This window comes from Desmodus rotundus, chromosome 9, assembly GCF_022682495.2.
Source record: "Desmodus rotundus isolate HL8 chromosome 9, HLdesRot8A.1, whole genome shotgun sequence".
NCBI lineage: Eukaryota > Metazoa > Chordata > Mammalia > Chiroptera > Phyllostomidae > Desmodus > Desmodus rotundus.
The window spans coordinates 34,062,139-34,176,144 of NC_071395.1; the positions used below are offsets into that span (position 1 = coordinate 34,062,139).

The 114,006-nt window shown below is 45.4% G+C and overlaps 2 protein-coding genes across 2 annotated transcripts; both read left to right on the top strand.

Annotated features, from left to right (window-relative positions):
- Positions 1-1,926: 1,926 nt before the first annotated feature.
- PINX1 (PIN2 (TERF1) interacting telomerase inhibitor 1) lies at positions 1,927-80,519 on the top strand. Its single transcript, XM_024569111.3, has 7 exons — positions 1,927-2,062; positions 5,967-6,076; positions 7,761-7,853; positions 9,353-9,431; positions 15,775-15,870; positions 21,584-21,660; positions 71,877-80,519. Exons 1-7 carry the CDS (start codon positions 2,044-2,046, stop codon positions 72,345-72,347), a joined length of 945 nt encoding a protein of 314 aa, XP_024424879.1. The 5' UTR covers positions 1,927-2,043; the 3' UTR covers positions 72,348-80,519.
- Positions 80,520-92,521: 12,002 nt separating this feature from the next.
- SOX7 (SRY-box transcription factor 7) lies at positions 92,522-99,351 on the top strand. The gene is made up of 2 exons (XM_053911979.1): positions 92,522-92,965; positions 96,586-99,351. The coding sequence occupies exons 1-2, from the start codon at positions 92,611-92,613 to the stop codon at positions 97,503-97,505; spliced, it is 1,275 nt and encodes a 424-aa protein (XP_053767954.1). The 5' UTR covers positions 92,522-92,610; the 3' UTR covers positions 97,506-99,351.
- Positions 99,352-114,006: the final 14,655 nt, after the last annotated feature.

The window sequence follows — 114,006 nt, forward strand, 5'->3', positions numbered from 1 at the left end:
CAGGAAAAAAGTGTGCTTTAACCCTGAGTTAATGCATACTTTGTGCCTGCAACATAAAGCAAGGTCTGTGGATGGTGAGCACCCACATTCTTGGAAGTGCGTTAGAATGCAGACTCTCTGGCCCCACTCCAGACCCACTGAACTAGAAACTGCACTTAACAACATCCCCTGTGATTCACACACATCATAGGTTGAGGAGCCCTGATCTAAGAGGGTCTGCCAACAGACTGAGGAGTAAAACTGAATGTCTTCTATTGAATCACCTTCTTTTTAAAAGTGCAATATCCATTCCCAGATGATAAGTTTAAAATATAAAATATAGATTCTGTAATTTTTTTAAATCCCAAACGTAATAGTATTTTTTTCAGTAGATGATCCTCATAGATGTTCCATAGACACAGGGGATGCTGGGGTTGGAACAAACCTTGGAAACCATGAGTCTAAACTGCATTCGGCCAAATGCAGAATCCCTCCTTCTAATCTACAACATGCCCTTGTGGCCTCTGACTGAGCATTTCCAAGAAAGAAAGCTCATCGAATTCCAAGACACTGTCATTCTTTTCTGCTCACTGCCACGCTCAGTGTCCTAGTTTAGCTCTCTCACCTGCGCCATGGCAACAATCTTTCTGACCACTCTAGAGACAAAATTATCTTCCTGAAATCATATATCAACATATGTAGTACTTGAAAAAAAGGCTGACTTCCTGATCAATTCACAGTTGTCCACTCTATATAACTACCTTCCACTTTCTCTGGTCTAATCAAACAGATCAGCTAATTACCCCCAAAGCAGGGTGATGCCTGTTTTGTGCCAGTCCAACTCCCTACTTTAACCCTGTTCCCTCTGTCACAACTCACCTGCTCTCTGCTTTGGCTGTGCAAATTCCATTCATTCTCGCTTCTCCTAATCCCCCCAGCTCCTGGATATTCACTGATAGCAGCAACTATTCCTTTGTGTTTCTTTTCTCTTATTTTTATGACAGCAGAGAAATTTGTCTTGTTTGTCTAGACTCCTAGTTAAAGGACGAATTTATCTAGAACAGGAATCTAGTCCTTTACAAAGCCTCTTTTGGCACCTGGCTGCTCTCTTTATGTTTCTCTTATGAGGGGCAAGCTTCTGTCTGTACTATCACGCATAGTTCACTGGAGAGTCACCCATCCAAAAACATATCCTTATTGTCTGAGATTCTCATTGTCAGAATCTCATTAGAATGCCTCTGGAGACAGAGGCACTCTAGTTAAAATTCACAAACATCTATAGAGATCTTACCATACTCAAATAATTTTGCTAGGTGCTGGTATGGATATAGAGAGATGTAAGATAAAAACAAAGTTCCAGAGTGCACGTTGTAGTGGAGAAAAATAAAAACAACTTTGTCTTGTTGAAGGCATCATGTTATTTAAAGAGACCATTTTCCCCAGATTTACTTATCTGCTTAACTTGGGATTCCCTCCCTCTCCCCCCGCCCTGTCCCCGGCCCCCGGCATCCCGCGAGCGGAGGTAGGACAGTAAGATAGCGGACGCCACAGTGTAGTGCAGTCTTCTCCTCCAACGAGTTTCTCAAACCCCATTTTAAATAATGCTGAGAGTCCTAAGGACTGTTGTTTACATATTTCTTTTCCGCATTAGACTGTGACCTACTTGAGGGCAGAGTTCATTTCTTCTTTCCAGAAAGACCCCTGCTTGACATTTAGTAATTAATGACTAGAGAGCTTGTTGTGCGGCAAACTCCTAAAAAGGGTTTACGTATATGAACTTGTTCGAGCGAAGGAATCGATCTTCTCCACGTTCGGGATATCCCCGACCTCAACCTTCAGTCGTCCGCCCTCTCCCACCTACCAGACGTCCCCCCGCCGTGCCCCGCCCCATCGCCGTCTCTCAGCCAGCAACCGGTCGCGCATCATGACGTCACTGGCGCGCGCCCCCGCCGTTGCATTTCTCGCGGCGTGCCTGTCAGGTGGTTCTAACTTCCCCGCTAGCTGCCCATCCCGTAGTTCCAGTTGCTCAGATCCCGAGAATCCCGGCGCCACAGGCTCTGCGACATGTCGATGCTGGCTGAACGTGAGTGTTGAGCGCGGAGGCCCGACCGGGGCACGAGGGCTAAGGATCCGTGTTACGCCCCCGACCGGACCCAGTAGCAAGGGGTGCGGGTCCCTGGCGCTCAGTGTGTTGGAGGATGCCGCGGGCCGGGACCCTGGGAAGCTGGGTTCGGTTCGCCCTGCCTGCTCCGGAGCTTTCCCAGCCCAGCCTTCCTCAAACGTTCGCTACGGGTTTGCTAATGAAAGAGCCTGCGAGTTCAGAGCTGAGCACGCGCGCGGTGGATTTGAATGAGAATCAGGACACCGGTCTTGGGAACCCGAACTGATTCTTTTCACTTCCATGCGTTAGTTAGAGCAGGTTAGGTTAGAAAGAGGAGGTTAGGCCTGCAGAATCTCCTTAGGCATTGAAATCTCATTCTCGAAGATGCATTGAACCTAGAAATAGAAATGCAAAGGGATTAGAAGCATCAAACAGGAAGTAGCCTGTTTTAGGAGGTGCAGGGCTAAGGAGGACTGGCGGTTTTGACTTTGTTGGAATTAGCACTCTTCAGTGACATGAGTGTTGGCCGAGATGCCTCATCCTGCCTCAGTTTGCCTTTTGACACTTAACCGTCACTTTGTGAAGTTCGTTAACTCCGTTTCTGGAGCGGCAGTGCAACTTCTGAATGGTCCCTGTAGCTAAGATTGCCTGCCACCAGAGGGCGATCGTGCTTTGGTCGTAACTTTGCAAGTGTGGTGAGCAATGAAGAGAAACAGCTTAATAGACCAACAAATACCCCGGGATTTTGTGAAATAAATGCTGTCAACATCCGCTTATCTAAGGGAACGGAGGAATTTGAGCGCAGAACGTAATGGGTTAGACTGCATTCCAGATTATAGGAACAGAAATTAACGCTAAAGGAAAAAAAATCACCCCAAGTAATTAAGCTAGAAATTGACAATGTTGATCTCGTTATCTGTATATCTTTACATTATTGCTACTAATACCAGCAGTTTTCTACTGTTTTCAAATAGGGACTCATAGAAAGGAATATGATTTAGTTAGGTGGTGACCTTAGAGCCTAGATCTCTGAGGTCTTTTCTGGTATCAGCATTCTTTGATATGTGCTTAATTCAGTAGGCACTGGGAACATCGTCCCTGGCTCTGCTATTCATGTATATCTCTTTCTGTGATTAGTATTCTGTGGGCCCTTTATTATCTTCATCACTAGGATGATTTAAAAAGTCAGGGAAATGTGAGTGTAAAAATAGTCCAAAGTATGAAGTGGTGTACAGGTGTAAAGTCTATTTGTAGATATCAGTAATTCAAACTGCATGATTTTAAGGGAATATTTTAAATTCTCTCTGCACTGGGACTCCAAATTTTCAAATCTTTGTCATGATAGCATATAATATTTTATCCTGTCTTAAAAACTTTTGCACAATTAATGTCTATGCTATTCCTTGTGATTAGATATTTTGGGCTACTATTCTTATTTTAAATATGAAAATATGAAAGCATAGCAGAGTTTTTTAAATTTAATTTTAAGATTTTACTGAATTTTGGGGGGTGACTTTGGTTAATAAAATTATACAGGTTTCAGGTGTACAATTCTATACAATTCTGTACAATTCTATAATACATCATCTATATACCACCCAAAGCCAAGTCTCCTCCGGTCACTATTTATCCCTCCTTTACTGTCTTCTTCTACCTCCTCCCACCCCCCATTCCCTTTGGTAATCATCATACTGTTTGCTGTGTCTGTGTGGGTTTTTTGTTTGTTTGTTTGCTTAATTCCTTCACCTTTACACCCAGTGTTCTAACCCCCCTCCCCTCTGACAGCTGTCAGTCTGTTCTCTGTATCTATGTATCTGTTTCTATTTTGTTTGTTAGTATATTTTGTTCACTAGATTCCACATATAAGTGAAATCATACGGTACTTGTCTTTCTCTGACTGGCTTATTTCACTTAGCGTGATAGTCCCCAGGTCCATCATGTTGTCACAAAAGGTATGATTTTCTTTTTTTAGGGCCAAGTAGTATTCCATTGTGTAAATGTACCACAGCTTTTTAATCCACTCATCTACTGATGGGCAGTTGGGCTGCTTCCAAATCTTGGCTATTGTAAATAATGCTGCAGTGAACATAGGGGTGCATGTATTTTTTCAAATTAGTGTTTTGAGTTTCTTCAGATATATTCCCAGAAGTGGAATCGTTGGGTCATAAGGCAAATTTGGTGAATATGTTCTCCCATTCCTTGGGTTGTCTTTTTCATTTTGATGGTTTCCTTGGCTGTGCAAAAACTTTTTAGTTTGATATAGTCCCATTTGTGTATTTTTTTTTCTTTTGTTTTCCTTGCCTGAGGAGATATAGCAGGAAAAAATACTGCTACGAGAAATATCTGAGATTTTACTGCCTATGTTCTAGGATTTTTATGGTTTTGGATCTTACATTTAAGTCTTTAATCCATTTTGAGTTTATTCTTGTGTATGGTATAAGAAGTTGGTCTAATTTCGTTTATTTGCATATATCTATCCAATTTTTAACACCATTAATTGAATAGACTGTCTTTACCCAATGATTTGTTGTTGCCTCCTTTGTCAAATATTAATTGACCATAAAGCTGTGGGCTTGTTTCTGGGCTCTATTCTGTTCCACTGATGTGTATGTCTGTTTTCATGCCAGTACCGTGCTTTTTAATGATTCTGGCCTTGTACAGTGTGATGCCAGGTAGTGTGATTGCTCCAACTTTGTTCTTCTTTCTCAAGATGGCTGAGGTTATTTGTGCTCTTTTGTGGTTCCATATAAACTTTTGAAATAGTCTTTCTAGTTCTGTGAAAAAATACTGGTATGTATCTTGATAGGAATTATTGAATCTATAGATTGCTTTGGGTAGTATGGACATTTTAATGGTGTTGATTTTTCCTATCCATGAACACAACACAACAAATAAGCTTCAACTTAGTTATATCTCCTCAATTTCTCTTTTCAATGTCATCATTTTCTGAGCACAGGTCTTTTACAACCTTGGTTAAATTTACTCCTAGGGTTTTTTTTATGCAATTGTATGTTCATTCACATACTTATTGAGTGCCTGTTATGGGCAATGCTTTTTACTTCTTGCAACCAATCATAAGAAAGAATAAGATACAAATAAGACCCTAGGAGATTATGGTCTAATAGGAAACATAAAAGATGGATACAAATAATCATAATATAGAAAAATGTTAATTAAATGCCAAAAAAGAAGCAGATAATTTATTCTGGAAATTTATAGGAGTCAGGTTACTTCAGGGCATTTCGGTGAGAAAAAGGAAGGCATCGTTAGTATCCGTAGATCGTGTGTGGGGAGAAAGTGGGAACCTTCTCCCCAGGGCCATAAGACTGTAAGCTCTGACATCGGTAGGACCTCCGTTTGTGTACAGGCTTTGGATTGGCGTGGGGAAATTAGTCACGTTTCTGCCTCTAAGCCTCAGATTTCCTCATCTGAAAAGTGGGAATAAGAATATCTGCCTTCGTTGGTCACTGTGAAAATTGAATCTGATAATGTGCGGGTAGCATTTGGCACGGAACGCACGGCACCATAAGCTATATTGGCTGCTGCTGCTGCTGGTGTCGACAGGTGCTTTAGTAAGTTGCTGCCTTCAGTTGACTGGGGAAAGCCCAACTGATGGTATATCTAGCTGTTTCGATTTTTCACCTTTGGAGGGAATAGGAATATCTTTATTTTTGTCTTGTAAAGTCGAAGTCAGTTTGTACATTGTGAGTATATAGTTACTGGGGAATCCAGTCTGATGCTGAATTTGATACCTGTATCTAATAATACATAATATATGTCATATTTTATGCAAGTATGTGTGTATGTATTAGGTATGTATGTATTTGTGTGGTATTTTCCAGGTTTGAAAGATAAGTTGCTAAGGAGATACTTTGTCATTTTGCAGGTCGACGGAAGCAGAAGTGGTCTGTGGATCCAAGAAATACCACGTGGAGTAATGATGATTCCAAGTTTGGCCAGAGAATGCTGGAGAAGATGGGGTGGTCTAAAGGAAAGGTATTTTGGAGACAAGCAAAAGAAATCGGAGCCATGCAAGCAGATTACAAGTCAGGGGAATGCATCTCTCTTAGGAGACTGAGAAATATGTATGATTTGGATCAATAAGTAATTGTGAAGGAATAACTAAACTGTTGTGAGCTTGTGATGATCAAGTTAGAATTGAACATACATGTCAGCTCTCTTTATTTATTATTCAAACTGCATGATTAGCATCTTTCATAGGCAGGCCTTTTAATTAGTTGCACCTAACCATTACAGTGTTACATTGCTAAGAGTAATATTTTATTCCCCTTTATAGCTAGACTACACATTTTCTTCTTTCCCTCACATTCCAGTTATCCCTGACTCAGACAGGACTTCTACTGCTGTCTCTACCCTTGAATGGTTTGTGTCAAGGTCTTGAAGTGATGATCTTGTTGCCACGTCCAAGGGACATTTTTTTGTCCTCACTTACTTAATCCCTTAGCAGCCCTGGACTCTGACTGATTACTTCCTTCTTGGAATACTCTGCCCTGACTTGCACAGTACTGCTCCCTCTCGCCTTTTTCCTCCCGCCCCACCAGCCACTCCTGCGTTTGCTGCTGGCTCTTCGTCCTCCAGACTGTCGAGCTTTGGAGCCCCAGGCCCCACTCAGATGCACTGTGCTCAGATGAACTCCTTTTTGTCGTACCCTGCTTTAAATTACATGAATTTGGAGATTATCTACTTCTTTTACTTTTCTGTATCTAGCCCAAATTTGTCCTCTGAGCTCCAAGTTTGTAAGTTAGTCATGTTTATCTTGATCCCCTCAGATCTTTTTCTTCTCAAGTTTCCCCATTTCTGCACACGGTGCCCTGTCTACCTGCTTACTCAAGACAGAAACCTGGGAGTCACGCTTGGTTCCTCCACCTCTCACTTTCTGCATCCCAGTTGTTACTCCCTTCCACCCAGGACATCGTCCCCGTGCCGCCGCCCCTGGTGCCTGCTCTCACCACTGCAGCAGCCTCCCTTCTGCTTCCCTCCTCTCCCTCCTCTAGGCCATTTGCCATACAACGGCCAGAATGAGCCTTTAAAAATACAGAAGTTAGATCCCGTCATTCCTTTGATTAAACACTCAGTGATTTCCATTGTTTTAAAAAATAAGATCCAACTTTCTACTGTAATTTCCAAGGTCCCGCAAGGTCGAGCCCCTTCATATCATCTGATTGCCTCTTCGTTCACTCTGCCAAAGCCACCCTGGTGGGTGCCTCTTAGGTGCTGCAGCACACCAAGCTCTGTGGGACACCTTACAAATGAGTGTTAATTGATACAGGGGGCTTGGCGTCCCCTTCTCCTCCTTTCTCAGTGTCGTTTGTAAAATTATTTAACGGACAGAGCCATAGATTCGTAAGAACTCGATGGCTTCTAACAGTTTTGTGGCAGAACTCTGATTTGGAGCCTTAGAAAAAGGCATGTTCTTCCAAGTTTTTACATGGAGGCCTTAAATTAAGGTGAAGATCCAGTGTTCATTATTGTAAGTGCATTTTTCATATTATAGACATGTCCTATAAGAACCCATTAGACTATATTCTCTCTGAGGCCCACCGAGTGCCTTATTCTTAGATGTTTAGTCATTAACTGAATGATTGGTAAGGGAAGAGAGATATAGTCACTCTTTGTACCTGATAAAAAAGCTAACTCTCTTTGTGTTTACTCTCCACAGGGTTTAGGGGCTCAGGAGCAAGGAGCCATAGATCATATTAAAGTTCAAGTTAAAAACAACCACTTGGGACTTGGAGCCACGAACAATAATGAAGTGAGCAACAGTTTGTCTGCTGGGGTTTTCCTTGCATAATTGACTTTTTTTTCTAAATATATAAGTTTTAAGTCAATCAAACTGATCAGTTTTTAACTATTCAAGTGTGCATCCTCCATGTTTTGGTTAATAAAAAGCCCCTGGTTCAGCTGGCTCTTCGTCATGTGTCATGGCCTCACTTTCCCTTACTGTCTCCATGGGGTCTTTACTTGCTTATGTGTAAAAGATGCAAGCTGGTTTTATTGCTAAACTTTGCAAAAAGTATTCTTTTTATAGAAGTATTCATTTCAGGACAGATAAGAATTTTTATCTTTACCTGTGTTCTAATATTAGCTTATCTTATTAAAAGTTGCTGACATTTAGTTTTAGAAAAAAATGAAAAGATTCTTCTGCCAGAAAGTGGTGTTCTTTTCTTGTACCATTGTCTGTTTCTGGCTGTTGGTGTACAGCAGTTCAATTTATTCGCACTTCCCCTTAGGCACTGACACTTTGAAAATATAACACTGTAACTAAAAATTAATGGCCTGTCCTGTGGTGCTTTCATTTTCAGTATTATTATTTGCTTTGGAAAGTGTCCAAGCTGAAAGCTCTGATCCTAAACTTTTACAACCAACAGAACCTGGCAGAGGGTCTGGAGAACTGTTCTAGGGGAACCAAATTACTCTGATTCGTTCGGCAGCCCTGAGTAGTAGACTAAGTCAGCTAAGATTTTCTGGATTAACAACTAGAATTCTAAGTAACTAAAGACGGAGGTTGATTTCGAAGGTAGTTGAGAGATACATATACAGAGTTACTTAATTTTTTAGCAGAAGCATTGCTCAGGAAACCTGTTTGATAAGACTTGACCTTAAGCAGTCTTCAAATAGTGCGTATGAGGCATATTGGTACCTTGCTTCCCACTGGTTTAGGTTGTCTTGGAGATGTTCATTCTCTCTTAACGCCTGATTCTCTTTGTTATAACAAACTTACTAGCTTATTACCTTACAGATGGATACTGATTGATTCAGGGAACTTGAGTCCTTCCTCCTCCCTTCCTCAGTGTTATTTTGTAAAACAGGGTTCCATGCCAGCAAATAGAACTGGGCAAAATATTGGAAGCTCAAATGAGCAAAGAAGAGAGTCCCAAGTCCATCAATGCTTTTTTCCTTTGACTTACATAACTTTCCCTTAGAAAAAACTTTTATACTGCTTTACTTTAATATTTAGCACCAGGTTTCCTATTGATTATTTGATTATAAATTGACTGTTGATAAGTTGTTCACATTTGCAGTCAAGACTGAAGCTTTCAAGAAGCCCATTTTTAATACTAAAATAAATAAATTGCACTTCAAATTTATATCAATCAAATTTACAAAATAATATTTTGATGAAACACTTAAAATTTCACATTAACCACCAGATTTCCTTGATTCCAAAATGTATCTTTTTCTCAACCAGTGCAGGTAAACTACAGACATGCCTCTAATGATTTTTGTTTGTTTGTTTGTTTTGACTTTCAGGACAACTGGATTGCTCATCAGGATGATTTTAACCAGCTTCTGGCTGAACTGAACACTTGCCATGGACCAGAAACAGCAGGTAGGGGAGATCTTCGCTTCGTTTATTCATTTGATTTATAGAAGATACAATCTCTCAATTTAAAATATTTTCACCAACTATTTTTATTGTAAGCATCACCTATGTGAAAGTTAATTTATTGAAGTTGTTAGAAATGGTTTTTTTCTGTTTTTTAATAGTGCTTTTATTGTGTGAACCTATTTCATTGCATGAAGAAAGCAAACACTTCTTCTAAGTTAAGAGAATGGCAAGGTAAATCCATTCAATTTACAGCCTCAAATAGTAAAGTGATCTTTCCAGGGATCTTTGAGTGTATTTAAAAACACGTGTTTAAAGTACAAAGCCAGGAATATCAATTGGGGCCATAAATCAGCAGCCAGGGAAGGCTTAATAGAAAAGCTCTTTTTGTGTTGGTTCTGCTTCATGAAGTTGTTTTATCTTTTACTGTGTGTAAGAGATTTGGATTTCTGGGGTACAGTAAGATTTTTTGCACGGGGCTTGCTATTAGAAATTGTATTCCTAAGCTGCAGGCACTAGAAGTGACACAGTTTACCTTTGGGCTTTCCATATCGAGTTAGCAGAAGGGTGCTGCTGTTGGGGGAGGACAGGATGGGCGACCCCATTCTGTTTATCCATTATCCGTTGATAGACGCTTGGGCTGCACCTCTTCTCACTTCCTGGCTCTCGTGAACAGGGCTACGAACGTGGGTGTGTAAATGTCTCTTCTAGTCCCTGTTTTCTATTCTTCGGGGTACATGCCCGGAAGTGGAATTGCTGGATCACGCAATAGTTCTGTTTACGTTTTTGAGGAGCTGCTGTGTTTTCCATGGTGGCTGCATCATTTCACGTTCCCACCCACAGTGCACAAGGGTTCCAGTTTCTCCGCATCCTCAGCAATGCTTGCTGTTTTCTGTGTTTTGACAGTAGCCCTCCTACTGGGTGCGGGGAGGTACTTACGCCTCTGATGCGCACTCCCCTCGTGGTCAGTCAGCTCGCGCTCTTCTCGCGCACTGCTGGCTATTTCTTCTTTGGAGAAATGTCTTTTCGAGTCTTTTGCCCATTTTGAAATCAGTCTGATTTGTTTATTTATTTTTGAGTTGGATTCTGCAAACATTGTCATAAGGAATTTCTTTTTATTCCCTGTGCACAATGTTTGCCATGTAGTGAACTTCCAAACGTGTTTGTCAAGTTGAAGGAGGAAGAACTTTGTGGAATGAAATTCAAAATTTAGACGAGTTCAGCAAACATTTGTTGAGCTCTGTGCTGGATGGAAAGTAAGACTTGAGGACGTACAGGTGTATGAGACATAACCCCTGCTTGGGAAGTAGCAGCAGGATATGCTAGTAATTGGTGAAGTGACAGCACGCACCTCCCCAGAACCACGGGAAGATGTGCTGCTCTGCTCTGAGTGGCAGTGAGTCCAAAAGCTTCAAAGCAAAGGTACTCTGTGTTTTTGCTCATGAGATCGGACTTCTGGTAGAAATCTGTCACTTGCACAGTTTTTATTATCCATGAGGTAACTGCTAGAACTATCCTGTGTGTGGTCCTGATACAAAACATGGCAATTGGTTGGCCAAAGAAAAACAGAAGAAAAATGTTTTGTGGACACACTGACTGGACGGCATTAGGAAATGCAGGATCTATGCGGGAGGAAGATTCAAGGACACTAGGCCTTACTGACTATAAACGGAAACATCTTTATGTTCCGGATCACAATTAAAATCAATAGAAATGTAGGTTTGTATTTTCCATGCTACCTGGCTGCTTTTTCTCAGCCTGCTTCTGAGATGCATTACCGAAGGGCAGTCAGTGAAATGTTTCAGGTGACCCAGGGACTTGGTTATCTGTCAGGAAGGCGCTGAGTGCATGACAGATTCCAAGCAGTGGTACTTTGTCCTTGGGAAGCCCCATCCACAGGTTCATCTGTGCAGGCTGATTCTTTTCTGTGTGAGACAGAGAAGCACCCTACATCATTGGCAGCGGGAGAGTTACCAATCTATAGATTAAGTTCCACCTCGAGACCACTAGAGGGTGCTGGTAGCCCTGTGATAGGGACTGGGCAGTTGGTGGCCAGCTTCCTGTCTAACTCAGTACCATCTGACCCAGGACTGTTGCTAACTGCCAGTCCCCGTACTGAAAAACCTTTAGAATGTTCCTTTCAGGGAAAACCTGTCCAAGGAGTGCACCTGGAGAGCTAATAGATTATTTTTCTGCCATGTTATCTTTATTCAAGTGAATTTTTGGTCATAGTGAAGCTGAAATGACTGTATTAAAGCTGAAGCGCAGATGATACAATATAACCCAAGAACAAAAATATTTTTTTGCTATAGTATTTTTATTTCCTTAAGATCTTGCTTACCAAATTCATACAATTTGCCTTTTAATTAAACAAAGATTCCTTACTGTCCTCTTCATACAATCTTGCAAAGATTCTAGATATAACCCTTATCTCCTTGTGGGACAGAAAAATCAGTATATTTTTTTAAATTTCATTTTTATAAAAATTAATTTTCATCTCAGTTACTCTCTACCAGACTCAACTTAGCTTTTTGGTGGACTTTATCTCACTGTTCTAGGAAATGTTTGTTACTTCCATCAGACATTTTGTTCGTTATGATTTTAAATATTTTTGGAAATAAATGGGGGTGCTGAAACCCTGTCATCTACAGAGGTGTGGTTTAGGGCAGGGTTCCTCAGATTTTTTTGCTCACATATCCTCTAAGGGAATTTTGAAAAGCTGTATACCCTATCTCACATTTTTATATCAACCTCTATAAAGTTTTTAATCATAGCTTCAAATAGTTACAAAGTTCTATAATTTCTGGCCTATTGGGAACTATTGGCATTTTGAAATAAAACCATTATATTACTCCCAAAATATCCAGTAGATAAATGCCAGAGTAATTTGATAGCGATTGCCACCAATTTAGAAATGCACAAACAAGCCCTTTAACAGTCAGAAATACCACACCACACGGTTCCTTTTCCTCTGAAATCATACTTTGCTTGTGTGTAACCCATAGTATGTTACGTTAACATGTTTTTTGCTTAAACTTTTAAAAACTCATCATCCTATCATATTTCGCTGCCACAAAGCACATACATAGAAATTTTTGGTTTATTTCTAGTACACTCAAGGCTTTAAGTGTAAATATGTTTCCTTTGGGTTAGGTTATTTTAATTAGTAGATTACAGTTACTAAAAGCAGAAAATACATGATAAATTTTGATAAACGACTATTAGGACAGTAAAATCTCTTTGGAAGCATGTCTCTCCGTGCGACAGAGTGGTGTGGGGAGGGGCTGCTCCTACTATTCCGATTAAACGGTGCTTCTCTCACAGGGCACTTGGGCGTGTTCGTGTTTCTCTCCGGTGAGAGGCAAGTTGTGCCTTTGTTTTGTAAAGTGGGTGGAGGATGTGTGGGAGAAGTGGGGAAGGAGAGCCAGGCTGATGCATCTACTGCAGAGCCGAACGGCTGTACGGAAGAGCGCACGGGAACGAGTAGGTAGAAATTCCCCTAAGGTCTGTCCCTGCTCAGATGTGCTTTGGGACGTCTGTACTGGGAAGATGGAGAAGGTAGATCGCCAGTGATTCCTACGTGGGAGAGCAGCTCTGTAAGGGACTGTAGGGGTTCCGAATGTACACCTCACTCACATCTGCGTGGGTTGGAATCCCATCATAGACCTTCCTAGATGTGCCTCATTTAACCCATCTGTGCTGCACTGCCGTTCTGTGCGTAATCACCGCAGCTACATAATGGGGTGGTTGTGAGATGAAATACAAAAGTGCACAGAGAGCTCTCAGTCCGGTGCTTCAGTTGATGACGGCTACTCAAGCTGGTAACTGCTGGGTGATTTCCGTCTGGAGCATCACCACTGAGAATGTTTTGTGCCATATGAAGTGTTTGGCCATCAAAAGAGGAGAAGAATTCATCTATGGTGTTGTTTCTGTTACTCTGCTACCTGAACTTGTGGGAAGTCTTTTTAAAAAATCACAAGCTAGCCCTGGCTGGTGCGGCTCGGTTGCAGTGTTGCCCCCTAGACCAAAGGGTCACCAGTGTGATTCCCAGTCAGGGCACATGCCTGGGTTATGAGTTCAGTCCCTGGTTGGGTGCGCTTGAGAGGCGACTGATTGGTGTTTCTCTCCCTCTCTCTCCCTTCCTTCTCTCTCTAAAATCAATACGCATGTCCGCGGGTGAAGATCTTTAAGAAAAGAAATCACAAGCCATTCTGGGGAAGTGACTGCAGAAGAGTGTGTTTCAGGTTGTTTATGTATTGGGTTAGCCAAAAAGTCTGTATGGTTTTTCCCATAAAATAAAAGACACATTTTTCATTTGGATATTTTGAGTAGGTGGGCTTTCTCCTGCTATTGGCTTCTAGTGGGCAGAGTCAACGGTGCTGCTAAACATCTTCCAATGCGTAAGACAGCCCCACAGCAAAGAATTATTTGGCCAAAATGTCAGTAGTACCAAGAAACGTCGCAAACCACTTTTTACACGCTCAATCAGTGACAGCACCTTCTCCATACACGGCGCATATCTTTTTTTGCATTTCAGTTGCATTTTTACCTTTCTTGAAATAATAAAACATAATAAGCCAAAAATGTTACATATTTTCTTCCATCTTTACTATTAAAATGGCTGCACAGAAATTCACCAGTTTTGATAAGATTTTGTTTAAATGCACGCTGATATGACAGCTGTCACAATATAATCTAACAAAATTGTTCCAAATGAAGTTAAAGACAACTAAGCACTACTAGAGCCATCGTACAGAAAAAACTAAATGAACTTTTTGGCCAACGCAATAATTCACCCACGTGAGGCATTGTCTGAAAGCTTGACCCATTGATCTTTACGTTGTTAGAGCCTTTACTCCGTAAGGGCTCTGAGTTTGCTTTTGGAACGGTCAGGTCCTGGAAGGGATTAGTACTACTAACATGTTGTTCGATGGGCGTGAGCTTGTTTCACTCCAGTAGTAAGGCAAAAAGCTTTTCTCCCCTATGCCTAACTTTATAATTTTATTTCCTATTGGTGTGACTATAGGAAAACTCAGTCTCTCTTCTACCTATGATGTTCTGTTTCTGTTGCTCTGCTACCTGAACTTGACGAACTTGACCAATAGGTAAAGCTGAGGAAATACACACAGGCAGGTTTTTACTATCCTGTAATGGACTCTAACCCTGGCGTTACTTGCTCTGGTATTTCAACCAAGGCACTACTTTATGGCTCACATTTCCTGTTTTGTCAAAGAAATAATCACGTGAGTTTGTTCCTCAATGATTTCCTCTTGGTTTTGCCCTTAAGATGAGCCGCCGGTAAAACCTGGTGCGTGAGGCCGTCGTTCAGTGCCGGCTCTGCGCCTTCACGCTCTGTCTGGTTGTCATCTCTGATCTGTTTTTTGATTATTATTAACCTGTCTTACCTTTATTTACTTTTTAAAATAACTTTTTATCTTGGAACACTTAAAGACTTACAGGAAGTTGCAGAAACAGTTCAGTGAAGAGCCCTGAGCACTGGTGTCTAGTTTCCCGGGTGGTGACCTCCGGTAGAGCTGTAGTGCGACCTCAGAACCAGGACACTGGCCCCCTGCAGCTGTTAACCAGACCAGCAGATCTCACTCGGCTTTCATTGCACTTTATGCCTCGTGTGCGTGTGTATGTGTGTGCGCGTCCATGCAGGTTTATCGCATGTGTACGTTCTTGTAACCACTGCCACAGTCAGGAGGCAGGGTTGCCATCACCACCAAAGAGCTGCCTCGCTCACGCTGCCTCTCTGTGTTCATGCCCACTCCCTGCCCTCTGACCTTCAACACCCCACTTTCACCTTCGCCCCCTGGAAACCGTTCAGTAGTTCCCCCTCTCTGTAGTTTTGTCATTTCAAGACTGTCACATGAACTGAGTCATGTAGCATGTAGATGGACCTTTTTCACTAAGTGTCATGCCCCTCAGGTCCATCCAGGATGTTGGGGTGTCAATAGCTTATTGCTCTTCCTTGTGGAGTAGTGTTTCAGAATAAGGGTGTGCCAGAATTTGCTCAGCTGTTCACCCACTGAAGGAATTTTGGGTTATTTCCAGTATTTTACTATAATGAATAAGGCTGTTATGTATATTGGTTTGTAGGTTTTTGTGTGAGCACAAGTTTTCATTTCTCTTTCTCGAAGATTGTATACATTTCTGGAAAACAGGCTTGCCTGATTTATAGTACACAGTTTATTTAAGAAGACTATCTCTAATCATTTGGTTATAGTTCAATAATAATTGATAAGGTTCCCAAAGATTTTATTTAAATAATATCATGTCACTGTATGAGAATAAATGAGAATGGATTACAGAGAGTTTAATGTAATGCTTTGTTTTTTTTAAGACTCCTCCTCAGACAACAAGGAAAAGAAATCTTTCAGCCTTGAAGAAAAGTCCAAAACCTCCAAACACCGTGTTCATTATCAGAAATTCACAAAAGGTAGAATTAAGCATTTTCTTAATGTGTTGTCGATACCTCTGTGTTCGCTCTGGGTTTCGTACAACCCTTTTAGCTCTTCACCGGCATCACTTCTTGTTTTCCGTTGAAAAGGGGGATTATGGGTGGCCTGACTGGGCAGGTCCAGAGTGGGGCCACAGCTCCAGCATTTGCTGTCACCCTGCGGGGACCTTCTCAGGGGTGGGTTGAGTCATTGGCTCTGCGGTGGGCGAAGCCGGGGAGGCAGAAGGCAAGGTGCTATTTGGAGGTGAAAAGGGATTTTACGTGGCTAGGCTAGGAAATAATTCCAATTGATTGCTGAACATGTTAAGTTACACTTTCCTATTTTTCAGAGCTTAATGTGTTGGGTAGCTCTTAAAATTTTTCAGTTTACAGGATTATGTTGTGTATTGAGATATCCAGTATGAGAAATCTCACTCCCCAATTGATCTTTATATTATTGCACACCATTTCTTCATTTCATGGTTCCAGGGCCATTGCAAAGACAGTGTTAGAAAACAGGTTTGAGAACTGGGTGGGAAATGCTACCCTTCCTCTTTCACCGCCTCCCCACTGTCTACCCAGTACTTGAAAGCAATTGTGCGTGCAGTTTCCCTCTTTAACCACTAGGTGGCGGTGTAGTATTGGTAAAAAACAATTTAACCGGAACTCAACTCCCAAACCTTTTTCCTTTTTCCATAGAACAGTATTATACATTAAGAGCACTTTCCAGAAACAGAGGAGCCTATTTATTGCATAATATACTTAAAGTATAAGTATGATGATAGTTTATGTTGTGATATAAAGGCATCATTCGATGGTTCTTTTATGGGAGATTGGATATACACACCCATCTCTTTGCTTTAGTCTTGTTGGCGTTACTGGGAATTCCCTAACTCCTAGAACCGCTGAAATTCCCATGGCTTTAAACTAGTAATGGTGGTTCCCATGGGGCACAGGACCCCAAAAGGTCAGAATGAGTTTGGTTTAAATGAGAGTCCACGGCAGAGCTGAACGGAGTGGGGGAAACTGAATAGCTTTGGGATGTGCAAGGAGAGACTAGTGCCTCCCTCTTACCTGTCCCAGCAGGTGAGGCTGCCTGGCCCTTCGTGTCATTCCTCTTCCTCTCAGGCGAGGACCCTCTGTCATTTTTCTGTATGACTTCCGATCGGGGTTTCTCTCCAACCCCAACCTGTGCAGAACAGAAGACAGCCCTTGTTGGCCCTCAGTCCTTTTGAAGAGCGGCTACATGGTCACATCCTACCCAAGCCGTTAAATGTCCCTCCTTTTCTCATTTAGTCACTCTAGAAAAAAAGGGATATGGCAGAAGGGTACTGAGCAAGTTAATGACCTTAGAAGAGGCCTACAACTTTGGGATGGCATGGCATCCTTTTAGACTTTCACTTTTGCAATTAAAATCTTCTAATTTTCTTTTAGTACCTGACTACATGCGTGAGTTCATCTGAAGCATTTGCTGAAGCCAGGATAAACCTCTTTAATCTAATGGATGCTGAAGTATTTACCTTCTCTTCTAGTTAAGCCACTCCAAGTGACCCTGTCAAAGTGCTTGGTGTGTTGCATCTCTGTTTTTTATCTTTTAAAATGAGTCTGCTTGTTAGCCTTGCCTGGGGGGCATTGGTGTACAGGGAAGAGAGTTCCAGGTCCATTGTGAGAAGGGTGGCAGAGGAGATGGAGTGGGAAAACCGAGGAAGCGCAGACTGGGAGGAAGTGGAGGATACGGGAGCAGGAGGCGGAAATCCAGGTAGTGCAGGAAAGAATTACTCATCATCCATCTTAACAGTCCGCGGGGAAAGATAACTTTAAAGTTCTGTAACTGACTAAAAGCAACTTTTCTGCGGTGGAGCCACTGCTGTCAGTGGGCATGAATGGTGCGCTCTGTCTCCTCTAAGGCAGATGTCTCAGGTGGCAGGGAACCTGGGCGCTGGCCTCCCTCCCTCAGACAAATCGCTTAGCCGCTTCCCTTCTTTCAGACTCAGTTTCCTCTTTCGTAAAGTGAGGAAAGATTTTTAAAATGCCATTGAGCTCTAAAATGGATTCTGTTTTATGACATCGGAAATGTTCCCGTTATATGGAACTTTTGATTGTTCGGCTTTCTGGATAATGAGGATTTTAGCCTGTGGGGACACTTGTCGCGAAAGTGATTGATTCACTTATTGGATGAAGATGGTTCATATTGTAACTTCATCTGTGGTCCACGTAATGAAATCATGGGAAGATGGCCTTTTCTATGGCTTAGTTTGAAGAGTGAAGATAAAACTTTTATTTTATTGAGATAGCATTGTGAAATTTGCTACTGCCTAAATATTGACTATCATTTTAGTTCTGATACATAATTTCTTTTTTTAGTCCAGAATTTTAGTTTTAATTTGAAATAATTTATTAGATAATTTCAAAAGTTAATTTCATCCATATTTGTTTTAAAAGCCTGACTTTGATGTGGTTTCTTTTTATTCGAAAATTGTTTAGCAATGCCATATCTGCAGAGAGGAAATCATAGGGAAAATATCAATTTCTGCCAAATGATTTTCTATAGACAGTGAGAAGTTGTGGAGAGCATTGCCTTCCCCCCCAGTTGTGCAATGGTGGATAAAAAGTCGCTGACACTGTAGTTGTGCGACTTCACCACGGTAATTTCCCCACACTTCTTAGCCCTGTGACAGTTTGCAGTATTTTGCTTCTTAAACAAGGAAACGGCACACACAACCCAGGGAGGAGCTGTCCCGGCAGTGGGCTTGCGGGTCTGGAGACCCAGGCTGCCCAGCTCCTCCCCACTGTGGGACTCTGCTAGTGATGGACGTCAAGTGTCCTCCTCTGGCTCTGTCAGCGTTAGAATATCAAGTGGCACCACTGCAGGCTTTTTAAAAATCCAACTCTCTTGTTATATCTCACCGGCTGCCCTGACTCATCCCGTTTCCCGGGGCCCTGACTCTGTGCCCTTGCAGCGCAGTCGCCGCAGCCTCCTGTCCTGGGCTCGTCAGCCCCACGCGTGCCCATTCTTTTCATCAGAATAATAACTTTTTTATCCTTCCTGATTTGGGAGTGCAAGTGAATTTTCTCAGCGAATGAAGCTACCTACATAAGCTTTAACTCTTTATTATTGTAAACGTGTTTCTCAAATCTGCATTTCTTGCCCTTGTCCTTTTACTCCGAGTAGAAAAACTCAGTTTTTTTGAGCCTCAGTTATAATACAGTGCTACAATCCAGTTTTCTCTTTAGAACTTGTTGGGTTCTGTATTACTTTTGCCCTTTAAAAGGCTCCAAATCTCGCTGTCCTTTCTTGAATTCTTGTGTGTCGTTTTCTAGGTTTCCTTTGCTTCCCATTGGGACTTCTTGGTGTTGTGCACGTGTCTGCCTATGCAGTGCCGCTCCTCCCTCCAGTTTTCCGCTCTGGTGGCTGGAGGTCCTGACGCTCACGATTGCTAGAAAGACAGCCAAGGGGGTAGCGCAGAGCTTTTTCACCGGCTCGTCCTGAACTGTTATGGCCAGTTAAAGATCAGTAGATACGTGAACCAAGTCCAGACAGACAACGGACTTCCTAGTCTTGTTCAGTGTGTTTTGATCGCCACTTTCTCTGAGGTCTAAGTTTGTCTGCAGTATTCGCTGTGATTTGACTGTCGTTCAGAACTGAGAACAATAAGCTTTTAAACTCTGTTTTAATATGCATATTTTATTTAAAAGCGGCCATACACAATTTTATAACATTTATAAACTATTCGACCAGGACCATTAACTAATAACTATTTCAGTTCTGCTTCCATCTCCATTTTTATCTCCCTCAGAGCTCCTTCCCATTGGTCCCTGACTCAGTTCTCCTCTGTTTTGTTTTCCAGACGAAATCCCGAGCAAGGCCTGTAACAGTCCTGGTTTCTACGTTTACTTAAGTGAACTTTGCTAAAGGATAAACGTTTCTGATACAAGAACCCATCACCAAAACTGTAGAAATGGTTGCGCCTTCATTGGTATAGCTTTCTCTCTAGCAGCCTGGCAATTTTGCCTTTGATTTGTAGATTTGCTTTTGATCTCTGTGTGGTCATATTCTGGCATCCTGTTTTAAAATTGCAATCTCGCATGTACCCTGTTTTTCTTAATCCCTCCTGCATTCCTTTTAGTTGATTTGCTGTAAAAGAGTCTTTATCTGCTCTTCTTTTAGCCTATCTGTTCCATTTCAGAAGGTAGTTTAGGGTGGGTGACCCATGCGCATTTCGAACTAGTACGACTCCTTTTTCTGAAACAGAAACTGCCGGCCCGGGTGTGCTCTGCAGCGCGCAATGGGCTGTGCCGTGACAAGGAGAAGAACAGAGCTCTACACCTGCAGAGGGAGAGGTAGGGTCTGTCTACCTCTCCCCACCGCGGCCAATTTGAATTCCCCACATTTCCGGTTTATTTTCTGAGTTCCTATCTGGAATGTGCTTCATTTTGTTCTTAAGTCAGTTTCCTTGGGAGTGGTTTGTCGGGTTCGACTTAATAATCAGTTAGCACCCAGAGGCCTTCAGTCCCGCTCAGGGAGACGGGAGAGTGCAGCGCAGAAACACAGCTGGAGCCTGTCCTTTCTGATAGGAACAGGCCGTACTGGTGGGACCGTTGAAACGGCCGCCTACGAAACTGGTTTTGGTACCTGGCTCTGCATGAAATCAAAGGGTGTTTTGTTTTTTAGTTTCATGGAGTCACTGAGCAATATCATATTCGAATGCCCCAGTGATAGTCAGTGAGCTAGAACCTTCTGGGTCAGGACATTACTTTGCCAAGTCAGTTTTGCTACAGGAAACCAAGAAGTGAGTCTGACAGTGAACTCAGGCTTCCAACTCAAAACAAAGGTTCTGGTGTGTAACCCAGAGCCTTGCTCCCCCCGGGCCTCAGGACTCGACGTGTGGGAGATACATGTTAAAGCGAATTAACCATGAAGTTGACAAATGGGAGTAGACTTGGCCGACTGCTCACAGAGTGTTTTTGGTAGAAGTGGAAATTCCAGAGAAGTGAATATTAAATCACTTGGCTTGTGGGTTTGAAATTCAGTTAAAAAGTTTAGTGTTTTTAATAAGAATCGTGGGTCCTTGGCCACCGCTTTTGTGAGCAGCCACTTAATTTCCCGCTCTCATCAGGTACCCCGCTGTATAAAGCTGACACAGCAAACTCTTTCACCGTAATCCAGTATTTTTATTTGCATTTATTCTTTTGAAACTTCATTTATTCAATTAAGTATTGAGCTCCTGCGTGTCAGATGCAGTTTGTCCCCATTCGTGTGCATTATGTGGGGTTTTGAAGATACATATCTAGCAGCATTTTCTATTCTGCGTTCCATAATCCTAAGAAGCTCACGTCTCCTTGAAGTAAATAAGATCTGTTTTATAAATGGGAAGCCAGAGACACAGAAATTACACCTGGAAGGCGTACCAGTAGTGGAGTAGCTTTAGAATTGTTTTCCTCTCAGTCCGTGTATTCTTGGTGGTTTCTTCCACTAAGAGACTGTTGGTGGTGCGGGATCTCAAACGCTTATTTGATTTTTAAGTGATTTTAAAATGTAATTTTATTAGTTATTAAAGGATTTCCATCTGTGCAGTGGAAACAAAAGTCGGTAGTTTATAAAATTGTTTATTTTTCAAAACTCAGCTTGCTTTTAGGAGGTTGATAGCTTGTGTTTGTGCTCTCTATTTTCCGGAGGTCGGTGTTACTAAAAGGCATCCTATTATTTTTCTAGGGAAGGACTTATCATCTCGGAGCAAAACAGACCTTGACTGCATTTTTGGGAAAAGACAGAGTAAGAAGACTCCTGAGGTATTAAGCCACATATCGCTGATATGTCTGTTTCCACAGTTCGATTTTCAGCTGCAAGTAGAACTGTTTATTATGAATAGTAGTTTTCAGACAAAGTTACCAAAACCTTTTGGAGGCTGCTTCCAAGGGCTAAAAGTGATCCTCTTCATTGTTGGGGGATAACATGTTTTATAAGGAACCTTTGAGCCGGGTGCGTGCTCTGTGGGTTTGGTTGTTGTATGGGGACTAGACTGACCTGGGGGTGAATCCCACGGCTGATCTGTCCAAGGGGCAAGGACCTCTCCCACCTCCAGGAAAGGGAGGTCGCCTGCCGCGTTTGGTTTGCTCTGCTCAGTCTGCACCTCTCTGTTTGGAATCTGGCCTGGGGAGGAAGAACATCATACGTGTCTCCAGTTCTGGTCTATTCCATTTTAAAAACATTCTGAAACACTTTGCACCGGCACTGAGAGTCAGGAAGGGACTTAGACGTGTAGTGTTTCTTCCACTGCACAGCACTGTTTGTTTCAGAACCAGGAGATAAGGCCTGGGTGACCCTACTACACCCTGAATGAGATGAATCCGTACTTCATAACCTACTTGTGAGACGGGGCTGTGCAGTGTGGCACAGCGTGTATGTGTGTGTGTGTGTGTGTGCGTGCCAGTCCCAGTGGTAAGAGGCAGCCCCGGATATAGTTTGGATGTCATTAGATATTTTTAAAGCATGGATTTTTAGAGATAATGGGATCAAAATACTTAAAATTGATGTTGTCTACGAAAATCTGGACTGTATGGTTGCTGCAGCTGGTACTCGGCTAGTCTGGTATGTCATGCCTGTGTCGCCGTGTTGGTTCGTAGCCAAAGCCCTTGGTGACTAGAGAACAGAAAAGACTTGTTTCATTTATTTCTTATATTTCTCCAGACTGACAAACTTTTCCTGGGTGATAGTTATTTGTTACTCGATATTATTTTCAAAGACTCTGGAATGACCAGTTACTAGAAATTTAGTTTGGTAGTTGCCTTTGTAGGCTGGGACTACATTTTTGATCTTTTAGTACTTTTTTGACCCTATACCTTTATCAGTGGGGACAGAGGAAGCAGGCCCAGAGAGGGAACCTGGGCCCCCTGGCTTCCGAGGGGTGGCGCCTGTAGGTCTGCTGAGTCGTGTCAAAGACAGGTGGTCATTGGGGAGGAGGCGTTCCAATTCCAGGTTGTACTGACCGTTCTTGAGGCTGCGGGGAAAGCCGAGGTCATCAGACAGCCCCGCTCCTGGTCATACCTCTACCCCTGGGTAGTTAGTGTGTGGCCTGGGTTAGGCCCCCGCTCACTAAGGACTTTGTATCTGCCTTCTCTCACTCTCCTCTCGAACCCCTCATTTGACCATAGTCAGTAACTTCAGGATCCCCAGGGAGACTCTGTCACCTCTGCTCCGCCCCAACAGCCCCTCCCAGGGCCGCATCCTGCACCTTTGCACTAGCCCCACATCTCGCCCTGCAGCCCTGATGCTAACTTCCTGTCCCCACTCTCCCGGACTAGCATTCCCGCAGCATTGGCTTTTCCAAACCCTTGCATTCTGGCATCCCTTGGTCCTCCCTTTTCTCCTTGCTGCCAATACCTACTGCCCCCAACCCTCCCCTTCTCTAGCACTCTCTTTGAAATTTTGCAGTTGAACAGGTCAAGGAAGGAGATACTTTTGGTGGGCTTCTGGTAGAACTCTGAAAGCATTTATGTGGTAAGCACGAGGCCATGTTTCGATGTAGGGGATTAGAGGGGCCTAACCCTCAGCAGACAGCTACTTGAGGACCCACTGGTGTTTGGTGCCACGGGGTTCTCCACAGTGCGGTGTTCCTTGACTTTTCGATGGTGTCGCCGTTTGTGACCATGTTAAGTGAGCCCGTATCTGAGGAGCTTCAGAAACAACTGCCCACTGCTAGCCCAGGGAAGGTCTATGCTGGTGCAGCTGATGTGGAGAAGACTCACCTTGGTATAAAAGTACTATTTAATAATAATCTTGATATGTTATTAAACAATATATTGAATAATATGTTGTTAAGTATGTTTAGCAATGTATATGATAATATATAGCATTATTATATATAGTAATATGTAATAATAGCATATGGAATTATTAAATGATACTATTTATTAATGACCTTGATGTAATCTATTTTGTGCAGCTGATGTAAGAAGACCCACCTTGATATAATAATACTGTGTTTTGTGCAAGATTCACATCCAGGCACATCCCAGTCTCTCGTTCTAGTTTAGTGTTGTCTTCGGATGAGGCATTTAAAACCCTAGTTGTCTGGCGGGTGGATTTACATCGCGGTGCAGCCCTCGGCCTTCGCTGTGGTTCTCAGCAGCACTTGCGCTCAGACCGCCTGAGGAGCTTTTAAAAAATGCCAGTGCCAGGGTTGCACCCCAGGCCAGGCAGATCCACAACCTGGGTTCGGGTCATGCACAAGCATTTAAAAAAAGGAGAAAAACTTGAGGGAGAAAAGCCTACCCAGAGGACTGAGGTGACTATTCTGATGTGCAGTGAAGAGGAAGGACTGAGAACCACCAGCAGAAGCCCTGATATGTGACTGTACGGGGTGAGGCAAAAGTAATTTTGCAGTTACTTATGTGGAAAACAATACAATAATTAATAAACAGGAGCCCAAGGACCAACTCTGTGTTTCGCGTACTCACAACTGTAAACCTCCTTTTGCCCACCCTGTATCTGTAGTGTCTGGCTTTGGGGTCACAAGTAGTACCTAGAACAGGGCTTCTCCAATCTTAACATGTGCATAAATCGTCTGGGGATTTTGTGAAACTGCAGGTCCTGGATCGCGGGGGTGGGGTGGCAGCTCCCAGCTGCTGCTGCTGCCGGCGGCCGTCCTGTGCTACACGGGCCACGCTGCGTAGGCGGGATCGATGGCGTGGTTCACGTCTGACACACACCTGTATGCATGTGTAAGATAGAACGTAGCTCAGTCTCACTACACTTTCAGACACCGAATAAAAAGTCTTTCTGCAGAGTCACTTTTAAATTTAAATTTTACATACACGAGGACTTGCCTATATAGAGTTTGTTTTCACTGAGGCACACCTGAATAAACTGTTGCTAAGAAACCTGACCTGTTAGTTACAACAGCCCTTACAGCCAAGGGCGGGAGGCCTTTGATCAGATGTGTTTGAACATACAACCTCTTTTGGCTCCTGTTCGCAGTTGGAAAGAATATTGCTTTGTTTTCACTCCCTTGACCCCCATAGCAACATGGGACTGAATTTCCACTTGGCATCGCCAAGGCAAAGGTGCTGCTGGAGGCCAGACAGCTGGAGAACCTGAGAAACCGCGGGGTGTTGAATGTGGAGGCAGCGAGACCTCTCTGGGGGCCCTGCATAAGGTGCTGATGTCGATGTTGTCCTCACATCCGGATTTGAAGAACGTTGGACATCGACCGCGTCTGGCTTGGGGCAGCCTCATGTCTTGTCTCACAGTAACCCCAGCTTACTGATCTCTACAACCCTGGATGTTAGAGTAGCAGAAATCGCAACTTTATTAGCCCTCTGTGTGTCGGATATTAGGCTAGCCACTTGTGATAGTATCTCACTTAATCCTCCTAACAATTCCATGAAGGAGGCATGATTTGCGTCTTTCCAGCAACGAGGGGGTCACGGCTCAGAAATATTTGTTACAAAACTCCCAGGTGGCAGAGACGGGATTTAAACTCAGGTCCCTCTGATCCTGAAGCGTGTCCTTTCCTTCTACTACAGTACTGCCAGTGTCAATTCACTTCTTTTACATTTCTACAACAAATCTCCATTTAAATGATTTTAGTTCTGCTTGAGAAGTTTTCTTTTAGATTTTGTCAAATACATAAGTAATTAATGCTTTAACATAACTTCTTGGGAAAATGATCGGCTGTTATTCTCATTTTGCTGAAAACAATGTTTGACTTTTAAAACGTCTGCCTCGCCAGCAGTCGGAGTCGCACCGTTCGGGTTGGGAGCTCGGTACCAATGGCCCGGCCAACGCTGGGGACGCCTTTACTTTGTCATTGGAGCTGTAGGCTGAATTCAGAAAGAGCTGGCTGCTTGAGTTCCTAGAGCATAGATACTGTGTTACTTGTGCATTTTCTGGTCTCTCAACTGAAATGAATGATCTGAATATGTTTTTATTAAAAAAAAAAAACCACTCTCAGCAGCCCTAGATTAATAATAGTCATGAGGTGTTTTTTTTTTTAACTTCTTATTTTGAAATAACTACAGACGCACTGGGAGTTGCAAAGCTAGTTCAGAGGTTCAGAGGGGTTCTGTGTGCCCTTCACCCAGTTATCCCGGTGGCTACAGCTCACATAACTGTAGGGCAGGTGGAAACCAGGAAATTTCCAACGGTGCAGCCTTTGTGTGTCCTTCACCGCTGAATCACTTGTGGGTGCAGACTGTTCTCCCACCACGGACATCTCCCTCATGCGCCCTCCCCTTCACTCACACACCCCCACTTCCACCCCTGACCCCAGCACCACTCCTGCCAACGGAATTGTCTCATTTGCAATGGAATATATGTGAACAACCTGATCCTCAGTTTGATGCTGAGGCTGCTCATATCAGTAATGAGTCGGCCCTTAAAATACACAGGTTTTAAGGGCCGACTATAGTTTCCATTGCCTACCTCCCACTCTTACTCACACTAGATTTTACGTCTTCTACCTTATGGGCCTTTAGAGAAAGCCTTGTAGAAATCAGATCATTCAATGTCCTTAAAAAGTCCGAATCTGTTGATTAAGTCACTCACTTTACTAATTTTGGATATGTATCAAACTGGAAATGCAAAGTGGTATCGTTACTATGTGACCGTTTTGTCATCTGTAACACGTAGGCATAGGAGAGCGCCTGGGACATTACCTTGGGGCGCACTCCCTCTAGTGAGGTTGGTGAATGCCGTTAAATTGCATGTGGAAATTTGTGTGTGGGCATGCGTGCATGAATGTGTATAAAGTTCAGTGCTTTTATCAGATTTTCAAAGGAGTCCTTGATACAAAAAGAAGCTTTAAAATCCAGCCCTATGCATAAAAATCTCTTCCTAATCAAAAAATAAACAAACCATGACTTCACATGAAAATTTTCTTTGTGGGGGTAATAGTAAGCCTTGGATTACGTAGTAGAACAAACTGCCGAGCCACGAATCTGAGTTCTTATTTGCGGTATAATATATAGAAGTAAAAAGAAAATAACATTAAAACAAAAAAATCCAAGCTAAACCTAAGATGTCTAGGACACATTTATGAAACTTAAATTACACTTTCTATCCTGTCTCTGACCTTCATATGTCTAGTGGGGAGCTGCATCCTCTGTATTTTACATGTGGACTTTTTCATCCGCCACACGCATTGGTCAGTGAACTACTCAGAGAGGATTTATGCTGTGCTCATTTCCGGGCCCCCAGCATGGGATAAATTCAGTGCTTGGTACATGGTAGGGCTTCAGTAAATTAAAATCTCATTGTTTTTCTCTTTTAAAATGGACTTAATTTTTACTCACAGTTTGTATAGTTTCAAAGTTGATACTTGAAATATTTTTTCCTTTTGAAGTGTTTTGATCAATAAATAACTATCTCTTCCCTGAGATAGGGAATTCACCAATTAACCTCCGGTCCCATGCCAAGCATAACCCCACCGGTGGACATAGTAGATTTTCAAGAGGATTATTGAATGAATGTGTGCTGTGCCATTTTATGTTTTTAAAAATCAGCCCCATTTGCCAGAAGTGAGCTTTCAGACATTGCATTTTCTTCTGGAAAAGCTTTTCATAGGCTTGATCGTATTCCATTGCTACAGAAGTTAGAGGCTTCCTACCTCTTTAGGGACTGTGCCTGACTTTAGTGGCACCCAGTGTCCCCTTAAGCTCCGAGGCGGCCTGGGGCACTGTTCCCTGGCTGAAACTGGCTACTCAGAACTTCGTGCTTAAGCAATGAAAGATCATCAGAAACTATCAATTACTCCAAACACTTTTTTTTTTACATCAATTAAAAGCAATATGTAGACTTTGTCAGATCCAAACACTTTTAATAAACTCTTCAGTGTAAGAATGACTGGTTAAATATTTCCGTACATTTTAAATTTTCACGTCCTTCTTTTCCCCACCATCTTTGTACTATATTAATTAGAAGACAATGACTCTGGATTGGAGTGCACCTAAATTAGAGATGTATGCACTTTCTACGGAGACAAAGAGATGATCGAACATATTGAATTGAAATTACTAGGGCCCCTCGAGACCTGCAGCCGGTACGCATGCTGGCCAGTGCCTGCCAGAAGTTGTGAGTACAGGTATGTGTGTGTGTCTTTTCTCACTTGGTTTGCAAGTTGGAATAGGAGACATTGAAAAACAAATTCCATTAGTTCCTATCTGGTTGAACTTCCTGATGCTCCTTATTTTTTTTTCTTCTCTCATTTTTTCCCTCCCCCACCTTACCAGTTTCCTTCCTCCATCCAGCTTGTTTCCTGCCTCAGCCTTATCACTAGAGAAAATACTCCTGAACCATATCAAGGAATTAGAATGTACTACCAGCATTTCTACTTTGTTTCTCCTAAGAACATGTTGCTGGCCTAGTCTCCTGGCAAAGTAATTGTCAATTTCTTTACCTGATTGAATTAGAAACCTTGTGAATATTTCTTATACTCTCCCAGGACACCTAATTAATGGTCACTCTCCTTGAATTCTTCTGACGACTTTTGCTTTTTGAACCAAAGCATGACTTCTTTATGGGTTGTGTGCCCTGCTCACCAGTTACCATGAATCCCCTTTTCCATTTCTTGCCGATTGTCAAATCTGAAAACTAGCTTTGAAGCAGACCCTCCTTTTAGTTGGTTGAATGCATGGGGTATTTTGGACCATTCTTTGTTCTAGTTTTATAAAGCCCCCTAAGCAAATTGTAGGGAAGATCCCTGGGACAAGAAGAGCCCTTTTAATTTTTACTTAAAATGTCTTGGAATCTTGGAATCAAACACTATTTTTCTCCTTACTTCTGAATTTTTGTGTTAATGACCTATATTTATGAATTAAGTTGAGTTTTGTAAATGGCTTGTGAGGTGTAGAGTCTTAAATTTGAATCTCCCCTATTCCTGTAACTCCTATCACTCTGCCTCCCCACCCCACCCTCACCGATCTGGGCCTCAGCATGCAATAGTCAGGCAGGTTTTCCAACCTGGTTTTGGCTAAATTAATCTTCTAGTGATGAAACTTTTATTTTATTTTATTTAAAGATTTTATTTACATATTTTTTAGAAAGAAGGGAAAGGAGAGAGAAAGAGAGGGAGAGAAACATCAATGCGTGGTTGCCTCTCATGTGCCCCTTCACTGGGGGCCTTTGCCTGCAACCCAGGCATGTGCCCTGACTGGGAATCGAACCAGTGACCCTTTGGTTCCCAGGCCGGCACTCAATCCACTGAGCCACACCAGCCAGGGCCTTATTTTATTTTAGATTTTATTTTATTACTTACTTTTAAAGAGAGGGGAAGAGAGGGAGAAAGAGAAATACCAATGTGAGAGAGAAGCATCAATCAGTTGCCCCTTGCACTTGCCCCAACAGGGGACCGAACTCTCACACCGGGCATGTGCCCTGACTCGGAATTGAACCAATGACCTTTTGCTTTGAGGAACGATGCCCAAGCAACTGAGCCACACTGGTCAGGGCAAGTGAAGAAACTTTTAGTTTCAGATAATTTAAGCTAAGTTCATAACCAAGCCAAATAATACATTTAATGTCTACAATTTATTTTTTGTCAAAAATGATGACTTCAATAATTCTTGTCATCATTTGGACCATTGATTACAGAATCAAGATTCAAATAATCTAAGTTGGGACATTTAGCCAAAACTAAATACATAAAATTTTATGATGATACATAAATTCTCATTTAATCCTAGAAAGAGGTCTAATATGATAGCAGCTAGATGAGAATTAAATTAGAGGCTAGGGCATATATACCCTGACCATGAGTTCAACCTATTCCAAAATGTGAAGAATACCAGCTCTCCTGAATTCAGGCTTGGGCTGCTTCAGAAGGGTTGTGCCTGCGTGCTGAAAGCAACAGGGTTTTTGCTATTTTTCTGCACTGGTGACTGTATTTGAACTGCTCTGTTCATGACTAGGGGCCATATTTTAAAAGAGTGCATTCAGAGAATGTCATTAAGGACATAGGTGCCTAGAAAGAATGTTATGCAGAGGAACTAGCAGATGGGTGGTTAGGACATTCTGCCTGGATTACAGAGAGATCCTCACTTTGAGGTTGAGATGCTTTCCACGGTCCTGTAGAAAAGAACAGATTTGTTTGGTATGCTTCATAAGGAAAACCAAGTACTAATGGATGAAATGTATAGAAAGATTTCTACTCAGAGAGAGAAAGCAGTGTGGGATGGTAGAGCTGGCCAGCTATAGGGTGTACCTTGTGGTTACTTTCCTGGAGGAGTTCTTGTAAGAGGTAGGGGTCTGAACTAATGCATATGAGTTCTTTGAAGGTTCTTTAATTCTGGAATAAAGAGAGCACATGGAAAACTCACATTTGAAATGCTACTTGACTTGAAGTTTTGCATTATCTACTTATTTATTCAGGGGATGAATGGGAAAAGTCTTTGGTGTGTTCAAACAAGAAGTCAATTAATCTTGAGGTAAAATAGCAAATTGTCTTAACAATTTAAGACTTAAAATAGTTATTAGACATTTTGAGTATCGAAGTGAAATGAGCTCTCTTGGATGTTCTCATTATATCTGTAAACTTGGTTTTCTTAAATATAAAATGAGAGTGTTGACTTATATGTTCTGGTAGTAGATTCTGTTTTCCAAAGATGGCCTCAGTTATCTCCTTCTTCACATATTCTTCTAGCTTGCCCCCTGCCCCTTCTCCATTAGAAGGTGGAGCCCATTCCTTTCCCCTTTCATCTGGGCAGGTTTACAACTTGCTTGTAGCCAATAGACTCTAGTGGTGGGGATGCTGTGTGACTCCTGGGCCCTTGTAGCTAAAATACTTGCTCTTGAAGCTTTCGGCCTATGTAAGCAGTCTAGCAGTCTAGCTGCCTTAGGCCCCCAAGCGGTGAGAAAGACCAAAGTAGTTCACAGACCGTGACTCCGAGAGTTACGCAGCTGCCTCAGGACTACAGGAAGAGGGACAGATGTCTGGCCAGCCCCCTGCTGTGCCAGCTCTAACCACTTTTTTAAAAAAATTCTCACCTGAGGACATGTTTTCATTGCTTTTAGAGTGAGAGGAAGGGGGAAAGAGAGAGACATTTATGTGAGAGAGAAACATCAATTGGTTGTCTTCTTACACACTCCTGGACCAGGGACCAAAGCCTGCAATCTGGGTATGTGCCCTGACCGGGAATCAAACCTGCACCCTTTTGGTCTACGGGGCAATGCTCCAACTAACTGAGCCACTCTGGGCAGGGCAGCTCTAACTACTTTTTGAAAACAGCCACATTAGAGAGACCCTGAGCCAGAACTGCCCAACCAAGCTCTTCTTTGACTTGCTGGCCATAGAAACAGTGAGGAATAATGAAATTATTGTTAATGTTTGAAGCCGCTACATTTTGGGGTGGTTTGTACCTACATCACTGGAATGTCTCTTCAGGATCCATCATTTTATGGTTCTCTGTTTATACACTGATGGTGAACATGGTGCTGTTCATTACCTTAACCAGAAGGATGAAGAAATGATGTCATCTAGTGAAATGTTCTATTGCTCTGGCTTCTTCTACCGGGAGGCTCATTTAGTGGAATGTAGTATTGAGAATAGGCACTTGAGAGTTTGCTAAGTCTGCATTTGAAGCCATGAGTAGTTTGAAGGTTATGTGATTTGAGGCAAGTTATTTAACCTCTATGAACCGCAGCTTTTTTATTCATAAAATGGGGGTGATAAAATGGGAGTGATAAAGTATCTGGGGTAAGCAATAAGCCGGGTAAATCTCAGCTCAGTCCCTAGCATGTAAGAACTGCCCAGTGCATCTTAGTCGCTGCTGAGATCACTGCCCTAACTGTGAACACACTCAAGTTTAAGGTGGTGAGTGATAACTTCCGCTCAGACATAATTTTGAAGTGAGAAAATTTTAACGCACGTGTGCATGGTCACATGCTGAACAAAGTGCAACACAAATGCACCAACTAAACTCACTCGCCGCCGGGAAGGTCGCTCTCTTCTCAAAGTCCTCTGGCCGAGAGGCTTTCGTACTGCCTTCACAGCAGCGATGGAGGGTTCTTAGCGTGTCAGTTTTGTTTACTTGGTAAGATAAGTAATGACAAGTGATCTCCCTTCCAATACAACATCTGCACAATCTTGTGTAGAGGTATAGGCATTTGTTTAGAGTGTAAAGAACTCGTTGCTTTAAAAAAAATGAAAGAAAACTGAGATAGAAGTTCTTTATCATCATCAACATTTACTGAGTATCCGTGGAGATGATGGTACTGAATTTGATAAAATTTATATTATCTGTATTCCTAAAAGATTTGCAGTGTTTTAGTAACCTTGGAACCTGTTTGTTTATATATAGGTAATAGGATCCCAATGACATGCCCCTAATTTATGCCCCTGTACCCCCAGTAAGACTATTTCTGTCTGCATTCTGGAAATTAGTGTGATTTAAATGTCTGTAGGAAGGGAAAACAGATTTGAATGTGAGCTTCAGAGAGGAGGCTAGATGTAAAGAATGTTCCCATTTAAGGAGGAAGGAGACAGTACACATTACCTAGAGAGGTCACAGGAAGTTTACCTTTTGGAGACATTTGCCAGTGGAATCAAATGTTGTCTAAGAGACTGAGGAACAGTCCATTCAGGAGGCACCAGGAGACCATTATTCTGCCCTTTCCTTTCACTGAAATTCATCTGAACCACATAACATCTTGGAGATAAGAAAATTAAGACAAAATAGTGAATAGTTTACCGAAGAGACTGAGTTGGAACCAGGATGATTCTCTGTCCCTAGTACAGTCTTCACTTCTATTAATACCCTTGAAGCCTGACACAAAAGATGTTCTCTCACAGGCTGATACGGTTCTGTTTTCTTCTCCTCCTCCTCCATAAACATAGTTTGTTGGTACGTATGTCATAGTGGAAAAGCAGGAAAAACTTCAAAGGTTATAAAAACCTAAGCATTCAGTGTTTGTTGGGTACCTGGTATGTCCCAGTTGTTACTCTAACTGCTGAGACTGTAAAGACAGCAGGCCGTGGCCCCCTTCACGGAGCTCATGGTCCTCTGCTAGGTGAGCTAGAAATAGAAACACACTGAACATAATGTAATAAATTCTCTGAGAGTCTGACAGTATATTTTTCCCACGCAGCTTGAGTGATCTTTTGAAAATGTGATTGAAATCACGTCACTACTTTGCTCAAATCCTCCCACGTTTTCCTGTCACACTCAGAGAAAAGGCAGATTCTTCTAATGGCCTGAAGTCCTACATGGTCCTTTCCTGCACCCCCCACCCCCCATCACACACAGTTTTCTCTCTCTCTCTCTCTCTCTCTCTCTCTCTCTCTCTCTCTCTCTCTCGCTTGCTCGTTCTTGCTCTCTCTCACACAGGCGCACACACAGTTACTGCCCTTCCTCATCTTCTGTTTTTATCTTGCCCACTCTGTTCCGGTCACCCTGACTTCTTTGCTGTGCCCCCAGTACTTCAGGATTGCTCCCTCCTCAGGCCTCCGTCCTTGGTGGTCCCTCCGCATGGGACGGCTTGCTCCTCCCTCCTCCGTGCTGACCTCTCAGCCAGTCTTCCTTGATCACCCTGTTTATCAAGGGCAGTGCAGACTGTAACAACAGTAAGCCCTGTATTCTTGTATCCTCTTCTTTGCTTTGATTTTCTCTATGCCAGTTATCACCATCTGATGTATGGAATAGCTTACTCGTTTGCTGTCTTCCTCAGAATGGAACCGTCATGTGGGCAGGAGTCTTTGTCTCTTGTATTAACAGCGTTTAGGATCATGCCAGGCATGATCCTAGTAGGTTCTCAGGGAGGTTTTTGTTGAACTGAATTCAGTTGCTGAAGAATGCTTTAAATGCTTTAAACAGCCCAGGGAGCCAGTAATTCCCAGTGGGGATGTGAGGCAAAGTCACAGACTGGAATCGTTCACTGATCTAAGCCCCAAGGGCAGGAGCCTCTGGGTGGATCAGCCGTAGGAAGAAGATGTAACACCAACAGCAGCTTATCCAAGGTCTCAAATTCAAATGCCAATGGGGTCCAGGCATGTGACTATAAATGTGTAAATAGCCTGACTTTAACACAACAGGGAATCAGGGAAACTGATGTTCCTGCCTGGAAGTATCCAAGATTCATAAATAACAACGATGGTGACGGTGGTGCTGGTGCTGGTAAATCCTCTTCAGGGCAGGTGAGTCGTGTGTGTGGTCTCACCTGACTTGGACTGCTGGTTTGCCATCTGTGTTGTGTGGGGTGAGAAAGCCGGGTAGTTTTATCTTCTCGTGTGGAATCGCACCACAGAGACTGGCTGCTTAGAACCATCTTGCTGAGTGTGCTAGGCAGCAGAAGAACATACTCAAGATGTGCTTTTTAAGTGCTTTCCTAGCCATGTGAATATTCACATCTTTCCTCTCTAGGAACTCGCATTCCTCTGAGATTTGAACTTCTGCCACCTCGTGCTCTAGTAGCTGTCAAAGGTATAGGGATGGATGAGAGACTTAGAGAACGTGTGCCATGTGGGCAACTAACTCTGATGGGCGTGAGGTGGGTGTGTGAACAGTGCCGAGGGCAGGTTGCTGACCGGCCTTGTCTAACCCAGGGTGCAGGTGAAGTCATTCCAAGTGAGTAAGAAGCATTACAGAGCTGGATTTTCTATTGAGCACAGCTTTTGATAAAAGGAAGAAGAGCTGGATATTGACTTTTTGGTGCCTGTTCTATCAGTGGTCTGTTAATCAACAGAGGATAAATTATTGCTCTTCAGAAACAGGAAAGGATCTCCTTGGCTTGAAGGCATTTCTCCCTTTCTTTTCTTTGTTTTTTCTTTTTATTGGTAGAGGATCTTTCCTCCAGCCATTTGCTCCTTGGGGGTTTTGTTAAGGAATGAAGGGAACCTGAAGGGAGCTCCTTTGATTTATCTTCTATCCTTTCCTTTTGGTCACTCCACAGGGCTAAAATAGCCGAGTTGGCTTTAATATGTCGCCATTAGAGACCAAACATTAGCTGGAATAAACCATCATGCCTCACAATGAAAAATGTCCCCTGATTGGCTAATTAATCAGTCAAAGGGGAATGACATGGCTCTCGGCTTGAGGGACTTTGCTAGAGAGAAACAGGCTGTTGATAAATGGTTTTCCAACAAATTCATATATCAAGGAAACTTAGTCATTTTTTAACTATAGTTTGTGTGACTGCAGTTTTTTTCCAACTTTTTCTTTTCTGCTGCTCTTGCTGTTTAGGCTGCATTTTTGTTGTTGATAGAAAAATATAGGATTTTAGATATGAGAGAATAAATGCCTTCTACTTATTCATGTCCGTTCGTTCAGTTTTGACTGTCTACGTTTATCAGTAGGTGAATTCAAACAGCTATTCCCAAAGTAATTTATGAAATTATTAAAATGTCCTGGCTTCCTTTAGAGTGAAGACCCCCAGATTCTGGCCCATACTGCCTGAGTTTGGGTCCTAGCCCCTTCAGTTGCAGTGGGATGGTACTGGGCAAATCACTCAGCCTCTCTGTGCTTTAACTTCCTCATCTTTAAAAGGGGGTAATGACAGTGTCGCCTAATAGGGTGGTGGTGAAAATGAAATGATTGTCATCAGTCTAGCATTTGGAGCAGTGCCTGGCACATGTGATTACTTTTAAAATACTCATTGTTATTTTTAAATAAGGAAATAAATGCACATAGATTTTTAAAAATTGAACTGCTAAACAGCATGAAAAATGGCATTCTTCTACTTACCATACCTCTTATCTCTTCACCTCCCAAGCCTGTCCCCTATAACACCTCCAGTTCTTTTTAAATTATGTGATATTTATATTTCCTTCTATTGTTTCCTTTTCTAAATTAAATTTATTGGGGTGACATTGGTTAATAAGATTATATAGGTTTCAAGTGTACATTTCTATGATACATCATCTGTATGTTGCATTGTGTACCTACCAACCAAAGTCAAATTATCTTCTGCCACCATATATTTGACCCCCTTTGCCACCTCCCACTCCCCTTCTCTCTGTCATCTGTGTCTATGAGTTTTTGTTTGGTTTTCTTTTTTTTTTTAAGATTTTATTTATTTATTTTTAGAGAGCGGGGAAGGGAAGGAGAAAGAAGGAGAGAAACATCCATGTGTGGCTGCCTCTCACGTGCCTCCTACTGGGGACCTGGCCCTCGAGCCAGACATGTGCCCTGACTGGAAATTGAACCCGTGACACTTGGGTTCACAGGCTGGCACTCAATCCACTGAGCCACACCAGCTGGGTGTTTGCTTTTCTTACTTATTCATTTGTTGCTTTCAGTTTTATATCCCACGTGAGTGAAATCATATGGTTCTCAACGTTTTCTGACTTATTATGCTATCTTACATTGATTTTCTCAATGTGTTCATTTTTAACATTACCTATACTTTTTTGGTAGATTAGGATTTGGGCCTTTTACCACTCAAAATACTGATGTATTATAATTATTAGTTAATTTGATATTTGGTGTTTATATTTTTATGTCCATCCCATTCCCTGTGAAGCCAACTAGTGAACCGTAATTACATTTCCTTTCATAGATTTGCGTTGTTTTCTGGTGGAGAACAAAGGGTGTACCCATGTAACTTCCCCCATACCTCTGCCAGCCTCAGGATGAGGCTTTCTGAAGTGTCAAATACGGTGGATGCTCTGTCCCATCACTCTTCCCCCAGGAGTCCGCCCTCCTAGGACCCCCTTTTCCCTCCTCATTCTGGACTGGCTGTTTGGTTCGTTCCACTCCTGTCGTCCTAGACACTTCCCTCCACCTTGCCCCTGCTACCTCCTCTGTCCTGCTTCCTGTGTCACCTCACTCATCTTCAGCAGCTTTCTGGGAAGGGGTGCAGGTCTGAGAATCTGTAGCCTAATACTGTGCCAGATTGTGTACGCATGGAAGTCTGGGTTGGAAATTATTTTCTTTCAGAATTTTGAAGGTTATCACTCTAGTGTCTTCTGATATCAGTTGTTGATGTTCTTATTTTGATCCTTTACACGGATCTGTTTTCTTTGTCTTGTCTTCAAAAGTTTTTAGGACCTTTTTATCTTTGGATTTCTAAACTCTTGCGGGAATGCGAGTTGGTTGGGTTTCTATTCACCAGGCACTTGATGGGCTTTCCAGTGTGAAGGTTCATGACCTTTCATGAGCTCTGGAAAGTGACCTTTTATTCATTCTTTGATAATGTTCTCCCCTCTGTTTTCTCTGGAAGTCCTTAGTCACATGGTAGGCTTCTTGGATTATTCCTCAGATTTAAAAAATTTTTTTGTTTTATTTTTCTGTATCTTTGCTCTGCATTGGGGAAGATTTTCTTGAGTTTATCTTCTATTGTTTCTATTAAAGTTTTTAATTTTACTCTCATTTAATTTCCAAGAGCTACTACTCATTATCTAATTGTTTCTTCGTACTATTTTAAAATAGCATCTTTTTCTTGTTTTATGAATACAATATATTTTTTTTATCTCTGAACACATTGTTGGGAGACTGTTTTCTGTCTTTTTCGTCTGAGCTGCTTCTTTCTTTGGGATTTAAGTCAGTCAGCGAGCAGCTGATGGAAGCGCGGGGTGCACAGGCGGCACTGCCCCTCTGGCGAGCTTTGCGGGTGCCTGTTCCTAGTGAGGCGGCCTTTCTTTGGGAAACCCCTCGGATGTCGGAATTTGCAGGTCTTGTCTTCAGTGGGGCTCCATTTCTCCGGAACGGCACTCTTGCTTGGGGAACGTGGCCTAGATTCTGGTGAGGGATGGGGTGGGGAGGTCGTTACCCTGACCTGGCCTGGCCTCCCTCTTCTCAGGCCGCATCTCGCCCTGCCTGCCAGCTGCAGCTTAGGTCTTACCCAGCAGAGCCTCTCAAGTTCAGTCTTTCCAGAGATCACACCTTTTGTCTCCTCACACAGTTTTATTTCAGATGGAACAGTAAGATAAAACCCTTTCACATCAAAAGAAAAGGTTGTTTAAACATTTAACAACCCTTTTTCTCATCCATTGATGCCGCAATGTAAACTATTTTATTTCAAAAGTCTTGGGGGTGAGGAGAGCTGTTGTTTTCAAATCCTGGCCCTAGTGTTATTCCCATTTTAAAACAAAAATAAGAACTTGCCCTATTTGCTGCTCAGCTCTACTCCCCTATAAGGCGTATTTATACAGGATTGCCCTAGAAACCATCTAAATTTTACGTTATTGCTGGTGGACTTCCCCTGTACACATGCATATTTTCTCTGTCCCCTTCCCATCCTCATGACTGTTTCCTACTCAGATCTCTGGAATATATATTTGTCATCACCCTTCCTCTCCCTTAGCCCTGGTGTTCATTCCTCCTATGAGTTAAGCACAAGTAACCTGCTAAGGCTACCTGCTCAGTTGTCTAAAATATCATGGAAATATACAATTCTTAATTCATTTTATAGACATATGTGAGTAGACTGCAGAAAATGCTCTGCCTCCAGAATTGCGTCGTTGTTACCCTGATAAGGAAGCCTTTTGGGTGTGATTCCTACAGCCAGCAAGCTGCGTCGGTTGTGGGTTTTGTCGAGCACATGTGGCAGGAGGCCGTGGGCCATAGGTCTTGCCCCTGGCTCCCACTTTCCTCTCCCACAGAAAGAATACAAGGTGTTCCGCCAGGAGAGACAGGCCTCAGCTACTGCAGGGTTGCCCTTCGTAGATGTTGTAATTGCGTTGTGGGGAGAGATTGATGGAAACGACGGAGGATGTTGAAGTGGAATGAATGATTCACTGAATGACAGGAGGGTCTCCATTTCAGCCTTAGGTCTGCTGGTAACTACCCTTCTGACCCTGAGCCCAGCCCTAACTTGCCCGGTCCTGGTTTGCTGACTGAAGCGGCCTGTGTGTGGAATGAGATGAGATGCGGATTAAATGCAACCCAGAGCAGTAGGGAAAAGGAGTAAAAGCACTAAGCAGCCTTTTCCTCACTGTGTATCTTACTTACTAAGCGTAGTTGGATAATGAACTTGAGTGTGATCTTTAATTTCTTTCCTTCTTTTGGCCATCATATCCAGTCAGACCTTAACCAATTCCTGTTGATCTTATATTTTTCATATCAACAGCATTCATCCTGCTTTGCTATTCTTACCGATATCCTGATCATTATTACTCCCAATTGTCATTACCCCTCAATTACTCTCCTAACTAGTCTTCCCGACTCCAGTTTTTCCCTTTTTTAGAGCATCCGGCTACTATCTGCTTTCTCAAATTTCTTCGCAGCATTCCGTCCTCCCTCGGTAGTTCCCTTCGTCTGACAAGCGCACACTCCCGTTCCAGGTGCTCATGCCCACCGGTCCATCACACAGATCTCCTCCAGGGCTGTCACACCCCCTCCCACGTCTCGCCTTCTCACACTTCCGTTTCCCCACAGCACTGCCTCCACTTTCACCGCCCTCGCCTCATCCACTCTGGCCGCCTGCATTTTTCCAGCATAGCTCAAGTCCTGCTTCCCTCCATTGAGGAAGGAAGAGAAGGAATGCCCAGTTGTCTGATGGAACAAGCATTGCTAATTAAAGTCCTGGTTCGTTCATTTTATTAAATGCGCCTGTGCCGGGCACTGTTCCAGGCACTAGTGAGGTAGCAGTGAGCAAAACAGACGAGACTCACTGCCCGCAGGGAGCCTGCATCATAGTGGCGTCTTCGTGAGAGGCCTCCCTGCAGTCTTTCCCTTCCCCAGACTCTGCGTGTGTTTGAGTTCGCCGTCACTGTGTGCTGCCTTCGCCTGTGAACTGTTTTTCTCTCCTTTTAATGGTGTATGTCTTACTACTTACCCATAGGACAGAGGCCATGTCTCTGTGGCCCTTCATAGGCCCTGCCTGGCTCAGTGTCTTTAATAGCTGCTCCCTGGGAAACTAGGCAACTGTGAGTTATTTGGTAGAATTAACTGGACAGAGAGATTGAATTTTTTTTTTTTAATGCTCTTGGGAATCGAGTGTATTGTCTTAATTACAGGTTAATTTCCCAGCTTCTTTATTGATGACTATATGTAAGAATTCTTTAGTTTCTGATTACTACTACCAACCATATACATTATCCACTTTTTTAAGAGTTACATAAAGTTTACTTTCATGGTAATCTCTAGAAATCTATTTCAACAGGAAGGAGTGTTGTTAAGTGCTAGTAGAGAACCTACCACCCCACAGATCACCCCGGTCACGCTGAGAGTAGACACTGCAACGCTGTCAGACACGTGCAGCGTGGGCCTCTGAAGTGTTCCTGCTCGAAGCTGGACCTAAATCTCCTCAAGTCTCTAGAATAATTTCCATTCACAGAAAATGCAGGTATATAGATACCAGCTTAAGGACCTCGGGTAAAAATCCAAACGTGGAACATTGTTTAAGACACCTGACCCAATTTCAGTGGTAAGTCAGTGGCATGGAAAAAGGGGGGTTGGGGGTGGATTTCCAGGGGAGGGAGACAGTAGATAGAAAGACCTTAAGAGATGTAAGTAACTACACATAATAAGTGGGCCCTCGTTGGGAATGGATTTGAACCATAAGAAGATATACTTAAGGTAGTTAAGGAATCTGATTATGGATTGTGCTTATCAAGTAATTATTGTCAGTGTTGTTAGTTGGGCTAATGGCATTGTGATTATGTATGAAAATTTTCTTATTTTTAGAGGTCTGTACTGAATGAAGTAAAAGTAAAATGATTTATATTTGCAGTTTGCCTTAAAATGCATGAGCAAAGAGCCAAGGAATGATGCAATAATGTGCCCAAACCTACTACTTACTTATTAATAGGAATGTTGGCAGTTCGGTAATTTTGTATATATTTGCAAATTTTCATAATACAAAATTTGTTTAAAAAGTCTACTGATTATAATATTCTCTTATTAATTATCTCTGCTCAAAGAATGGTGGAATTATTTTGTGTGGTAGGTTCAAAATGTCATGGTCATCCTTCAAGTGAAAAGCTGTTAGTTCCCAGTTTATTTTTGTCCTAATATGTTCTAGTTTATTCCTTTCTTACATCCTTCCAGTGAGTTTTCTTGTCAGCTACATTAGTATTAATGGAATCAGGAATAGAAGCCGGTGGAGAGAATAAAGGTGGATAAAATTAATTGCTACAAGAGAATAGATATTTTGATTCTTTCACAGAATGTAATCCCCCCATACCTAGAAGTCTGAACATGCCTTACCTGTGGTTCATCACCTTGGCCACATGAGATGGATGTGAGGCAAAGAAGCAACAGAGTACCAGAGCCTTCCTGGTTCCACTGTCACCTGTCCGCCCCTCCCTGCCTGGGAAACCTGGCTCTAGGAGTAGCAAGCAGGAAGGAAGATTTAGGAATGTAGGGTAACCAGTAGGTTTTTGTCATCATTTGGTTCTGGCAAAGAGACAGCAGTCCCAGAATGGGAGCAGGCTCAGAAAGTGGTTGTTTTATCATGGGATGAAGGAAGGGAATGCAAAGCTATTTCGGGTCTGGAGTATGCAAATCTGACTGGTGTTCCAGGGGTGAAAGTAGTTTTCCTAGAGTGAAGTTCACGCCCGTATGTAGAGTGCAGCATTCTGAAGGAATTGTCCTTAGTGTATGAGTATCTCCCTGTGTCTGAGTCATGGAGGTTTGTCTCACGGGCCACTGTGACCCAGGTCGTCATTTCCATGAACTTCTTCCTGAAGTTACTCTGTATGTTCAGGAGTAGGGAGTTCCTCGGAGATGTATGTTATGAGATTTATCTTGTTCCTGTGCTCCTCCATCCCCCCAGCTGTCTTTTTATTTGTTTGTTTCTCTGAAGTCTTTGGGTCCTTTTCTTTATCTTCATTGTACATTTTTTAGTTTATCAGTAGGATACAGTCATGACTCGTAGGGCATACAGTACGTCTTTTACTTTCCCTTCACATTGGAGGAACAACTGGCTGCAAGCTGGCCACGTTTCAGGGGCTCCTGTGTGTGGTACGTGCTTTCTGTACCACCTCCAGTCCGCTACCAGCAGGGTCTCTCGGGAGCCTTTGATCATCTCCGTGGTCAATGATAGACGTGCCTCTATCTTTTAGGTAAACTTGTTCACTGAGTAGTTAGGATTCTTGAAATACTGATCACAAGCTCAAAGCATCCAGGACTCAGGCCGGAATGACAACAGGAATTCTATTTTATTAGAAGTGGTTTGGTGTAGTTCAGTGAGTATTAATTGTTTTAAAAGTCGGAAAACTTACGTACAAGTCCCAGTTTCCATCACTTAACCCTCAGTGTGATTGTGGGAAAGTTGTGGAATTTTAGAGCTGAAAAGAGACCACCTAGTTCTTCCTTTGACTTTCCCTCCAGAAAAGGAAACTAGAGGTCCGTGGGGGTCGAGTTTGAGCACCGCAGGGCGGCACTGAGAGAATTCCAGTCTTTAACTTCTAGATGAGGGCACCATACCACTTATCTGGCCATTTAGCTCCTCTGCACTTCTGCCTCCTCATCTGGGAAATATGGGTGAAATGATGCACTTTGAGACTCCTTAAGGCATAAAGCAAATGTAAAAAGTGTCATGATATGAAAGGAAGTCAGTACAAGCAAATACCTGGATCATATTTATTTCTCTTACTTTATATTTGAGAAATAGGGTTTGAAGTGCAGTTTTGCAAGCCGTCAATGGAAATCCATCCCATTCCTGTATTTATTCCCACCTTCTCACTGCAGGATGAGGCATGGTTAATCTGTCATATCAGGAGAAGTCACATTTTTATGTTCTAGGATTCCGTTTTTTAGTAGCAGTATGTACCTAAAATGTTTTTGTCTGCATCTTACTGAACTTGTGATACCTACACCAAAGACTCAGCAAGGCGGTGACTGTATGAATTGAGAGTCTGCTCGTGCAGAAAGCAGACTTGAGCCAGACTTGTCGTCCACATACTTAGTTACGTGGGTCCTGCTAAGTAAGTGCTTGGTCAGGTGCTTTGGCTGCAGGCTGTGGAAAAGCAAAGAGAAGAGAGTGGCGTGCTTTTTTTTTGAGGCTACTGTAACATTATGGATTTGTATTTTATTCTCAACCAAATCATGTAAATAAACTCCATTGTATTGTTTTAGTTAACCATGACCAAGAGAAAACCAATTTAGCCGTAACAGCAGTTACAGTAGAAGAACCACAGAAGACTCTCATTGACCTTGTAGAAAGCGCTGCACTAACACCTGCTTGCATCAGTGCAGTTCAGCACAGGGTCACCCTGAGTTGGACCGGTGCGATTACACACATGCAGTATTGGATAAACCCTAAGACCTCCACCAAGGTCTGTATAACAGACTCTCGTTAGGTGATATCCCTGCATCTAGGATCTTGCTTTGTGGAAGTGACAATGTAGGTAGAAAAAAAATGTAATTTAAACCAAAACTAAGAAGGACAAAAATTTTAAAGAACAGAAGTAACAAATGTAAAAATGGTGTAGGATAGTGGGAACAGTGCAGGCTTTGTGCAGACCTGGGTCCCAATCTTGACTTGGTCCGGGCAAGCCATGCAGCCTTAGGCAGGAATTTAACCTTTCTGAGCCCCGGGAGTCCGCTACTGACAAATAGTCTAGTGAGGACTAACCTAGGACGGGTTCCCTGCTTAGCCTCATTGTAAATCACCCTAACTTGGGAAAAGCCTACTTTTCCTACTTCTAAAATCCCTAAGATCCAAGTTCAAATCCATAACCCTTAAACATTGTCCTCATCGCCTGACAGCTTACCCTTACCTTACGGCCCATGGCTACTTGCTCATGTGCCATGCCCCCTCACCCAGAGGCATGCAGACATCAGCTGAGAGCGAGGCGGCGGTGGTCTTAGACCCTGTGGGGTGCTGCCCACGGGGCTTTGGCCCAAGTGGCTGCGCTGTTCCCTGCATGCTTTCTCCAGGCTAGGCCACTCCCTTGTACATTTCAGACCCTATCAAAGATGGTGGGAGTGAACTGGACTCTCCTTTTGGCACCTCTAGAAGGCAGAGTAAGGAGAGTTAAGCTGGAGAAAATGAAACAGGAGCAGACATGACTGTTCGTCCTCTCTGTCAGGACTCTGGAGCCTGGAGAGGACCGTTCATCGCGTGATGTAAGACCAGCCCTGCCGAGACAGTTCAGGCAGGGACGCACCAGGTAGAAAGCCTTATCAGATTACTGAGACTGCCATACACTGATACCGTATTCAAACACAGTAGCATGAAACATAAGTGCAGGCTTACCATATGTTTAACTGAGCCTCCCATTTTCTGTAGTTTTTTTTTCTTTTGTACAAATATGGTCGAATAGATTCCAAATGCATTGAAATTAAAAAAAAATTTTAAATAGAAGACCTTTCTCTAAATGTTGTGTTTTATTGGAATTTTAAGAGATCATGCTGCATTTATTAGTTTTGTAAGAAAGTAGGAAGGGCCCTCATCTCTAATTTCTTTTCTGTAAAAGTGTTTGGATGTAAGCTATCACTTTATTATAATTCATGTGATGGAAGGGACTTTTCTTAGAGCAGAAAATGTGTAGGCAACTATGTAACCGAAGCATCATAAATAATCCCTAACCACGTAGCTGAGAAGAGGGGAAGGGGTCTTCCCCAGTAGAGCAAGCAGAGAGCCTCTCTTCTGACCTCCGTACTGATGATGTGGGTGCTGATGGTTTTTTCACAAGCAAATAATTGCTTCTTGTGCAGTTTGGGAAAACAGTATTTTCTGAAAAGCTGCACTAGGAGGAGCTGCTGAGCAGGAATTTATTCACTGCCTCAGTTCTCTCAGCCCCAGTTCTTGCAGCCAGAGGAGACACCAGGTGACCAGGTGAGCTTGTTAAAAATGCATATTGTAGGCTCCGGCTGGACTCTAGAAATAAGTGTTTTTAGCAAGCCCTCAGATGACGGTGATAGGCGGTTTTAGGAACACTGACTAGGCTGTTATGCTTGTAAGAATTCACCTCTTCTGAAGTTAGGAAGCAGGGCTTTCCCCCTTTGAGAGAATTACAAAAGCAATTGATAAGGACATGGAAGGATTTAGGTTTAACCAGATTACTGCCAAAGGACTTTGCCTAAATACCCACCAATACAGCTTTTGAATTATGTGATTGACTTTATTAATCAGGAGTTCCACTGTAAACATGAATGATAACAAGAAATTATGTTTTTTCTCTTCTTTAATAATTTCCATTTTAGGTTTTCTTTTATGTACATACCAAGTGCAAGTATGCTGTTATATTGACTCTTTTTAAACAACATGCTAGTTACAAACTGGTAAAGTATAGCTACAACACCTCATTCTGAGTTGTCTCCAGTTACGTTTAAGGCAAGTGGATGTGGGAGAGCGTGGAACGCAACTACCTAACTCCTCGAGGCAGCTCTGCAACAACATGCCCACTTTAGGGGGCACTTAGCAAGCTTCACCCATGAAGAGGTACTCTCCAAAAGTTCAGTTAAGTTTTCCGGAGGCTTGGCTGGACAGTTTATTCACAGGAGCCTCCCCCTGTCATATGGTCATCCCAGAAGCACACGTGTTGATAGGACACATCCAGAATGGGCTCTGGCTCATCATCTGTTTTATTTCTAGTGTAGCTCTCACTCCTGAAAAATCAAGGTGAATACTTTACATTGCTTCGGCTTATAAATACTTGCTTTTATTTCTGACTAAGCCGCGGTATTGCTTTGACTTCATCCGTCCTTCAGGACTTTACACTTCCGCGCAGTGGTACGATGGCAGACTTTCCTGACGTGGACGTATTAGTGCGGTTGTCTTCTCTCCCTCAGAAACTGGAAGCACATTTGTTGCCGTTACACCATTTCCTAATGATCAAATATCTGAAGAAATTAAGAATTTCTCTCTGTAACAAAGTACGCTATTATGTTTTTTTCCCCTTCAAATTACTAGAAAATTCCCAAATATGGCTTGGAAGCTTTTTGTCGTGAGGAAGAAGCATTAGAAATAATAGTGAATTTCAGGTGTTCCTGGTCCCAGACGTCTGTGCCTAGATATTTTTTCCAAATCTTCAATTCAGAAGTTCTCTTTTTATTTTGAATAAAATTATGGTTTGCTGCCCTGACTGGTGTGGCTCAGTTGGGTGGGTGTCATCTCGCAAAGCAGAAGTTCTCTGGTTCAATTCCCAGTCAGGTCATATGCCTGGGTCGCAGGTTTGGACCCCAGTTGAGGCACGAGAGGCAACCGGTCAATGTATCTCTCTCACATCGATGTTTCTCTCCCTCTCTTTCTCCTTCCCTTCCTTTCTCTCTAAAAATAAGTAAGTAAAATCTTTAAAAAAAAAAAAAAACGGTTTACTAATACTTCCCAAACTGCAATAATAGACATGATTTAGACCCTGTTTGTCTTTAGAAAGTTTTGCTTGGTTTTATTTTTTGTAACAACTATATTGCCTTTTTGTTTTCCTTATTGAATTTAGGGAGGGAGGGAGAGAGAGAGAAACAATGATCAATTGCTTCCCATACGTGCCGTGCCCCAACCAGGAATCGAACCTGCAACCTTTTGGCATACAGGACAACACTCCAACCACCTGAGCACCCGGCCAGGACTTATATTGCCTTCTATAACCATGTGTTCAAAATTTCAGTTGAGATTAGTAGAGCATCACTATTTACTGGTCCAAAGCTCTACCTGGCAGATTTGAGCTAAATGATCAAAGCCCATACTGTTACACTGGAGTCTTTATTACACAGGGAGTGGTCCAACAGTAATGATAATGCCTTATTTTTTATGAAGCTTTTAGAGAGTGCAGTCTCAACATTGTTTCATCCTAGGTCATTAGACACTGCACACCTGAGAGGTAAGCAAGGTGGGTTTCAAAACAGGAAGACTAAGAGAGGGGGAAGTAAGTAACTTGGTTGAAGATTCACACTAGTAAACATCATCACCTGTGCTCACAGACCAGGTCTTTTGCCTTCAACTGAGTGGCACTCTCGCTGTCACGCTGCTCTGTCGTGCTGCAGGTCGATGCCAGAAGCTGTGCTGGGATGGGGACGGGGACTAGACAGCTCAGCTCAAGCCTGTAGTGCGGCTGCTTCTGGTTGGCTCTCACTGTCAGCATTGCTGCCGCACAGCTTCTCACGAGTGCTTCCTGGCACTTGATGGTGCCGATAGATGTTGGGGGGAAGGCATCGGAGGGGGCCGGTGGGTGTCATGTCACGTGTTTGTGTCCACACACATCTGGGAAACACCAGGTTAAACGTAATAACAATATAACAGAAGGTTTTCGTTTTATTTACTGCATGCTTCCCAGAGCCTTTTATGTGGTAATGAGCATGGTGTGTTTCCAGAGTTTGTTACTTACTTGACTGTGGACCCCTCTTAAGTCAACAAGCTCGTTTTCAAGGACTTACTGTGTCCTAAAAATTTTATATTTTAATGAAAATATATTCCCAGAATAAAACTAAACAAATAGAACAGCAATGTGGAAGGCATGCCTAGCTAGCTGGGTCATCGGTATAATAGACAATCACTCTCATTCCGTTTTCCATTCTACTCTCTGAAACGAGATCTGATGCCCAAGTGAATATTCTGAGGGAGGCTGAAATACAAGGTAAAAAAGATACAACTCAGCAGATGCTTACAGATTCTCTCCATTCTGGTTGAAGTTAAACAAATTAGAGTTCCTCTAAGCTCCATTTGACCCCGAGTACATCTGTGCCTTCTGCCTACCTGGGGTCTTTGACTCCACTCCCGGCCGCCCACCACCCAGTTTTTGCCCTCAGTTCCTTAGAAGTCGTTCTTGTCTGAGCAGACATGCTACTTCCATGCACTCAGCAGTTATTGTATGTGCTCTTCTCCCCACTGTTGTTTGCAGCCCCAGAAATCTTCTGTCTCATTCTCATTGGAGCCCATTCCTCTCCAAGCCTCTAGGCCCTTTTCACCACTTGGCATCTGAAGTCATCAACCAATTCCCTTTATGAAATACCTTTACCTTTCTTCTGTGAGTTTTTCTTAAATTTTTCATTTTATTTTTAGGGAGAAGGGAAAAGAGGGAGAAAGAGAAGGAGAGAAACCTCCATGCATGAGAGAAACCGATCGGTTGCCTCTTGCACATACCTCATCTGGGGACCAGGCCCGCAACCCAGGCATGTGCCCTCACTGGAATTGAACCAGCGACCTTTCTCTTTGCAGGATGACAGATCAGCAAACTGAGCCACACCAGGTCAGGGCTGTGAGTTCTTCTTAAACCACCTCCAACGCTTAGAGCAGGAGCTCCACTTTATTGTGTTCAGTTGAAAGGGAAGGACACTTAGGCTGCATGAGAAAGATTCAGATGATGTTTGTAAGGGCCTTTTTGTTGTTTGGGGTGACTCTCATAGTATTTGGGATTATCTACCACAAGGTAGAGTTTAATTTTTAAAAATGTGAGATCACTTTAATTTTATCTTTACCTATTTAGGTAACATAGTGTGCTTTGAGAGTCTTGAACTTTTATTCATATAAACAGTGACTGTAAAGTAAGTCACAGTGTTACAAGGTAAAGACTTTGTAATTTAAGGTGACACTGTTGAAAATTTTTGGTGGCACCTTTAGAAAGGACCCTTTCTGCTCCATTGGTTATAGCAGCTAAGAAAGAGCATGGGAGTGAGCCAGGTCTTTGGTCAGAGCGACTCTGTGAACTTACTCTGCCACCGTGGATGTTTGATAACGCTTAGCCCTGTAGGTTTGGTGAGTTTTCCTTCTTTGATGTTAGCACTTTCATCCAGCCCAAGTGGTTTCTGTTGTCGTTGTGTAAATTAGTCTCAGAATTTTGCACGTATAAATCAAGAAGCTTTTGAATTTTATTTTCTGATTTTCTAAATGAATACCCCCTTTCTAGATGGGCATAATATTTCCCTCTTTTTAATTATTTAGAAGTGTGTGTTGTGCTCATTTCTAACTTCCACCGCCTTTACTACTGTTTCTCTTCTTTAGTAATGTGCAATGTCCCAGGCTGACACGGACAAGGAAGCTTGCCCCGCGTACAACCAATAGATCCATGGGCTTTCTGTTCCTGGGAAGAATTCACAGCGCTTCTTGTATATGATGTCACTAACAAAACACCGTCTTAAAAACACTTCTGCACTCAGATTCTGATTTCCAGTCCCAAAAATCTAACTGGAAGGCATAGATTTTCCTCCCACTCTTTTAGAAGGAATAACCTTTTTATTCTGTAATGTTGTTTCGGCCTTAAGCAAATAGCCATATATAATAAAGCTGCTTTTTGTGAGAAAACAGGAGTTACTTTTCTTTGTAGGTTAAAGCACATGTTTGTGTGAATGTTTATAGGATCTGTATATTTTAAGATATAGTTGTAGGGATAAATTTTAATTAGGTGATAAATTGCCAAGGAGTGAGCGCGAATGCTCTGGTTCCTACTAGCCCGTTCCTAGAAATACCCCTTTATTGCGTTTCTGTAACATTCTCATTTTTGAGGAGAAAAATCAATGAAGAGTTACGTTAATGACAAACAACTGCTAAGTAATTCCCAGATCTATTTTTAACATTTTGAAAACCATTTCTAGACCTTTGAATGCATTGTCCTCTTACATAAAAGCCACGCCGGGCAGCATAGCTTTCATACACCCCAAGTGGCTTATTTTGCCTCTTGTTTGAATCTGTTAATAGATACTCATTGCAATAATATTTGTTTTGGGTTTATCTTAAGTTAAATCTGGATAGGTAATAAGGAATGTGCTAAAATGCTCTGACTCACATTATCATGATTTGTTACGACAACGTTCATTCACCGTATCAGTTGCTGCTTTGACAGAGATCCCTGAGGCCAGATGACTTGTAAACTCACTGTACTTTTATTTTTGAATACAGAGTCCTTTTTGTTTGGTTATTGGAAATAATGACCTTCCGCAGTAAAACTTAACAACAAGTGCCTGCGGTACACTGGACATGCGCGTTCTTCCTCGGGCACCTGCCTGCTTGAAGCTCTTTGGTGGGAAAATAATTAGGTCAAACGTTAGAACAAATGAGCTCAGGAACACAACTCTTTGCTCAGAGATCTCTTGTGTCGTAAATAATACTTTTGTTTGAGGGTTTTTTTTTTTTGCAGACCCACTACTAGAGGATTATATAGATAATATGCTCATTAAAATGGTTTAGGGTACAGTAGATACAGATTTAAGGGCAGGAACTACGCAAGCTTATGCTTCTAGAAGCTCCTCAAGGGCAAGCTGTCCACCCCTAGCAAAGTATTGGTGCACAGTAGGCACTCAGCAGATGTTGACAAGGGTTGGCATAGTGTACTAAGAAACCCACTTGGGGGAGCTGATTTGGCAAATACGTGGAAGTGGGAAGAAATCTGTATGGAACATGGCTGGGAGGGTAGCATGCAGAGTCAGCTTCCACAAGGGAATGAGAGACGCCTGAATAGGGAAAAGGTTGAGCGGTCACCTAGACTAGGCTGTAAGATGACAGTCTCAAACAATAAAATGGCCTATTTTGTTTAACCACACATATTATATATTATAGCTGTATATAATGCACGTTAGGGCATAAGTGATTATCACTTATAGGTTGTAGCTATACCATATGTACACACACAGGGTCGGGAGAAATGGGTTACAGTTGTGAGTACACGAAACACAAGAGTTTATTCGTGTGTTATTACTTATTAGTTATTGTATTATTTTCCATACGAACAACTGTAAACCTACTTTTGCCCCACCCTGTACGTGTGTGCACTTATACACACATGTGCACACACGGAATACCTTTTGTAAACAATCCAGAGTCACGTACATGGTGGGCCATACCCCGCAACATTAAAGCGTCCTTTCCTTGATTGTTCTTGTTTTCTCTTACATTCACCTGTCAATACAACCATTCGTCTGAAGATCCTCAGTATGTGTCGTTAAACCTTACTTGAGTCCCTGTGGTCTGCACATGGCATGCCATTTGGAAATCTCTCATGAAATCAATCACTGAGATTCTTTTTATTGTAAATGTGCTTTATTTCATTGATGAGCCCCATGAACAGTTGTTGAGGGTCTGGTGTGTGTGAGCCAGGCACTCTTCAAAGCGGTGGGCTGGGAAGACAAGGCACGGCCCCTCCCCCAGGGGCTCTCAGTGCCATGGAAGGGAGAAATGGCCCATGGCCTCAGTGTGGTTTGGTAACGTAGTACTGGAGGTGGGCACATGGCCCTGTGGGAACCCAGATAGGACACCTGCCCCTCACGTGGGCTCTCATCTTCCTGGAGGAGGTGTCCTTCCATAAAGGACAAATGAGTTAGTAAGGAAAGAGAACAGGGAGAGTTTTTGCAGCCGAAGCAGCAGCATGTGCAGCCATGAAGCTGGAAGAGTGCAGGAAGCACAGTGTGCGGGGAGGGTGTAAGGAAACGACGTGGGAGCCACGTCCTTGTCGTGCAGGGTCTGCACTGCTGTGATTGGAGCCTCTGACCGTCTAGGTCTATAAATAACTGGACCTCTGTCGGGAGACTCAGACTCAGAGTGTGGTCCAAGACTCAGACTCAGTATGGCAGAAGGGAAGGAAGGGGAAGCCTAGCCAGACAGGGAGTTGAGAGTTCCTCACCACACCAGGCATGGGGCTAGGGGCACCTCTGTGCAGAGATTGAGATTGGACGAGGTCGTCCTGAGAGCCACAGGACTTCCAAGAGCTAGATTTCTGGCCAGGCTAGAAGAGGGCTTCCATCGGGCTCCCCAGCAAGCACGACAGCAGCACCCCAGGCCGGTGCCCAGTCCTTCTGTCTTGGCCAGGACTGGAGAGAGCCATCACCACTTTGCCTTTCTCACAGCTGCACACTCCAGCTCACAGTAGAAAATCACAAGCAGCCAGGAGATTGCCCAAGGGCAGCAAGGGCAGCCACACAGGCAGGCCGGGACTCCCCACACCAAAATACCCCACCTGTCCTTTTAATGAAATAATAGTATGTTTTCAACTCTGCATTGAAGTCTAAATTCAAGTGGTAGTTTGACAAGTAAGTTTGACTAGCCACTTCATCTCGAAAGCTGGTTTAGCATCCGTGTGCCATGAATGGATTGCTGGTGTGCTGAGATGTTGATCCCCTCGGCCCTTGGAGTGGCCAGGTGGGGCCTGGGGCAACTGATGTCCCTAAGAGAGGCACCTGCAGCTGCTACCAACAGGACATTCACCCCTGGGCGCTGCACATGTAGTGTTTGCTCTGTGTGCTTCACTGAAAATTGTTCGAGACCACCTTAGGCTTCATTGTACTTTAGAGGCAGTTTGCTGTCAAAAGAAAAGAAAGTCTTGTTACAAATTAGTTTTGACTTTTGGGGTCGGTGTTAGAGCTGGGCCTAACACCCACCCACATACTCCCAAAGGTTGGGGGGGGGGCGGTTTCCCAGAGAGCTCTATTAAGACACATGCTAGGAGTGTAGACTGTAATCTCTGTCTGCCTTTGGAAGCAACTGAGGGATTTGAAGCCCAGGAGAGGAGGTGTGATTATTTTTGCAATTTAGAAAGATCCTTTTGGCTGTAGGAGATGAGAAAATAAGGATGAGGGTGGGAGGGGACAGGACTAAGCAGACGATCCAGGTAAGAGGATATCTTTCAAGAGAATTATCCAGAGAACCATGGAAAGCCTGAGCCAATGCTGTGGCGCAGAGAGCTGGAGAGGAAGGAACAGGTTCGAGTGATGGGGCAGATGCCCCTGGACTTGGGGTCTAACTGGAGATGGAAGCGCCATGGCCCTGACTTGGCTGAGGCAGCTGCCAGAGTGGGTGATGGTGTGGTCACGGGGGTGAGGAGCGCAAAGAGGAGCAAATCTGTGGGTGCCAATCAGTTCAGTAATGCACTGTTAAAGTGGGAGGGTCATCCAAGGCCTTCTACACAGCCTGATCACTTCCCACTCACTGTACATTCCCTTTCCTGTCATTTTATTGCCGTTTCTATTTACTGTTAACTTTCTCTTTTCACATTTTGTCTGATGCTGTGAAGTCCTTATTTGTGTCATGGGCTCATCCACACCTGCCAAAGTCCCTTTCCTCTGGGGTCATGCCTTCCTGATACGCCTCAGTCATTCTAACTCGACTACTTTGTCCTGTCCCTCCCAAGTGACAGGCCTTTTCAGTCTGCCTCGTTAGGGTCCCTCCAGACAGGAGCCAGTGCAGTTTAATGGGAAGAAGAACCTTGAGAGAGGCTTCGGGACCGTCCCGAAGTGGAAAAGATGAGGGAAGGAGCGTGGAGTGCGTGGTAGAGGGACTGAGGAATGCCACCTCCTGTGATGAGCTCAGCAGCAAAGGCCAGCACCTGCAGCTTGTCACAGCAGCAGTCTGACCTAAGGGTGATTATTATCCTGGAAGAAGAGCACTCTGCCTCCAGCTTGCTGGGTTTTTTTTCTGTGTTTTAATTTCAAATGATTTTTTGTTATAAAAGCAGTAAATATTCACGGTAGAAAAATTATTGTCAGTGGACATGCATGAAGAAAAAAATACCCGTGATCCAGACCTCTAGAGGTAACCGTAATTAAAGCCGTGGCGTGTGGAGGCATGTGGGTGTGGTAAAGTGGCTGGTGTTTACTGTTTCCTGGCAGCCTCCAAAGCAGGATCCTAATGTACATGCTGTGTTGTAACTTTTTAAAAACTCACACGCCGTCTCTTTAGGAGCTAGCATTTTCAGCTCTGCCACTGGGCCTGTGAGCTGTGCTGCTTTCCGACCTTGTGCTGATGGACAGTGTTTCCTTGCCTGACCACTGCTCTCTGCAGTCTGCTACGCCTCCCGTCTCATTGCCCCCCCCCTTTTTTTTTTACCTGGGATCCCCTCAGTTCTGCTTGTTAACTATGGAGAAGATGGGGGGGGTTTTATTCCCTAGTCCTGTTCTGACGGCCTAAGAGTTGCCTGGTAATCGAGGGAAAGAAAGAACTGACCGGAAGGGGTGAGGCTAGCAGGAAGTTGTCCTGGGCTTGGTCCCTTTAAGGGCCTGTGAGCAACTTTTCCATTCCCGCCCCCACCGTCATCCTGTCATCCTGTAGCTCTTCTTGCCCCTCATCCTGCTTTTCCCAATCTCCAGTTCCCTGGTATTACATAATACTCCCATTAGGGTCAGTTCCTGTTTTGCTGTCGAGAGGAATTGTGACCCTTTCAGGGAAAAACCCTGTTCTAACATTAGTAGCAGCTGCTGGTGGCCAATCCATGATCTCATGTGGGAAACACACCGCTTTGCTGGCTTCTCTGTTCCCGTCTGAGTCAGCGCACAGATGGGATTACCTCTCTGCCTAGGTTGGGTTCTCCCCCGCCTGGTTTCTTTTGTGGGAGTCCGGGACGATTTTTCTTACGGTAATGGAACTGTCAGCTTCGGTGAGGCCAGTTCACGGTCACTCTCACTCGTGCACAGATGCCTTGGGTTACTTACTGCTCTCCAGGACAATTATATAGTGGCAGACGCTCACTCACTTTTTAAAACATTTTATTAGGAAAGCTTAAAGTGTAATAAAAGTAGAGGGAATAATAACCCATTCCCAGCTTAACAATGGTCAATGCTTGTGTTAGCTGTACTCCACCCATGCTCTCCCCAATCATTAAAGCAATTCCTAGATATCACGTAACTTTTTATCTTATTTGGCATTTCATTATATGTCTCTAAAAGATAAGGACTCTTAAACACAAAATCACAGTACCATTATCACACCTAAAGAAATTAAACACAAATCAATTTCTTACACAAATCATCAAACCTAGTCAGTGTTCAGATTTCCCCCGTCATCTCAGTGTGTGTGTGTGTGTGTGTGTGTGAGGGTCAGGAACCAGCGTGGTCTGTATATTGCAGCTAATTGATCAATGTGTTTTAGACTCTCAATCTACAGCTTCCAATTCCTTCTTTCTTTTGCCCCAGCATGTTATTGTTGAAGGAACCTTGAGTTTTTCATATTCTGAATTTTGCTGACTTCATCTTCATAGCCTCTATAATGCACTCACTTTTTAAAGAAACCCTAGACCGAATCTTTTTATGATGTAATTACCGCCCCTGCTGGGCTCCCTTTGATCATTAATTTTCCTTGCGAGGCTCTTTACCATGTAAATAGTTCCTGGAACTTACAGCATAATCTGAAAAAGACAGTAGTTCATATTTTCAGCTCTTCTGAAGTACTAATGTCAAATACAGAATATAAATATAGTAAAATATAATGTCAAATATAGGTATTCCTGCTGTAACACAATATATATGTTCATGAAAAATGTTACATTTTTTCAAAATTCCTATTAAAAATAAGAGAGCTTATGGGGGAAATCAGGGAAGAGGTACATCGCTAAAATCTACGCATGCTTGCAACCAAGAACACACACACACCTCTACACTTGTTGCTCATGATATAATTCTCTCATATCAGGGTGACTACTTAGGGGATCTTAAAAATGCTTGAAAACTGGAGTGAACCACTGGCTTGTAGGTGCTGAGTTCCTAAGGACCAGAGTGGACCCCTGAGCTGTGGGGCCACCTAAGGTGAACACGGGGCATGCAGTCTGTGCCAGCTGAGAGCTCTGTGGGGAGGGAGCCCCGATGCAAATGCTATTGCTTGTGGGGTCCTTGGGAAGCAGACTCTAAAAGGGCACTAAGTGGCACATAGGAAGTTCATTGGAGGTGCTCTCGGGGTTGCTGGCTGGGAGGGAGATGCAGGGAGATAAAGCAGGATTGCGCAGAACCTGGGCTGCCATGATGTAGTCGCATGTGCTCAGCTGACTCCGCAGGACCTCTTCAAAACTGCCCCAGACCTTTGGAGGGGCCGGGCCTTTAGGAAGCTGCATTGACCAGTCACTGGTCCAGTCCCCTGCCTGAGCAGTAGCCACGGCGAGAGGTTTGGGGTGTTTTTTCTTTCCTTCTGGTATGTGACCGTTCTTACAGCGCCCTGGCTCCCTTGGCCTCGGAAAATCACACAACTTCCACACTTTACCGTCACTATTCCCCTGTTTACCAATGACAGATGAGCTCCTTGGTGTTGCAGAAACAGGTTGGCATGGAACAAACTGTGTGAGAGATGAGTGAGGAGTAACATCAGGGCCTCTTCACTATTTCGTTGACTTTTTCGTTGACTTCTGTGAGTGTCGAAGCCACTCACAGACTTGGCCTTGGCAGCTAATTTAGTTGTCCGCAAGAAACTCACCTAAAATGTAAGGCTCTTCCCATGGTGGCACTTACTCATCCTCTAACTTATCCATCCTCTCTCACTGCACTCACGCAGTTACACAGTTACAGACCACAAAACAACAGAGAAACCACGAAAATAATAGATTTCTCTGGCCATCAGAAAACTCAGCTGGCCAATTCCTTTTAATGACTTTAAATGTATTGACAAGGAAACAAGCAAGTGTTGAAGGGTAATCTTCATGGCATTTTTGATTAATGAAAATGTGGAAAAATGACTAGGATCGTGAACTCCAAGTAGCTTTTGAACAGGTACTTGAGCTGCATGTGTCTTGACTTTCAGAACCTAGATTTGATGGGGTTTCTATTTCTACAGCAGAGAAGCTGACCTGGGAAGCTCCTTTGCCTAAGTAAAATCCGAACTTTCCCGTCACATAGAATCTGTGTACCTTCAGTGATAAAATGGATAGTCTCATCCTGCTACTCCCCCTGCCCTAGTTCTGCCATAATAGCAATATAAAATCCCTTAATCTCCTAGTGATACGCCCAGCCCAGAATCTTTAGGTAACTAATCCTACCATCATTAATTTGATTTGCCTGGCAACAAATCTAAACGTTTATCTAGCTAGAGAGGAAAGAACTACTCACAGTACATTATGTGTGTTCCTTTAGAGTATGCATTACTTCATCCTAACACGAGGAGTGTGTACCCATAGATAAATACAGGGGTGAGCCAAAGTAGGCTTACAGGTGTTCCTACGGAAAGTAGTAGAATAATTAATAAATAATAGAAGAATCAATTCCGAGTTTCCTATATGTACCATCATAAACCCACCACTCCAGATAGCTAGATAGATGCAGATACACACACAAGCAACATACATTCATAAATTGGGTACTTCGGAATCGCTCTTCCAACACGTGGTGTTCAGTGCTGCGAAAAGTATTCGAACTCAAGATTTTCTGTCATTTCTCATTTAAGATTGGGGTTCAAGAACCTTTGTTCCACAGGGAAGAACAGCTTCAACCCCAGTTTATTCTTTAAACTGTCACAATGGGTTTGCTTTGGTAGGAACTAATTGCAATTAGTACAACAAATGTTTGTATATGAATGAGCATTACTAAATTGCTTGAAGCTACCTGAAAGCATTTCTTCTAAGTAATTGAAATAAGTACTTTCCTTAACCTTAACAGTTCTTCGCAATTCAAACTATTTTGTAATTAAGTCATTTGGATCGCCAGAACACTGTTAGATGGAATTTAAGCATTTTGTCTTTTGTAGACTTTGATTCTAAAGTGAAGTGCTGAGAATTCTGATCTGTTAATTTGCTAAGTTAATCCTTCTATGGAAGTAACGTGAGAAGTTGTTTAAAGGCAGCCCTAAATTAGTAGGATTTCACTAATATCTCTAAGTGTAGTTTAATATACTTTTTTGATGCTTATCAGTCATTGACTTGTAATTTTATGTAATTCCATTGAACCATCTTATAACAACAATAATTTGTTTTAAACCTCAATCTTTAACCTAAAACTTCACAGGAATTTTCCAAATATTTTTTTTTCCTCCATAAGACTTAAAACATATGTTCTGTGTTTATTAGGTATCAGAGTGCTGGTAAGTCTTTCTGTTGCTCAAGGGTCTGTTAATCCTTATCTGAAACCAGTTGAGACTCAAGGAGGTTCACTCAGAGTTTTACTCCCTAACAGCTCTCGGTTTCTGCAAACAGCACAAGGCTAAAGTGGTCGGGTTTTGATTTGTCTTCTGTTCTGTTGACAAGTTTATCTTTTCTGTAGCAGGAAGAGTTGTTTTAAGCAAAGTAGCAATTATGACAAGCAGCCTCCAGTCACTCTGGTCCCCTGACATTCGTCCAGGACCCCTTTTGTAATTCTCATTCTGACTCTTAAATCATACAGAGGCTCTAAGTTTTACTTGACTGGCTCTGAAGCATTCTGTGAGCCTGAACTCCAAATAGCTTTAAGTGCTTAAACTTATTTTACATCTTGATTTCAGTAACCTAGATTTGGTGGAGTTTCCCCTTCTTTCAACAGGAAAGCTGACCCGGGGAAGCTACTTTACCCAAGTAAAATGTGAACATTCGAGGCAGCGCCCTCTCTAAAAGGAAGCCAGCTTTCATGGGGAATTGTTGAGTAGACTCTGGAAATCAGTAGACTTGGTTTTATTTCTATGTATCATTGAAATCTGTAAGTAGAATAGCATCTTTAGATATTTATCTAATATTCCAAAATTATTGTCTGGGACAAAGACGATGGACTCATGAATTCAGCTGGCAGAGGTTAAAGGAGGTGACAGAAGTGTGGTGTCTCAGAGGAGTAGCACCTAGCCAGGTGGAAAGGCCTTACAAGGAGAAGACACAAATCCTTGAAGAAGCCAAGGGCCTTTGGGGGATGTTGCTAGACCGTAAAGGTGGATAGAGAGGGGCAAGTGCCCTGTATACTTCTCCCCTCTGTGGTACTTTGAAATAAATCCCAGAAATCATAACTTTTCATCCATAAATATTTCAGCACTTTCGTGTATATCCTGTAAAGTTAAAGAGCTGTTTTTAAATGTGTAACTCCAAGACCATTACTGTGTACAAATTGGTAATTATTGCATGCTGTCACCTCAGTAAGTGTTCAGTGTTTCCATTTTTATAAGTGTCCTAGATGTTGGGTTTCTTTACTGGATCTTTGAGATTCCAGATAAGGGTCACACATAACTATTGGTTGATACATCTTTTTAAGTTTCTTTCAATCTATGGATTTCCTCTCCATATGTCTTTCTTTCTTTTTTTTTTTATTTTTAGAGTGAAATTTAGAATAGAAATTGCCACATATCTAGTATTTGATTACCCTAAGGTGGTAATACATAAATAATAAATGTTTTGTTCGTTTCCTTTATTTACCAGTTTTCAAATGGAGGAGGTTCTCTAGCATTCCCTGAAAGGAACTAATGAGTTTTCCTTTTTAAAAAAATCACTAATGGGTTGAAATATATTTGCTTGGTTTCAGTGTGTTATATTTATTGTCTTTACTGATGATCGAATTTTCCATCTTGGCCCAGTAGAAGCTTCTTGAAGCTGGTTCCTGAATTCTTCTGACATGACCCTAAGTGGTATTCTATCCCTCCATCCCACCTGGTGTAAGATTTTCCAGACCCACCTTTGACACTTGCTGCCCAGACTCTGAGTCTCCCAGTGTTCCCTGGTTCCTTTAGCGGTAAATGGTGTTTAGGCACCACAGTCTGAGCAGTAGGGTTACTTATTGCCACCAGGTTGCTTTTTGTTCCTAGGCCTTGCTCCATGGAGAGAACTCCAATTTTTTTAATGATAAAATATGAGTTTATATGCATATTGCCAATTAAAATTTAGGACGGCAAGGACTTAACCTCATGAATCTTTTTCTTTACTCACAGTACAAGCATTAAAATATCACATTACTCATTTGCTTATTTTCTAGTACACACCTAATAGTCACAGAATAACACCAATAACTTAATAATCAAAAAGACAGAGAGAGTTTGGGGAGTAGGGGTTGGCCATTTCTTTTTGTCCATAGGGTCTGTTCCATTAGGTTCTGTGCAAAGAACAGTGTTTTAGAGTCATTGCAATTTCATTCTGTGTAGGTATTCAACCAGCTGGTCACACCATCAGATTTATCAGTTTTGTTTTATTTTTATGAATTGATTTCTTTAATTTTAATGTTGTTATATGTCCATTGATTCCTGATTATCTTCTCTATTTTTGTTCACTTGATTATGTTTTAAATTTTTCACTGTTCTGTAGTTGGAAACTTTTACAGACTTCTGACTCAGTGTCAAGATCTGCCTCCTTCACCTTGGTTATCTGACTGGTCGGGCTGTGCAGCTCTTCCTGCTTGAGTGTGTCCTAAAAAGAACATATGGTTACATTGTAGGAAGTCTTAAAACTTGAGCCATGCATACTTGACATGATGTAGGATATGTTATCTCTCTGCCACCTTCCCTTCCAAGATGGAAGGGTGATTTTTCTGACTAAGCCTGCGAACAGATATTCCCCTTTCAATAATGGGAAATCTAGGGAAGAGCTAGCCTCATCTCTCAAAGTCACCTAGCAAGGTTGTTCATAACAGAGTGCTTGCCTGGCCCTCTTTTCAATTCCCTACCAGGTATCTGCTATTTTTGCATAAAATGTGTGGTCCATTGGTAAAAGCCCACCCACTTAGAAAGATCAAGGTCAATCAAAGATTTAGCTACAAGACTGAGTTAAGAAAGCTGCTTGTTTTATCCAGGTCATGGAAATATCTGTGTGAACAGTCCTCAGAGTAGGTTCAACAGAGTGCTGTTTCCACAGGATGTCAATGGGTGTTACACCAAAAAATGTTTCTGAAGTATAACAACTACCAGTTCTCTCAGATGGTAACGTGCCTTATGAATCAAAGGGAGGAACAGCACAGGTGTGTTTCCCAAGCGCACTTAACCATGAATCCATCCCAGTTTTTCGTAAAGTGATACGCTGCATTGGAAAAGTGCTGCATTAGGAAATAAGGCTGCCTCTAGGTTACACTTTACAGAACATACATGGGACAGAGGAACATGTTAGCCCTGATTACAAGGATCCATCCATTCAGCAAAACTCAGATCCTGAGAGAACTCTGTAGGACAAATGGCTTGGTTACATCAACAGGAAATTGATATAAGAGAGAGAGGGAATGGAAACCTGTACCCCAAAAGAGGCAAGAGACATACTGATTATTCACAGTATTTGGACCTGATTCAAATAAATTGTAATAAGAAATAACTTAAAAAGACAATATAGGCAGTATGAACAGAGTCTAGGTATTTAGTGATGTTAAGAAATTTCTATTAATCTTTTCATGTGGTAACGTTACTATGGTTAAAGATTTTCCTTAGAGCTGTTGTCTTTGTAGAGATACATACTGAAATACTAATAGATAAAAGTGTATGGTATCTTTGATTTGCTTTAAATGAATGGGAGTAAAGTTGGTAAGGGTTATGTGTTGATAATTGTTGAAGCAGGGTAAGGGTACATTGGGTTCATTATATTACTTTCTCTGCTTTTTGTTTGTTCGTTTGTCTGAAATGTTTCATGATAAAAGTTTTCAGGAGAAGACTGCCAAATGTGTATTGCTTTCACATGAGTTCGTTAGAATAACTGAGGCCATAATTAACTTAAAATTTTCCTGCTTAGGCGAGATTCTTCAGCAACTGTGTCCCTCACCTCCCAAAAGACCAGGATGTCCACAGTGTATGAGTATAATTCTAATTGGACTCGTGGGTGTGATTTGTTGCAGAGTGAGAGGTCATCAGTGACGTCCTCTGTATTTGGAGGAGTATCTCATAGCCTGGCTCCTTCCTTTGCAGTATGGAAGTGGAATTGTGAGTGCCCTGGCCCCTGCAAACACTGGTTGTCTAAATGGAGGCGCATGTGCCCATAGAAAGCACTCCCCCTGCAGCCTGTAGTTTATAGGCCTCCAGTTGGAGCATCCACAGCAGATTGGTCTTGGGCTACGTGCTCAGGAGCCAGTAGCACAACGGCAGTTAGGTGCAGGGCCCAAAGCAAGGAAAGTGGTGGTGCATTCCAACCAGAAAGGAAGTTCTGATAAAAACTTCTATCCCTGTTGCTGCAGTTGTAACAGAAAGAGATATAAAATGTGTTTTCTTTTTAAAGGCAATTTTATTTGGGGCAGACCATTTTAAGATATATTATAAAAGCCTCATCTCTTTTCCTCATTCTGCACCCTTTCCGACCTCCCTCCCTCCAATCGCCAAGCTGCTCACACTGGCAGCCCCCCTTTGGCTAGTTTAGTTTATTGCCAGTCATGGTGCTGTCTGCTCTGGAAAGTAGCAGGAAAAGCCGATAAGGCACTGAGGACAGAAATCTCTGGCCTTATCTCTCCCTCGCACACGGTGCCGAGAGTGCATCCTTTTCCTGTCCTGGGACAGGAGACATAAACCGACCATCTCCTGGCAGCAAGGACTTTAAACAGGGTCCGGGCGCCTGCCTCTGCTTTATCTAGGAGCCAAAAAGGAGAAAGTGGGTCATTGCATTTTTGTTTTAATACCAGGAAAAATGTCTTGTCTTCTAGATCAGCAAGCCTGACCTCATAATAAGACACTCATTTAAAAAGAAGGAAAAAAGAGGGGTGGGGAGGACCACCGAAACAACCCAAGAATTCGAACTCACTGGGCTGTTCTGTTTGGTTAGACTTTTGCCAGGAGGTAGGTTTGGCCTGAAAGGATTAGATTTGGCTTTTTCTTTGTTGCCAGATCAGGCAAATGGTTTTAACAGCTTCTGTGATAATAAGAAAGTGATACACAGATGACCCAGTGTTGGAGGAGAAGAGTGAAATATTGGCTCATTTTTCCTTCTACCCCTCTGCCCTGCCGGGAAAGCAAAAATAACATTCTCTCCCAGATTTCCACCCTGTGATGTAATGAAATAGGATGAAGAGGAACCTTGCCTCAGGGGTGAGCGGCCAGTGGTTGGAGAGAAGGTAGCGCTTTGTTTCTGGTGACACAGCCTGACGGGGCCGTGACGCGGCGCGGCACCAGCAACACGGGTTTGGGTGTTACCATCTCCCGTCTTGGTGCTCTTCAGAGCCCCAACAGGTAAAGCCAGAAGAGCCAGCCAACCTTAGTAGCACCCTCATTCATCTGGATCAGTGAGGACCCAGTTTGCAACCCAAGACTTTGTAGTGTTGAGGAGACCAAGCTCGATACTTTCCTACCATATTCCGAGGCTCAGACAGGCCAGTAACTTGCCCAAGGTCATACATTCTGTCAAGTGTGAGTTGGATTTTTTGATACCCAGGTCATTGTCACTTCTACCACACTTTCTTACTTTCCTTTAGTAGCTAATATTTTGTGCCAGTACCACTCAAGGTATAGTCCACACGCCAGGACAGAAATTGATGATAAGCACTTAGAAGCTTTTATAGTAGTTTGATATTAATTTGTATAAATTGAAACTTGCATTTGTGTCTTTTTAAATTTTATTTTCCTAGTAATTAAAAAACATGTGTATTTTGTAAAAAGTTTGCCCCCGATGGATTATAGATTTTCAAAAGAAAAAATTTGGCGCTTCACCCCTGGTCGTTTGCGAAGCACTGTGATATAGGGCGTGGAACTTCCACGGAGGACGGGCCGTTAGGGTCCACAAACAAGAGGCAGGCCTTGCTGTAGGGCTTTTTGGGTTCTGAGCGTATAGAGAGGTAGTACTTGCTCTTTTTTGCTTAAGCTTTTAATATCTTTCTTGCTTATAAAATAAAAAAATTATAGCTCTGTAAAACTAAGAGATTATATATTTAATATAATAATATATAAGCAGGATTATATATTTAATAGCAGTAATAATTTTTTTATGAGCTCTTTGGAATTGTAATCTCAATGTAATTGGTTAGGGGTTCTGTTGGAGTTGTTTTATAGTTGGTTATCTTGTTTAGTTTCTATCTATTCAAAAATAAGTTTTCCCAATGCACTTTAATTTTCTTATTGTAGTAAGAATACTTACATGAGATCCACCCAGATCTTATTTTTGATTGTATTTTTTATAGTCTGTCTCTCCCGGGATGGGAGCTTCTGTCTGGGCCCCAGCCCCAGTTAAGTTAGTAAAACAGTAACTGCTCACTAGATGTTAATGAAGGACTGGATGCCCAAATCTTTTTGGACCTCAGCCATCTCAAGATCTTATTGTTGTATAATTTACTTTAATTAATGACTCAATGAGTTCAGAATTTAATTTATTCTTACCAACTGGCATATCCTTTAAACATAAAAATTTTTTGCCCTATCAATTTTACCCTTAAAAATATTTTTGAAGTACTTTATTTGCTACTTTGATTTCTATTCAATTAAAAAGAGTCTAGCCCTGACTAGTGGGTTGGGCATCGTCTCGCAAAGCAAACAGTCGCAGGTTCGATTCCTGGTCAGAGCACATGCCTGGATTGTGGGTTTGGTCCCCCGTTGGGGCACATACGAGAGGCAGCCGATACGATATTTCCCTCTCACGCTGATGCTTCTCACCCTCTCTTTCTCCCTCCCATCCCTGTCTCTAAAAATATATACTTTTATTTTTTTTAAATATGGAAAGATTAATCTTATATAGTATACAAGAACTGAGAGAGGGGACTTTTTGTTTATTACTTTGTTTGCCTAAATTAATATATTTTTCTCTTACAAATGATTCTAATCAATTCATATTCTATTCCTAGTTTCAAAATATGAGGTTCTTAAAATCTTCCAAAAATGCTATGCTTTCTATAATAAGAAGCCTAAATTTGACTTGTCAGGATTCTTAAGCAATTTTCAAGTCTTCCCGTGGAGTAAGATGGAAGAGACAGACACTCTGTTAGCCTCTTTCTGTTTTTTGAGATTTGGTACTAGCCTTCAGCTACTTAGAAAAGCTATTTGTGCTGCCTCCAGATAGCGGGGAAGGGAACCAGTTGACCTAGAATTATAAAATACAGTCAATTTGGATTATTTTTAGATTCATTCAGAGAAGTTGGTGCCTGTGTCACATTGATCATTTCTAGCTTTGGAGGAGCCTCGTTTATCTTAGAATGGCCAGCGTGTTGTGAAATGTTGTCGTATGAGTCCCTGCAACTTTCCTAGTGGTAGGACCTTTCAAGGAGGCAGGAAACCAGCTCCTTTCCACTCCCCGCCCTCATTCCCCCCAGAGGCTGTATGACTCTTGTCAGTAGTTCTGATGGCAGTTACTTGAGAAGTTGTTGCCACAGAGAACCATCCTCTTAAAACATGTTTATGTTGGCTTAACGGAGTGCTAGTTTGAGCAGCTGACTAGGCAAGTGGGGAAAAAATGAAGAGCTTTGTTAGCATTGGCCCTCATATAAGGAATTTGGCATTATTTGTATTTCTCTACTAGTGTCCAGTGAAAAACAAGATATCCTGTCCCTTCCCCATTATCATCTCTTGAGGTGTCCAGTTCATTTCAGTGTGTAAATTCCAAACCAAGTTCTAATGCCAAATCGTTAGAAAGCTATCTCTGCAGTCTTACAGGGTGTTGAGTTCTCTTTGATGCCAGATCGCTGCATAACCAAACTTTGTGCTTGTCTGTCATCCTTCGCTGCTTGAAAACAGGCAGCAGTTAGCAGCCTCTCTACCATTTACTAGCATAATTCATTAAGATATTGAGATGCTGAGATAGAAAACCTCATCAAAACCCAAAGTCCTCCAGTCCTGTGTGTGTGTGCACTAGCATTTCCAAAAAAGAAATCATATTTCATAATAATTTAGTCATCCAGCAAATATTTACTTACCACCTTTTATGTTTACTTATGTACTAGACAAAAAACAGATCTCCACCCATTTTTACTGATGAAATTCAAAACTTTATTTATGAACATTGATATTTGAAATTCACGTTACTTTTACATGTCACGAAATACTCTTCTGATTTTTTTCCCCAACCATTTAAAGTTCTTAGCTGATAAGGAGTAGTACAAAGATGGGCTGAACTTGGCCTATGGGCCATAGTTTACCAACCCTGTTCTAGAGCAAACCTTCTGGGAATGCTGGCCAAGTGGGCTTCTGTACATAACGTGGGTGGGTTCCTAAAACCTGCCTGCAAAAGCGTACACACATCACACAATGTCTGTGTGTGTTTTCCATCTGAGTGGCTGCATAATTCTAGTTCTGTTACTATAGCTTTGGTTTTTACTCCCACTTCAAATCAAAACTTCCTTCAATCAGTAGAGTTTTGTATTTGTTTTTAACTCTCGATGCTCGCTATTACTAGCAGCGACTGTGTTTTTCAGGAAGATTCTCTAAGGCTGGTCGTTACTGAGAGTGTTTAGTCTACCTCCAGATGTGAGTGATAGATATCTTAAAAAAGAAAACCATAGAAGATTTATCACTGGAATAAGCTTCTTGTGAGTGCAAAAATAGCTCCTTGTCAGTAAAACACCAAATGTTTTCAGTTATATGGAACCCAAAAAGGTGCCATAGAAGGTGAGGGAAGAAATGCCCACATCAGTGCCATAGTTCCTGCTTTCTAGCTGACAGTGTAGATCCCTACTTTAGCCCAGCTTTGGAGGCAAACCCATCGAGTGACTCCTTAGAATCGGAAGCTTTCCCGAGTGTATTTTCAGCTCAGGACACAATGTCCACTGCACCTTAACAACATGCTACCAGGAGCTTCTGGTGGAACTTTCATCCCACCTGTTTATCTTCTCACCGTGAGCTCCTACCTTTGCCTCTGATATGCCCTCCAACCCTCTTGCTCCCCAGCCTTTCCTCTTGATGGCAAGAACAGCCCACCCTATGCAGGCTACTTTACTGCCGTGCTCAGCCAGCACCACAGAAGGAGTGTGGCAGTCCCCACACATCACAGCGCCTCACTTGTTTCCTATTTGCTTATCTCCCAGAAGGTGACTGTGGTAACATGGAATAATAGACAAGAAATGGATGGATTGTCTGCCTGGGTCCCTCTGCATCACTAAAGCCGCAGGGAACAACAATTGGCTGATCACGCTAAAAGGCACTCCAATGTACTTGCAGGAGCTAAGCGGTTGACACCATAAGGAAGGAGGCATCTGATTAGAAGGGAATGGTTTTATCTGGCTGGGAAGAATATCCACTGCAAAATGCTGACTCTCTCTTTCCTTCCTACGCTTCCAAACCCCTTCTAGTCGTCAGCCCTGCCTGGCAGGCAGACGCATCTACACCAACAAGCACGAGGCTTATCGTTCCATGGGAGCACTTCCCAGCCTTGATCGGTGGGGCCTGGTGTCTTATGTGCTGTCCCTGAGCACTCTCCGTATGTTTGTTCCTCTTCAGAGAGGATGTGCCTGATACAAACGAAGTAGAAATGATCTCTGTCCTCAAGGAACTTAAAATTTCTTTGGGAAGATGCTTACAAAAAAGCAAATTATACAAAACCAGAAAATAGGTGTAACTAATTGCTAGCCATAGGAAGTGAACACAAGGATGTTCTGTAGAGGATCAGACTTGTTGAAGGAAACAGTTTTGTACTTGATCTTCAAGAAGGTTATGCGGGAGAGGGGAGTATAAGAGGACTAAATGGTTATGGAAAAAAATACCATAAAGATTAAATTTTTTTAAAAAAGATGATGCACATGACTGCAAATGAAGCGTCTGGAAGAACACCACAGCCCAGCATGGGGGCGACTGCATCAGCCCATTCTGTTCCCTCTGTTGGCAGAGGGTTTGGTGCCCACACATTCCAGCACTCCCTTCATCTTGATGAGTCATGAAGTCACTTTGTACCTGAATGTATCTCTGTCCAAAGTGGATGGGTGTAATTTCTATCTCCCAGGGATATGTCAAGACATAACCATCCTGCTATAAAGTCTGGAAAAAACACAAAACATTCTTTCAAACTACTCACTTGCCAAGCTTTCTTAACTGTTCACGGATTGATCTAACACAAGCTGCCAACAGACAGGCTGCGATGGCGGGGGGAGGGGGGTGGGGGGGTGTTCATCACAAGCAAGAGCTATCAGAGCTAATAACCCTGATTGCTGAATCCATTACTCTTGAGTTTTGTTTTGTTTGTTTTTTTGGTAAGAAAAGTTCATTGAAGAATTGCTTTTGCAACAGGATCTCTGTGTCTAAACATGAAAATCAAAAGGCTTCAATCATCTTGTCACTTAAGATCAGCAGTGACAGATGATAAAGGCTTTGAGATGAAAGGTGTTGCCTTTGAACCCCATCGCTGGACTGGTATGCTGATCATAAGTAGTAGGCTTTAATAGTTATGGTGCATATGCCCCAACACCTCACTCAGTTCTCTACCCACAACATACAACATTCTAATAACAAAAGAAAAGAGTCCTCTTTATTTGGGCGTTTACTATTAATCCATCCCAGGACACCTGTTTGAATGACACGGAGGAACCCAGAGCAGCTCGAGCAGATAGCTCATTGAGCTGCAAAGCCTCTATAGAGAATACCTAATCGAAACAAAGAACACACTCATAATTCTGTAGACATTTGAGAAAAGCTGGCATGCATAGTTTGGGGCATCTTTCAGGCACCTGGCATGACTGTGGTGATTATAAATGATATCTTAAGGATGTCTCTCTGTCAGGTCTTGTGTCCTTTGCATCCACTCTTCCCACACCCCCGCCCAGTGGTGATTCAGAGTGGCCAGAGATAGGTTTAGGCTTTCAGATTCTTCAGCTCTAATCGCAGCATATGGTATACTGTCATAAAGCACTTGAATCTGCCTCTTACTAAGGAGGAAGCAGACCAAGCAAGTTCATGGTGGAATGGCTGCCTGCCACACCATGTAACAACTGTCTGTAGTGGAAGTGTCCAGGTGGAAGCCGCTCGGCATCTGTCCTTAGGTGGACGGTTGGCCTTGGGTTTTACTTCCTGCTTTAAAACACTCATACTTTGTCAGGGGATTTTACGTACTAATTTGGCAAATTATAAAACTCAATCCTGGCTTTAGACTATTTTTTATTTATATGAATCACAAGCTAGGTAATAGAGGTTTTTCTGTTTAGAAAATAGTATCTATTTCTGGTGACATTTTTTTTCTACATGAAGCTTTGCCTCAATTGTGCTCTCATGAAGTAGAATGCGGACCTTTGTCCCTGGGCTATATGACCAATTACATAGAGACACAGGGCCAAGTGAGTCACTGTGACGCAGGCCAGAAGCTGGGGTGCTGTAACAGAGGGAGGAAGGCCTAGTCTCTGTTTCTGCCTCTGAAAAAGGGAGAGTATGCCCCTGCTCAGACTGCTGCTGTGGGAGCCACGTGAGATGACACGTGATAAGTGGCTGGCATGTGGAAGGCATCTGAGAAGTGACAGCTGCGGCCACTTTGGATGAAGCTTCCTTATATGATGAGTGGGCCAATCTTGCAGGGCTCTTAGGACCTTTGACCTGAGGTTCTGTGAAGTGGGGAGCAGGTCCTCCTGAGCGCTGGCACGCAGAATGTTTACTGATTGGGTGGAAACTAAGGCCCTAGCTATCGTTTGGGAAAACCAATGGTCAAAAAAATTTTAACACATACCGTTACACTCATCAGCTCTAAAAGAAATGAGCAGACAGCAGGGTTTGCTGAGAAAAGACAAGATGAACCTGTGAAACCATTTTTTACAACACGAAACTGGTTCTATTTGTATGTTTAAAAGAGTAGCCTCTCTAATACAATGAAAATGTTTCAGGAGTCTAACAAATAATTAATCATTATTAATTAATGATAGGGGAGGTAGAACAGTGGATTATTACAAATCTAGGGGGAGATCTTTAAAACTGTTTTGCTAATTTCCCTAACCGTTTCCCCTCGTCCACTGAACTCTTTCTTCGGAAAGCTTCATCTTAGGTATACTGCTTGGTCCTGGATGCATAATTGTAAATTTAGTTTACTTGTTTTTAAAACACTGTTAGCAAATTGGAACAGTCTCAAAGTTTACGAAGTAGCGAGTCATGTTTGGTATTATGGATTTTTTTGAGGTTGTATTAGTATGTTGAATGAAAACGCGGGAAGATGCAAGTTGTCTCTACTTTAAAATGCTAGTAAGTAACTGGTGATTTTCTCAAGCTTATTCACTTTGAAGTTGAGACCAGATATGAAAAATATTAGTTTTCTTAAAAGGTATACATTTTTTTATATTCATTGCCAAGAATATAGAAACAGGAATTATCATCGCTGTAGTAAAACTGGGTTTATGGTTTATAAATTCATAAATTATGAGCTTGTAAAATATAAGTCCTAGGCATCGCTCCTCCTGGAATTGGATTTGCAACCTGTCCCTCCTTTGTTTCTGTGGTTCTTGAAGCAGATACAGGGCTGCAGTGTGAGAGGGCGGCTGCCCTGGCATCAAAGGGCTCTCCCCAGCCAGTCCTTGTGCTGCCTGCTCTTTCCTCAGAGGGAGTCTGATGCGGGGGCGGGCACCTCTCTTGCTTGTCGCCATGCCCTGCTAAGCTCCGTGTGCAGTGGCCCATGGTTATTGAATCTTTACCACCGGAGGAGTTGCTTATGAGCATAGTTATTTTCTGGGATTAGAAAGGCCTTCCGAATTCAACAAGTGACTCACAAATGGTCTTATTATTTCCTAATAATTAAAAGTGCTATTTACACCAGCAATTAGTTCCCATGATCTCTGAAAAGCAGGAATTCAGAAGGTAATAATAGGTGAGCAAGGTTAGGAGCCATAGGATATCACTTGAATTTGAGTTCATAAAACAGAGATACACTCCAGAAGAGTTAGCCCATGGAAGACAAACTCCTTTTAATCCCATGAAGCCGAATGAGCCCTGTTTTACATAAACAGGCCACCGTCACAGACATTGTGTGTGGCTGTGTGCCCTGACATGGAAGGCAAGACCTTTCTTGTCCAGTAGACTGAGATCAGCACGCACCGACACAGCCGGGGAGGTTTTCCATCCTGCCACGCAAAATTGCAGCCCTTCTTCAGCATCCGGGGAACAAAAAAGTGACCTTGTTTTTGTCTCCTGGGACAGCTGTTTTCATATTTTTCTCAGAATCACCTGGTGGGAATCCAGCCAAAATTGAATGCTAATAGGTAACATTTAAACTGCTTCCCAGAGCTCAGTTGGTTTAGTCCACATTTTACATTGTGAAATTTAAAATTTGACCGCAGGTACTGTTCTTGGGGGGCCCTGGTAAAATACGGCGTGAGTTGATTGCATAAGGTGGGACGTTTTTGGTAAGGTACCCTTTGGTGAGAGTCTTCTGGGGCAGTAGCCACTCGGAACCCAATTGCCTGCCTACATAATATTGATTCTGCCAGAGTTTCAAATGTGAAGCTCTTTGGTTCTACTGGGCCAGTGTTTAGTGCTGGCCTACCAAGAAAATGCATGGTCGGGCCATTTACATGGGTTGGTTTGTAATAAAGCTAGAGCTTTTCCCACCAAGTTCGAAATTATTTTAGAGTCTTAATTTGGAAACAGTCATTCAGAAACTCTTCTCCCACACTTGCAATATGAGGGTTCAAACAACCTGTCTCTTCCTGTGCAAAGAAGTGAATATGAAGGAAGAAGCTGGGTATTTATGACTTTAGTATTATTGTTTAGTGGTTTGACTATTTAAAAAGTCTCTGAGGGCAAAGTTATTCTAGACAGTGACTTTCCTTAAAGCGTAGTCCTTATATTCTTCAACGGGAAGGGACTCCCTTTCTACACTCATGTGCATCACCTACTGCCAGCCAGCTGCAACCCATAGAGTGATACCAGGGTTTCACTTTTTTATCCCCGCCTACTAAGGTAGGATTTTCTCTCGCTTCTCAGGCCTTACAGTGGGAATGTATTCATTTAAAATTAAAGTGTAAACCCTACTTAATCCCAGCTGTTACAGGTAAGCCCTGGTAACTAAATTTGAGTGAGCCCTGTTACTAAATATGAGTAATTCCTCATATTTAGAAACAGCACCAACACAGCCATGAGTATCTTAGTCCAAGCCAGAGCAGGGCCGGAGGTGTCTCCCTTCTCCACATCCCCAGCCGAGGGGAGAAGGGCTCCCAAGCTAACCTGTTCTTTGTGGGAGGAAGGTGCGCGTGTGCATTTCCAACCCTGGTGCCTTCTATCCTGGAATGGCAGCCAGGGCCCACGCCTTCCCTTTGGAGGAGAAAGAAGGTGTTCCTATCACGCCAGGTTCCATGTTGGCATTTGGCTGCTGTTATAAGAAGGGTTAACGTGTACACGTGGCATCTCAGTTTCTACATCAGTGCCCAAAGACCTGTGTGATCCATTACAGAGCTGACCTGGGTATCTGACATCACAAAGCTCAAGGACTTCAGTGTCCCTGTTCTTCACAGAAGACTCTGGGAACTTAATCGCCATTCATAGCATTGCTGCTGAGGTGCTGTTGACCCAGAATTTCATTTAGGTGACTTGCCAACTGACTTCTGAAGGTAGCTTCAGTCTCTTCAACCTACCACCCCATAGTGTCTGCCACCTTGTTCTATGCTTTGCAGTTCGGCTCTACAGGAGCGGTGGGGCGGGTGGGGCGAGTGGGGGGAGGGTGGGCAGGATTGACAGAAACCCGGTACTCAGCCTGGCTCTGACTGCAGAGTGCTAATGGCTCCAGCTGGAGTCCTTCTGGGTGGCCTGAGAAGTAAAGGGCTGGCGCCTAACCAGTTTTAACTCTTTTCCCACACCTTAGGGTGATTCCAGTCCTGCTGCTGCAGATGGGATAGAGACCTCCACTACGACCACCAGTGCCTTCACCATCCAGGAGTACTTTGCCAAGCGGATGGCAGAGCTAAAGAACAAGCAACAGGCCATGGCCTCAGGGCCTGACCTTCCAGAGACCCAGATGGAAAGGAAAGGGGGAAAGAAAAGAAAGAAAGGGGCAAGAGATACAAATGTGGAGAATTACACACAACCCAAGATCAAGAAAAAGCGAGACCACGTTGAGCAGCAGCTCGAAGACCCTCACTGGGACGAGAATTCTGATGCTTCTGCTGAGGGTGGAGAGAATTGTGTGTGGCCACTGGATGGCCAGGACTTACCACCAAAGCCCAAAAAGAGAGAAAAGAAAAACCTACAAAAACAAGTTGAGACAGCCGTGGATGCTACACTGGATGAAACACCAGTGAAGAAGAAGAAGAAAAAGAAGAAAGGTTCCAAATAAAGTCTCTCGAGCCAGGGCCTTCCAGCCACTCAGGTGTCGGGGCGCTGCCAGGCAAACACCTTGGCCGGGAGTCAGAGCAGAGTGCACCCCTGAGAGTCTGGGCACATCTTTTAACATGCCCGTGGACTGCCGAGTCTCGCCCTCTCACCACACGTCCCGTCCCCAAATCCTATTCCCAGAGAACTGCTTAATGTTCCAAATCACGGCTCTCGTAAACAGATTTCTTCGTAGACTCCGAGTCCTTCGCCACGAGTGTTCATTCATATTCGTGTGAATAGGTCAGGTGATGTATGCGTGCACCGGTGTGGGTCGATGTATCACAATCTACATTGCTTTTGGTTTCCTTCCATAACAGTGAAGTACACTTCCTTCTAAAGAACTTAGTCTAATTAAAGGATTAAGGGTAATAGTTTAGATTCAGATAGTTCTTTTTGTTCTATAGCCAACCATACATTTTTGCCAAGTAGGTATTATATGATTACATTTCCAAATCAGAGAGTTGGTTTAGTTTGGTGTAGTTTTGATGGGGAAATAGTTTTAATGCCCTCTCTTCCACTAAGCAGTGGCAGCCATGTGATCTGAGGCCTTCTCCCCAAGACTGCAAAGTTTACGCCAACTGACTACGGACGCTGTAACCTCCCAGCTCTCAGGGACAGTGGGCCCTCCGTGTGGTGCTGGGGGACGAACCCCTGTAGCGGGCTCCACCTTGTTCATAACGATCGCAAGGTCCTCGGAAGGTTGGAAAAATGAGGAGTCTAAGGTCAGGAAATTAATTTTGTTTGGAAATCAGCCACTCTCTAGATTGGAACTCTCTTGTGTAAGTTCTTGAAAGTGTTAATAGTCCATAAATGTAAAAGATACTGTTCAGCCCTGCGCAAACCAAATGCTGTCTCCTCACTGAGTTCATGCTGCGTTGGGCCACCCCCTGGCGTCTCCCCGTGTGCCGTTTACCCAGATCCCTTCACACCCCCTTTGGGACACAGAATGAAAAAGAAAAAACGTGTGCTTACAACTTAAAGGGCCAGCCCTATTGTTTTCTCTGCCCGTTTCTCCTCTCTTCCTTTCTTTGTTCTCTTTATCTCTTCCTTCTTTTCTTCTCCATCTTTTTGTCCATTCATTCCCTCATCCTTGCCCCCCACCCTTATTTTTCAATTGCAGTTTTCTTCTAACCCCTTTCTAGCTGCCTGCTCCCCATCCTGCTTTTGCAGTCTCGAAGGTTGGCCTGCTTCTGAGGGACACGTCTCAGTAGCTGCGGGGGCGTGGTGGGGTGGGGCAGGCGGGTGCTCTTTCCCACTGATTTATAGATCACGCTGGATAACACACACAATCTGATGACCTTTTGCCCTGATTTTAACTGGGCAGGGGTGGGGAGAGTCAGATGCTGGATACGAAGCATGGCCCCAAGATTCTTAGAATTGAGAAAATATATTAAGAATGTTTGATTTCAGTCTCTTAAGAATTCTGAAGGGTGTGAATTGTTTAAAAAAATCACACACACAACCCACAGAGAAAATTCTTACAAATCCAGAGCCTGAGGCCTGGTTCCTGAGTTTTATCAAGGCCCCCAGCGTTTAGAATCCGAGGCTAAGGTCCAGTCTAATAAAGCACCAAGATTTTAAAAGTCACATGACCGAGTCATCTCTGCTTGTTCTATCTTGTGTATGAAATGAGTTCCGGAAGGGATGGGGTTGTGTGAGTTGTGTGAAACCTCTTTCTCTCTCCCCCTCTTCCCTCCATATATATACACATATATGTGTGTAGATATACATAGTTTTTCTTTTTTGCCTTTTATTAACTTCAACTTTTTTTTTTTTTTTTTTTTTTTTTTTTTTTACCAAAGTGAGAGCCAGGAGAGTATACCAAGTTGTGTGCAGGAGGAGGAAGCAAGGGAGTGTTTAGGAAGCAGGCAAGAGGCATAGGTCAGGTTGGGTGAGGGGCCGGCTAGGAGGACCAGAGTAGGGAGGTGCTGGAGGGAAGTTCTTGAAGTTGGGAATTCCAAGGCAAGAGGGAAACACCGCAAGGTTGTTGAGGTGCAGCTAAGTAGAGAGAACCTGTAGTCTGTGATTTTTATTATTTTAATGGACTGCAGAAGGAATTCCTGGATGATATTAGGAATTTCAGGGTAGCCTGAGAAAAAAGTACATGCCCAGCCAAGAGCAGACAGTGTGACCATTTGCTTTGAAGGACGTGAGAGCTTAATCTTCACTAGAAATCTGCTGCTTTCATTTTCCCAGGTATCTCTTCTTTAGGCCACTTAGTTTTTTGGATTTAAATGAAAGTTAGAACAACGCAATAAATATGCTTCAAAGTTGCATTTCTTAGATATATTTCTTTTTTCTTTTTTTACTCTCACCTGAGCACATTTTTTCATTGCTGTTTTAGAAAGAGGAATGGGGGAGGGAGAAACATCAATTGGTTGCCTCTCAAAGACTCCTTGACTGGGGATCAAACGCCCAACTTAGGCACATGCCTTGATACTCCAGCCGAATGAGCCACACCAGCCAGGGCAACATGATATTTCTTAAATTGTTAACATATGAACCATATTTTTTGCCTTTTAATTTTTTTACTTGGTAAAAACTATGAGGTCTGTCCAGAAGGTATCCAGCCATGTAATATGAAAAAGAGACATTTATTGAAGAACATGCAAGATGCAAGAAACATTGTGCATAGGACAATGACACCTCAGTCCCCTTCAAAGTAGGTACCTTGGGACCTCGTGCAGTTCTCCCAGTCACCATGACCTGTCCCACTGTATTTTCCTGACTCTCATCAATGGTCTCAAATCTCTTCCCTTTCAAAGGTGATTTTAGGGTTAGGGTTAGGTTTAGGAGAAAATGCAGACAACTGTAATTGAACAATAAAATAAGGTTTTTTGTTTTTTTTTTTAAAAAAAAAGGTGATTTTAGTTTTGGGAAAAGCCAGAAGTCACAGGGTGCCAAATCTGGGCTGCAGGGTGACCGAGTCACTTTGGTGATTTGATGTTTTGTCAAAAAACTGCACAAGACATGATGCGTGACTGGGTGCATTGTGATGAAGTTGCCAATCACCAGTTGCCCATAGCTGCGGCCTTCTGAATCATCTGAATAGTTTCCGTGGAGGAATGTTCAAACTTAATGCAAAATTTGATACAGATTCGCTGCTCTACTTGCTCAGTCATTTTGAATGCAACGGCCACACGGTACACATGCTCAGTCAATCGTGTCTACCGCCCCCGCTGACTAGTACAGTGAAGTCATCATTGTCCACACATGTGCATTCCAGTCCACTCTCCTTGGCTGCCAGGTTACATGGATGTTGCGCAAACCATTCTTGTTCTATTAACAATGGCTGGAGTTTTTCTGGACGGACCTCTCATATATTTATATTCTTTGATGCTTTCCTTGACATCCTTCAGTTTTAAGAAGGAAAGTAGTACCCAAGAAAAGATTTATCCAGTGAAGAGGTTCTTAAATGTTACAGCACCCTTCTTTCCTTTCTGTTAATAGATAGTAATTATTACTGTGTGAGGTCCTATGTGCCTGGCCCAATTCCAACACTTTAAGTAAATCAGCTCATATTGTCCTCAATCCAGTAAGCACTATTGTTAGTTATCCCCTTTTACAGATAAACTCCGTTTTTATAAAAGGGCTGCTTTCAATTTTTTATAATGAGATTTCTGCCGTCCCCAGAGAACCGGTGAAAGCAGGTGGCAAACTGTGAAGAGTTTCACAATGAACTGGAGTTAGTATTATTTATTGATACATGAGCTGTGAAAAATGTGTTTAGGTAGCCTGCACATTTGAAATTCTCATGGAGTTTCCTTTCCAACTCAGTCAAGAGGTTGGTGGGAAATTGGCTAAGTAACTCAGCTTCTTAAAACCTGTTTGCCAGGCTATGAAAAAAAAAAGAATTTCTTCTAATTGCAAGAAATAGTGATACTTCCAAAGGCGAAACCAAAATGGGCATTGGTTTTATACCACAGTGCGTATCTCTGCTTCTCTCCTCCCTCACCTGTTGGCTGACTCCTCAGGAACAAGCTGGGACCTGCCGCCTTCTTTTTTTTTTTTTTAAGAAACGGCATCAGAGAAATGTTTCAGCACCATCTACCTGAGTGATCTCAGCCTGGACCAGCAAGCAGCTGCTGTATTTATAGATCTGAGTAAGAATTCCCCCACCTTCACCTTGTTTATCTCATGGGTTCTGCAGCCACAGCAGTTTGGAGCCTGTTGTGCTGGCCGTGGGCCTGGGGAGGTCAGATCCGTGCCGCGATGTGTGATTTTATAGCTCTCGGTTATTAGTGAGCAAATTAGTATCCTGTCCTAATAAAAAGGATGACTAGACTCCTTGCCTAAAAGTATACTATCTGGTTTAGTGTACCGAGTACACTACAATGGCATGTGCACAGCCTTTATGGGACCCGTAAGAGTGGGGACAAAGGCAGAGAGAGACAGCTAGGAGAAAAGGTAGGTGGGAAGGGGACTTCGCTCGGGCGCCACGGCGCTGTGTACCGCAGCAATGTGTGGGATAATGCAGTCAGAGCCACGGTTCCTTTTTCTCCCCTGAGTTCAATCTTTGTATAAGCATTAGCAGTGAACTTTCAAATGAAGAATTTTGTAATCAGTTACATCTTCTATTTCCTGTATTGGTTTCCTTTGAGAAAGGTCCATGGATGCTGAGAAGCTGTTACTTGTTCTAAAAACATTTGCTGAGCACCAGCCTTGGACTAAGCCCAGGCCAACTCAGGACTGGGTAACTAATCCATTACAAGGTCCACCCACATTCAAGATCTACCAACCTGTGTCATTGAGAGTAGGTCGCCATGTCCTGGAACACCAGCCATGGGATATACTCAGGACCTGGCCTCCCCTGCACCGGTTAGGTGGTGTTCAGCCTGCAAGCGAATGTTTATCAAGTCGGGTAGTAATCTGTAAGCAGTTCTCTGCTGACTCATTAACTTCAACCTGAGGAGTGACTTTCTACTAAAATTTCCCTTGTTAACACTTCTAACAGTGATAAGTAAGCAAAATTATGTGCACATTCTTCCACATAGAGTGAATTAAAAATATCTTTTGCCTAAGTGGAGAGTGGGAAGAATAGACCCAGCCGCTCTCTCTTAACCTCCCCACCCCACCCCTGCATCCCTGCCGTCACTAGCACATCTGCTGAGAGAACCAGGTGTAGAGGACTAGGGGAGGCAGCCTTGCAGTAGGCCTATTTTACCTAGCAACCAGGGACACCCTTTGACCTGGGATGGAACAAAACCCAGATATTGACAAACATTTGTTCTAGGAATGGGAAACTGCTGAAGGCCAACTGCAACTCCAGCCTCCAAGACTTGGGGAGATGAGGCTGTCAGAATCCAGGGGTGGGCACCCCAGAGCCTCAGCTGATGGAGCATCCTCATTTTCTCCCCCACCCTCGCAAGTCATGTGGCTTCCCCCAGGTGGTGGCTTTATTCCAGGCTGTGCTAGTCTTCTTCCTTCAACTAGCCTAGACTCCCTAAAACTTTCCTAAATACTCCTCAGCTCTCCTGCCGTCACCTACGTGTTCTCCGAGAAGGACACTTGGTCTGAATGTTTTAGTCCTCACTCTTCCCCCACCCCACCCCATATGTCCCTCTCTCCTTTCCATACGTACACTCATGGCCAATGTTTCTGCTTCTTTCTGGATAATTCTCAGGTCAGTATCTCTGCTCCCCCCCCCACTGATCAGTCTCAAGCTTTCATCCTGCTTGTCCAGCCAACCATCCCAAGGGCCCCTCACATTCAGAGGGTCTCACAGGAACTCTTGTTCATCCTTTCAAGGCCACTTCAGCCCCATTATTGCTGTGGACACCCTGTGCTTTCACTCTGGTTTAACGTCTAGGGTCGTTTACAGCAGTTCACCCTCATTAAGTGACTGCCACCAGTGTCTTAGGTTCGGTCCTTGCTCTTAGGAGCTCTCAACATAGTGCTTCTTCCCTCTTGATCCCTCTGCCTGGAGAGTCACACCCCTCTTTTCCCTTCATCCAATTCATTACACAATTCTTCCCGGACAATTGCACCCAATGCCTTGAGGGGATCCCCACGCCTTCCTCCAGGCACTCTCTCTGGCTCTAGTGCCTGACTGCCTCCTCTGTGTCACTGCCCCCCACCCTCCTACTGGCCTTCTCTACCCACTGGCCCTGAAGGCTGCCCCTGACATCTGTCATCAACAATTTCTCCAGCCTTTCCTCATCCGGCCCTCAGAAGCAATCTCTCCCTTTTCTGAATCTTCCTACTGCTTTCTGACTCATCAAAGTCTACCTAGTATTAGGGTTTATGGACGTCTGCTTTTCCCGCCGTTCAAGTCTAGGGCCCCTGAAGATGGAGTTAATCTCTATAGTTCTGCGGCACCCAGGACTACGCCTTGTACATAGCAGGTGCAGAAGGACTCTTACGTGAGGAAGCAAATGAACACAGCACAGCCAGGCAAGAGCCCGTGCTCTGAACACACTGTATTCAAGATGAGGATGTCCAGTCAGGGGGCACTGCTGTGACCACAACCCCCACTTGGGGTTCCTTCAAATTCTCAGCACTATAACCAGTATACGTGACACCTCCTCACCCGACTGGAGGGTTGGATTATGAATTCCTCCCTACTTCTCCCCTTGGCCCTGCCCTGTCTGTGACTGTTGCCTCGCCACTGGGATCTCAAGTTCTCAAGTGCCCCCCCCAAGGCCCCATTTTCCAGCCTCCCTTGAGTGGTGGCTGTAGGATTAAGGGAAAAAAAAAATACCTGACGAGGCCCTCAGTACACTTCCTCTCTTCCTCCAAGCACAAGAGAAAGTGAAAAGTCAGCGCTCCCTATAGTCAGGGACCCCAGTCAGAGGGAGGCTCCTGAATGACACTTGGCAAGCTGCAGCCGCTCTTCCCCTTGGCTGACGAGCTCCAGGATGAAACACAGGAAGGTGTGGTCAGGTCATCCTGAAGACACCAGAGTCCCAGGAGGGCTTAGGGCTCCCCACGAAGGAGGTTCGCTGTGAGCAGGCCCGGGGCAGGGTGGGGTGCTCTCACATTGACTCAGACCTCTCAAGTGACAGGCTGCAGGATCCTGCCCTCGCCTGGGACTCCTAGGCAGCCCTAGTCGAGCAAGTTGTTGCAAATTAGCCTGGAGGGATTACAAAATCCTGCTGAGATGGGGCAAGGCCCTGCCAAGCTGAGACGAACAAAGGATGGTAGCTGCGCTGGAAGAGGGAGAACAAGTGTACTCGGGCCACGTGAGCCAGTGGGTCTTCCAAATCAGAGGAGCCTTCCACACGTTCGGCCCCGAGCCGAGCAGTCCTGCTTCCCTCCACCCTGCAAGAGCTGTGTGATTCCGTTCCTCACTTTGTAGATGAAGAAATAGGCTGAGTGGCTCAGTGCCTAGACCAAGGTCACCAGTTCATAATGTGGCAGATGAAAGGGCTGTCTCCCGAGCTCCAACCCCTTTTTCATCCTGGAAAGGTTACAAAGACTGTTTGATTTTAGTTTTTAATAATTGGAGTTATTCAGCTCAATGTGTGATTAAACTGTTTTGGGGTATAAAGTGCTTTCCTAGCAACGACAATGTAATTCACGTGTAAGAGGACAGGTGTAAGGAATGATGTGGAGGGCACCGTCAGATGGGCTCATTTAGTCCTTCCACAAACCCTGAGTAGCTAAGGCTCAGTTCCAGGGATACGGACATGACACAGACATGGTTCCAGCTCTCAGGAAGCTCATCATGTAGTCAACAGGTTGGAAGAATAAAGCCCTATGCTTCCTTCGGATATTCCCAATTTTATGTATCCAAATTCAGAAGGAAGTTGTCCACTTAAAAGCTTTTGCTAGTCAAGGAATGCTCATTTGGTGTCCATGGGCAGCAAGACCCCTTGTATGGAGGCATGAGTGACAATTCAGAGTTTGAAGGAGCTAGTGCAGAGTACTTATGCTCTTCAGAGGGCAGTCGGGGGTGATGACCTTGAAATCCCTTTGCTGGAACGAGACTTCAGTGTTTTGAGTTTTGCTTTGTGGATCTTGGAGTTTTAGAGCTGGAAGGAGCCTTAGAAATTTCAGCAGAAGGACAAAAGCCAGAGCAGTGACTTGGTGCAGAGCCACCCTGCGCAGAAAGAAAGGGACTAGATGACTTCCCGTGTCCAGTCCCAGTCCCTGGGCTACAGCCATCTCCGGGCTGGCTCCCAAGAGGTCCTCAGACCACCCCACCCCAAGTCCACTGGATGTGACACTGTGTGAGTTTTTGGTTTCAGGGGTCCCAGTCCTTTCTTTTCTCATTACTAGTGTTTGACCAGGATGGTAGAAAGAGGCTTATACCATAGAGATCTAAGGCACGGTATAATTAGTACAGATAATTATATTATACTGTAATTAATGTGGTAAATATCAGTACATCGGCTATTATATTATAATATATAAATGTATCCAAGTAACACATTGTACACCTTAAACCTACCCAATGTTACACATCAAATTCACTTAATTAAAAAAAGAGGCTTATGCTAACCAGGGAGGATGGCTGATGTGTGTATCTCATTATCAGTTATTAAAGTCATCTTTTATTAAGCTGGATGCTTTGTAATTATTTTCCAATTCTCAGGACAACCCATAGCTAATTATGATTACCCTAATTTGGGGTGTGAAAAAAATGAGATTCTGCTTGATTGACATTTTCTCAAGATCACACATCAAGTAAGTAGCCAAACCGGTACTGGAGCCCACATCTGCCTGACTCCAGAACACCCACTCTCCCCTGTGCTGCGGAGCCTCCCAGCTGTCCCTGGGAGGATCACCCTGTGAACACGGCTGAGAAGAAGCACAACATATTCATGATTCGAGATTTTGCTCAGCAGCCCGCTGCTTCCCTGACCACTCTTGGTGTGGGTTACGTGTCCCTCTCCTTTGCTCTTGGGAGGTGACCGTGGGCTTTTTTCCAAACCTGCCACTGGAGAAGCTTTTCCCACTGTATCTCCAACACCTAACCCTGTGCCTGTCTTCCAATGCATGTTTAAGAATTACTGTTTGAGTAAATAAATGATGGACTTAATGAGTGAGTAAATGAAATGATTTCTTCTTATTTCCACATATCTCTGTATTTTGGGGCACTGGGCACCTGTAGCCCAAAGAAATCTGTGCCTAGCGCTCAATGTTGTATTTTTAAAGTCAGACTGATGAAAATGTAATTTATAAACAAAATCACCAATGTTAAGTGTGCAATTTAGTGAGTCTGGAGAAGTGGATACAGCTGTGCAGTCCCCACAACCACTGTGATATATAACACTTGTATCAGCCAATAAGGTGCTGTGTGCCCCTGACCAGTTCCCTTCCTCTGCCTCGACCCCTGGGCAACTACTGACCTGCTTTCTATCACAGCATTATTATTTCTAAAGAGTTTCATACAAGTGGGATAATTTCAACTTAGAATAGTTCTTTTGAGATTCAATGATGTTATTGTATTTGTCAGTAGTTTGTTCATCTTGATCACTATATAAATTACACTGTATAGATCAACCACAGTTTATCCAGTCATCAGACAAACATTTGGGAGTTTTTCAGTTGTATATTCTTACGCATAAGCCTTCAGCTTTCAAATACAAGAACGTTCAAATGAACATTCAAGTAAAAATCCTTATTTGGACATACACTTTCATTTCTTGTGGGGAAATACCTAGGAGTGGAATGGGTGGCCGGGTCACATGAGAAATATTTGTTTAACTTAGCTACTGCCAAACAGTTTTCCAAAGGCTTTACATTCTCAAAAGCAGTTTCTGAGAGTTCTCCATGCTCCACATCCTCACCAGTGCTTGGTACTCTCCATCTTAATTTTAGCCATTCCAGTCGATATATAAAATAACATCTCATTATAGCTTTAATGTGTGCTTTCCCCCGATAACTAATAATGTTGAACATCTTTTTCATGTGCCTTATTGGCCATTTTCAAAGCTTTCCTGAAGTGTCCAAATCTTTTGCCCATGTTTTCATTGCATTTTCCTCTTAATAGTGAGTTGCAAGATGATTGTCTACGTGGAAAAGCCCTCAGAATCTACCCTCAAAACATACTTGAACTGTGACCTGGCCAGCAAACCAAAGGGTCGCTGGTTCGATTCCCAGTCAGGGCACATGCCTGGGCTGTGGGCCAGGTCCCCAGTAGGGGGTGTGTGAGAGGCAGCCACATTGAGGTTTCTCTTCCTCTCTTTCTCCCTCCCTTCCCCTTTGTCTAAAAATAAATAAATAAAATATTTAAAAAAAAACATACTTGAACTGATAAGTGAGTTTAAATTGCTCACATGATACAAGGGCCACAGAGAAGTATATTTTTGTACTTTAATGAACTACTGGCTACTAGTACAAAAAATTTAAAACAAATGTCTTTTATATGCTCAAAGAACTAAAGGAAAACACAAAGAACTAAAGGAAATTAGGAAAACTACATCTGAACAAAATGACATTATAAACAAAGATATAGAAATTATAGAAATGAACCAAGCAGAACATTCTGGGTTGAAAAATACAATAACTGAATTTTTACTAGAGGGGTTCAACGACAGGCTCAAGTCAGCAGAAGAAAGAATCAGTAAACTTTGAGTCTGCCCATTTGAACTGATCAAGTCTGAGGAGCAAAAAGAAAGAAAAATGAAGAGAGCCTAAGAGACTGGTGGGACATAAACAAGCAGACCGATATAACATTATGAGAGTCCCAGAAGGAAAAGAAAGAAGCAGAGAGAATATTTGAAGAAATGACTGGCGATGTATCAAATATGATGAACTATATGGCTATGAATGAAGAAACTTTAAGTACAATAAATCCAAAGAAACTCACCCCAACACACATTATAATCAAACTGTTGAAAGATTTTTTTTCAAAAAATTTTGAAAGCAGAAAGAGAAAAACGACTTATCGCATCCAAGAGATCTCCTATAAGATCAGCAGTACATTTCTAAGCAGGAACCTTGCGGGACAGAGGCAATGGGATTATATATTTTAAAATGTGAAATTTTAAAACTGTCAACCAGCAATTCTATACCTGGCAGTTCTATACCTAGTTCTTCAAAAATGAGAGAGAATTAAGATATTCCCAGACAAAGAAAGGCTGAGGGAGTTCATTGCCACTAGAAATTCTGAAGGGAGTCCTTCAAGTTGAAAAGTAACTTGACTCCACATGAAAATATAAGGTTCTTTGGAAACACATAGACTAATATTTAAAAATAGTATTGTAATTTTGGTTTATAACTCCAACTTTTATTTTCTGCAGTATTTAAAAGACAAATGAATAAAATATATTAATCTATGTTAACTTACAAAACATAAGGATGAAAGTTGTGACATCTTTCACATAGAGAGGGGGAAGCAGAGCTACAGCTGTAGTAGTCTTTGTACATTGTTGAAGTTAAGTTGGTATCAATTCAGGGTAGAGTGTCCTGACTTTAGGATGGCATATCTAATCCCTATGGTGATCACAAAGAAACTATGTGTAAAATATACAAAAAGGAAACGAAAAGAGAATCAAAATGTGTCCCTGCACAAAGTCAACTGGGCACAGGGAAAGCAGTCATGGAGGAAGTGAGGGGCAAAAAACCTGGAAGCATTCAGAAAATAAACAAAATGGCAAAAATAAGTGCTTTAATATCAGTAATTACTTTAAATGTAAGTGGATTAAACTCAATCAAAAGACATACCGTGACAGAATGCACAAAAAACGAAAGAAAAATCAGTTTTCAACTATGTGCTAAGAGATGCACGTTCGATCTGAGAATCAGGTTGAAAATAAAAGAATGGAAGATTTTCCATGCAAACAGTAACAAAAAGAGAGCAGAGGTGCTGGGCTAATTACAGGCAACATAGATTTTAAGTCAAAAACTGTTATAAGACGTAAAGAAGGGCACTGTATAGTAATGAAGGGTCAGTGCTCCAGGGAGATAGAACAGTTACGAACATACTCGTATGTGCAGCAAGATTCGGCGCTCCAAAACATATGAAGCAAACGCTGACAGAATTGAAGGAGAAGTAGACAGTTCTGCAGTAATAGAAAGAGACTCCAATACCCTAACGTGAATAATGGATAGAACAGCTAGACCCAAACTTAATAAACAGAGGACTTGGCCCCGACCAGCATGGCTCAGTGGGTTTGGCATCATCCAGCAAAGCTTGAAAGGTTGCCAGTTCAGGGCACACGCATTTGTTGTGGGCCAGGTCCCTGGTAGGGGGCGTGCAAGAGGCTACTGATCAATGTTTCTCTTGCACATCAGTGTTTCTTTCCCTGTCTTCCTCCCTTCCTCTCCCCTCTCTAAAATAAAAATAAATAAAATCTTTAAAAAAAACAGAGGACTTGAGTAACACTATAAACCAATTGGACCTAACAGACATACTCAGGCCACTCCACCCAAAAACAGCAGAATACACATTTTTTTAAGTGCACATGGAACATTCTCTAGGAAACCATATGTTAGACCATAAAATAAGTCTTAATACATTTTGGAAACCTGAAGACATAGTATTGTTTCCAATCACAATGGTATAAAACTAGAAATCAACAGAGGGGAAATGAGAAAATTCACAAATATGTTGAAATTAAACAACATAATCTCAAACAACCAACGGGTCAAAGAAAAAATCACAAGGGGGATTAAGAAATACCGAAACTTATCAGATGCAATAAAAGAAAACAGTATTAAGAGGGACAAATTGTAGCTGTAAATGCTTACATTAAAAAAGAGAAAGGTCTCAAATCGACAATCGAACTCTACACCTTAAGGAACTAGGAAAAAGCACTACATCCAAAGCTAGCAGAAGGAAGAAAATAGTAAAGATTGGAGCAGAGATAAATAAAATAGAGACTAGAAACACAGTAGAACAGCAACAAAACCAGGAGTTGCTTCTTATGAAAGATCAGTAAAGTCGACAAACCTCTTAACTAGATTGAGGGAGAGGGGGCAAAGATGCAGAACACTAGGCTCAGAAACCAAGGAGGAAACACTGCTACCGATTTTACAAAAATAAAAGGCATGTTATAGAAGTACTCTTATAAGAGAGCACTATGGGCCATTGTATGCCAACAAGTTGGATAACCTAGATGAAATGGCCAAATTCCCAGAGAAACACACAACTGGTAAAACTGAATCACGAAGAAAGGGAAAATCTGGATAGAGTTATAACTAGGAAGGGGTTTGAATCAGTACCTAAAAATCTCCCAGCAAAGAAAAGCCCAGCACCAGATGGCTTCACAGGTGAATTCTACCAAATATATAAAGAACAATTAACATCAGTCTTTCTTGAACTCTTCTAAAGACCGAAGAGGGAGGGGAACATCTGCAAACTTATTCTGTGAAGCCAGCATTATCCTGATATCAAAACCGAAGACTCAGGGAAAGCTATAGACCAGTATCCCTTGCAAATACAGATGCAAAAACCTTCCCCCCCCCAAAAAATACTAAAACGGAATTCAACAGCACATTGAAATGATTACATACCGTGACCATTCAAGTTACTTCCAGTCATTCATGGCTTTCCAGCTAAGACATCATCTGACATGAAGCAGACACCCTCATGGTACACTGTCCAAATTCCTGACCCACAGAGGCACCAAGCATAATCATTGTTGTCTGCACTACTAAGCTTGAGGTAGCTTATTACACAGCGATAAATATCTGGCGCACATCCCTTCATGGACTCGCTGTCAGATACAGGGCAAATGGTTCAAGGACCAATTTAGCCAGCTAGTCTAAGTGGGTATGTCGGATGAGGAGCGTGTTTCCAGTGAAGATGTCACAAAGGGACATCTAAGACTGCTGAGACATCCCAACTTTCTGAATATAAATCCAGGAGCTGTTGAATGGAGCCTCTTCACATGAGTTGCTGTAGGCAACTCACTTCAGCGCTTGTGGGAAGTGAGGCTGTTGAAGGCAGCCCCTGTGTTGCCCAACTAGCCAGCCCCCCGGTGCACTGTCCCTTTGTCCCTTTTTTCCTTTCGTACTTCTTCCATCTTTCCCCTTTCACTGAGTGCCCATCATGTGCATTATTTTAGGTTCTGGACTGTCAAAGATGCGTGTGCATTAATCATGTCATTTATTGTCTGCATGCTGATGCTTTGCCGTCTCGGGCCTCGCTGATTCTGAATGGACCGCCCCTCCCAAGGCCAGCCGTTCCTACAGGCAGTAAACAACTGACCTGCTAGTCACTTGTCATACAAACCCGCTCCCCCAACCACCTTCTTTATGGGGCTCTCAAACCCTGGGCCACCATCCACCTGCCCTAATCATCCCAAGGGCAGGTACCTGACAACTAGGGACCCCCTTATGCCCCAGTGCTCACCCAAATTATTCATATTTAGTTGATCTTAAGCCTGCTTTCCCTTCCTCACTGTTCCCTCTGGAGGAACCACTGAAGGCTCTCGCCCACAGTTGCCCCTCTCCCAATGCTTCGCCATGTGGTCCCCATAGTATGAGATGCCTGTGCCTCTTAGGAGCTGTCAATCACTAGCCTTTTAGTGGCAGTCGTCTTCTGCCTTGTTGGCCTTAATTATACCTCAAATTTTCTATTAATACACCATATTTTAAAACCAAATGATACTCAGTTCCTGCCCAAAGGAAACTTAAAATTTGGTGGGAAGGGGAGCCTTAAAATAGTAGAACTGGTAACACTCTGTTTCACGAGCTGAGCACTCTGCAGGTGTGTTCGTGCAGTGACATCCCAGCCAGCGCTCACTGTCTCTGCACTTCTCTGCAGGCATACTGTACTCAGTGAAAACATAAACATAGCATAATGGTAGTGTGAAATCCACCCATTAAAGCAACCTCACACACTAAACAAAGAAGTATCCACTGCTTCTTACCGCAGAATTGTTGGCGGCTGACAGTCCTCCGTGCGGAGACATCTCTGTGCTGCTTCATGACGCCAGTCGTTAGCCTGGCACTGCTCACCCAGACACCAAGACATGTGCAGGTAGCCTGAGAAAAGATTTATTTTTCATTTTGCGTTGTTTATAGGCATTTTCTAGTCAGCTTCCCTTCTTCCTCTTAGGCATTTGGAAAGAGGCAATAGGATAAAGAGATAGAAACACACCCCCTGAAACAACTGTTAGTTTTTCTTGTACTTTATTGGTTTTTCTATCTCGGTTTGAAAGTGTAGCTTCTGACCCACTAAACTAAAGATCGTTTCAGTGCTATCATCGTTCCTCCTTACAGAAGGAAAAGCAATCATTGTTCAGAGTGGAGTGGGGGAAAATTAACGTAGAGAAGGTTTGTCCTGGACGTGGAATTCTCCCAGCCCTCGGTGCTAGGGAGAAGCACACGCACACCCCAGAGTGAGCATTAGCTTATCTCGGCGCTGCCGTGAGAACGTGCACACACAGGCAAGCCTTCATCTCCCGGGGCCCGTGAGGCTTTCCGCCCTGTGCACGGGGTGGGGGACTTGCTCAAATGTGCACATGCATGCATGGCAGCTGGGACTAGACTCACGTCTTCTGGCCCCAAGTCCAGGTGCTTCCCAGCATTCAGTAGGAGATGTGATTAATCATGGGCGAGCAAGCATGGATAGCGGGGAGATTCTTCAGTAACCAGGACATCTGATCCGGGGGACCCCAAGAAAATTTGGATTTCCGAACTCTAGTGTTTTGGTACTATTAAGTCCTTCCTACAGAAATGTTTGGATGTTGTCAGGGGGTCTACACTCCCCACATTCAGGAGCAATGTCATCTGAAAATCCTGTTCCTTTCCCCCTAGTCCCCAGAAGAAAAGCTGTTAAACCTTAGATGCTGTGGAAGTCTGTCCCGGTATCCTTGTGTCCTGCCTGCTGCCAGTACATGCAGGTAAGACTATAGGTACATCTTAAGTCCATGCTGTGGGGTTGAATCCCCCCAAAATAATTCTGAATTAGGGACTTTGATGAACTTCTCCTATATGGCTATGAAGAGATTTATGTGGGTTAAAAGGATGGAACTCTGGAAGCAGATTCTTGAAGGGAAGTCAGGGTGTCTGGTTGCTGGACCAGAAGGTGGCCAGCAGGTCTGAGTCCAGTTTCCTGGCTCTGCAGCACACGCCTCATTGGTAGCCAACAGGGTTTGCCCATTTGCTTTTCACATTACCTTGAACGTATCAGCACACTTTGGATGAGGAAAGGTCCAATGGAACTTGGAGAAATGGGAGTGGAGAAGGCACAAGGGCAGGGGGAGACACAGCAGCTTGTTAGAAGCCCTGCTCTCTGGTCTGGGACTCTGGGGAGGGTGGGGAGCCGGGAGCTCAGCCTGAGGCAGCCCTGAAACCCAGAAGCAAAGGCATGAGGAGCAGAGATGTATGTTCAGGTCTCTGCACTGCCTGCCACCTGCATGCTGCGGCCTCACCGGCCTCACCGGGAAACAGCTTAGCACTAACACTTGGAATGCCTACTTTCTCAGGGGGCTATGTAGAGGCTCCGATGAGCCAGAGAATGGCCTTTCAAAGACTGTCAATGAAGTACAGAGTACGGATAAGTTAGTGCGAGCAAAGAAGGTGGTGATGATAATTTCCACCTCCAGCTTGCTGTGAGGGACAAAAAGCACCAGCAAAACACATGCCCCAAACCGCTGCAAAGACGAGGGCCCCGTGCTGTGGCCCCACCAGCCCACTGTAGTGATACGGCAGAACTTGCTCTGGCCTGGGGCCCTGGGGCCCTGGAGTCACCAAAATTCTTCAGTTTGGAATAGAACAAGGGGACAGAATAAGGAAAGCTCCTCGAGGAAAAAGTTTTGGAAGCCTGGCCCTGTTAATTTTATTTAAATTTTCATTCATTCATTATTTTTATAACATTTCACAGTTCTTTAAACATACAAGGTGCTCTTCGCAAATACTCTATCAGTAACCCTATCCCCATTTTACAAGTGAAGAAACTGAGGCTGAGATCAGGTAAATGCAACTTGCACTCCGGAGTTCTGACTTCAAGTCCTGTGTTCCTGGACACCGCCATTCAGCGAGCTACAGAGCCAAAGGAAAAGATGGAAGAGAGGGAGAGAGAGGGAAAGGGGAGGGAAAGGGAGGGAAGGAGGGGGACGAGGGCGGAGGAGAGGAGAGGCAAAGGAAGGAGAGAAGCAGGGAAGCAAGGAAGGAGGAGCGGAAAAAGAAAGGGTAAAGAAAAGAAAGCAGGAAAAGGTCATTTAAGAGGAGAAGAAAGTGCAGTTTACACATCACATACCAGAAGAGAAAGGCTCAGGTGCGTTGCACGGTGCGCGCACACGGTGTCCACTGTGCCCCGTCGCTCTGACTCTGCTCGCCTTTGTCTGCGGGAACCCCCATCCCACCCCGCCGCGGGTCCAAACACCCACGCCGCAGCGCCTACGTCTCCACACTTCTTGGTTCCGTTGCTTGCGGATTCACCGCGCCGAGCCTCGACCGATTAGCCTCTGGACCAACAGCTAACTGGCCGCGGTCCTGGGCCCCAGCGCTGGCCGGAGCAGGGGTCAGCCCTGGCCCTCTTGCTCAGCCCTCCGAGCCCCAGACTTTGGGGACTCTTGGGATCTACGCAGAGCTCCGGGGGATTGAAGGTCGCAGTGATCTGAGAGGCGTCAGAATCACATTTGTCCCCGCGTCCCCTTAGCGCCGCCCGCACCAGGGCACGCTCTTATAAAGTTGCCCAAGTAAATCAATGCATTGGTGCAAGCTAATGAAGAAATTAAGGAATGGAATGAGCGAAAGAGCCCGGGTTCCCGCACGCGGACGGCTCACACTATCGGGGCCGCGCCCGCGCTAGCAAGTGGCTGCCAACCCTCGGGTCCTGGAAACCCCAGGCTGGAGCGCTCTCTCCGGACGAAATACAGGAAATTAAGCGATTGGAAACGACAATCATGATACGCATTCTCTCTGCCCCCGCCCCCGCTATTTTCTCCATTTTTGCCGTCGGTCAACGGAATCCAACTTGCCCGCTCTGCGCAGCCGGGGTCTCGCGTGGTTCCTGGGCGCGGCCCCACAGCGTGCGCGATCTGCTCAGGAACTGCGCTGGGAGGGCGCCAGAGGCTGGCGCCGGAGTGGGGACGCCCGGGGCCGGCAAGGGGGCGCTGTCCCCTAGAGGCCTCTGACCCTGTGAAGCACCTTCTCCGCTCCGGAGGGCAGTGAGGTTTGAAAGGGTCGAAGCCACATTTTTCCAGGGGTCCTCGGCTGCGGCACAGTTGTCCCTTCAGCGATCCCCTCTCCACTCCCTACCCTCCCCAGCCCCCGACGAGCTGCCCTCCCCCGGACGGGCGCGGCCCGAGCTCCCCGCGGTTCCCAGAGCAGTCTGGCCCAGGATTTTTCTAAAGGAATTTCTGGCAGAGGGGTCCAACACGGGAAATGGCCTAGCCTTCCCAGGGCAGGGAAGCCCGCCTAGACCGCGGACACATTCTCTCCGCAAACCTCCCACACCCCTCCCTGCTCCCCCGCCCCCCGCCCGGGTCGCCAGCCAGCCCCACCGCTCCACCTCGGGTTCCAGGATGCTGTCTGGCTGCAGGCCACCCACTTTCCAGTCTGCGCTGCGCCGTGTCTGGCGCCCTTCGCTGGTCAACCCCGGCCCGGGAGAGCCGCGAGTGAAGCGCACGGGCCTAGGGTGCCGCTACTGGATCCTGGCTGGAAGGGAGAGGAAAACACAGCTTTCGAACTCCTGTGGAAAGCCAATTCTCGTATGAAAACTATCCGAGGTTTTAGAGATTAAAATCGGGACATTCTCCATTCATTTGCCTAGTTTTAGCCCTCGGGCCCGTTCGGGGGTGCATATTACGCACACGACGCCCCCTGTGCACTCAGTCACTGCACGCTGGGAAGTTGAAACCCGGACTTAGAGCTTAAAGGCTCTTTGTCTAGGTTATATTAACATCTTCCATCACGTACAAACTTTGGACTTCGCAGCATATATTATCTCATCGAAGCTTCACAAGAGCCCTGTGCGATAAGGCTTATCATCGGCCTCCTTAAAGGATAAAGAAAGGAGGCTTAGAGAGATCCCGACTTGCCCGGAGTCACGCACTAGGCAACCCAAACTCAGAGGACAAGCCCTGACTCCAGACTCACAGTCCTCCCACGACAATACTACCTCCTTTCAGGGTCACTTCTGCGGAGCACGCTCAGGGGTGGCGCTCAGCAAATACTTGTGGATTGAATTCCAGAATCTAGTCAAGCCTTGTGATTGCCATGTTTTTTATACAGTAGGGTGCGTCTAAGCCATATGTACTCACTCATTTATTCATTCACTTATTTGGCGGTGCCTGAGCACCTACTGTGTGCCAGCACTGAAGTAAGAGCCAGGGGTACAGTCCTCCTCACAAGAAGCAGGGTGACATGGAGCTGTCATTGGAAGGAAGGGGTTCAAGTCCTCCAGGGGCCCGGGTGAGCAACCAGCCCCCGGCCCTCTGAGTCCAGCGCAGGCCCAGAACCTGCAGCTCCCCGTCTGCCCTGGGGGTGTTAGGATGAGGGGAACCTGCGGGGGGGCTCTCAAATCCTGCCAAAGTCATAGGGGACGCTGTGTGGGAGGGCCGGGTCACTCCACTCGCTCTGTGGGAGCTGGTGGGAGGAGAAAAGAGAAAATACAAGAAGGGAATTCCTGGAGAGAAAATCTAGAGGCAAGGGAACTGGAGACCTGGACAGCAGACACTAGGGAGGGGTGGGGAGAGGGGTGGTAGAAGAGAGAGAGCGGATGGCAGAGTGAATAAGAACTGCGAACTCAGCCATGCTCTCCAAGAGCCAGGGCGCTGTGGGGCCGTCGAAGGGGGCCCTCGAGTGGGCACTGCGTGGAACCCGATGCGGGATCCAACCCGAGCCAAGTTTAGCCTCTGGTGATCACCAAAGTTGGCTGGGGGCTGGGGTCATTTTAGAAAAGCAGTCGGTGTGTTCTCTGGGGGGCGGGGGGATACACGGTTAATGTCCCTCGTGCCCCGCCATTCCCAGCGAAACCTGTTTGGCCCCGATTCTCTGTAGGATTCCACGCCCGGGAGGAGGTGGTGAAGTCTGGCCCCTGGAGGCCGCGGCTAGGGGCCTGGAGTCCGGCTCCTACTTTCGGACGAGGTGACTGCGGGCGGTGCCCGCCTCCCTGCTCTGCGGCACCTGCGCCGGGAGCGGGCGGGACTGGAGGCGGCCCCGGGGCGGCGGGGCGCGGAATCCCTGGAGGGACCGGTGAGGCGGAGGGGCGGGCTGGGGGCGGGCGATGGGAAGCGGCCCTCCTTTTCTCTCCCGCTCCCCGCAGGTCTGAGCGGGGAGTCAGCGGCCCAGGACGCAGGGAGTGGGCCGCGCGGAGACGGAGGGAGGGGCGGAGCCGCCTTCAAGAGTCATTGGAGGACGTGACAGCCCAAAGCTGATAAATGAGGGGCCGGGACGCGGCTGCGGGCCAAGTTGGACGTCCCGACCAGTGCGAGGGCCAGGCCAGCGCCAGCCCCGCGAGGAGAAGCGAGGCGAAGCGAGGCGACCCCCGTGCGGCCATGGCCTCGCTGCTGGGAACTTACCCGTGGCCCGAGGGGCTCGAGTGCCCAGCCCTGGAAGCCGAGCTGTCGGATGGGCTGTCGCCGCCTGCGGCCCCGCGCCCTCCAGGGGACAAGGGGTCGGAGAGCCGTATCCGGCGGCCCATGAACGCCTTCATGGTGTGGGCCAAGGACGAGAGGAAACGTCTGGCGGTGCAGAACCCGGACCTGCACAACGCCGAGCTCAGCAAAATGCTGGGTGAGTGATCGGGCGGGAGGGTGCGCCTTGAGGTCTCGGGCTGGGGGTGCAGGCAGAGGCGACCTGGGGCAAACGCGCGGAGCGTGGCGGAGCGTGGCAGAACCTGGCAGGTGGGGACGCGCGGAGAGCGCGGGCGTCTCGGTGCCCGGCAGGTTTGGCATCTCTGCGAGCGTGAGTGTGAGCGCGGTGGCCGGGATTCAGAGTAGCGACCCCTTGGCAAGGCCCACAGTGAAACAACGTAGCCCCGGGTGGCCCCGGAGGTCCACTCGTGAAGACAGGCGAGGAATTGGGGGTCCTAGGGTACAGACGGAGCGGGACAGCGTCCAGGCCCGGGTCGCCCGGCCGTGGAGACCCGCACTCAGGAAACTGCCAGGACGGAAACGCTGAGATGGGGTGAAACTGGCCTTTGCTCGGAATACCTGAGTGGGAAACCCATCGTTCCATGCACTTTACCACCGGCTCCATCACAGAGGGAGGTGGTGACGAGGATTAAGGAGTATTCGTAGAGAGACCTTGCAGGAACGCATCACTGCTTTATCTTTATTATTAAAGCAACAACAAAAATAGACTACCACAAGCAGACTCCATTCGAGACTACTTCTCAATCAGACCAGTTTAGTTACCTTCATCTGGATACTTAGGGCAGCCGTTGAGGGTCTGTCTGTCTGTCTGGGAGCCTGGCTTGGGTGCTTCCCTGGTGGTGCTGTGCAGTCCCAGCTGGAGTGGTGGGACTGCGGAGAGGGAGAGCCAGACCAGAGGAGACTAGAGAGAGGGTGTTAGGGCACGTTGGAAAAACCAGAGTTCCTGTCAGGTTTTCTCATCTCTCCCCTATCTGGAGCTGAGCACTTTTCAACTCCGCCCTACTTCTAACCTCCCAGCCCCTTCGATGTCGTGTTTATCCATTTTCACGGGTGGAAACCTTTGAGAGCACTTCGTGTGTGGAGGGGACCCTAGGCCCTGTGAGCAGGGACAGTGTGTGGTCACCAGAGATTGGCCCTGCTCTCCCAACCCCACCAGACCCAAAACCAAAGGAGCTGGTTTCCTTTTTCCGTTGGAGCTTCAGGCTCCTTCCTGGTGGGAACCCTGGACTGAGGCTGACCGCCCACCTTTCTGCTGATTAAAGCCGCAGGCCTGCAGAGAGTGTCTCTCCTGCAGTCTAGCCGCCCTTTCAGAGCAGCTGGTGGAGTGCTGGTTTCAAAGAGCCTTTTACGGCCCAGCCTCCTGGTTCGCCCTGCCCAGGAAGCCCGCGTCTTAGTGAGCCCCTTCCTCCACAAAAAATATTTAAAACTGTATTTTACACTGTTGGCACAAAGACAAATGAATTAACATACACAACAATAAAACATTTCTTCAACCTGTAAGTTTATATTTTCCCTCAGATTGCTAAAGAAATAAAAACACTATTTTGTGGGCCCCCACCTTTTTTTTGTGGGTCCTACGTGTTCTTCCTAGATGCTCTTGTGACAGGAATGTAGCAGAGTTTCTGTTGTAGACCCAGGCCAGAGATAGGAGAAGAACTTGATTTGGGAAGCCTTATAGAATTGAGGCTGCCTGCGTCCAGGGAAAGGGCAGGCTAAGGGACTTGGGTGACAAATGCCTCCGGTAAGCTGATCCCTGCTGTCTATTTGCACGTAAGCTTTCAGAGGTTACAGTTCATTTTGCAGGAAAGACACAGATTCCTTCCGGCTTAACCACACAGCCATTGGCACTGGGTGAAGGGAACCAACCTGATGTTGCTCGTTCAAATACTGTCTTTCTAATCTGTTCAGAGAATGATCTATTTCCACTCCCATGATCTCGCCCAACCCTTTTCTTTCTGACCTAGGAAAGGAAAGGACTGGATGTGAGTCCCAACTTTTTTGGCTATAAACTTTCTAATCTTTAAAAGTTTCACCCATGAGCACTAGTATTTTTAGTACCTACTAAAATTATTATATGAGAAAGTGCATAAAGGCAGTTACCCATTTAGTGGCATTTAAAATTAACCTATATTTTACTAATACTGCAGCATCCGGGTACGCTTAGAAACCAGAGCCACATTTTATGTACTCAGTCCACAGAGAGGGGAGGGTGGGGGCATCTGGGTCTTGGGTCTCTTGCAACAACTTTGTGGTCTCAGCCTTAGGCTGGGAACTGCAAACCAGTGAGCTCCAAATCCAGAGTTCCTCACACTTTCCAAGTTGCCCTTTTAAGTGACAGCTAATTACATTAATTGATGACTGTCAGAATGGTTATAAACTTCCATCCCAGTGGTGGGACACCTTTAATAATCACCCTCCTCCAGCCCCCTTTGAGGGCCTGGGTGCAGAGCCAGCCAGCCTGGGCACGGGCAGGGAGGGTGGCCTTACACACAGTTCTACTCCGCCCTGTGCAGAGGGCTCTGGGGGGAAGGTGTGCCCCTTTCCTTACAGGGTTTATCTAGGCCTGTCCTCCAGGCTAGTGACTCTGAAACTTCACAGCACACGTCAGGGTCATGGGGGAACTTGTCAAAGTTGTAGAATCTGAGTTCACCCTAGGAGGTAACCACCTAAGGGGTCCAGAAGTGCCCTTCAGAAAACCCGCAGCTGGTGGGATGTGCAATGCTCTTTGAAAGACTCGGGCAATTTACAAAGCACACAAGTGAGTAAGGACAAATAGGAAATACAAATGAAACCAGCATTTCCGTACCAGTGGGATGCAGGTGTGCGGTGCTTTTTAAAGAGAGAGTTTGTGTTGGGTAGTATCACACTATGTTTTCTAGTGAGGAAATTAGAGACCCAGCGAAGTTAAGGGGTGTTTGATTCCATGTGGAGAGTCAGTGGCTGTGCAGGTGCCCCTGCCATGGTCAGAGGGTCCTAAGTAGATGACCGGAAGCTGCAGTGCATGGGCCTGTGTGTGTACATGCGTGCCCGTTGCATGTGCATTCTTACATACATGTGTGCATGTCACAGCCGATGCTAGATTCTGGCCATGGTCAGGTTTTCACACAGAGGGGTCCTTCTGACCTTCAGATGTAAGGGATAATAAGTGAGATCCTATAATTTAATTATGTCTGTGCAACTAGGACCTCTCACCTGGGCTCCCTCAAGGGAAGGCCTGCGAGATGTATGCCATATACAAATATTACAATATCACGTCCTTAGAAAACAGCAATAATCAGTGAAGGCAGAGACTTTTCATTAAAATGCACAAATAATTAGAATGGCCTCTCCAAGGGTTAAAAGTACCCTAACCAATGTTGTAGTCCTTACATGTTTGTATTCCGTGGCTGACATCGGCCTTTCGCTGTGGCGTCCACATTGTTTCCATATTTGTTACCTGATGGCGTTTATATGAGACGTGATGTGACTGTGTGTGTCGTTGGCATGAAGTGGTTTTGCCCCGTGCAGGCGCAGGAGGTTGGTTTGGCCTCCCGGTGCGCTGCGCGGACAGGTCCTGGGCCGGGAAGAGGGCGTGAAGGGGGAGTGCCTTCCTGTGTTTTGTGGAGAGGTGGGGCCGCGGATGGGATGGGGCTCGGACGCGGGACGAGGGAGACCGAGTGTGCCTGTCTGGTGCTAGGAGGCGCCAGGCTGAGACAGGTGCCCCGGCCGCCCCAAGCCGTGCAGGTGCCGAACGTGGCCTTCTCTGACTTGTGTGAGCAGGAAAGTCGTGGAAGGCGCTGACGCCGTCGCAGAAGAGGCCCTACGTGGACGAGGCGGAGCGGCTGCGCCTGCAGCACATGCAGGACTACCCCAACTACAAGTACCGCCCGCGCAGGAAGAAGCAGGCCAAGCGCCTCTGCAAGCGCGTGGACCCCGGCTTCCTCCTGAGCTCCCTTTCCCGGGACCAGAACGCCCTGCCCGAGAAGCGGGGCGCCAGCCGGGAGGCGTTGGGGGACAAAGAGGACAGGGGTGAGTACTCCCCGGGCGCCGCCCTGCCCAGCCTGCGGGGCTGCTACCACGAGGGGCCGGCGGGCGGCGGCACCCAGGGCAGCACAGACGCGTACCCCTACGGGCTGCCCACGCCCCCGGAAATGTCGCCCCTGGACGTGCTGGAGCCGGAGCAGACCTTCTTCTCCTCCCCCTGCCAGGAGGAGCATGCGCACTCCCGCCGCATCCCCCACCTGCCCCGGCCCCCTTACTCCCCCGAGTACACCCCCAGCCCTCTCCACTGCCGTCACCCTCTAGGCTCCCTGGCCCTCGGCCAGTCCCCGGGCGTCTCCATGATGTCTACGGTTCCCGGCTGTCCCCCGTCCCCTGCCTATTACTCCCCTGCCACCTACCCCCCTCTCCACTCCAACCTCCATGCCCACCTGGGCCAGCTCTCCCCGCCTCCTGAGCACCCCGGCTTCGATGCGCTGGATCAGCTGAGCCAGGTGGAACTCCTGGGGGACATGGATCGCAATGAGTTCGACCAGTATTTGAACACTCCTGGCCACCCAGACTCTGCCGCAGGGGCCGTGGCTCTCAGTGGGCATGCCCCGAGCTCTCAGGCGACACCAACGGGCCCCACAGAGACCAGCCTCATCTCTGTGCTGGCCGATGCCACGGCCACGTACTACAACAGCTACAGCGTGTCGTAGAGCCGGAGGCCGCCCGTCCAGCCCAGCCTCGACGCCGCCACCCTCCGTCCTGCGCACTGAGCAGAGCCGAGCGCGCGGTGCTGCCGCCCAGGGCCGGCACGTCTGCCCTGCGGGTGCTGCGATCCGAGATCCGCGGATCCGAGGACCCTCTCCGCCCCCTTCCCTGCCTGCCCCACTCCCCGAAGCCTGCGTTCGGAGTATATTCCTTCAAATGGGTGTTCATTGGCTACACCTAGGAATAAGGCAAGGCCGTTGCTGAAAGACGCTGGTTCCAGGTAGAATTTCCACAGACCTCTCCTCCCTGTCCCCATCTCAAAAACAAACGTGCGAAAAGCCAAGCGGCACTCACACCGCCCAGGCTCTGACACAGCCGTAGGGGTACGGCCGAACTTGGGGTCCTCGCGCGGAGGGAACCCAGGGCTGGGATCCAGGGACCCAGGATCCTCAGAGGGCTGGGGAAGCCCAGCTGGCCTCTTCTCCCCTTGCAGCGGGCGCCCCCATCTGTAAAGTGAGGGACACAGTGGACATGTAAGGTCCCTTCTGCTCCAGGGTTTTCTGACTTAGGATTCTCGCAAGGCTGAGAGGAAAACGAGGTCCGACTCGGCAAACTCGTTCAGGTGTGCCCTGTGGTGATTCCCTGCGCACAGCCCAGGGCTCTCTGCACCTGTCCTGCCTTCCAAACCGGTCTCAGTCATCCCAAAGGACTCTTCTCCAGTTCGAGAAAAGAAAACACTCCTCTTGATTTGGGAAATGAACCAGTAGGGTTGGCTGCATCGCTGAAAATGAGATTGATTCAACCTGTATTTTTAAAATATATTTTATATGTTCTTTTATTATTATTATTATACGCACATTTCCAGAGAGTGTCCACAGCCTGAACAGATGCAGCCAGTGTGAGAGACAGCGCCCACACCGTCACGCACACCCGTACGTGCATGCCTGTGCAGCACGAACCAGATACTCTTGTTGACATTGGCAACTTTTTGTCAACTCCCTGTTCCTAATGACCCAAAGAACAGGGAACCTAAAAAGAATTTCCTCTAATCTGAATGTGTTGGTTTCTTGCGCAAAATGTCAGCACACTCTTTAGCAAAATTCCAACTCCCCTCTGCAGATGCTGACTCCGACTCCTTCTCTCCCTTTCCTGGGATTGTTTTTTTCTTCTTCCTTTGCTCTTCCTCCACACCTGAACTGGCAACTAACTGAAAGATTCCAAGACTGACGCCCATAGCTGGGATGGGAACTCATCCTCCTCACCAGCCAGGTGGTTCTTTAGGTAACACCTTCACACAGCACTTTAAAACGACTTCTCCACCGCACCTTCCTCCTGCTTGTTGCCCAAAGAACAGAGACCCACTGTGATCCAGAAAATGTTTCTGAGCCCTGGCCCCGCCCCCAGAACATTTCTCTCTCTCTCCCAGACCTCCTTTGAAGGAACGTACCTAACTGAGCAAAAAGGCAGTTGTTTGTCTTTTAATGTCAGCATATTATTGCCTGTATGAAATATGTGTTTTATGTATTCTCCTATTATTTTCACCTTATATTTTGTATTGTTGAAAGATCCTTCTTCTTCCTTCCAAGGAGTCCAATTGTAAAGTCACTTATAAAATATGCTTAATCTTTATGCTATGACTGTATACAATGTTTGGTAATAAATAGTAAACCACTGACGATATGATTGACTGGTGCCATCCGGAATGTGTATTAATAATCTTGTAAAACATGGTAACAGACATTAAGCTAAACTGTTCCATTTTCTGCTAAGAACTACACATACTTTGGAATGGTTGTAGATATTGATGTGTCTAAAATATTTAATTTAAATAAACTTTTTGTATTATGACCATTCTAGTTGTGCAAAAAAAGAAAAGATTTTCAAGGGAGGCAGAGATATTATGCCTCATCAAGTTCTTTTATTTTTAAACGTTGTGATTTATAAGGGCGGCTTATTTGATTTTTGAGTTCGTGGTGAAGTCATGAAGTCTAATATTCTGCGTTGGGAAGAGTGCTGTTATTACTAGTAATGGAAGAAAAGACTAATTTATAGCCTATCTGCAGAACGTGTTCTCCCCAGGATACCTTCACACGTGTAAACTAGAACCAGGTGTTACCTCAAGATAGGAAATAAATTCTGCCCAATTACTTGCTTAGTGGAGGCTACCACGTTTACTCTTTTCTTCTTTGTGAAGTAGTTTGAGAAATACCTGGATCGCCTTCTTTACTATGCAGGTATGGATGTGGCGATAACAAGACGTGGGCTGTCGAAACTGGATGGAGCGCGGTGAGGAGGAAGGGGAGCACGGGCCAGCAATTAAAGGATGAAACTTCTTGTGAGCTTTAGGGTTAAAACGCCAGCCAAAAAGTGCGTGGAAAAAACTGGTGATTACTCAGTCCCCATGCAGGTCACCCATGTCTGGCGCTCTCCGTGCTGGAGCGGTTGTAACTTGTTCGAGTCAAGGGTAGTCTTGTGTTCTCCCGGGCCCTCTGGGCCAAGGGGTGGGCCTTGGGAGGGCCCAACTGGGCATATGTTTTCCCCTCAATTTTGATCATAATCTGTACTCATTACTTTAATAGCACTTTATAGATGTAGGGAGTTTTACAGCGAGTTTTATGGGATATTTCTCATCCACAGCCCCAGGTGGGTCCCTGTCATCCATCCACCCCATTGTGCAGCCAGGGATGCTGAGGTCCAGGGTGGGAGGTGAGGCTGTGTAGTTCCCCCCACCCCACTCGGCCAGTGGTGGCTGGGGTTTCAGCCCTTGCTTGTCCTAGATGTTTGTTGGCAGCGTCAGCCTAACAGTCTCGCAGCTCGAGGCTTTGGGCTCCACCATGACATGGAATTACTGTACGTGCGCTCCAGTGTATACCTATCACAGCCCAGGGAGAGGAGAAGGAACAAAGAGGAAATCACAGGGCCAGAAGCAGACGGAAGGTGAACTCATTGCCGTCCAGGCCGCCGCGCAGACAGTGGCACTTGAAGGGTCATCGGCTGGCTGGAGGACTTGTGTGGCAGCATCTGCCTAGGACATTGGCCCTCCGCAGTGCCAACGGGGCACGTTTCATTCCAGGACGTGCACCATGGGGGTGGGGCATTGTCCCTGCCTCTGGAGGGCAGGGAACAGGCAGGCGGTAGGGCCACTCTTTCAATTTCTTTTTCTTTTCTTTTCTTTTTTTTTTTTTTTGCTCTTTCACTTTCGCTCAGCTGTGAGTGAAACAGCGGTCACCCTGAGGGACAAAAAAACCTCTTGCTTTGCCTGATAAGAAGTTATGGGTATGAAGAGGTGTTATTTTTTCTAAAATGAAGATGTTATCATTTCACTCTTTTCCTTAAGATCCCTCAGTGCCTGCTCATCACATGGCACAGGATGAACACAGTGGTGGGGACATGGGAAGCCAACGAGGTTCATGTCTCCTGGTCCCTCCGTTCCAGGGAGGGACACTGGTAATGTAGCCACCTGGCCATTTGTTTTTATAAGCTTTGTAAAAAGGAAGATTTTATTTTGTATCTTTTCCTTTAAAAGCCCCTTCCTCCCAATGCTTCAGCACCCCTAACACCTGGCTTTGGTGCCTGTGAGTGCCTCCCGGGCAGAAGCCTCTCAGGGTCCCCATCACCCGCTCCACAAAGGGTACCTACTGCACAGAAAGCTTATTGTCCCCTGAAAGTGCCCTCTTTGTCCATACTTTCACGTTTTCCCATGCTTTTCCCCAACCGGAGAGACCCTCCCTCCCATTATCTATCTAGTGACATCCTACTCACTGTCCCTGTCCTGCTCAGATGCCCCCGGCCCTGCTGGGAGAAGGGCTGGTAGGCCTTGAGCACTTACTGCCTCGCGTGAGAATCATTTTCCAGAGCCGTATAGCACCCTACTGCTCCCCAACAAAGAAACGAATGAACAAATGAGTAAAATAAACATCTGAACCATCCTGTAGGTATTCTGCTCCACATTGGTGAGAAAAACCTGAACCCTTCGGGTTTCTAATTTTTGGGCCCATCTCTGCGGAAACCAAGACCCTGGAGCCTTTGTGGGTGTGGTTCTCAGGCTCTGAGGCTGGATGAGGTGCAGCCTCCGCTACTGGCCGTCACCTGCTGGAGCGTAGCCTGGGGCAGACGGGTCAAGAGACAGGCAGGAGGACACTGGGAAGGACTTTTCTCTTCCATCCTGTCTTAGAGAAGTAGAAGAGAGCTGAGCACAGATAGCCTGTGACATTTGTGACTGCCTACTCTTTCTTCAGAAGGTTGTGCTGTTGATTTCACCCCAGTGAAAGCGATTTGGAAGGAGGGAAGGAAGGAAGGAAGGAAGGAAGGGGGGAAGGGGGGAAGGAAGGAAGGAAAAGTGATAGCTCTATCTATCAGTCTTATCTATCACCTATCTCTCTATTATCGCCTATCATCTACCCATCTGTGCAGGACCCCTCTCACCCACCTATCTATCTTTCATCTCTCCCATCCGTTCTATCTATCTACCTATCTATCTATCTACCTATCTTCCTTCTATTGATATTTTAATTCTCAAAAGAGACACAGTGTTTATAGAAAGTGTAGAAAAAAATAACATCATAGAGAAAAAAATGTCATCTATTGTTCACAATTTAAATTACTGATAATTTTTTTGCATCCATCCAGTCTTTTCATCTAGCTCTCCATATACATGTGTCCTTTATAATAGACATTTTATTCATTAATATTAAATAAACCTTTTCCTGTGTCATTAAACTATATATTTCTGCAAACAGTGTTTCCTTTCTAGTTGAAAAATCAATATGAAAAAATTTTGAAAAAATTTACCCACTCCATCGGCATGACTATTTTTAACATACTTATTTTTGTATACGAACCCCCCTAGTCTTGTATTCACGTGTTCAGAATTGTACCTGATGTGTTCGCAGGGCAGGTATAGATCGGTTGGTCTTTGTCTCCATATTTGTCATTTTTGGTAATGGCACTATACTTCGGTGCATTAACTTAGCTTAGTTTCCCTGACCACCCGCATGCTACCATACAACTGAATTGTTCCATTTTAATGTTTTGCCATGACAACTGCAGGGAACATTTACTCATGTCCTTAGCTGGATTCCCAGCAGGGTGTCACTGGGTCTAAGCATCTGAACAAGTTTCCAAAGAGTCTCACTTGATAGTTGAGGCACAAAATGACTTCATTCAGTGCCTGGAATGAACTGACTCTTTCTTAACAGGAAGAATTACAATCCCTGAAGATTATTTATAACTGACGTACATCTGACCAGGCTAAAGTGGTTTTACTCAGGGTGCCTTTGTCTTCCTGAGGACCTCTGGTGTGCTCGCTGCTGGCTTCCACTGGAAATGGGGAATGTTCCTTTTCCTAACGAACCACGGTGGATGACACACCCTTCCCTGAGTGTCAATTTACTATATGGGGGAAAGGATTGTTCCATCAATTAGTGAGGCAAGATGTTTGGTTCCCCAGAGTCCCTGGAGTGCTCCATCGGGGCCACCGGCTGCATTCAAGGGATGCTCAGAGCTCTGGGTGCAGCAGGAGAGTGTCTGGAAAGAGCTGGGGCTGGCAGTGAACCTTATCCCGTCACTGGATTTTGATTGGGATTTAGGTTAATCCCTGGGCCTGTTTCTCATCTAACAGGTTCTTAGTGAATTTGTAGGCACCTGAGGGAAACTTGTTATTTATTGACTTTTTAGGAAAAAGAGGCAGGGGACAGAGAGAGAGAGAGAGAGAGAGAGAGAGATTTGTTGTTCCACTTATTCATGCATTCATTGGTTGCTTCTTCTTTGTGCCCTGGCCAGGGATTGAACCTGCAACCTTGGTGTATCGGGACAATGATCTGACCAATAGTGCCACCTGGCCAGGCCAGGGCTAGGGAATTTTTATTCAGAGTTTATCTGAGCCAAGCTGACAACATAGGCTGGGGAGGAAGGTCTCAAATGCTCTGCTATTGTCTATTTTAGATTTCTTTGGACGATTTCGATTCCTTTTAGGCCGGGAGGCTGGTATTGGTGTGAAGAATCTGGAGCCATGTGTTCGGGGTTTGTTGTACTGGGGTTGATTGTGTGGGAGAATTGAGGGGACAGGACCCCTACAGTGGCTAAGGGAAAACAGAGGAACTCAGTTTCCTTCTTCAGGCCCTGAGCTGGGACTGAAAGAGGCCATCTGCGTCCTTTAGCCCATTCTCTTGCCTCTCCTGCCCCTTAGCCATTCTGAACAGTGGGTTTGCATTTGACTTGAGAGTCCTTAAAAAAAAAAAAAAAAAGGACTTTGCTCTCTATAAGCTGGTCTACCAAGTTCCATCATCCAAAAGTTCTTTCTCTTACCTCTCCTAAGTCCCTTCTGCTTTAGTCTGAGCCCATGTCTGCATGATGTCACCTGTGGAGACGTGCACACTTTGTCCCCATCTTGCCCTGAAGGCTGGTGGTTAGTATGGGACCATATTTGAGGCTGGGTAGGGGTTGTGGTTCCCTCCAGACCCTCTCTCAGGTCTGCATTCCCTTTAGTCAGAGGCTGAATGTTGTGTGGACGTGGAAGGGGGAGGGGTGAAGGAAGGTCTCCCTACCCACACCGTGAGTGGGCAGGGGCGCGGGATTTCACCCAGCAGTGGGAGAGTAGACTCTTCAGGCACTTTTGGAATGTTCTGCATGTAGGTGTTGGGTGTGGTCACTTCCCAGAGGTTCACGTCACTGGATCAAATAGTCACTCACCTTCTATTCATCCGAGGGGCTGTGGGGTGGCACCAATCTGGGACAAGGGGAAGGGGATCTTAAAACAAGACCAAAATTTCACAGGACTCTGGAAAAAGCACTAGGTTATGATGGGTAGAATGGCTTTGCAGCCCCCAGGGGCCTCCGGGAGCTGGCGATCATGTTCGATGATGAATCTGAGAGGCGAGGCTGCAACTTCCAGCTGTGGAGCACAGGTGGCCAAAGGCATCCACTTGCTCTCTCCTGTGTCTCTTCATGCTGCTTTGCTCTTACCACGTCAGAGACTCCGCGAAAACATCCCGGCTCTGCCGTTTCAATCCTGACAAGTCCACATGTCAGCATGCTGCCAAGGTCAGGGAAAGCATGGAAACTTGAGCTCTGCGAGAGCAAGTATGCTAAGAGAAAGTGATTTGCTCTGCTGAAGACCATCAGCTGTGGCGGGAGGTGTCTTAATGTAAACACAGCAGTTAGTTCCATCTGTACTGAAACTGGAAAGAACATGGGTCTGGAATTAGGAGATTCTCGTCCTAGCTCTGTGACCTTGAAAAAAAATCACTGGCAGTCAGAGCTGGAAAAAAAATCGTTGTTATCATTCTGTCAACCCCCAGATTTGATGAAAAAGGAAATGGAGGCCCAGAGAGGTCAGGGGATATGCCTGAGAGCCAGAAGCTGGTGGAGGGCTGGAGGTGGAGGGGCATTATGAGGAGTGGGGGCCTGAGGGGGCTGGCCAAGACCCCTCAGGGACAGACAGTCATTGCTCCTTAGCAACGGTGGCCAAGGGGGCAGCCAGAACAGTACTGTGGGAGAGGGTCTCCCCACTGCTCTCTCTGCTGGCTCTGAGGTGTCAGCTGTGGGCAGGAGCTAGGGGCACAGATACAGGGATGTGGGGTGAGGGGGAGAAAGGGTCATGGGAATGTAGATGGGAGGGGAGGTGGGAGCTCTGTGCATTACCATGCCTTCAGGAGACTTCCCTCCAAGTTTCTTTTTGTGCTTCTTGCAGCCCAGGTGGTGTCGGTGGGCCCTGGCCCAGGAGAGGGAGGCTGGGAATGGGCCTCCCAGAGGATGGAGAGAAGTAGTGTTCTCCCCTGAGAGGCAAGCACAGGCCCTAAGCTTGCCAGACATTTCAGGGGAAAAGTGGTGGCTTCTGAGGGCCAGGGGCTGGCACGGAGAGGCCCGAGGAGTCCCCGTAGACGCCTCTGGGAGCCGGTGCCCCTTTGTCATATTTCCGCCATCCCTGCCTGCCCCACCCTGTGTCCAGGCTGCAGAGAAAGGCAGCAGGCTATCCAGGGGCTGCAGAAAGGCTGGGAAGCCGGGGCAGCCGGGCAGGGCTGGGAGGGCAGCAGACCACAACACCGGACACCCTGCCTCCCCAGTGGGCTGGAAGACAAGGAGAAGGAGGAGGGTGAAGGCGAGCAGGAGGGGCTGCTGAGGGTGGAGGGGCAGCCAGGCCGCTGAGTGTTTTCCTGCCCCTGGGAGCTGCTGTGACCAGGAGGAGGAGGATGTGGCCGGGCCCAGTGTTTCCTGCCTGATAAGCCGGCCCCTCCCTGGGAGCCCTGGCCGGCCTACCTTCCAGCCCAGGGCCCTGCCCAGGGAAGGGCTGGCTGAGGAGGAAAATCACTTCTCCAGATTAGCTGGCCCAGGCCAAGCCTTCCTCCCCCACCCTTGTCCCTGCAGTGGCCACAGGAAACGGGGCTGGGGCCCAGCACACCCAGAGGTCCCCACCTTCGGGGCACTTGGCCTCCAGGCCCAGGGTCTGGGGGTGTCTGGGGGCCCCACCAAGTTCCCTGAGTGCAGAAGTCTTGCGGTTCCAGGGTCAACCCCTTCCAACAAGGGCAGCGACTGCAAACCTTTTATGTGTTTGTCAGATCTCATGCCTGGAGTTTGGGCCTAGAAAACTGCTTCTTTTATTCACAGCGAGTTTCTGTACCTGCCCCCTCCAACCTGGTCAATTGTCCCAGGACACGAAGTACAGAGGGTGCCAGGCTTGGAAAGCAAGATGCCAGTCTGTCATGGAGGGAGGGGAGGGGCTGGCCCCCCAAGACCCAGTTCCTGCCCTGCTCTACACCATGGGCTCTGTGTCAGGGGTGAGACCCCCACCCTCTCTGAGTTTCACTCCTCATCTGCAGTTGGAAGGGGTGACCATACGGGAGCTGGGACCTCCCTCCCTCCCTCCCAGCATTCAGAACCGAGGACTAGGGTGCCGGACCCGAGCACGTGTCGGAGCACCAGGGACCGTGCCCATCCCTGGAATAAGGACGGAGGCCCAGGGAGGGCATGGGGGCTGCTCAGAGACACGTTCGCAGGCACGAGCGCCACTAGAACTGCGAGCCACTGACACCCAGGAGAGCCTCTTTCACATCAGTGTGGCCCTCTCCCAGGCCCGCCGCCCCAGGCATTCCGCCCCTAAACCGTGGGCGCCACCTCCTTCCCCACAGCCTAGACCTGCTTCCCCAGCCGCTGGTAAAGGCACCCCCTCCACCCTCACAGGGAGCCAGCATTGGTAATAAACGTGCACAAAGGCAGCATTTAACACCCAGCACAGAGGAACATGTGCTTGCCTTGCAGAAAACATCCGTGTGGGCACTCAACGCATTGCAGGTGAGCAGGCAGCACCTGCCCTTCTCATGCAGGGGTAGCCACCGTTTACAAAGCACTTTCCCGCTTGCTCTTTTATGGGATCATCGCAGCAATCCCATGCAGGTACTGATTATGTCCTGTCACAGGTAGGGAAGCCGGTGCTCAGGTGGGGCAAAGGAGCCAGTAAGGTTGCATCACAGGTAAGCAGAGACAGCAGTCCGCCCGTAGATTGGGAGACAAGCTTGCCCTCCCTGGTTTCTGTCCAGGAGGGGCTCTCTGTCAGCCTGCTCTTGGGGGCAGCATCCTCACACCACAGCTGAGCCTGAACAGCTGGTGGGGGACTTCCCTGGGCCACAGACTGTCTGCAGCCCTGCCGGTGGCACAAGGCCACGCCAGCTGCCTTGGCTGAGCAGCCCTCCCTAACCTGGGATCTCCTGGTTGTGGGAGACCTGGATCTGGCAAAGGCGGGAAAGGAAGGAAGATCGGGCTGTAGGCCTTTTCATCTTCCACTGTTCAGGGCTGGCCCAGCTGCTTGCCATGCTGTAAGCTCGGGCAAGTCACTTTGCTTCTCTGGGCCTCTGCAAATTAGGATTCCAGAACTGGGAGTCTTTGGGGGCTGGAACACCCTGGTTCTCGGAGACTGTGAAAAGGGAGCAAGGAAAAGAGGAACGTCCCCTCCTCTCTGCTCCTGGCTTCAACAAGACAAGGCAGTGCTCTCTGGGGAGGTGGCACTGGTGGGTGTCCTTGGGCAGTGCTAGGGTGTCCCTCTGAGCAGAGCTGTGCTGTGGCTCCGGAGTCCAGGCCCTGAACACTTCCCACTGCATCACCCACTCCTGCCTCAGCTGCCCTGGGGCCACGGCATGAGGCCCCCAGACACCTGGCCTGGCCCCATTCCTACGTATCACCTGGGCCCTGGCCCCTGGCCCCACTTCCTTGGAACTCTGCCCCATCTTGCCCACATCACATAATCTCTCTACCTCTCCACAGGGGGCGTTGGGCTGGACAGGATGGGGCAAGAGACCTCTGTCATCTGAGCCCAGCCAGACAGGTCCTCACATAAAACACCCAGGAGCACCTCCCTCCCTGCCAGGCAGGATGTGGTACAAAGTTTGCATCTGGTCTCCTGAGGGAGCCTGGGACCTCCATGGTCCATGGAGACTCTTAGACTTCACCCTCCCATCCCCTGTCCACTGCAAGCCCTCAACACAGCCACTCGGTGGCTAACATCCTGAGCCTCTTCCCCTCCAATCCAGCTAGAGGGTCCATAAGGTCTCAAAATGTCACCCTTTTGCTTAAGCTTCGGCCTGTTCAGTACTGCCAACAAGGTGGCAGTACTCAAACTTCTCAGAGGGACATGCAAGTCCCAACTCACTTGGCCAGCCTTGTCTCCCCTGACTCATTCCCCACCCTATGCGCTGGGCATAGCAAATTTCCAAATAGGAGTTGTTTCTTCATACCCCAGTGCCTTTGCATAGGCTGTTCCCTCGGGCTGGAATGCTCTTCCCTACATCTTTACTATGAGGATCCCTACTTATATGTCAGGACCCAGCTCAACTATTTCTCCTCTCAGAAAGCCTTTTCCTCGCACCATCCACCCACCCACCCAACCCTCCTCTAGTCTCCACCCCAAGTGAGTTTGTGGCCCCATTTTCTGCATATTCCCACCGCCTCTCATATAGTATCTGTAGAGGGCTGATGCAATCTCTCTATCCTCCCACTAGTCTGGGAATGTATTTATCTCAGAAAGGCATCTCATTTATCTTTGATTCCATGGGACCTACTTTGTGCCAGGCACACAGTAGGTGTGCAGTCAATATCTGCTTGATGATGGAAGAACTCCACACTGGCCCACCGTCTGCTCAGTGTTTGAGCTTAGACCTGCCGCTTTAGCTCTCCATGACTCAGCTTTTCTCTCCGTAAGTTGGTACTGGCTTATACCAAAGAGCTTTCAGATCATGGAGCTAAACAGAGGCAATGGGAATAGAGCAGGAGATGATCAATGCGAGGTATAAAGTCCTCATAAAATTGCTTTTCGATGATCCCTGGAAAAATTTAATTCTCACTGGCTCTCTGCCACCTCCTAGCCTGTGTCCTCACCCCACCCTTGGCCACCAGTCAGGAATGAAAACTATGTGTAATATTGTCCCCACCAGAGCCTGTTAGGAAGAAAACTTGTGCTGCATGTGGAGATCATATATATGTATACACACATGTATTACACACACACACACACACACGTATCGTGACTTCGAGAGGCCTGACATGAAAGACCCTGGGATGCCTTGCTCTCTGGCTGGCCCCAGAGGGACAGATGCAGGGGCTGACGCTATAGTTAGTGTTAGGGTTTACCACAGTGAGGAGCTGGCCACTAATTCTATAGTAATAAAAATGCTTAAATCCCCTCTGAAAATAAATTTAGCCCTTTAGTAAGTTGCCTTTTCCAGGCCTAATTAAAAAACATTTGGTTATTTCCTTTATGGAATATGTTGTGTGGGTACTTACAGAAAACTTGAAAATAAGGAGGCACAACGAGAGAGAGAGAGAGAGAGAGAGTCTGACCTTGCAAAGATGCCTTCTGTTAACATGTTGCTGTATTCTTTCTAGGCTAGTTTTCTATCCCTGTGTACATACTCACAGACATATTTTTTAAATTTAATTTTAGAATATTGGGTTTACATTGTTTCATAAACTGGCTTTTTAAAAAAGTGAAAATGTAGCCCGAATCTGTTCTGCATCAATGCCTGCCTCCTAGTGGGTGATGAACGCTGTGTGGTCCTTTAGAGTCACTTTGCTGTCCCTCATGTGACTGGGCCGCACGAGCACCCTGCTGAAGAAGCCCGAGTTGCCCCAAATGAGACCCTTCCTCTTCTGCTACAGAGTTCACCTGCTTGTCTCATCCGATGAGCAAAGTATGCAATCCCAGCCTTTCGGGGTTTCTCAGACTTCAGCTGTCCCCTCTTTCCAGTGCAGCCACCCCCTGGACTTCCTCCCAGGCATCCTCCCATCACTCAAGATGTATGTGGGGCTTTCTTTTCCAGTGTTGTGTGTTGCAAAAATAAGTAGGCACCGTTTTTACTCTCTAAATGTATGTTATATTTTTTCGTGGAGTATCAGTTTTCACATGACATGTGTCCCACCCTCCAATATCACCCGACCTCCGTCCCCACCAAACCAGCTGCTCTGATGGGAAGGAAAGGCTGGAAAGGCTGTGGGCGGTGAGGGACACAGGGATGCCCACTTTCAATGCCACACCGGGTGCCCGGGAGGGAAGTGACTTGTCTGAAGGTTGCTCGGTGAGTCAGCAGCTTGGCGCAGCTGCCCTGAGAGTGCTGGGAAGAGGCTCCAGACGGAGGGCTGCCAGGTCCTGGCCTCTGACGTGCATGCGCTGTCTTGCTCAGGGCGGAAACCTGTCTTCCTGGGAAGGAGGGGCAAAGGCCCTGGGGTGTCCCTGGGCCTGGAGATGCCTCCCTGTGCTAGCGACCACACAAGGGGCTTGTGGGTGGTACGTTCCTGTGTGTGTCGACTCTGTCCAGCCAGACTGTGACTGTGCAGGACGTGGTCTTCCTGTCTCCTGTACCTTTCCAGGTTCAACCCTTTCCAGCTCACTGCAGGGTCAAGATGGTACACAGAGAGGGCAGAGACCTGGGCTCGGCTCTCAGTTCCTCCACTCGCTAGCCGTGAGACCCAGGGTGAGTCATTTCATTTCCTCGAGCCTCGGTTTCTCCAGCTGGAAGGACGGGGATATTGAGACCCCCTCCCAGGGTGGATTGAAATTCCATGCTGTCCTCAAATGATTCCAAGCTGGCCCTTGGTAACTGGGCATATATATATATTTTTTTTCCTTTTGCTTCATCCTGTGACTGCCCATCTGGGAATCACAGTGACTCCCTACCCTGGGAACGCTGCTCCGAAAGTCTCCGCCTCACTTCTAGGCCCTTTTCCAGATTCTTCTCCAAGCCTTTGTCTGTGGCAAGACAGGGTTTGTGGAGGGGGCACAGCGCCTCCCTGAACACGCAATTTACAAAAACAACAGGGCTCACCGGGCCGGTGCAGCATCAAGACAGGTTCCCCAGTCTCCTCCGGGAACTGGGGGGACAGGAGCCCCCACACCTCCTGCACAGCCAGTCCGAGGCCCTGGATTCCAGCCTTACCTCTGGCGCTGCCACCAGCTCCCCCTGTCTACTCCTCAGCAACAAGCCTTTGCTCAGGTGGCCATTCTGCCCACTCCAGTGCCATGCCCTCCCCTCCCTCTCTCTGAACCCTCCCACCCCTGAGACCCCTCCTGGGTGGGAGTCAGTCTCCCCCTGTGCGCTTGGGGACCTGCTGCCCTCGGGCACATGCCTAAGGGTTGAATGTGAGCTCTTTGGCCTCTTGCCTAGAAGGGAGGGATCACATTAGTGTGATGACTGATTCAGGGAAGGGGGTAAATGGTTATGGGTTTAGGTCAGAAGGGCCTGGGTTTGAATCCCAGCAGATTACTCATTAGCTCAGGAACGATATAAGTAAGACCCCGACTCCTCCCGGCCTCAGTCTACTCACCTGTGAAATGAAGTGCCCGCGCTTGGGCACCTGCGTAGGTACTGAGTGTTAAGTTAGAGATGACTTTCATTGTGCTGTTTTTGCATTCTCTTCTGTGCCTCGTGTATTCCAGGGGATCCACCCACATCCCCGACATGGGGAAGCAACGATGGGATGGTAGTGGGTGTGCCGGGCTGTGCTGTGTGACCCCCACAGCACAGAGGCCTTGTGGACTTGCTGGGTCCAGCCTGAGCTCCGCCCCTGTGCTGACCCCTTCACCGTTCATGGGCTCCCTCCTGTGCTCCGGTTTTGAAGAGTTTCCGACAGCTGCTTACATCAGGTTGGAGCGTGGCGTTTCTGGGGGATACACTTGCAAGGGATTGGGAGGCAGAGGTCGATAATGGGGACGACAGCCCTTCCTGCTTTCCTCCCCGCAGCATCGCCGTGTGCCGACAAGGTCCGCACTGGGACTTGGGGCCCTGGGTTGGTGTTCACCCGGCCAGGGACCATGACGGGGACTGTGGGCCAGTCCCTTCCTTTCCCAGGGACTCGGCTTCTTCAGCTGTCCTGTGAAGGACAGCCTCCTGAGAAACTGTTCTGAGTTGATAGGGACCGGATAAAGTTTCTCCCTGTTCTTACCCTACCTCAGGGGTCTTGGAGCCGTGGCTGGGAGCCACGTGGCCATGTTCTTAGAATGTTGCAGCAGGGAGGGGCTTCAGAAGGGATACAAGCATTACCTTGCTCCTCAGGTAAAAACTGCGGGCACTGGCAATATTGTCTGTTTTCTCAGCCTTTGGTGGACGTGTGAAAGAACGCGATAACGTCAGAAAGCCCTTCGGGTTCTCGGGAGGACATTTTACAAGCACCATGGTGAGGAGCTAAAGTAATAAAGTGTTGATGCTTGATAGCATTTTGGACCTAATGCATTTAAAAAAAATCCTCACCCAAGGATAGGTTTATTAACTTTAGAGAAAGAGGAAGGGAGAGAGAGAAACAGTGATTGGTTGCCTCCTGCACACACCCCACCTGGGGATGTGCCTGCACGGGGAATTAAACCTCAGTCTTTTGGTGTACGAGACGATGCTCCAACCGAATGAGCCACCCAGCCAGGGCTTCACTTAATGCATTTTGTGGTAGAGACCCTATTGAATGAGTAGGATATGATGGGGTAGACGTTTTCTGGAGACGGAGGCCACTGATGATTGGTGACTTCTGTTCAGCGTTACTCAAATCCTCCACTTGGCTTTGTGTGCGTCAGTTCCCAGAGAAGGGGTTCTGTCCCCTGAGCCCTCAGTAGTTTTCCCTCTAAGAGTCGATGCTGTGGTCTCACTCTGAGTCCAGAACAAACAGGCTGGCTTATACCCAGGGGAGGCAGAGTGGTCTTGGCTACAGGTGCCACGCCCTTTAGCTCGTGGGTGAGGCGAGAACTCTCAACGAGAGGGTGGAAGTTCTGTTTGCTTCTGTCCAGGCTTCACCCTCTATTAGGCAAGTGACCTTGCACAATCATTTCACCTGTTCAAGCCTCAGTTTCCTCCTCTGTCTTGGAGGAAGCATTCCCTGCCCTGCCTGTCTCACTGACCTCAGTCAGTCAATGGGTGTGTACACACACCTCCAGGGTGGAGCTGCCTCCCGGGTGATTGGATTAAGCAGCAATCTCTCAATCAATCTTTTTCTCTCCTGCTTCCTATTGTCTGTTGTTTTTCTTCTCTTAGGCTGGAAGCAGCTACTGGCTGCTCTGACCCCTGGGAATCCTTACAGCCATCACAACCAAGAAGAACAGAACCTTGCCAACAGTAGGTAGAAAAATTCCTGAATCAATCCCGTTGGCCGGTGCTGTGGTGGGTGGGATGAGGATAGAGTATTTTGATTGGCCTAGGTTGGGTCATGTGCCCATACCTGGTCCAATCACTCTGACCAAGAGCAATGGAGTACTATGAGTGGTCCACTTGGGAAATGTGCTCACCCTTTGGCCAGTGAGGGAGGCACTGTGGCTGGGAGCCCCCATCAGAACCAGCTGCTTGTGGCAGGAGGTAGAGAAGAGTTCTTCAAAGAAGGAGCTGTTGACCTTGGGAGTCAAAACTGTAAATACCCACTGAGGTGTAGGACAACTTTGTAAGCCTACTGCTGCCAGGTAACATCAATACTTCTGTTGTTGGTCCTGTACCCAAGTTCTATTAGGGGCCCCGGGGACTGGGACCCTGCTCCACTCTGAGTACCCTGGCCAAGAAGAATGGGGGCTTGAGTTCTTACCCATCATTGAAAATTCCGGTGCCTGATAGATATAACAGTTCTTCCACTTAAAGCAAAGAACCTAGGATGAGTCCCCTTAAAGTGCTCCCGCCCATCATGGTTCTCTTTTTCTCCTCGATCAGCACAACCACTCTCAGCTGAACAGGGGCCTTTGGCAGTGCTCTCAGGTCTGTGCACGCAGTGTGCCCGCACGGTGAACCTCTAAGAAGATACACTTGTGGTACGAGGCCCCCGGTTGTCAGGGAGTTGAAGGCTAGCAGCAAGACAGCTGGCAAACACAGTGCAGAGGGGTGAGTGCTTGGGCGCTGGTTGGGTAGGGGAGAGAGGAGGGAGGCAGGGGCTTGAGGTACCTGGGCTGGTGGAAGGAAGACCCCTGCCATTGCCAGGCCCCCGGCCTGTGAAAGGCAGTAAAATGTGGAAGTGAAGATGTGAGCCCTGACCTTCTGGTGCTATTTAACCCCCTGCCCATCA

Bases quoted from the DNA above. Each gene is read 5' to 3' on its own strand.
- PINX1 (XM_024569111.3), top strand. The intron at 9,432-15,774 runs GTAGGGGAGATC...GTTTTTTTTAAG, and splicing joins CCATGGACCAGAAACAGCAG to ACTCCTCCTCAGACAACAAG. The intron at 15,871-21,583 runs GTAGAATTAAGC...TTATTTTTCTAG, and splicing joins TTATCAGAAATTCACAAAAG to GGAAGGACTTATCATCTCGG.
- SOX7 (XM_053911979.1), top strand. From the start codon at position 92,611: ATGAGGGGCCGGGACGCGGCTGCGGGCCAAGTTGGACGTCCCGACCAG. The intron at 92,966-96,585 runs GTGAGTGATCGG...TTGTGTGAGCAG, and splicing joins CGAGCTCAGCAAAATGCTGG to GAAAGTCGTGGAAGGCGCTG.